General features: G+C 45.0%; 6 protein-coding genes across 8 annotated transcripts; 4 read left to right on the top strand and 2 right to left on the bottom strand.

Annotated features, from left to right (window-relative positions):
* Nucleotides 1-6,030: 6,030 nt before the first annotated feature.
* Nucleotides 6,031-13,939, bottom strand: LOC146623655 (transmembrane protein 79-like). Its single transcript, XM_085366063.1, has 5 exons — nt 13,850-13,939; nt 8,649-9,179; nt 6,731-6,925; nt 6,424-6,655; nt 6,031-6,345 (listed from the first exon to the last, which is right to left on the bottom strand). The coding sequence occupies exons 2-5, from the start codon at nt 9,148-9,150 to the stop codon at nt 6,147-6,149; spliced, it is 1,128 nt and encodes a 375-aa protein (XP_085222189.1). The 5' UTR covers nt 9,151-9,179; nt 13,850-13,939; the 3' UTR covers nt 6,031-6,146.
* An 11,421-nt stretch (nt 13,940-25,360) lies between these two features.
* Nucleotides 25,361-63,601, top strand: arhgef2b (rho/rac guanine nucleotide exchange factor (GEF) 2b). Its single transcript, XM_085366769.1, has 21 exons — nt 25,361-25,537; nt 46,637-46,799; nt 49,974-50,041; nt 51,601-51,664; nt 51,754-51,886; nt 52,822-52,925; nt 53,019-53,156; nt 53,491-53,741; nt 54,521-54,646; nt 54,796-54,913; nt 54,993-55,241; nt 55,320-55,399; nt 55,497-55,669; nt 56,194-56,474; nt 58,623-58,700; nt 58,798-58,853; nt 59,481-59,522; nt 61,086-61,136; nt 61,245-61,538; nt 61,843-61,999; nt 62,086-63,601. Exons 1-21 carry the CDS (start codon nt 25,481-25,483, stop codon nt 62,118-62,120), a joined length of 2,718 nt encoding a protein of 905 aa, XP_085222895.1. The 5' UTR covers nt 25,361-25,480; the 3' UTR covers nt 62,121-63,601.
* A 5,364-nt stretch (nt 63,602-68,965) lies between these two features.
* On the top strand, nt 68,966-85,406 carry LOC146623653 (uncharacterized). Of its 3 annotated transcripts, none has more exons than XM_085366768.1 (9): nt 68,966-69,246; nt 73,695-73,843; nt 80,827-80,960; nt 81,149-81,266; nt 82,255-82,325; nt 82,625-82,700; nt 83,615-83,677; nt 84,214-84,283; nt 84,595-85,406. In XM_085366768.1, exons 2-9 carry the CDS (start codon nt 73,709-73,711, stop codon nt 84,675-84,677), a joined length of 750 nt encoding a protein of 249 aa, XP_085222894.1. In that variant the 5' UTR covers nt 68,966-69,246; nt 73,695-73,708; the 3' UTR covers nt 84,678-85,406. The 3 variants fall into 3 exon arrangements, with proteins under 3 accessions (XP_085222894.1, XP_085222893.1, XP_085222892.1); XM_085366767.1 differs by lacking the exon at nt 82,625-82,700 and adding an exon at nt 83,387-83,462 and having other exon boundaries at nt 73,698-73,843; nt 84,595-85,403; XM_085366766.1 differs by lacking the exon at nt 82,625-82,700 and adding an exon at nt 83,387-83,462 and having other exon boundaries at nt 84,595-85,403.
* Nucleotides 85,407-88,549: 3,143 nt separating this feature from the next.
* pmvk (phosphomevalonate kinase) lies at nt 88,550-90,529 on the bottom strand. Its single transcript, XM_085366062.1, has 5 exons — nt 90,404-90,529; nt 90,002-90,065; nt 89,457-89,609; nt 89,255-89,384; nt 88,550-89,174 (listed from the first exon to the last, which is right to left on the bottom strand). Exons 1-5 carry the CDS (start codon nt 90,496-90,498, stop codon nt 89,014-89,016), a joined length of 603 nt encoding a protein of 200 aa, XP_085222188.1. The 5' UTR covers nt 90,499-90,529; the 3' UTR covers nt 88,550-89,013.
* Nucleotides 90,530-91,154: 625 nt separating this feature from the next.
* Nucleotides 91,155-104,985, top strand: decr1 (2,4-dienoyl CoA reductase 1, mitochondrial). Its single transcript, XM_085366765.1, has 10 exons — nt 91,155-91,232; nt 102,620-102,819; nt 103,242-103,299; nt 103,378-103,464; nt 103,562-103,709; nt 103,882-103,981; nt 104,094-104,166; nt 104,260-104,406; nt 104,541-104,603; nt 104,704-104,985. Exons 1-10 carry the CDS (start codon nt 91,167-91,169, stop codon nt 104,761-104,763), a joined length of 1,002 nt encoding a protein of 333 aa, XP_085222891.1. The 5' UTR covers nt 91,155-91,166; the 3' UTR covers nt 104,764-104,985.
* A 28,074-nt stretch (nt 104,986-133,059) lies between these two features.
* Nucleotides 133,060-134,658, top strand: ankrd34a (ankyrin repeat domain 34A). The gene has a single exon (XM_085366061.1). It carries the CDS (start codon nt 133,060-133,062, stop codon nt 134,656-134,658), a length of 1,599 nt encoding a protein of 532 aa, XP_085222187.1.
* The last annotated feature ends 4,947 nt before the right edge of the window (nt 134,659-139,605 follow it).

Genomic DNA, 139,605 nt, shown 5'->3' with positions numbered 1-139,605 from the left:
TCAATAATTAATGATACCAACTTATCCACAAACAGAACAATCTGAAATATGGACACAGGCTGGGAATGCTGCGTGGAGGATACGAAACTCCGGTGCATATCACTTTTACACTCAAACATCTGGACCAGTTACACTAATGTTAATATTAGTCTGGTTACTTTGCTGCCTAATCTGGCTTTGTTGGTGATGTCGAGCAAAAAGGAGCTTAACCCTAACCCTTGATTTATCTCCTTAGGCTGTTTGCCCGACCAACGACCTGCGACCTGGAAAAGTGGAAGAAAATGGATGGATGGGATACAACACAAAATACCCGGTATTGAATAGCTTTATTGTTCACACAAAAGCAGAGGAAAAACGCCAAACATTCAGTTTTATAGAGCCATCACATTGTCATCAATAGTTCAGTAATCAATAAGATGACCGTACATTAGAATCAGACCTAAGGACAAAAGTTTAAACGAGTTGGGATTCATCAAGCAGAATCAGCATACTAAAAAAGTAAGATTTCCTTAGGGATCAGCATACTAAAAAAGTATGCTGATCCCTAAGGAAATTATTAAATCTGCACCACAGAAATCACCTTTTTATTTTATCACCTCACAAAATGTTAAAATCAGATAAATCGATCATTTTATTGACCAGAAATCAGCCACCGGGAACTTCATGTTTTCAAACTGGAAGTTAAATAATCTTAGAAAAATCAAAAGCTCGGTCACATTCTGAGGAAAGATGTTATGGGATGAGAAAGTCAGAACTTTGTGGGAAAAAATTTATTGTCAGCAGGTCAAAGGTCACATCGTCCTCTGACATGTTGCAAGTTTCTTGCCTGGACTGCATTCATGTGCTTCTTACACAAAAGCTTTCCTTTTGAATGCCATGCCCTGGTGCCAATACTCTGTCACAGGGACAGCAGAACCTTTTATACTGATGTCTGAGTGCGGCTTTACCTGCAGCAGATGAGTGACACTTCTTGTACACAAAACAAAACCTGATTCAGGTTTCAGGTTCTTTGTAAAACAGACAAACAATTAATGGAGGTGTTTCTGTTGCAGTAAAAAGATTAAAGCCTTTAACATTTTCCTCTCTTTCTGTAGTACGACCTAAACCTTCCTAAACCTAAACAAGCCCTAAAAGCATTTAAAGAGAATCCAGTCAGACCTGCTACTTTATTTACTGATGATACTAATCATAACTGATTCAATCAGGCCCCATCTTATCTTTTTTTTTTGTATACTTTCCCCAGTATGTCTGTGAAGGTTCTCAGTCATCCAGGTTATCGTAGTCTAAGGAGCTTGGAAAGAAAAGCGTCTGGACTTCTTTAAGTTGCTTTAAGACATTTCACCTCTCATCCAACAAGCTTTTTCAGTTCTAAGGGTCAAGTAGTGGAGAGTCCCAGATTTAAGCCCTGTGGGAGTAATCTGCCAAGAGGGACAATGGACCCCCTAATAAACCTCTACCTAATCACACAACCCAAGGTGTGAAAACGGGTGTGGGTCACAATCAGCCAGGGTTTCGGGTGACCTCATTGTGAAACCTAGATGTGAGTGGGCGTTAAGGTGTCTGGGAAGGATCTCAAAACTGGATTTTCCCTGTAGGGAAATTACTCTCTGCATTTAACCGATTCACTCAGTGAAGCAGTGTGCAGCCAATCCAGCACCCAGGAAGCAATGTGTAGGAATGGTACCTTGCTCAGGGATACCGCAGGTAGCCTTCGGTGGATTTGAACCCTCAACCTTCTGATCATGGGGTGAACGCTCCCTAATGACCGTAAAGTACCATATCACCCCATTAGAGCACTTCGCTCTCGCTCTGCAGGCCTACTTGTTGTTCCTAGAGTATTTAAAAGTAGAATGGGAGGCAGAGCCTTCAGTTTTCAGGCCCCTCTTCTGTGGAACCAGCTTCCAGTTTGGATTCAGGAGACAGACACTATCTCTACTTTCAAGATTAGGCTTCAAACTTTCCTTTTTGCTAAAGCATATAGTTAGGGCTGGACCAGGTGACCCTGAATCCTCCCTTAGTTATGCTGCAATAGACGTAGGCTGCCGGGGATTCCCATGATGCATTGAGTTTTTCCTTTCCAGTCACCTTTCTCACTCACTATGTGTTAACAGACCTCTCTACATTGAATCATATCTGTTATTAATCTCTGTCTCTCTTCCACAGCATGTCTTTATCCTGTCTTCCTTCTCGCACCCCAACCAATCAATGGCCCCGCCCCTCCCTGATCCTGCCGGAGGTTTCTTCCTGTTAAAAGGGAGTTTTTCTTTCCCACTGTCGTCAAAGTGTTTGCTCATAGGGGGTCATATGCTTGTTGGGGTTATCAATGTTAAATTATTGTATGGTCTAACTTACAATACAAAGCATCTTGAGGCGACTGGTCCAGTATCATATCAAGTATTTGAACCTTTGCTTCCAGGTTCTGCTGTGGCCAATAGCCTCAAGGACTCTGAGCTTCACATCTCCTCACGTGAACGTTTCTTCAATGTTCTCCTTGTGAGCTGAGGGTTGTTGTCTCTGCTGCACGATTCAATCCACAGGCAGATGTCCTGCTTCTCAGTCAAAATCCATCATTCCATCAGTGATGGTGAGCTGTTCTGGTCTGTATGCACTGAAGCAGTCCCAAACCATGACGCCACCATAGATGCTTTTGGACTGTGGGAACATTTTCGTAGCTGTGGTCACTCCATGCTGCAGGAAGTACAAACTGCCAAAGTTCTTGGAACCTGTTTTTGGTTCTTAGCTGCTAATTCAGGACTTTTACTCTCTGAGTGACAAAGTGCATGCTGATTGATGCAACAAATGAAAAATATAAAAGTAGGGAAGCTTCTGGGAACCCTTACAGCCCAATGACCACCAACAAGTCTCTTTCTGAAATCCTCACTTCTCATCTGGTCATGAGTCACAACATGTTGTGGAAATCAGACTCAGATAGATAGTTCTTTAAATACTGTACAATATAAAGCACCTTAAAGCGCCTTGAGGCTATTGCTGTTGTGATTTGGCGCTATATAAATAAAACTGAATTGAATTGAATATAAACAGCTCAACTGAAAACACCTGACTCTGATTTTACCTTTATTAATCATCATAAGAGGTTCACATATTTCTTCATAGAAATGTTACTTTACCTGTTATTGTCATCTAATATATCTGTTACTGGTCTAAATCCATTTTTAAACTAGATTCTCTTTAAACATTTTTAGAATTCTGACAGTGTTTTAGGTCATGATCGTGCAACAGGCTTCTTTCTTCCCCCAGGTGTAGGTGATGTGGGCGGTGCAGCAGTTCCTGACAGAAAGGGGGTGGGGTCAACCCTGTGCTCTCTCTCCGGTTTCTGGGTCTACGTCATCATCGAGCTCTGAAACAGGAAGAAGCAACAAAACAAAAATCAGAGAGATTTCAACTAGTGGCAAGCCTTTGAGCTCCTGGGTGAAGCAGTTACCTCTGTGGTCACGGCTTCCCACTCAGTCAGTGTACGTTATGGTCCATTTGTGATGTTAACATCAGTGAGGTCTGGGTAAAATTCATGCGTCACTGGAAAAAAATTAATCCACTAAATGAGCTAACTGGGCTCCTTTAGCTTAGCATGTGTCTCCAAGGAAATCATAAATATAAATAATAAAGAGAAAAAGACAGAAACTAACCGATTCCTTTCAAAGGTCTAAAAATCTGGTTTTGAACTCCTCAGTTCAGCTTCTGCAGGCTCAAACTAAAAGCACAGGCAGTCCTCACCCATATGGTTGTCTGCTTTGCCCTCTGCGTCCTGCTGCTGGTTCTGGTGACTCTGGTGGTTCTGATGGTTCTCTGCGGCACACAAATCTTCCTCCATGTGAGTGTCTGCGTCTGATTGGTCAGGAGGAGAGAAACTCTGACACCTGGCCAAATGTGGGAACATCTGAAGCATTGGCTGCTTGGTGGAGGAAAATCTGACATCATTCCAAGGTAGATCAATAGGAGACGAATCTGCTGCTGATATGTCTGTTCCACAGGAAACAGGAGGCGATAAAGAGTCAGCAACCTCTGGGACAGACTGATTTCTTTCTCTGTTCTGACCAAAATCACGACTGGAAATAGAAATGGAATCAGTTCAATTCAGCCAAATCGCAACAAGAGTCACCTCGAGGTGCTTTATGCCCTTTGTAACAACTCTTTTTAGACTGCTCAAAGAAGTCCTGTCATTAATTAATGCTTCAATCTTAAATATGATCAACCTGTCTCTAATAATCGGCTATGTACCACAGGCCTTCAAGCTGGCTGTAGTTAAACCTTTACTTAAAAAGCATCTCTAGACCCAGCAGTCTTAGCTAATTATAGGCCAATCTCCAACCTTCCTTTATATCAAACTTTCTTGAAAGAGTAAAAAGGTAAATGGCCTGCATTTGTATAGCACTTTACTCAGTCCCTAAGGACCCCAAAGCGCTTTACACTACATTCAGTCATTCACCCATTCACACACTGGCAATGGCAAGCTACATTGCCATTGCCAGTAGTTGTCAAACAGCTAACAGATCATCTGCAGAGGAATGGCTTATTTGAAGAGTTTCAGTCAGGTTTCAGAGCTCATCACAGCACAGAAACTGCTTTAGTGAAGGTTACAAATGATGGCCTCTGACAGTGGACTGTAACCGAACCACAACTGTGGCTGGACCTAAGAAAATAGACCAGAAGAAGAACTGGAGTTAAAACCAGAACTGAAAGCTAAGACAGTGGTTGTCACGCAGGTGTACACAGTTATTTTGATCAAGTTCGAATCTGTTTTGAAGGTCAGCAGCTTTAATTTAGACCTGTTATGGCGTTTCTACTCAGGTGAAGTATATCACACTTCTCACCTGTCCAGGTGAGCCCTGCCTCTCCCCCAGAGTAGCCCTGCAGCCTCTGATGACCTCATCAGGGTTAAACACGTTAATGACGTTAAAACACACCTATTGTTAAAGTTTATTGAAAGCTGATTACAAAAGCAGTTTCACTGAGCTTTATTTAAACAGAGATTACTGACCGTACGTGCGTCTGCAGAGCTTCCTGAACGGACAGCGCTCTCTGAAGCGCAGCAGGCAGGACCGCCTCCTCACAGGTACGGACTCCATGAAGAAAACTTCTCTGTTTGGCGTTTTCAGTGGCAGGATGTGGTGTAAATGAGCCGATCTTGCAGGAACAAATGGCAGTGCTGCTCTCGGAAGTTCCTTCAGTCCGTGACAATAAAAAAAAAATGCAGTCTACCTGCAAAAGCCTCACACACCTGAGCCTTCAAAATAAAAGCTTCCCTGTAGACAGAATGGCGAAGACAGAAAATTGCTTCCTGTCAACCGTAAATGATCTCGTGATTATTGATCAATGCGATTGATCTCATTAGTTTGTGTCACCGGAAACTGTGTTTATATATAATGACGCATACTGTTTCCGATGCCTCAGAGCAACAAACATTTCAACCCTTTATCCTCCTGTGTCATTTCTGCTTATCAAATTATAAATACTGATAAAGAGGGACAAAAATTATCAACTCTTGATACTTCACGATATTTTTAAGATTCTTATTTATCCAAAATGAAAAACATTATCCTTTTATTGTGAAGTCAGGGTGTGAGTACTTCCTGTGCTCAGATTTCATATGACAGTTTGACCAGTTTAACTAGAAAAATCAGCTTCACAGCAGCAGATGATTAATCATCAACACTGACAGGCTGCAGTGTGCAAAAAAAAAACAACCTTTGTAAATAAATATAAATTAAAATCTAAATATCTAATTGTAACATAAATAATAATCAGTTTCTTATTTTATTCCCTAAATCACATATTTTGTCATGTCCTTTGAAAAAAAAAAAAAAGGTTTGTTGTACCAACATTATTCTGAAACACTGCAGACAGGAAACGATGTGATAGTTTCCAACTTTTATTGTGAAAATTTGTAAATTACAGTCTCTTTTCTTTAATTTATTGATCATAAAAACAATTGTAGAAAATAAAACAGAAAAAAAAGATCAACAGGAAGCTGCAGAGAACAGGAAGCAGTTTAATAAAGGAAAAAACAAGAGCCGCGCACACCAGCTGGGCAGGGCTACGCCTGGTCATTTTAAAGCATTTAAACCTCAAAATAAAGACAGATTTTACTTTTCAATCGATAATGACAATCATCAATCACTGCTTGTGTCTTATCCCCAAAACCGTTGTCGGCCTGCTGGTTGAGGCGGTGCCTCGTCATGGGGAACACTGAAAATGGAACTCGCCGCATCCATCGTGAAGATGAAGTAGAAGTTTGCTCCCATCATGATGATACTTGGCAGGAAGGAGATGCCAAAACCAAATCCACGAATGCTGCTGCCAAATGCCGCAGCGACCCAGTAAGCCAACCTGTGTAGACACGGAAGCGCCATTAGATTCATCAATCGATGTCGTTATCGACTGATCACATCGTGGATGGATCCTCACCTTCCAAAAGCAAAGAGGATGGTCAGGAGCGGCACAAGCTTCAGCTGCTCCTGGCTAAGGTACATCGCCATAACGACCAGCTGCAGGAAGTAAATCAGGAACAGCGAGGCAGAGTCAGAGATGAAGCGCTGGTGGACAGTGACTTCCTGTAGCTCCGCCTCCTTTATCTCATCATCAAACAGAGGACGAAGCACACCTGACCTTAGCCGTGAGATGCCCAGAACAAGCCAACCTAAAGAACAGGTGAGACGCACACAGGTGAGACAGGTGAGATTCTGCATCTCTTTTTCGGTGGTATGTGACTCACCAAGGACGATGGGGGTGGCAGCGAACACAGAGCAGCGCAGCGTGTAGACGAGCCGGAGGGGGGCACCATCCAGCAGCGGGGCGTCAAATGGCAGAAACACAAAACCACCCCAGACGAGTAAAGGGAAGAAGAACGCCGAGGCCATCAGAGACACGCCCATCTTCAGGACATCCGTACTGAGACAGCACTGCCCTCCTGACACAGATGAGAAAAATGAGTTAATGGAGGCAGAGTCAGCAGTCAGAGGTGCACAGGTGTATAAACAGGGGAGGTAATTAAACCCCCTGGAGTCCAGGGTAGAACCTGCTGTTTTCGACTCCCTCACCATGTTTGGCATCAGTCTTTTACGCACAACTTCACGTGTCTGAATTTACAGTCATGTTTTCATTTTGACATACTTTAGTGACACAACTAACCTTAAAAGAAAATCAGAGCAGGAAACATGTTCAACAAATCATTTTCAGAACTTGTGATGAAAAAATAAAAGTTCTGTGCAACTGTTAACAGTCTCTGCCGTTTTTTTGCACAAAGCAATCAGATGTCACACAAATTATTTGTGTTGTTCCAAAAACTAGTTCTGTCCAGCAAAAGGCAGAGGAGCTCATCACAGGCCTAAAACCTCAGGTGTATCACTTCTGTTTTCCACATGGAGATTTCAGTCAGTGACATTCAGCCGTCACCTCGCTGCTGTGACACGCAAAAAAAGAACAAAAGCCAAACACCGTAGACACACTTCAAACATGCTAAACATCAAAATCATTCCCACTTTCCCCCTCTTTGTAAGCAAACAAATGGCACGTGTTGCCATATCATTTCTTGATTGGTTGATGTGGTGCATTTTTCCACCAATAGGAAAGGGTGTGTTTGTTCGTTTTTGCTTGAAAGTGCATTCCTTAGAACATCCAGTTTTACCACTGCTCTGTACGCTACACCTGACGACAGTATTCAGGAAAAAGCACAATGAGAATGATTTATCATAACTCTAGCTTTACTTGGTCTGTCAACACAAACGGAGACTCAGTGAGACTGCATCTTGCTGGTACGTCATCTTAAATGGTCATATGATTTGGACGCACTAGCATGGCTGTCCTGTCCAAAGGTCCCAAAACCTGACGTGATTGGTTAAATGAGTGATGGCATAAGCAATTCTCCACAGCTTCCATGGTGGCAGATAATGCCAGAGCACGCATTAGCCAACTTCCTGTTTAATGGGGAGTTCTTCCTCAGCCTCTGATTTTTAAAAACTTTTTTTTCTGATCCTCCTGTGGGGCTCTTTGTAGCTCTTTTTCTGATATTTCATATCATTGTTATGCTAATGATGTTCAGCTATATATCTCTTTTAGGCCACCTGATGTTTCTAAGCTCCAAATCTTGCAGTCCTGCTTAGATTCCATTAGAGATCGGCTGGCTGATAATTATCAACTAATTATCAACTAACTAAATGCTGGTAAAACTGAAGTCATTGTTTTTGCTCCTGAGAAATTTGTTCCCCCAGTGGTTAAAAATCTAGGCCCTCTTGCTTCTTATATTAAACCCTCCATTAGTAACCTTGGTGTTAAATTTGACTGTTTAAACTTGTTTTTGGTTGATTTTGTTTGTTTGAGGTTTCATGTCCATTTCTGCTTCTGTGAAGCACTTTGTGATTTTATCTTGGTGCTATATAAATAAAAATTTACTTTACTTTTAAAAAAACCCAAAAAAACCTCAACATTTGCATTTTTGTGATTGTCAGGGACTGGTTTCACTAATATGTATAAGTATCCGAGTCATTCCAGTCGTTTTAGTTGAGCGTCGTCTAGAATCTACAGATTTTAAGGTGGTTCAGGTGGTTCTGTTCAGGTGTGCCCGACCCCCTGACCATTTCCTCCTGATGCAAGGTGATGTGATTTTCTGACATAGTCTCTGAGTTAGTACTTACGTTTATTGGAGCGCAGTTCCTCGTGCAGGTAATAATGTTGATTGTAGTTCTCGGGAACTCCTCGGGGACCCAGAAAGGGACTCTTCTCGGACTCCATTTCCCGGAGCGGCCCAGACTCTCTGAGTGAGGAGGGGGAGTGGAGGGCAGTCACTGCAGGCCTGAACACCTGAGCAGCTTTCTCTGGCAGGAGGTTCTCTCGGGGCTCCTCCTCCAACAGGTGTACCCTAGTTTTATCCTCACGTAGCTCCGCTCCTTCGTCTAAACCCGCTCTGCCGCCCCTCCTCTCCACCTCTGCCTTCAGTTCTCTTTCGCTCTCTGTGCAGCTCGACGCCTCGGGAAGAAACACACCTGACCTCACGCTCATCCTGTCAGCTTTACCTGTCCGTCCACCCGTCTGTCTGTCTGCAGACCACGGCAGCGTGCTCGTCTCGGTCACGACTGAGCTCACCGTCTCCTCGTCCTCGCCCTCTCTGGTCTTCCTCCCTCCGCTGTCCTCCATCATGGCGCGTCCTGTTTTGTGAGCAAATGCACCTGCCAGAGAACAGAGAGTGGGTCAGGTAAATCCAAGTGAACAGTAAACAGGTGATACAAGGAACTGTGCCACACACAGCTCACGACCTGTGTGTGCTGAAACACTGGAGTAAACACTGGAGTACTTCAAGTGTGATGTGGTTGATCACTAAGGCATAATGCAGGCCTCCTTCTCCACCTCCTGGCTTCCTGCATTTATATAGACTGTGTGAAAGATCATTTTGAAATCTGATGCAATGTTTGAACCCAACAGACGACACTTTCACTGCCATCACAATAAAGCATGTAGAATTCTTCTCAACATGAAATTCTGAATCACAAAGATTAAAAAAATGCTACCTTCACCTAAGTTTCATGATTGATTTAGCAAATGCACGCCACCCACCCATCTGAGCCATGGCCTGTGTGACCCCCATCACTCAGGACACTCACACATTCAGTCCAAGTCTTTTCTTTGCTCTCCGCTGTGTGCCTTTCCTATTTTTGTGTGTCATTTATTCCCAACGTGTATTTACTATTTACATTTGAACTCCGGCAGGTTGGCGGGGAGCGCCCATAATAAGTAAAGTTTAGTTATTAAGTGCTTTTCGTAGACAGGCAGTCACAAAGCACTGTACACAAAGGTCAAAATAAAGAAAATATTAAGTAATAAAATAGACAATATAAACAATGCAAATTCAAAACAATTCAAAATTGTTGATTAGCAGAAGGCCTGTTTAAACAAAAAAGTTTTTAACTGCTTTTTAACCCTGGAGAACCCATGGGGTCGGCTCTGACCCCATGGGTTCTCCAGGGTTAAAGGATTCCACAGAGTCAACCAAACGTAAGCTGTGTCCCAAAACGTTGGCTGCATCCTCCGGAGGCCGCATTTGAAGGCCGACTACGTCACAGCCAGGCGACGAAGGCTGTCCCAATGCGGCCGACAAATGTGTCCTTCATTTCCCCAAATTTGAAGGATGGGTCGGGTGTGTCCTTCGTATCCCACCATATCCCAGAATTCATAGCCAAATTTCAGCTGCCAACAATGGCGGCCGCTACTAAGTTTTAAAATTAGTCTTATTAATCTTTCTGGGTCGCAAAATAAACTTAACATATTTTCAGGCAAGAAAGTAGCTGTGTAAATTACAAATATCTTCTTGGTTTGTCAAGACATCGTACATTTGCAAAAGTGTGCCGACGTTTTCAGAGACGTCTATTACCCACCCGCTCGATAGCAAGCCGGGGGGTTCAATGGTCACTCCAGCCGGCGAGAGCAGCGGACAACCAGACCAGTGGACTTCCAGAGACGCTCTGCTTTTTGACAGGAGCATCGAAGACCACGAGTTTGATTATTTAACCAGGGTGTGCGGGAACTAACAGAGCAATGCCTATCTTTGAAAGGAGCAACCTGATTGACAATAGCAAGACAGTGTTCATTAAAAGAGTTAATAAGGAGCTCAACATCGTCAAAAGAAGTTTTAAAATCAAAAAGGGAAGAAAATTTAGAAATAACAGAGTCATCAATAAAGGGCCTGCAGCTAACAAAATCTTGGGGAAGAGACTCTGAGTTGACAAACACATTAAAAGAGACTGACTTATGGTGGCTAAAGACAACGTCATTTAAATTCAAGTGGTCAAGGGAAACGCCATAAGTGAAGACCAAGTCCAGAGTGTGCCCAGCAGTGTGAGTAGGGCCTGATACATGCTGAACAAAATTAAAAGAGTCCATGATGCTCAGGAACTCCTTAGTGGTACTATTTGATGAGTCCTCTGCATGAATGTTGAAGTCTCCAACAATGATGACCTTGCCCAGTTTAATAGTGGAAGTTAAAAGTTCTTTCAAGTCTGCCAGAAAAGACGCAGCAGACCCAGGTGGACGATAAATTAAGATACCGTACATGGGCTGATCTCTTCCAATTTTTATCATAACCATCTCGAAAGAGTTGTAACAGCTCGAAGAAATCAACTGGTATGAAAATGTCTTTTTAAAAATTACAGCTTGTTCCACCTCCTCGTCGAGATATCCGAGGCGCACAGAGAAATGAACAGTCTGTGGGACATAGCTCTAAAAGATGTGAGACTTCATTCTCACGCTGCCAGGTCTCATAGACAAACATTAAATCAAGCGTCTCTGCACAGAACAAGTCATTTAAAATATAAGACTTGTTGGCAATTGAGCGGGCATTAATTAACATCATTTTAATGTTGAGACCCACCGGGACAGTTGTAGAATAGCCTGGAACAGAGCCCGCACAGTGCAGTAAGCCACACAGTAAATCAGGGTTCCTATTGTGATGAGCCGTGGCTTTCCATGCTTTCAGGTGACAACCCGGATGGTAAACACAGGGGGTTGTGGGGATTAAACCAGCTCCAACAAGTCTCAAGCGTATTTTACTGGCAGCAGCCCAAGAGTAAAGCCCCTGAAGATCCAGTTCTCTGCGAAGCCGGCAAAGCAGCACAAAAAAGCCTGCTTGCTTCCTCCGATGAGGCCTCGGAAGCAAAAAAGAGCTGACCGGCAAGAATGGAGGTAAACCCGGGTGCTCCGCGGTGGGAAAACAACCTCGTTTCGTTGAGTCTGAAAAATAAAGGCCCATTCTATTCTTTTCTAGTTTCTTGTTCCCTCTCTGATTTCTGAAGTTTGCACAGTGGATGACTGTGGTCCAGATGAAAGCACAGAGGGGATCGGGTCTTCTTCACATCAGGCCCTGACATCAAACTCATCTTTATTCTCTGGCTTTGATATCAGGATGAACTCTGAGTGCTTTTGTGTTGTTCTTACTCAGATTTAGTCTCCTGTTGTTCTGCTTTATGCTTGTTATTTTAGAAGTGCAGGACTTCGGTCCAGACAAACTCATCCTCTCTGATGACCCTCAAACCCTCCGATCTTTAGGGGGGCCCACATCGCCACTAAAACCCAGGTAACTTCACGTAACTATGAAGCTGATTCACTGCTTGTTGAGGTAAATCACCATGGTAACTGATGCTGTTAATCTAACCTGCTCTGGAACAGATCAGGCGAAAAAATGTCATTTCCATTCCTTTTTTTTTTTTTGTTTGTTTTTTTTGCCTGTCCCGTTTGGCTCTTTTGCCATCAGAATTATTGTCTAAAGGCAAAGAAAGATGCCCAACGGATTTACTTTACCAAATTGACCATCCCAGCCTTGCCGTAATGGTCCATTTGATTCACCTTTTATTGTTTATTTTATTTTCACTTACTGAACACGGGACAGACTTGACTGGGGGAAAGAAGGGGAGAAAGAAAGAGGGAAAGAGAAACAGCTGAGAAGAGGGACGGGGGAGAAGGGCAAAAGACAAAAACCAACAGAACGGGCAGAGAAAAAAAAATGCATATATCAATCACCTGGATCACCTGCTGAGAAAGAAAAAAGAAAACAAGCAGAAGAGAACAAGAGTAATAGAATAAACAACATCACAATGATATATGGGAATATGACAGTAAATACTAAATGTTAAACATTATTGTGCAGCACATAAGATCAACAGAACACAGTGTGCTTTGAGGTAGGAGCCAAAAAGGGTGTAGTTTGTGGGTGTGATCACCCGTGTGTACACCTGTGAGCATGGACGCGCTTGTTTTTTGTTTTTTAAAAGGTTCCTTCATGTAATAATCTGCTAGAGGGTGTGGGGGGGCCACAGCCCCGTCCTCCAGGGCGTGAAGCAGGTATGGAGGAGATCAAAACTCCAGACATCCAGAGGCCCCCAGAACACAAGAGACCAAGGAAGACCAACAGAGGGGCAGCTGCGCCACTGTCCCAGAAAGAGCTGAGGAGAGTCCCAGATGAGGGCTCACTCAGCAGCTGCGGAGCAGAAGCCAGGGGGGGTTGCAGTGACGCGCCCGTGAGCTCCGCCGGCAGCCAGCCGCGCCTGAGTGACCGAGCCCCAGGCCGAGAGGCCGGGGGCACCCCACCTCCGAAGTGGCCCGAGCGAGCCCCAGGCTCCAGGCCCCGATAAGCGGCCGCCAAGGAGTGAGCCGGTGTGTACCTGGACGCCCATCCCCGGACACAAAGAACCACCAACGCACCGATGTCTGAGGGAGTCCGCCACTGGCAGGGGAAGTGGTGGTGGGTGGAGATAGGCCTCCAAACCTTGGAGGGCCTGAGATGTCCCCAGAGAGGTGGCGCCTGACACCCAACCTGACATATAGACACAGACATACAGGCACACACAGATACAAACATCCATTCCCACCCTCATGCTCTCATATGCACTTACTCCACACTCAACCAACGTGGAGACAGACATAAAGAGACGCTGTACACACGATCACACTCCCCAAGCGTACTCTATTCCATTCCTGAGGCTCCCTCAGAGCTCAGAGTGGACGAACGAAGGTGTGAAAGTTTCGTGTTGATCTGATGATCAATAATCAATACAGACTCTTACACGCAGCTTTGTATATGACGCAACTGTCTGTTTATATGCGTGCGTGTGCGCGCGCGGGAGTGTTAAAAAATTTCTGTTTTTATGCTCTGAAGTTTTTTGAACTTGAAATTGTGACAAATAAAACACAAGCTGCAGGTAGCGGTAGTCCCGCCCATTGCATGACGGCAGTCTCAAGTTGACATGGCGACGTGACGTTTGTGATCAAATATGATAAAAACTGTGACTGAGCTCCGAGCTAACAGGCTACATGCTAACGGAGCGGAAATTCACACTAAGAAAAAACCCACCTGTTCGCTGAAGACCTGGGCCGGGTTTTAATCCTGGTTTTAATCCTGGTCCCGGCTCTCTTCCGCCGACTTGTTGTTGTTTCTTCTCTTTGTGAAAGACCCGGAAGTCCAGCTCAGGTGTGGTCAGGTGTGTTAAAGGAAAAGCTCTCTTAAAGGAGAAGTGTCAATTAAACATCCGCGCACGCGTTAAAACGTTGAAATAACAGCGTTAAATGTTCTTTGATTTGTTTTCGTCCAATACTGCGACGAAAAATGTGCCAAAAATGTGATGTTACTCATGAAGCAAGAACAGGGAGCATGTTCACTCCTCCTCCGAACATCTGCGAGCAGGAGCAGCAGCACTGAGAGTGCAGATGTTTGTGCAGATGTTTGTTTATTTGTGCAGATGTTTGTTTGTGCAGGTGTTCGTCGGAGCGGTGAGTGAGTAAAACGGTCTGGTTGCTGTGCCTCTGCGGAGGCACTCGGTAGGATTAACACACTGATGATGTGAAGCCTACATCTTCATCACCATCAGCTGTCTGGATGTTTGGGTCAGAGCCTCAGATCTAACCAGGTCCAGGTGTCTGACCTTTGATGACGTTTCTCGGCCTGCTTCAGTTTCAGGAGTGGAAATGATCTGTGATTGGAGGACGGTGAGAAAGCCCACCTGCTGCAGACTCAAACATGAGGAGCTCCCGCGAGTTTAGCCCCCTCAGAGTACCAAGGCTAAAAACAGCCATAAGAATTTAAATCTCATTCTGCAGATGCGGCAGGTGAAAACAGGTGTAATTTCCGGTGTTCATGATGTCACACAGAGGTGTGGCTGCTTCAGCTGCAGGTCAGTCATTAGTGCTTTTGTAACAGGGTCATAAATAACATTGTTATAATTACACAAAATGTGTTCTAAACCCCCAAACTGCTCCTTTTATACCTGACTTTTAGGACCTCCAAGCCTGTAGTTGTGTTCATTATCAGTTAGAGCCCCTCCTCATTCTTTTCTTCTTCTTCTTTGGTGCAATACTATGTACCCCTTTTGCCTCTCCCCTTTTTCTACAATTCCCCTGTGGGAGAGGTGGGTGTCATTTCTTTCCAACACCTTAAAACACACATAATTCATATTTAGCCACCCTGATGTTTATGATTGCGATTTTAGTTCAGTTATTGTCATTATTAAGCCTGTTTTTGTAAGATGTTATAAGTGTGTAGTATGTGTGTATCATAAATGTGTTTTAGGCGCCATAAATGCTAGCATGAATATATACTCCTTGCTAGCTTGGGAGCTGTGGTGGGTTGAGCTAACCCTCTTCCCCACTGTTTGTATTTGGTCTAGGAGCTGGAGTGGGCAAATTATTTACTTGGAGGTCTTTCTTTCTTTTACCTTTTTTTTATCAGGTATGTCGGATTTCATGTTGTTGTTTTTGTTTTATCTTATGTCAAATATGTTACATGTATATGCATACTTTATGTTTAATGTAAAAATAAATGCCAGCCCTTTTTCTACAATTCCCCTGTGGGAGAGGAGCTGGAGTGGGCAAATTATTTACTTGGAGGTCTTTCTTTCTTTTACCTTTTTTATCAGACACAACGCAGAATCACACCGGTTACACTTTACCATACTGCAATTTTGGAATTGAACCAGTACCAAGTAAACACAGGGACAGTATAAAGGCAGCCCAGTGTGTCGAGATTTATGACATCATCAGTGTTTCTCTGTGATCTTTCCACAATAATTAGTTACCACAGCTAAACACACGTTTCATGCATTATGGTGATATTCTATATATGAATGCTTCTGCTCAATGTCTTCGAATGGTTGATTCTGTGTATCATGCTTGTCTGAGGTTCATCACTAACTGTAAATTTCAGACTCACCACTGTGAGTTATACTCTCAGGTAGGATGGCCTGCTTTGGTAAGTCGGAGGAAATCTCATTTATACAGTTTTATATATAAGGCGATACTTGGGTTGCTGCCTTCTTATATATGTTCCCTGCTTGTAATGAAACATGCTGGTCGGTATTCTCTTCGTCCGCATGGTTACTTGTTGCTTTCTGTTCCATTTGCCCGAACTGAACTTGGTAAAAGAGCTTTTGTCCATTTAGCACCCTCGGCCTGGAACAAACTGCAGAAGGAATGGAAAATGACTGAATTCATTTCATTAAGTGATTTTAAATCTAAACTACGAATCCTTGAGGCCAAGTCCATAACATGCAACTGTTTCAATTAGATTGATTGTCATTTTAACTGACTTTTTATTTTATTTGAATTTTATTGAATTTTATTTTTATTTTATTTGTATTCTTTCACTTATTGTTGCATGTGTGTTGTTGCTGCCTGTGTTTGAGTAATTTCTGTAACTGTGAGACATCTGCTGCTGCCTATCTTGGCCAGGTCTCCCTTGAAAAAGAGGTTTTTAATCTCAATGGGATCTTCCTGGTTAAATAAAGGTTAATAAATAAATAAATAAATTTTGAAACTGTTTTGGTTTTGTTTGGGGGGTTTTTTGGGGGGGGGGGGAGCATGTAGACCACAAAGGCCGGGTCCTCAGGAGGATGCAGCCTACGAATTTGGAAAAGCGGCGCTGCAGAGGAGCTAAACCACTTCTTTGAGGTGAAGGGACCAGAGGTATGGCACACACAAAACACCAGCCCCTCTCGCTCAGTTTTTGCATTTGCGCTCACTCGCAATGTGTCGCTCGCGCTCTCAACATTTCTGCCCGTGCGTGCTCAACTCTTTCTCTACACCGTTATATTTGTGCCACAAAACCAGCCAATCACAGACTTGGAGGAAAAAAAATCTGATTGGCTGTTTTGGTCTCCAATCAGCTCGAAATGACGAAATGCAATATCCCAGAATGCATTTGGTCCAAAATTCAAAGGAGGCAGTGGTGGAGGAGCACAGAGTGGAGTTTGAAATATTACTCTTTCTGGGTCACAAAATAAACTTTTAAGATATTTTCATGCGAGAATGTTTCTGTGTGAACTTCAAATATCTGCTCGATTTATCAAGACATCACATAAGTGCTCTGACGTTTTCGGAGATGCCTGTTACCCACCAGCTGACCGCATAGCTGGACTGGCCATTGGGCATACCAGACATTTGCCCGGTGGGCCGATGATGATTTTTCATTTTTATGTTTGTTTGTTTTTGTAACGGTATAAACAATGAAAGGTGGTGGATTAGCCAATTGGTCATGATCAACTCTGGGCTGGACCAATTACAACACATCCATATTGAAGGGAAAAGGAACGCGATAAGTCCCGTACTTTAGCTAGAATGAAAAAAGACACAAAGCTGGAGTTATTCTGTCTTTGATGCACAGCTGCCTCTTCTCTCATCCTCTCACCCTCTCTCTCCTGTTGCTACTTCAATCATGAAACTGATCAATGATCAGCTGATCGTCTCTCTTGTTTGTTTATCTCCCACTTTGCGCCAGAAACAGGAAACCAGCAGATGTTGCGCTAAACAACAACAGCAGCACGTTCAAGCTTGATCAGCTGTTGTTATAATTTATTTAATATTACTTTCTAGTATCAGCTGATGTTTGCTGGAGCCACAGCTGTAAAAGCTGCTGGTCATGATATCGGTTTGGAAACACGAAGGTGATACAAATCATACATATATACCAACAAGACACAGTGTGCATCACTGTCACAGCAGCGTTTGTTTTAGTTCAAAGGCTTTATGGTTTTTCCTGTAATACCTGGTGGTGTAGTCGGTGATTTTTTTTGTCACTTCAGCCTTATATATTATGTTTAACCCGAGTGACCACCCGGTCAGCTGGTGGGTAACAGGCATCTCCGAAAACGTCAGAGCAGTTATGCAAATATGTGATGTCTTGATGAATCAAGCAGATATTTGAAGTTTACACAGCACCATTCTCGCATGAAAATATCTTAAAAGTTTATTTTGTGACCCAGAAAGAGTAATATTTCAAACTCTGCCACTCTGTGTTCCTCCGCCACTGCCTCGTTTGAGTTTTGGACGAAATGGATTCTGGGATATTGCATTTTGTCATTTCGAGCTGATTGGAGACCAGAGCAGCCAATCAGAATTTTTTTCCTCCAAGTCTGTGATTGGCTGGTTTTGTGGCACGAATATAACGGTGTAGAGCATAGGTGTCAAACTCTGGCCCACGGGGCAAATTTGGCCCGCAGCCTAATTACATTTGGCCCGCGAAGACATACCAAATTACTTTTAGAGCTGGCCTACTGGTATTATACAGCTAATATATATATTGTTTAGTATCAAGCTTTGCTTGTTCCATATTCAGTTTTTCAGCAAAACTTGTTTGAGTCCATAAGAAAAGATTCATTCTTATATCTGGAGGAAGTTTTTTTTTCAATAAATATTAATGTTAGCCCGCGACCTTGTTCCAGTTTTGAATTTTGGCCCACCGTGTATTTGAGTTTGACACCCCTGGTGTAGAGAAAGAGTTGAGCACGCACGGGCAGAAATGTTGAGAGCGCAAGCAACACATTGCGAGCGAGCGCAAATGCAAAAACTGAGCGAGAGGGACTGCTGTTGTGTGTGTGGATAATAGCAAACACTGAAATACATTTTTTGCAAGCAGGAATGAATTTTGTTCACTCAAATTCAGCTTTTCTTCGCTCAAAATAAATTTCTCCTCAAAATGCAACACTTGCACCTGCAAACTTTTTTTACGTGCGCTCAATTTTTTTTTACATGCACTCAGAATAGTGGCACAAAAATAACGCCATACAGAGGCAGCAGCAGCTAAAACATTGGACAGCAGCAGCAACCCAAGCCTCATGGTGCAGGAGTATGAGGTGATGAGGTGAGATGCACACTGAGGACAGTGAACCCCAGAAAGGCCACCAGTCCAGATTGGGTGACCAGAAGGGCCCTAAAAGAATGTGCAGACCAGTTGGCTGGGGTCTTCACTAAGATCTTCAATTCTTCACTGTCCCAGTCCTGCATCCCGCCGTGCCTAAAGTTGGCCACAATTGTCCCACTGCCAAAGCGCACCAACATTAGCGGCCTCAACAACTACCCACCAGTTGCTCTAACACCTGTTATAATGAACAGTGTGGGCAAGTAAGTAATTATAGTTACTAGTTACTTCTTCAAAAAAGTAACTGAGTTAGTAACTGAGTTACAAGATTCTAAAAGTAATTAATTACTTGAAAAGTAACTATTGCATTACTTTAAAAAAAATGTTTAACCCTCTGGGGTCCATGGTATAACGGGCCATTTTTAACTACTTTTGATTTTCAGGGCTCAATCCTTGGCCCTCTTCTTTTTTCATTATACCTGCTCCCTTTGGGGTCTATTTTTAGAAAACACAAAATATCCTTTCACTGCTACGCAGACGACTGCCAAATTTATTTGCTTTTAGCACCAAATGGCCCAGGCTCCATCCAAATCCTTTTGAACTGCCTTGATATCAAAGCTTGGATGGCTCTGAACTTTTTGAGTTTCAATGAGAGTAAAACGGAGGTGATTGTATTTAGACCTAATAATATTTCATGTAGCCTGCTCGTAAATTGTGGTTGGCTAGGGTCTTATATCAAGCAGCATGTGACAAACTTGGGAGTCATTATGGACTCAGATTTTACTTGGACAAACATATTAGTTCGGTGTTGCAAAAAAGCTTTTTCCAGCTGGGGCAAATAGCTAAGCTGAAGACAGTTTTGTCAAGAGGTGACATGGAGAAGGTAATAATAATAATAATAATAATGGATTGGATTTATATAGCGCTATGCCTTTATTTCAACACGGCTTGACTATTGTAATGCACTGTTTTTTGGAGTCAGACAACGATCTCTTGCTCGTCTTCAGCTCATTCAAAATGCTGCTGCCCGCCTCTTAACTGGTACCCACAGCTATGAACATGTAACACCTATCCTGTCTTCTCTTCATTGGCTTCCTGTTCATCACAGAATCAATTTCAAAGTCCTAACACTGGTTTATAAATGCCTTAATGGTCTTGCTCCCCCATAACTTTCCGAGTTACTTCAGCCTTATATTCCTTCATGGACCCTCAGATCAGCTGACCAGCTGCTGTTGGTTGTCCCAAAATCAAGGCTTAAACGTAGAGGAGAACGAGCCTTTTCAGTTATGGCCCCAAAACTTTGGAATACGCTGCCTTTAGATATTAGACAGGCATCTTCGTTTCCTGTTTTTAAAATGCTCTTGAAAACACACCTTTTTTCGATAGTGTTCAGACTGGCTTGAGTTTATGTGGTTTTTATGTGTTTTATTATGTTTTATGTGAGCGTCAGTGGTTGTATCTTGTGTTTTATCCTGTGATTCTGTTCAGCACTTTGGGCAAACGTTTTGTTTTTAAATGTGCTATATAAATAAACTGGATTTGGATTTTCCCTCCACATTTCACCTTTAAAAACTATTTACTTTTCCTTGTTTAGTATCATCCTTTTCAGCACAACCTCACACGTCTGAATTTACAGTTATGTTTTCATTTTTTACATACTGTATTAGCACAATTGATCTAAAATCAGACAAAAACATAAAATCCGAGTAGAAAATTTTATATTTTTTACTGTAACAACCACAAACATGTTTAATGAATCATATTTCATAACTTTAAATGCAAATATAAATTGTCAATTTTAAAATCCTATGCACAAGTTTTGCAAACATAGTTATTTGCAGCCATTTACCTTTTACCCTTTTTATAACCTTTTCAGACTATTTACAGAACAATCAGCTGTTCTTCATTCAGTAAGATGCCACACAAATTATTTGTGCCACTCCAATAATTTCTGTCCACTATAAAGGAGAACATCACAGCCTGATACCTGCAGGTCTGACAGCAGCAGGTGTATCACTCCTGTTTCTACCTGGAGACAGCAGTCGCTTCATTGTTCTGACACACAACACAAAACTATCCACAACACTACACACTAACTACACAAGACAACACATTAACTACACACTGCAAACATGCTAAAAGTCACAAATCTCTCACATCTCAAAACTCGCTCTCGCTCTCTCTTTTTCTGCTCTCTCTCTCGCTGTCACTCCTAAATCTTCCGCCTCTTCCTAAACAACCAAATGTCATGTCGCCATATCATTTTTTGATTGGTCGACATGGTGCATTTTTCCACCAACACCAACATGTTTTTTGTTTGGTCATAAGCAGAGTGCTTGCTAGCGCTGTCCTTAGACAGTAAACGTGATGAAACTATTCAGGAACAAACGCCGTGTATATATTGTTTATCATGACTCTGGTTTTACGTGGCCTGTCAACACAATTTAAAAACTGTTATATATCACCTTGTTGCTTTGTCATCTTGAAGTGGTCATGTAATTGGCTTACCCCGACCACTTTATTCTTCTTCAATCAAACAGCAGCACTCATGCGATTGTTTTGCTCACTAGCTCCAGGTGTTGTGCCAGAAAGTGGTCGTCGGGCAGAAAGTGATTGCTGTCCGCGGGAGTGCCCGCAAATGCTTAAAGCTGTAGCGCCTCGATTACTTACAGCTACTTCTGTGTAACTAATATAATGTGCAGTAAGCTGAACACAGCTTCAACCGTCTGTTGAAAAATAGTAACGGACCGTATTTTGTTGTTAGTAATGGTAATGGCGTTGTAACGATAGGAACAGTAATTACTCATATTACTCGTTACCAGTGTTGGTCAAGTTACTTGAAAAAAGTAATCAGTAACTAATTACTGATTACTTCCCCAAAAAAGTAATCCCGTTACTTTACTGATTACTTATTTTCAAAAGTAATTAATTACTTAGTTACTTTTTAAAAACACGATTTACAACCTGAATAGTTGATAAAGCGATAGATCTTTCAGCCCAATTCTACTTTTTCTGCATAATCCATCATACAAAATGTAATCAAATGGAAAAGTCTCTTTTTAAAACTTGTTTTATTAGTTTTAATCTTTTAACTTTATGCATCAAGCAAAAATGTAATTATATGCAACATTCTCTGACTGGAAGAAATTTGTTTAATATTTAAACCTATTTTCTGCACATTCCAGCACATAAAATATTTTTTTTGTGTGTTTACACTCACTCTTTCAAATAGATGCAAGTAAAACACTGCAGAAAATAAATAAAGTCAAAGACTAGCGGAGGTAGGGTAGGCAGAGGTTTGTCCTGGTGCAGGTGTGCCGCAGCGGTCAGTGGAAGAATCCACGAGTTTCTCTGTGAATTTCCCATTACGTCATAGCTACTCGGTGCTTGCTTGGAGGTTTAGGGGTTTTTTCGCTGTAAAAAGAAGTTTTCTTCCCACGCACAGCGGACACTAATGTTTTTGTCACTTTTTATGGAATTAAACTCAAAGTAAGGTCAGTACTTCCACGCTTTAAACGCTGCACGCTCATACTCTCTTCCGCACTCGATAATGATCCATTGTTGATCTGCACACAGCTGTTGTCACAAACGTCGCACTCGCTTACGTCACTGTCATGAGACATTCTCGCAAAAAAATCATGGTTTTAGTAACACAGTAACGCAGTGTTCCTACCGGAAAGTAACGGTAATCTAATTACCGTTTTTGCAATAGTAATCCCTTACTTTACTCGTTACTTGAAAAAAGTAATCGGATTACAGTAACGCGTTACAAGTATCTCTGCTTGTTACTGAAAAAAGTAGCACCGTTAGTAACGTCGTTACTTGTAACGCCGTTATTCCCACCACAGATAATGAAGTGCTTCGAGAAACTGGTCCGACGTCACATCATGTCCTGCCTGCCACCCACACTCGACCCGCTCCAGTTCGCATACAGAGCTAACAGATCAACTGAAGACGCCATTGTTGCAATGCACCACATCACCATCTCTCACCTGGAACATCAGAGGCGATTCACCAGGCTGCTCTTTGTTGACTTTCGCTCTGCTTTTAATACGATACTCCCCAACAGACTAATAGTTAAACTGCTGGATATCGGACTTCCTTCTACTACCTGCTGCTGGATCAGAGACTTCCTGTCAGACCGTGTATAGAGGGTTAGAGTGGGGCCTCATCTTTCCTCAGCCCTCAGCCTTAACACCAGCTCTCCACAAGGCTGTGTACTAACACCCCTACTGTACACTCTGTACACACATGACTGTGTTAGTTCCCACCCAGTCAATGCAGACATGATATAGAGCTGAGGTCCAGAGCATGTCGGATTTGTGTGCAGACAACAACCTGGACTTCAATACCACCAAGACAAAAGAGCTCGTAGTCAACTTCAGAAGGAGGAAATCTGAGCTGCAGCATCAACAGGGAGTGCATGGAAAGGGTGTCCAGTTTCAAGTTCCTGGGTGTGCACATAGAAACAGACCTCCAATGGAGCTCAAACACCTCGGCGGTTTTAAAGAAGCCCCAACAGCATCTTCATTTTCTGAGAATCCTCAGAAAAATGGAGCTGAAGAAGGTGCTGCTGATCGTCTTTTACCGCTGCTCCATTGAAAGTGTGCTGACAAACTGCATCTGTGTGCTGTTCTCCAGCTGCACCACAGCATTTCAGAGGGTTATTAATATGGTCCAAAAAATCATTGGACATCCTCTTCCCTCCGTTAAGGACCTGTACAGCACTCACTGTCTCCAGAGGGCACGCAGCAATAGTAATGTGCAATAAACATACTCATTCTTTTATTTATTACGTCATTCATTTGCTCATACCATTCATGCACTTAAAAAAATCCACTTTAATTTAAGTTACTGTGCTGTTTTGTTGTGCTATTGTACTAGGTATGACTGTGCAATGACAATAAATGTCATGGTCTACGGTGGGTGGCTGGAGTTTCCATTAGGCTCCTGAACTGACCTGGGATCCGCCCCTGGGCAGGGCCAACTCCAGCTCCTGCACACCTGGAGCCTATTGCAGGCTATCAAGCCAGAGGGATTTAAACCACACATCGATGTTCACTCACTGCCAGTTCGTCATCAACCCATGTTGGTAACAGGTCTTATGTTTCAAATTCTCGCTGTGATTCATCTTACTAACAAAGACTCTTTGTGCTACAGTTGCTGTACCCACCCTGGCTCACTCCACCTCCGGACTCGGAGTACCTAGTGATCATTTTGGAAATCCCTCTGTGCCTCACCTGCCTGCCCTCCTGCCATCACACTCCATCTGGAGCCCCGGATCTCAGGTCAGCCTTTCCACGCCACTCAGCCTCCCCTGGATCTTCATCACCCCCCTCTCAAACACTCCAGGTCCCTAACTGCAAGTAAGAATTGCTGCGCTTATACTGGCCACTTCTGAGCTGCCTTCACTACCTACCTAACTTCTATATCCTCTCCCCTCAGTGTGACTGTTCCCCACTCAGCTCCGTTCCACTTCTCAGGCCTCGTTCCCTCGCCCTAGCCACGTTCCCCTGGGCACGCCACACCAAGGCTCCACGTCTCGTCATTTTCTGTCTTTGCCACGTTTCCCCTTTTTGTTCCCCTTGCACTTAACCGTAATAAACTATTAAATCATCTACCGTCTCCGCTCTGGGTTTCTGCACCTGAGTCCTATTCAGTACCGGCCATCCGTCGCCGTGACAATAAAGAGTTGTCTTTATTTGCTGTTTTATCGGTTTGCTAGTTGTTGAATAGTTTTGTGAGCTTTGACCTGAGATTCTGGCGTTTCTGGCAAAATACATTGATATTTAAAAATCAATTCAGAATTTATTGAATCAAAATCACTTTATTCAAGCTAAAATCGTTTTGAGTCAGAAAAATCGATTATTGAAACCCACCGCTATTTATAATTTAGTCTGGTAACCACCGGTTTCACTAACTAACCAGACCCCACTAACTGTGGACTGTGGGAGGAAGCCGGAGAGAACCCACGCACAAAAAGGCCCCGCCCTCATTGTGGAGTTGAACCACTACTGGCCGTGATGTCAAAATATCCATTTTTCCCTTTGAAAGACTAAAGGTTAAATATCAGCTGTATTTCCTCCGGCCAGTCAAGAGGGGGCGGTAGGCTTTCATGACGTCACTATCCTCAGGTTAATGTGTTTGTTAATTGCTGGCTGTCATGGTAACAGTGTGGCGGCCTGTGCCGGGAGGCAGTTGCAGACAAACGTTTGGCTCTGTGTGAAGTGATCTATCCGCTTCTGATCGATCACATGACTGTTGTGGAGCTGCTTCCGATCGGTCTGATCTGTCATCGATCGCTTTTTCTTTGTGTCCGATGGAGGTTCGTTTCTTGTCTACGCCAATGTACTCCGGTCTCCGCGCGCAGTGGGCGGGGATTGACCTCCGGGGTTCCACGTCACACCGCGATGGTTGTCCACCCTGCGCCCGCGCGGGCGGGTCTATTTTATCCGCGCAAGTCATCAGTCACGTGACGCCCTCGGCTGTCCTAGTGGCTGATGAGGGTCACGTGAGCTGTGGACACGTTGTCATAGAGACTGACTCCCCCCTCACTATCGTCAACCCGCCCCGGTAGAGAAAAGAAGCGCTCCCTGACAACTGGCGGGGGGCTGGGCTCACAGACCTGAGTGGATTGTGATTGGTCGAGCGTCCCAGCAGCGGGCTGAGCTGTGATTAGTTAGAAGTACAGAGCTTCGCTGTCAGTCAGAGAGAAGCCCCGCCCCCTCCGCTCAGACCGCGGACGCTCCGGGACGAGAACCGCACTTCTTTGATCAGAGACCGGAGCAATCAGCTGGATCAATCGGAGATCGGCAGGTGATCGACCATCGGCTGATCAGGGATCGGTTGATCAGGGGAATGTCCCGGCTGCTGGAGAGTAGGAGGCAGGACAGGATGAAGGAAATTAACCTGAAGGTGAGTTCACCGGAAAAAAGAAAGAAATGCTCTCCGGGCGCGTGCACACCGCTCCTCGCGGATGGATCGGGGCAGACGGCTGCGCGCGTCCGATCAGGAGTTATTGATGAGTGATCGTTGAGGGAGCGGCGGGAGGCGGCTGTTCCGCTTTGTTTCCGCTTAGACTGTTCCGTTACTATAGAGTATCGATCACAGCATCGATACCTGCTGATCAGACACTGATCGGCTACTGATCGGTCGTACACGCTGATCACCGATCGATCGATGATCAGCGTGTACAGGAGGCTGTGTTTGAACACGTGAGGAAAGTTTGAGGAGAAACGGAAACGGGACTTTTTTTTTCCGTTCAGACTGAAAACTGCTCAGAGCGCGCGCGCGTGTGTGTTCAGCGTCCGTGTGCGTTCGTGGCGCGTGTGCGTTCGGCCTGTGTGCGTGTGTTCACACTGAGTTTTGGTGTGTATTAGTTTGTGTGTCCGTTAGCTGCAGCGTGGCCGCTTTGTCCTGCAGGAGGAAACGAGAAGGGGGAGGGGAGGCTGTGTGTGTGTGTGTGTGTGTGTGTGTGTGTGTGTGTGTCAGACAGGAAGCAGGGAGGAGGAGTGAATATTTGACTGTGAATATTTGACCTCTGACCTCTGAGCCGTAAATAAAGACGGAAACTGAGACAGGTGACACACTAATAAAGTTTAGTAGAAGATAAACCCTTTAAATGCTTAAAAAAACACACACACACACACCGTCTCTCTCTCTCACACACACTCCGTAAAACTTTATTTGAAGTCCTTCATTGATCTGCCATCAGTGAAACTGATCAGTTTTAGTTCATTGATCAACGCTGATCGATACCCTCTGTCTGCACCAAGTATTGCTACAGACCGACCAATCAGCTGCTTCAGATGATGATGAGAACATGATGGGAGGTGTGAGGCCCAGAGCAAATGTCACGTTGATCAGTGAGCTGACATTACCTGAGCTCAGGTGAGGAGGCTTCACTCAGTCAGAATAACCTCACATGAACACCAGATCATGTGATTACCGCCCCGTCACATGATCTCTCTCTAACGCTACACAATGAGGGCAGAGCTGCACTTTGACCTATGCTCAGGCAGATGCTTCACTCTGATGTCAGAGAAGGAAGCGAATGTTTCCCTCGTGCCAGCAGGCGAGCACGTTTCCATGATGACCTGACGGTGCGCTGCTATGAATTATGGGATCGCATAATCTCCCAAAGGGCGCCGCAGTGTCCCCTGGCATGGAGGAAGCTGTAAAACTCCTTTCAGCTCTGACTGAGGAACACTGATCTTACCATTAGCTGTGCGGTCATGTGACTGCGCTGCAGTGCATTGTGGGATGGAAGTAGAGCCGGTGTGTACTTTGCTGAAGAAGGAGTCCTGTTTCTATGGTTACCCACATGTTAAAAATTGACATTTTCAAACTGTGAGTGTATTTCAGCAGCCAACCACAGGAGGAAGAAGCCACAATCAATAACCTTTGACCCTGATCAGGTGACTGTGCGTGTGCAGAAACAGGTTATTAAAAACGAGTTTAATCAGAAACGCAGTTTGAACAGTTAATGAGAAATAAAGTCAACACTGCAGCTGTCACACACACACAGACACACACATACACACTGTCTCTCTCACACACACACTCTCACACACACACACACACACACTCTCTCTCTCGCACTGCATGCTGGGAGTTTGATGGTGGTGAGTTTGGTGTGTCTGAGTGAGAGTGTGAGGTGTGACCCTTATTAGCTGAGGTGATCAAGCAGAAGACACTAGATATAGCCTTTCTCCAAGAAACACATACTGACAGTACAAATGAAATAGACTGGGGTCTGTGGTGGGGAGGGCAGCAGCTTCGTAGCCATGGGACAAATTTTAGTGCAGGAGTTGCTATTTTATTTTCTCCTTCTCTTAATGCAAATATTACTTTCAGCATGGAGATGGTAAAGGGGAGAGTCCTTATGGTGAAAGCTGAAATAGGTTTTATTTTTACTTTTGTTGTTGTCTATGCACCAACCTTAGGGTCAAGGGGACTGTGTTGTGTTGGGTGGGGACTGTAATTGTTGTCTTGACTTTACTTTGGATAGGACAGGGGCGGAGCCGCATCTTTATCAGATGTCCTACGGAAAATTAACTTGGTTGAGGCATGGAGGATGAAGCATCCTTCCCCAGGCAGTATACCTGGGTGAAAGTCAATGATGGCAGAGTTAGTGCAGCCAGATTACACGAGTTTTATTTGTCTGTTTCACTTACTGCTCGAATTGTTAACTGTCAGTGTTTTCATGTTGTTTTTTCAGATCATCACTAATTTCTTTTTTTTTTTTGTTGCCTGTCCCATTTGGATCTTTAGCCATCAGAATTGTTGTCTGAAGGCCAAGAAAGATGCCAAGCGGCTTTACTTTACCAATTGGATCATCATGGCCTTGCCATATTGGTCCATTTGATTGACCTTTATTATAATTATGTATTTATTTGATTTGATTTTCGGTTGTTACAGATGGGACAGACATGACTGGGGGATAGGACAGGGAGAAAGAATGAAAGAAAGAGAGGGAGAGAAAGAAAAACAGAGGGGAGAAGAGACGGTGAGAAGGGGGGGAAGAAAAAAAAGAAAAACAAACAAAACACCTGGATCACCTGTATGGAGAAAAAAAACAGAAGAGAAAGCAAACAACAAAGAGCAACATAATAAAAAAACAGCACCATCACAATAAACTAGCTAGCAGTAGATAACAGTAGATGCTAAATATTACATGTTATTGTGCTGTACGTAAGATCAGCAGCGCACAATGTGCTTTGAGGTAGTTTGTGTAGTGTGAACACCCGTGTGCATACCTGTGTGGATCAGTACGTTTGTATTCCAAAGGTTTCTCCATGTAACGATCTGCTAGGGAGTGTGGGGAGCCATAGCCCTGTCCACCAGGACATGAAGCAGGTATGGAAGAGATCCAGGCCCCAGACATCCAGAGGCCCCAGAATACGAGGACCCGAGGAGGACCACCAGGGGGGCAACCGTGTCACCCTCCTGGGAAGAGCTGAGGAGAGCCCCAAAGGAGAGGTCACCCAGCAGCCACGGAGCAGAGACCAGAGGGGGTAGCCGATAAGTGCCCACGGGCTCTGCCGGCAGCCAGCTGTGCCAGAGAGGACCAGGCCTCAGGCTGTACCCCACCCCCCGGAAGGGGCCCAGCCGGGCCACAGGCGCCAGGCCCCGCCAATCAGCCACCAGGAGTGAGCCGGTACTTGCATGAGCGCCCAGCCCCAGACACCAAGAACCACCAACACACCAACATCTGAAGGCATCAGCGACTGGCAGGGAGTGTGGTGAGCGGAGATAGGCCTCCATACCTCGGAGAGCTTGAGATGTTCCCAGAGAGGTGAAGTCTAAGACCCAAGCTGACATATAGACACAGATGAACAGGCACACGCAGACATAAAACGTGCATTCCCACCCCCATATACAGAAAAAACAAATACTCGGCACTGCCCAAACATACTCTATATCCCAGGTCCGGGTACCCCTGTCCCCAGAGGGGCAAACCGTAGAGAGTTAGAGAGCCCTGCAGTTGGGCCAATGCACCTGAGGTCCCCATGCACCCACCCGCCCACCGACCCGGCAACACAACAACCAGGACAAAGGCCTGGCCAGAGCCCCTGCCCGGGGGCGGAGCACCCCCAGACCCCTAAGCCTCCTCGCCCATCCCGGATCCACTCAGGGGCAGCCAGGCTACCAGGCCAGTAACCAACTTCCGCCAGCATAGACCCTCCCCCATCTCCGCTGTACGTAGCCACAAGGAAAACACCATCTAAGAGCCACCAGAGCCCCTAACCAGGTCATGGCCACAACCCCTGCGTTAGGCCTTCCAGGGAAAACGTCCCTAGGGAATCCCTAAACGCCCTAAGACCGTCCCTACCCCCATATCAACCACAATAGCAAAGGTAGGACTAAACCATAACCCCCCCCCCCCCCCCCCACCCCCACTAGGTGATGAAGCCTATCAGAGGGATTGATCAAATGTGATGGCAGAGGCTGTATCAAGACTAATGTGCTCTATTAGATGGTTTTTATATTGGTTAGAATTAAGATTATTTTTATTTTCCAGTTAGTGAGGACCATAGGGCCGTAAAAACAATGTGGGCTGTGTTTATTTCTGTAACGACCTCATCCAAGTTGCCTAGCAAGCACACTAAAGGGGAGGCTGGAATGTTACATTTCAGACACTTTGATAAGTCTTCACATATCTCGCGCCAAAACTTCTGAACTGGTGGACAGAACCAAAGAGTGTGGACATAATTGTCCGGTGTATTTGCTTGACAGTGTGAGCAGTTATTGGAAGACGTATAGCTCATCTTGAACATCCTATGACCAGTATAGTGCACTCTGTGTAATATTTTGTATTGTATTAATTGCCAACTGGGATTTCTGATCCATTGAAAGGTTTTTAAGCAAATCTGAGACCAAAGGTTTTGGTCTAAGCTGATTGATAAATCCACTTCCCATTTTGCAATAGGAAGGGATATTGATTCATCTATTTTAGAAAGTGTTCTGTATATTTTACAGAATAATTTGGGGGATTTTAGATTAAAAAATTGTACCACACTTGGTGGTGTTTGTAATTCAGCTTCACTGGGATTAAATTTCTTTTTTACTATGGACTTAATTTGTTGATATTCCAAAAATCTTTTCTTGTTAATGCCATATTGTATAACTAGTCTGTCAAACGAAATAAAGTCTGTTCCTTCCAATGTATGTTCCAAGTATTTAATTCCTTTACCACTCCAATCTGGCAAGTTGATCATATCATTGTTTTGTAATACCGGTATGTCCGGATTGTTCCAGATAGGTGTACGTTTACATGGGATTAATGAAGACTCTGTCATTTTTAGAAACTCCCACCATGCTGTTAGAGAAGAGCTAATATTGATGCTTTTAAAGCATTCATGTCGTTTGTTGTTTGAGCTGATAAATGGTAGGTCTGAAATTTCTAGGTTATTACATAGTGCCTGTTCTACATCTATCCAAGGTTCATCTAAGAAGGTGTGTTTCAACCATCTAGAGATGAACTTGAAGCCTGTTGGCTAAAAAGTAGTGATTGAAGTTAGGCAGATCTAGTCCTCCTTTATCCTTGGTCCTTTGTAATGTTTTTAAGGTGATACGTGGGGGTTTATCTTTCCAAAGGAATTTAGAAATATACAAGTCCCTAGGGAATCCCTAAACGCCCTAAGACCGTCCCTACCCCCATATCAACCACAATAGCAAAGGTAGGACTAAACCATAACCCCCCCCCCCCCCCCCCCCCCCCCCCCACTAGGTGATGAAGCCTATCAGAGGGATTGATCAAATGTGATGGCAGAGGCTGTATCAAGACTTGTGATGGTTTGTTCGGGTAGACATTTCCATCTAGTCAGATCGCCTTCTACTGTCTTTAAAAGTGGGATGTGGTTTCATGTAGTTAGATCTGCAAGCTTGGGAGAAACATTAATACCTAAATATTTAATATTTCCAGATTGCAGTCGGGTAGATGAAGAATTATGGAAGGAGCAATTAATCGGAAGAACTGTAGATTTTTACCAGTTAATTGAATAATCTTGGACTTTTGAGAAAGAGTTTATCAATGCAATCACCCCAGAGATATTGGTTTGTGAGTTTTGGCGAAAAAGTAACACATCATCTGCATAAAGGCTGATTTTATGTTCTACATCCATACATTTTAGGCCCTTAATTGTTGTAGCCTATCTAATTGCTGCTGCTAGTGATTCAATAAAAATTGCAAACAGTGAAGGGGAGAGTGGGCATCCCTGCCTGGTGCCCCTCAGGAGACAGAAGCTGGAGGATGTTTGGTCATTTGTTTATGAAAGAATTTCCGAAACCAAATTTGTGTAAAGTTGCAAATAAAAATTTCCAGTTAACTCTGTCAAACGCCTTTTCTGCATCAAGAGAGAATATTATGGTTTCAATATTTTTACTACATGAGTAGTCTATTAAATTAAGTAGTCTACGTGTATTTGTTGATGAGTGCCTACCTTTTATGAAACCAGTTTCGTCAGGATGAATTAAAAGGGGGGTTATTTTCTCTAATCTCTTTGAGAGAGCTTTGCAGATTATTTTAAGGTCCACATTTATAAGGGATATTGGACGATAGCTTGAAGGAAATACAGGGTTTTCACCTGGTTTTAGTAAGAGACTAATATTTGCAGAGTGCATATTTGGTGGAAGTCTGCCATTTTCTTTGATTTCCTGCAACATCCTGTGAAAAATTGGTGCCAGAATTGTCCAGAATTCTTTGTAGAATTCTGCTGGAAAGCCGTCTGGACCTGGAGTCTTATTAGTGGGCATACTTACCAGCGCTTACTGGAGTTCACCTGGCGTCAGTGGCGAATCCAGTGCCACTGCTTGGGTATCTAATAATTTTGGGAGAGTTACATTATCGAGAAATTGATCAATTTCGTTTTTAAATGGGTTCATTTGTGGTGTATATAAAGTTTCATATGTCTATCGATTGACTCCAGGATGTCCACAATGTCTTTGCCGGCAGGTGATGTTGTGCCGGGGGAGTCTGCCGGGCGACATCTTTTAGATGGCGGCGTCTCAACTTTGGCCAGGGAAGACGCACTCTGGGCCTTCTTCATTACTAGGTCATGGAAGCACCGGTTGATGAAATCTTGGAGAGCGTCTAAACTCTCCTCGTTGTCCTCCAGGGTGTTGGAGATAGTTGGACAAATGTGGTTAGTTAAATGACAAGTGATTAGTGTATTTGGAATACTTGAAGTTTAAAAGCATTTTTTAATTTCTATGCTACCCTTTGCTTTTTCCCGCCAAATCTCCAGCGTCTGACGTCCCCTACAGCATAATTCGCTTACCCGTCTCCCTTCCGTCCCTTACCGTCTCCCTTCTGTCACTTAGTTTTAATGGAGCTGTTTCTATCTACCACCAGTAAATCCAAACCTTTTTGGCGGTTCAATGTAAAATTATTGCATGGTCAGATTTTCTGTGAAAATTTTAGGTGTTTTGGGATTACTGGAGATCAAGGAAGGATGATTTTAATTCCTTCGTTCAATGGTGGGAGGTAGGAAATTTGTGTGTTTTGTCAGCAAAATGGTTTTAATTTGATAGTCAATATCATGACAACTGTGCAGGAGCTAGAAAAAGAGATAACACATATGGAGAATGTCTCATCAGGCTCCAGGACATGGACGCTCCAACTACATTTTCCTTTAATTTGGGGAAATCTGTGGTTCACAGAAAGCAAATGGTGTGTCTTCATCTTTCGGATGGAAAGGTGACCACAGATCTGGCTGAGATGAGAAGGCATGCAGTGGCCTTTTACACGGACTTGTTTAGTGCGGATAGCTGTGATGTGGACTCTGCTTCGGACCTTCTGCAGGGGCTTCCTCAGCTGAGTCCAGGGGATCAGGATGTTTTAAACAGGGATATAACCTTGGATGAGCTGTTTGTGGCGGTGTCTCAGATGGCTTCAGGCAAAGCTCCAGGAATAGATGGTTTACCATCGGAGTTTCTTGAGCACTTCTGGAGTCTTCTGGGTCGGGACAGCTCTATAGCATTGCTATTGAGCCTTTTCTCTGTAGACTGAGGAGCAAGTTGAGGGGCTTCTCTTTGCCAGATCTCGCTCAGAGCCCTCCTGTTGTTGTGTCAGCATGTGCTGATGATGTTAATGTTTTTATTAAGGATCAAAGGGATGTGGAGGAATTAAAGGAATGTCTGGTTTTGTATGAAAACGCTTCTTCAGCCAGGGTTAATTGGGGTAAGAGTGAGGCCTGTTTGGTGGGGCATTTGGCGAGTATTCCCAAACTTCCTGGGAACCTTCGCTGGGGTCAAAGGGGCATTGAAACTCTTGGGGTTTACTTGGGGAGTGATGACTTTGTGAAGCAGAACTGGGAGGGAGTGCGGGAACAGGTGGAGGCTGAGTTGTCTAAATGGAACCGGTTACTCCCCTACCTGTCCTACAGGGGTAGAGTTGTAATAGCTAATAATCTAGTTGCCTTGTCTTTATGGCACAGGTTACTTGTTTTAGTGTCACCACCCGGTCTTCTGGAAGAGGTGCAGCGGCTTCTGGTGAAGTTTGTCTGGTCGGGTCAGCATTGGCTTCGTGCGGTGGGCCTGTATCTTCCTGTGGCGGAGGGGGGACAAGGCCTAATAGATGTTTTGTCCAGAACTCCAACCTTTAGACAACAGACGGCACAGAGGCTGCTGTATGGCTGTGGTCACAGCTGGATGACTTCTGCTCAATTGTTGCTTAGGAGAGCGGGCCGGCTTGGATTGGACCAACAACTCTTTCTTCTGAAATTGGATTAAGTGGACCTGTCTGGGCTTGTACCATTTTACAGCTCGGTGGTTAATGCCTGGCGGGCGCTGAAGGTTGCACGTACTCCTAACCCCAGACCTGGGATGTGGCTTTTTAAGGAGCCACTGTTTTTTAATGACTTCCTGGCACTATGTTCTTGTTTGTGGAGGCTGGCATTATCAAACTCTGTCATCTTACAAGGATGTCAATGGGTGCACTTGGTGGTGCCACAGGCATTAAGTCCTCCAGAATCCTGGGGAGAATTATGGAGGAAATTTGGCAATCTCTGTCGCCATCACTGAGAGACTTTGCTGGAGACTGGGTCCTCGCTGATCAATGGGCTGATGACAGCGAATATGTTTTTCCTTCACTGATGGTCAGTCCTTCCTTTGAGGAGCAGCCTGAGGGGAGTGGCATGCTTCTCTCCCTGGGAACACCAGTGCGGATAGTTTCAGCTCTTGTGTGAAGAAGCAGCTTTATTTATGCTGTGTTAAGGTGCTGAATTTCCGCTCTCTGGTTGGAATCAGGGAGTCAAAATGAACTGAGTTTTTTAGCATTTTTGTGTTACTTTTTGGTGTTGTTTGTTTTTTCTTTTTAATGTGGTGTAAATAAAGTTGTGTGAAAAGTCTCTCACACTCTCTCTCGCTCTCTCACACACACACACTGTCTCTCTCTCTCTCTCACACACACACACACACTGTCTCTCTCCCTCTCTCACACACACACACACACTGTCTCTCTCCCTCTCTCACACACACACACACACACACACACACACACACACACACACACACACTGTCTCTCTCTCTCTACCTCTCTCTCTCTCTCACACTCACACTGTCTCTCTCTCTCACACACACACACACTCACACTGTCTCTCTCTCTACCTCTCTCACACTCACACACACACACACACTGTCTCTCTCCCTCTCTCACACACACACACACACACACTGTCTCTCTCCCTCTCTCACACACACACACACACACACACACACACACACACACACACACACACACACACACACACACACACACACACACACACACTGTCTCTCTCTCTCTACCTCTCTCTCTCTCTCACACTCACACTGTCTCTCTCACACTCACACACACACACACACACACACTGTCTCTCTCTCACACACACACACACACACACTGTCTCTCTCTCTACCTCTCTCACACTCACACACACACACACACACACACTGTCTCTCTCTCACACACACACACACACACACACTGTCTCTCTCTCTACCTCTCTCACACTCACACACACACACACACACACACACACACACAGTCTCTCTCTCACACACACACACACACACACACACACACACACACACACACACAGTCTCTCTCACACACACACACACACACACACACACACACACACACACACACAGTCTCTCTCACACACACACACACACACACACACACACACAGTCTCTCTCTCACACACACACACACAGTCTCTCTCTCACACACACACACACACGTACACACACAGTCTCTCTCTCTCACACACACTCACACACACACACTGTCTCTCTCTCTACCTCTCTCACACTCACACACACACACACACACACACACAGTCTCTCTCTCACACACACACACACACACACACACACACACACACACACACAGTCTCTCTCACACACACACACACACACACACACACACACACAGTCTCTCTCTCACACACACACACACAGTCTCTCTCTCACACACACACACACACGTACACACACAGTCTCTCTCTCTCACACACACACACAGTCTCTGTAATTCTCTAATTTTTCACTGAGCGTGCTCAGAGCGGTGCTTTTTACTTCTAAGGTAGTTAGAGTAGTGAAACTGGATCCATTTAAACACGAAAGCTTCTCACAGCCTGATGATGAAAATCGTTTCAACTTGTTGCAGATCAAAGTGGAAAGAACAGCTGATCTTGGTGTTTGTTCTGTGTTGCCAGCAGATTAGAATCAAGTAGAACCAAATGTAGACATTTTCTAAATCACCAGATTAATTCATGCAAATTCACATGACTAGAGCAGTTTGTGCTTCACACAGTGGTTTTAAAACGTATTCCCCCTGCAAAGAATCTACTGTAATAAAATAATCAGTGAAAACCCTTCTAGCTAATTTTAAACCAAAACTTTGGTAACCTGCTGCTTTCGTTTTTATTCTGTCAGCTGCAGACTCGTTGAAGGGTTTCAGAGCAAAGACGTTAGTGTAGTGTAGGAGTTCTCTTGTAGGATCAATTAATGTGCTTAGAACAACACTGCTGTAAAAGTGTTTGTCAAGAAATAAAGTTGCATAAAAAAAATCTTTATTTGGTATTTATTACTGATACTCATCAGGGAAACACAAACACAGACCTAAGGAGCTTGGAAAGAAAAGCATCTGGACTTCTTTGAGTTGCTTGAAGATGTTTCACCTCTCATCCGAGAAGCTTCTTCAGTTCTAAGGTCAAATGGTGGAGAGTCCCAGATTTAAACCCAGTGGGAGTTTACTCCCAAAGAGGGACAAAAGGACCCCCTGATGATCCTCTACCTAATCACGTGAGCCAAGGTGTGAAAGCGGGTGTGGGTCACAATCAGCCAAGGTTTCGGGTGAGCTCATTGTGAAACCTGGCCCCACCCTATCATGTGATTTCCTGAGGTCAGATGGCCCAGGATGTGAATGTGTAAATCTCCCCACCATTTGACCTTAGAACTGAAGAAGCTTCTCGGATGAGAGGTGAAACATCTTCAAGCAACTCAAAGAAGTCCAGACGCTTTTCTTTCCAAGCTCCATAGAGCTTGGAAAGAAAGCTCTAAGGAGCTTTCTGGATGACTGAGAACCTTCACAAACACAGACCGTTCACACGTCGAAGTCTGAGGGATCTTCTAGCAATTGTGATCCTATTTTCTGGAGATGTGATTGGTCAGTAGGTGGTTATTTCATATCTGACGATGTCTAGTTACCATGTCGATTTACCCCAGAAAGAAGTGATTGACCTTGGTGTCCAAAACCCAATTTTCAAGCTACATTCACAAAACCTCTGACTCTTCTTGCAAAAACGTTCACCCCAAAACAATTCAAACTGTGCTCAAACCTGAACTATGCCATCAAATCATGCCTCAAGTCAATCTAAATTAAATACTACTGAGTAGTCACTAAACACTACATAGGAAAAAGGAAAACACAATGCTCAGGACATGAAGCATTAAGTCAGGCCAGCACAGACTGCGTTTCACCAGCGTGTTATCAGCTCTGCGGCTGGTATGCGGTGAGGTCACATGGGTCAGACTCCAGTGAAGCATTACCTGTTTTTCTCTTCTGTCCTCACTGAGTCTGCTGTCTCTCCCGTCTCTCCTCTAACCTCAGCTTACTTGCCCGCCGTCACATGACACCCCCCCCCCCCCCACTCCACAGCACAGAGCTCGCTTTCTTCGTCTTCATCACTGAGCTCTTTATTTATTGATCAGCTGATCAGTGACTGTCACCAGTTTCTCTGTAACTATGATGCTTTTCTTGTCAATGCTGAGACGGTTTTCACATCACAGCTGCTGCAGTTTGTTTACCTTAAAACTTTAACTTTACAGACAGTTTAAAACAGGAGCTCTGTCATTGGCTGGCTGCTAGTCACATGATTTCTTTCCTTTAATTTATATCTGACCAGAAGAAGTTCAGAGTCAGAAACAGGAAGTAGTTATTATTTTCAGGCATGAGCTCAAATAGAAACACTGATCACATGCAGAGAAAACTCAAGCAGGAAGAACTAACCGTGTTTCTATAATCATCACCATCATTAGTTAAATCTGTGATTATTTCCACTGACAGTGTTGCTGTTTGTGACGGACACGAAGTGGGGCAGTGGAAGGATGGATATCTTGATGCTGTGCAAACGTCTCGTTCTTTATGCTTTGCTCATAAGCAGCCAGACTCGAGCAGGAGTTCTCCAGTAAAGTTATTTTGGACACTGGCTGCTTTTTCAGTCTGGTCCATGTACCTGACCACTGTGTTTGTTTAGCCTCGTAGCTCTGACCTTTGAATCATTCAAACATAAAAAGGATAATAAATCAACGATGAACCAATGTTGTATCCACACATAAGACACCCCAGTGTCTTTAGGCTCTTTCTTACCAGTGTCCTGTTCACATTTCTTTACTGAACCTATGAAAAATGTTAAAGATAACACGGTTGGAAATAAAAAATTTTTTTAGTATTTTTGCACCAAAACAGTGAATTCCAAAGAGCTGGTATCTGAAAACTCAGCATATTTCAGCAGTGTGACCCTAGTAGCTGAACAGTATCACGTCCGTAACAGGAGTAAAAAAACCCAATAAAGACACGAGAGAGGACCTGGGAGATGATCCAGACCTCCAACTGATCGTCTGCTGCTCACGCATTACCACCCATGTGTGGCCCAGATCTGGTTTGCCAGGGGTGGCCCACACATGGGCCAGCACAAGGCCAGTTGCAAACACACAGTTTCAGCCGTGGCCCCAGATGTCAGCCTAATGTGTACCTTAATCAAGCCATGTAATAACAACATGTGCATAATAGTGCAAAAGTAACATGACAAAACTCTGTTCAGACAGTGAATCGACTGATCTTATATAACACTTTTCACTATTCCGGATTACTGAAAGTGCTCTATACAGCATGCCACATTCACCCACTTTCTCTAAACTGAGTGCTTCCTAACTACATTCATACACATTCACACTCTTGACATGCAGACTGGAGAAGCCAGGGATCGAACCACTAACCTTCCAATCAGCAGGCTGCTCTACCTCCTGAGCTACAGCCACTCAGTGGTAAACATGAGTAAACCCTCACTATGTTTTGGATAAAGAGCACGGTTTGACACAAACCTGTGAAACCTGTATTTGAAACGTTGGCTACCATAATAGTATAGTATTGCAACATGGCATTTGGGTCTTCTAACTAAAATAGGAAAATAGGAACATAAACAGTGCCATCATTGCCAGACCTGGCCCACATCTGGTTTACATACACTCTGCCATGACACCGGTCAGTCAGAAGTGCCAGCTTGATGCTGGATCCAAGGAAGACCTGCTTTCTATGAGCCTGGGCCACATAAACCAAACCACAATCGAGCCAGATATGGCATGACATAACATAGACAGTGCCATCTACGCCAGCCCTGGCCCACATCTGGATGACTTCATTCCAGAAGTCAGTCAGCAGTGCCGGCTTGATCCCAGATCCAGGCCAGACCTGGGGCCTGTTCGTCGTACCTCGCTAAGTAAGTTAGCTGGATTAGATTGTTGACGATTTCGCGTGATCCTGGATCGTTCGGTTCCCCGAAGCTCATCCGGGACTTGCTGTCATAGCAACAGAGCCGTAAGCGTAAACCTGCTGGGGAGCAGGTTTACTTTATGTAAACAGGATTAGATCGCGGCCACGCAGGTATGTCCGCGTCATTCATACGAAAGCAACAGCGATATTCCACCACTGTTTCACCATAAATAAATAACATCAATGTAACTAAAGATAATGCAGCACTTGATCCTTTTATTGATGTCACACAGATACATACACGTCATTTCCTAAAAAAGGGAAATGAACTATTAACATTCTATTACATGTATGTGATTATTACAGATGTAAGTCATATTTCAGAGTAGTAATTGTAAATTACTTCGTGTAATCAAGATGAGAGACCACGGCTATAAAAGCGAAGGTGGATTTGGGAAGTCTGTCGCAGCCATGTCCTGTCCGTATACGCGACCAACCCATTGCGGAAGGTGCAAGATTGATAAGGAGAGTCCTCAGAATTCAGCGTATATTGCGGGATAGACAGGATCCTTTAGCTCAGCGCGACTTTACTTAACCAACTTGTTGACGAGGGGGTGCAGGACCACCACCTGTCTTTTTTTTGCTCTGCCCTTTTCTTGGTTGCTGTTATGAACAAACTAACAGAGTATTACAGGCCAGTATTACCTTGCCAAGAGACGAAAAGCAATCTAAGAGATAAATATTACCATTCTGTAGAATACTCCTGTATTCCACTTTTACTTGTTCCCATGTTCTTGTGGGTCCTGTTGTGGCTCTAATGTGAAAGGGGATATAATATAACATATTATAATATAATATAATGCCATATGATATTGGACAATGTAGTGTCATATGATAGATCTACCCTACCGCCTACTGGTGTTGGCCAGAGGGGCCGATGGCGCGATATGGCAGCCTGGCTACAACCGTAGCTGCCTCCACCAGTGTGTGAATGTGGGAGTGAATGAATAGTGGTATCGTAAAGCGCTTTGGGTGCCTTGGAAAGTGCTATATAAACCCAATCCATTATTATTATTATTATTAAATTACCTACGAGTTTGATTTGTCAGCAACTTTCTGCCAGCCCTCTCTCCTTGCTTTTGCAGCCTTTGCAGTGTTCTCTTGCGTTTTAATTAAACTCTGAAACTCCTGAAATCCCTCAATCATGAGTTCTTGCTCTGCTGCCGGAAAATACCGAGCACGCCCCTTCGACATTTTCGCCGACCAATCAGAGGGTTGCCGATCAATGTTTCTACTATCGATGCGTAGCCCCTTTTACGACACCCAGTGATGTCACATTACTGCGTCCAGCTGTACTAATCGTCAACAGCAGGTGTGTTCGGGGAACCGGATTAGCGAGATCACGGTTAGCGCGATGGTTTGGTCTTGGATGTGTCATTTGATCTTGGATGTAGTAAGCGACGTACGAAGAACAGGCCCCTGCTTGCTATGTGGGATATAAACAGTTAGAAATACACTGGACACGTGCGTTTGCATGTTTCATCCCAAAATCAAATCAAATCACTTTTATTGTCACATCACATGTGCAGGTACACTGGTACAGTACATGCGAGTGAAATTCTTGTGTGCGAGCTTCACAAGCAACAGAGGTGTGTAAAAATACAATAACATAAAACAAACAAAATATAAGAATGGCTAAATCTGAGACTAATAAATATATGTACAATATAAGAGTGTATGCATTACTGGATGTGTATACTAAATATGTTTTTCTACGTGTGTGTGTGTGTGTGTGTGTGTGTGTGTGTGTATAGACATTTTACAAATTAAATAGAGTAAACAATAAATAAAATATACAGAGTTGAATATGTGCAAAAAAGTGGCATTACTGTACAGTATGGAGTGCATAATGTTGAAGTTCCAGTAGTGAAGCTGAGGTGTCTATGACGTGTTCAGCAGTCTGATGGCCTGATGGAAGAAGCTGTCTCTCAGTCTGCTGGTACGGGACCGGATGCTGCAGAACCTCCTTCCTGATGGAAGTAGTCTGAACAGTTTATGGCTGGGGTGACTGGAGTCCTTGATGATCCTCCCCGCTTTCCTCAGGCAGCGCTTCCTGTAGATGTCTTGGAGGGAGGGAAGCTCACCTCCAATTATCCGTTCAGAGCACCGCACTACTCGCTGGAGAGCTTTGCAGTTGTAGGCGGTGCTGTTGCCATACCAGGTGGTGATGCATCCAGTGAGGATGCTCTCAATGGCACAGTGATAGAAGGTCCTGAGGATGCGGGGGCTCGTGCCGAATCTTTTCAGTCTCCTGAGAAAGAAGAGGCGCTGCTGCGCCTTCTTCACTGTTTTGTTTGTGTGTACTGACCACGTAAGATCCTCAGCCAGGTGTACGCCAAGGAACCGGAAGCTTCTCACTCTCTCCACAGCAGCGCCGTTGATGGTGATGGGGGTGTGTGCTTCTCTGCACCTCCGGAAGTCCACTATCAACTCCTTTGTCTTTGCGACGTTGAGGGTGAGATGGTTGTCTTGACACCAGTGGGTCAGGGCGCTGACCTCCTCCCTGTAAGCCGTCTCATCACCGTTGGTGATAAGACCCACCACTGTAGTGTCGTCCGCAAACTTCACAATGATGTTGGAGTTGCTAGTGGCCGTGCAGTCATGGGTGTAGAGTGAGTACAGGAGAGGGCTCAGTACACACCCCTGTGGAGCACCAGTGTTCAGTGTGATGGGGGATGAGGTGATGCTGCCCAGTCTGACCACTTGGCGTCTGTCAGACAGGAAGCTAAGGATCCAGCTGCAGAGGGAGCTGCTCAGTCCTAGATCCTGCAGTTTCCTGTCCAGCTTCGAGGGAACGATGGTATTGAATGCTGAGCTGTAATCTACAAACAGCATCCTCACATACGTGTCTCTCTTCTCCAGGTGTGACAGGGCAGTGTGTAGTGTCAGGGCTATGGCATCATCAGTGGACCTGTTGTGGCGGTATGCGAACTGTAGAGGGTCCAGTGAGTCGGGTAGTGCAGAGCAGATGAAGTCCCTGACCAGCTTCTCGAAGCATTTTCTCACGATGGGGGTCAGGGCTACAGGTCGCCAGTCGTTCAATGAGGAGATGCTGGAGGATTTGGGTGCAGGGATGATGGTGGCCATTTTGAAGCAGGCTGGGACTACAGACGGAGAGAGGGAAAGGTTGAAGATGTGTGTGAACACTCCAGCCAGCTGATCCGCGCATGACTTGAGGACGCGGCCGGGAATCCCGTCCGGACCAGTAGCTTTGCGTGCGTTCACCTTCCTGGTGAACTTCCGCACATCCTCCTCAGACACAGTGTGCGCGCTGACCAGGGGCGGATCTAGAAGGGTGGCATGGGGTGGCAAGTGCCACCCTAAAATGATCCCTTGCCACCCCAAGTGCCACCCTAGTTTTGCATTTGACAGTGCTGTTTATTAAAATAAGATAGCATTAACAGTTTGAGCGTAGTTACAGTCAGCAGTGAATATAAATGCTAAAACTGAATATGTTGCATAGTGTTCCCCCCCTCCACCAACAAATGGTTCAGCCCAAAGCAGGACCGGCTTTTTTCTTGTTTTCAGTAGCAAGCGATGCTCATGATTGTGCCAGAGCACATTTTGAACAACACCATGGGAATTTCGCTTTTCACACAGGTGGGTGGATGTTACACTGTGGAAATGGAAGGAAGGTGAGTGTTATTAACCCTCTGAGGTCCACGGACACGCTGCACCTCCAGATCACATGACTGATGTGAGCACACATCTGTGAGTGACACAGCAACAAGCTGCAGCCACGCTGAGTCTCTGTTTCAGCCACATTGAAAGTTCGGACTTTAAAGTTTTTAAATTTTAATTACAGGCCAGTAAATCCAGAGTTATGATAAAAATATATATAAGCCACGCTTTTTTCTAAATACTGTGGTCACATTTTTGTGTGTGTGTGTTTTAAGCGTTTTCTAAAGACAGCACGAAAACAGTAAGGAAAGAAATAAAGCCACATGTTTCCTATCGGTGGAAAAATACACCATGGCGACCAATTTTTAAAAAAGTCAACACGTGGGATTTGGTTGTTTAGGAAAAGGGAAAAGTTTGGGGAGTGACGGTAACGGCAGCGAGACAGAGTGAGTTTTTAGATGTGGGAGATTTGTGACGTTTAGTGTGGAGTGCATACTTAGTGTGTTGTGTTGTGTTGTGTAGTTGTTCTGTTGTGTAGTCGTTTTGTTTTGTGTGTCAGTGAGGGCGCTAATGACTGTCACAGAGCCACATTTGCAACGTAAACACTGTCACTAAGTAGAAAACCAGCGGAGTGATACATCTGCTGTTGTCAGGCCTGCAGGTTTGTCCCTGTGCTTTCTGTCTTTTGGTGGACAAACTTGTTTTTTACTGACACACATCATTTGTGGGGCATCTTATTGCAACACCTGATTGTTCTCTCATTTTAGTTTTAGTAATATTTTTAAATGGTTGTACAAAATGAAAAAAAATGGCAGGTGTATGGGGTGCATTTTTAGATAAATGGTTGTTTATGTTTACAAAATGTACATTTTATATTTGCATTTCAAGTTATAAAAATGTACTCAACATGTCTGTGTTTTTTTACAGTAAAAAAATTCTACTAGGATTTTAAGTTCTTTGTGTGATTTCAGATCAGTAACACTAATTCAGCATGTCGGTGAAAAAACAACTAAATTCAGTTGAGCTGAAAAGAAATCAAACAAGGCAATGGGGAAAAAACCAAAATGAAACAATTTCAGGGTGAAATACAAACATAAACTCAAAAGGAGTCAAAAATGGCCGGTTGTATTGTAGACCTCAGAGGGTTAATCCAACAAAACATGAAAAATTCGGTTTACATTTTTGTTCATGACAGTGCAGATTTCTGACATTTTGTGTAATTTAAGCTGTAACAATGTGACTGTTTTTAACAAAAACAGTGAAACTTAAGTTAGACTTGTGTTTGTAAATGAAGCGCCCCATGTTGTGTAGCTTTCTGGATTTTATATTTATTGGGCTACATATTTATTTATTCTACAGGCTATACAGTACATAAGATCAAAACTCATATGTAACTAGTGTGTAATTATGTGGGCTACAGACAATAATTAAGTTATAGACTATATTTATATGAAAAACTTGCATACTTACTGCATTTGAATCATTTAACCATATGTAACCACCTGCATGAGTGTTTGAAAAAAAAAAAGGCTTTGATTTTGCCACCCCATTTGATTTCTTTGCCACCTTAAGAAAATTTCTCTAGATCCGCCCCTGGCGCTGACGTCATCCGCGGTGCGCACACTGTCCGGTCTCATGGTGTTCGCTGTGTCAAATCTAGCGTAGAATACGTTTAGATCCTCACACAGAGAGGCCGTGGTCTGCGGTGTGCTGGTTTCCCTCTAAAGTCTGTGATCGTGTTTAGTCCCTGCCACATACTCCGAGGGTTGTCAAACTGTTGCTCCACCCTGTCCCTGTACTCACGTTTGGCTGCTTTGATCGTCTTCCGGAGTTGGTAATGTGCGTGTTTGTAGTCCGATGTGTTCGCGGAGGCATAGGCGGTGCTCCGTGCCGCGCGAACATCTCCGTTAATCCAGGGTTTTTGATTTGGGAAGGATTTAACTGTTCTGGATGGGACGACATCTTCCACGCATTTCCTGATGAATCCGCAGACTGAGTCTGTGTTCTCGTCGATGTCTTTAGCAGCCACGTGAAACATTTCCCAGTCCGCGTGATCAAAACAGTCCCGCAGCGCAGACTCCGATTGGTCCGACTAACTGTGCACCGCCCTTATGGTTGGAGCTTCCTGTTTCAGCTTCTGCCTGTAGACGGGCAGGAGCAGGATGGAGCGGTGATCTGATTGGCCGAATGGGGCGTGGGGGAGGGCTTTGTACGCATCCCGGGAAAGAGGTGCAGCAGTGGTGAAGTAGCCGGTCTCCACGAGTGTTGAAGTGGATGTGTTGGTGGCGTTTTGGTGAAACTTTCTTCAGGTCTCCCTTATTAAAGTCTCCGGCTGTGATAAACGCTGCCTCTGGGTGTGCGGTTTCCTCGCTGCTGATCGCGCTGTACAGTTCCCTGAGTGCACGGTCAGTGTCGGCTTGTGGGGGAATGTAAACAGCCGTAATAATCACTGCTGTAAATTCCCTCGGTAGCCAGAATGGCCGGCACTTAATCATCAGGTACTCCAGGTCCGGTGAGCAGAAGGATTTGACCGGGTGCACGTTCGCATAATCACACCAGCTGTTGTTGATCATGAAACATACACCACCGCCTCTGCTTTTCCCAGTAAGATCCTGTGACCTGTCCGCGCGGTGCACGGAGAACCCCGGTAGTTGTATTGCAGAGTCCGGTACCTTGTCCGATAGCCAGGTTTCTGTGAGGCAGATCACGCAGCAGTCCCGCATCTCTCACTGGAATGAGATCCGTGCCCGAAGCTCGCACAGCTTGTTCTCCAGAGACTGCACATTAGCCAGTAATAAACTGGGTAACGGTGGTCTGTTAGTGCGCCGTCTCAGTCGAACCAGAACGCCAGGTCTTCTCCCTCTGCGTCGGCGTTTGCGGCCTCCAGGGACAGAGAACAAAGGCGTCTCAGGTGAGATGAATGGGGGGTCTGCAAACGGAGCGTCCGTGTTGCAAAACTTGAACTCCGGAAAGTTATAAGAAAGACCGTCTTTTATGTCCAGTAAGGTTTGTCGGTCGTACACAAGGAGACACGTGCTAGTCGTGAAAAAATAAAGGAAAAGTAAAATTAAACACAAAAAACAGCTGTTGCTTGGGGGAGCTCGCGACGAGGCTGCAGCAAAACACCCTGCAGCTGTTTCACATTTTCTTGCAAAAGCTCGAGAGGTGGTTGTGTTTTGTGACGTGTCGGGTTTCAACCTGCAGCATCCAATAATCTAGAATCAATAATGATGTTCAGCTGCAGCTGTGTGAAGAGGAAAAGCAGAAGTGTTTCGTTGTTGGTGGATTTCACACCCATGTGTACTTCTGTGTTTGTGATGACATCATCCCCCCACCCCCCACGGTCCTCACACACTTCCCCTTCCTGCCCCTCCCAGGGCAGAAAGCAGAAAGCAGAAGTTCAGCTTTTGGGAACATGAAACATGTTTCTGATGAATCGTCACTTTTAGTGTTTTCAGTTTAAACTCTGCTCCCTCTGCTGTTACCGATGGATCGACTGATCAGGTCTGAGTCTGTGACTTTGGAGCAGTTTAGTGAAGATGTCTCTGAAACTTGACGGTGGTTTCGGTTACAGATGTGACTCATTTAAGCCTCACGCTGCCTTCACGTCTGTATTGATAGCTGATTAATCACTCTGGCTGACAACCGCGTGTGATTCCCACGCGTGGTGGGCCTCCAAGTATTTGATTGACTCATTTCAGAGTGGAGCCACTGATACTCAGCCCTGCACTCTGATTGGCTGGTGAAACAGTCTGTCTGCAGCCAATCAGAAGTCGTGGGTTTGAATCCGCTGGCTGTTCTCAGCAGGTGCTCCGGTCCCCTCATACAGCTCTGTCTCATCTGTTTCTCAGAATAAGGAGAAGGAGCGCCTGAAAGAGAGGGAGAAGGAAGCGAGAGAGAGGGAGGTGCGCTCCAGTAATGGCCACCTGTTTACCTCACTGACAGTGTCCTCCACCACCCTCTGCTCCTCCTGCAACAGGAGCATCACGGCCAAAGAGGCGCTCAGCTGCCCAGGTAAGCACACCTAGGGATGGGTATTGATAAGATTTTCACGATTCCGATTCCATTTTCGATTCTCTTATCGATTCTTTTTAAAAAGGAGAACACTAAGGTCGATTAGCTCAGAACTTTGTTTTATATCTTCTCTTTGAACAAGATAGAAATTTAGGAGTAACATGGCCTTACAAACCCAGCAGTGAGATCTTAAGAGATCCAGCCTGCGGCTCTTCAATGGGGTGTCACAGGGTCCCAGGAAAAAAAACTGTAAATGTAAAATAATAAAATAAATATTCTTCTGTAGCAATAACAAAGTATAACATAAATTATTCTGCAGCAATTACACAAGAATATCCAGTAATGTCCCTGCCTACAATTAAACACATTCACTTACTGAAAATCATCTGCTGTGGCAAACGGGTGCAAGCCTTTGACCACAAACTGAGTCACTGCTCGGTGACGTTCGTCTATCCTGCCTGAAAGGAGACGCTACCGGCAGACTGCAGCGAGAACTGGCAGCATCTGAGCCAGACTCTGTCTGTCTCATCATGGTCACTAAATGCACAGTAATGGCAGGTTTGTAATAAGGCAGATCGCGCTAACATAATATGTTAGTTGATTATTTACCTGCCGCATTAACGGGAGAGGACGTGCAAACGTTACCGCTGCTGCTGGGTTGAGATTCATGAGTCCGGAGCGGAATTAAAAACACGACGTTCATTTAAGGTCATCGCGTGTTTTGTGAGCAAATGCTTTTGCATATTCGTAGTGTTTCCTCCCTTAAATGAAATATCTACTTTGCAAGTATTGCAAGTTGCCCTGTTGTCATCCGTTCTCGTAAAGTGTAACCAAACTTTTGAGCGTTTGAGCCGCCGTGTTTCCTGCCAGGTAAATGACGCTCTGCAACGTGGTGACGTCATTCGGGGCGACTGGAATCGATAAGGGAATCGTTTGCAAAAATGGCAAACAATTCCAAGGAACTGAAACAGTGGGAACCGGTTCTCAACAAGAACCGGGTTTTGATACCCATCCCTAAGCACAACTGTACAGAGGGAGGGTTTACAGTTCATTTACACACAGGAAACTTTATTTATACAGTCGATTTACAGATTGATCAAACTTGTGTGTGTGTGTGTGGGGGGGGGGGCTTGTCTGCTGTGTGTATGACAGACGGTGTGTTAATCCTCCTCACAATGAACAGATGTACCTCCGGATTAACACACACAGAGTCAGCTGAGATCAGTGTAACACAGTAAAATCTCCTTGTTGAACACAACAGATTGGTCATGTGACCACATGTAGACCTCAGGAGCGGGTGAAAGAAGACTCACCCCTCTTCCCGCCCCATCCCCCCAAGCCCCTCGCCCAGTGTGTATGTGTGTGTGTGTCAGCCTACACACCTTGTTGTCCTGCACTCTGATTGGCTGCTGCAGATGCACCCTGAGAAGTGGGTCAAGGGGACTATGTCTACGTGTGTGTGTGTGTGTGTGTGTGTGTGTGTGTGTGTGTGTGTGTGTGTGTGTGTGTGTGTGTACACAGACTTCAAGTCAAGTGGCTTTATTGTCATTCCAACCATGTACAGTGGTACAGTACACAGTGAAAGGAGAAAGCGTTCCTCCAAGACCACAGTGCTACAAATGACAGCCAATCAACACAAGACAACATAAAGTGAAATATGTCAAAACTGCAAAAAAACAAAACAACGACAGCGCAACACCAGACAGAACAGAACGATACAGACAGACAAATCTTTGGGTAGAGCAGGGGTGTCCAACTCCAGGCCTCGAGGGCCGATGTCCTGCAGATTTGGCTAAATTACCTCCTCAACACGTTTTAAAGTTCTCCAGAGGACTGGTAATGAACTGATCGTTTGATTCAGGTGTGTTGACCCAGGGGGAGATCTAAAACCTGCAGGACACTGGCCCTCGAGGCCTGGAGTTGGACACCCCTGGTGTAGAGCAACTCGAAGACTGAAGAAAGTTTATAAAAAGAAACTTACACACCCAGAACACAGAGTATTTTTAACTGTGTGTGTGTTGTGGTTTACTGGCGACATCTTCTGTGGAAAAAGTGAGGTCAGCACAGTGAACAAATGTGTGTCTTTAGCATGTAAGTGGTCTCTTTCTTGCCTGGTTTCTGCAGGTTCCAGTACCACTGTGGTAGTTGGGTTTCTCTCTCTCGCTTCTCTTTTTTATTTATACAGCATCAAATCACAACAACAGTTGCCTGAGGTGCTTTATATTGTAAGGTAAACCCTACTATAATACAGAGAAAACCCAACAATCATATGACCCCCTGTAAGCAAGCGCTTGGGTGACAGTGGGAAGGAAAAAATTCCTTTTAACAGGAAAAAACCTCCAGCAGAACCAGGCTCAGGGAGGGGCGGGGCATCTGAATCTTAAAAAAGTTGTAGAGTTTCTGTTGGACTTCACAGAGTCCGGCAGCACAACAGATTCTGTTCTGTAAACTTCAGACTGTAAGAAGCTCGTTTACAGACTGTTTCCTGCTGGATTAATTGAAGGCTTTGCAGGGAGTTCCTGATAATAGTGCTGATAATAATAATCCAGCCTAGAAGTAATAAATGCATGAACTAGTTTTTCAGCGTCTGTTCATTGTTTCAAATTTCAGAGATATACATTTTCATTGTATACCAAAGAAAATGTATGCTATGTCTTCTAATGATGCTGCCTAAGGGAAGCATGTATAATGTAAACAGAATTGGTCCTAGCACTGAACCCTGTGGAACTCCATAATTAACCTCAGTGTGTGAAGAGGACTCTCCATTTACATGCACAAACTGGAGTCTATTAGATAGATATGATACAAACCACTGCAGTGCAGTACCTGTAATACCTACAGCATGTTCTAATCGCTCTAATAGGATATTATGGTCGACAGTATCGAACGCTGCACTGAGGTCTAGCAGGACAAGCACAGAGATGAGTCCACTGTCAGAGGCCATAAGAAGATCATTTGTAACCTTCACTAAAGCTGTTTCTGTGCTGTGATGAGCTCTGAAACCTGACTGAAACTCTTCAAATAAACCTCTGCAGATGATCTGTTAGTTGTTTGACAACTACTCTTTCAAGGATGTTTGATATAAAGGAAGGTTGGAGATTGGCCTATAATTAGCTAAGACAGCTGGGTCACCCCATTTACACCCGTGTCTCTCTTTACCTGTGTGTCTCATAGCATGTAATGTCACCATCCACAATCGCTGCAGAGACAGTCTGGCGAGCTGTGCTAAGATGAAGCAGAAGGTAAGAGCAGTCTCTCTCTCTTCTTACCTGTCTGTCTGCACACACCTGTCCCAGTCCTGGTAGGCTACAGTCACACTGGGGAAAACAATGGTTCGCTCTTGGTTTACATCTTACATCAGAAAGCTTTGCTATCAGGGTCTCTCTAAAAAAAAGGTTACATTAACTTCAATTCAATTCAATGTTATTTACACAGCGCCAAACCACAATAGTCACCTCAAGGTGCTTTATATTGTAACGTAGACCCCACAATAATACATACAGAGAAAAGCCCAACAATCATATGACCCCCTATGAGCAGCACCTTGGCTGCAAGTGGGAAGGAAAAACTCCCTTTTAACAGGAAGAAATCTCTGGCAGAACCAGGCTCAGGGAGGGGCGGAGCCATCTGCTGCGACCGGTTTGGGTGAGAGAAGGAAGACAGGAAGACGCTGTGGGAGAGAGACAGAGATCAACACATACATGTTAATCTCTGCGGCTTTGCAGCGGATGGTGCAGCCGCTGTGATAGGTGTCACACCACTGAGTGAAAAAAATCAGCCCTAACCTGACCGTCATTCAGTGCACCGTTCACAGTTAGAACAATGATGTGGTAAAACATATTACTTTCACATATTTATTAACTCTGAAAATCTGAAAGTCTACTGTTGAATTCAGTGAATGGAGCAAGATGCCTCCGTTCTTGCACAGAGGAAAGATGTGTGGGGAAAAAAGGGAATTGATGCACTGCAGTAAAAATAAATGGCATCAAAGCATACTTTTTTCTTTGGGACATCCTGTAGTGGAATATTTACTAATTCTTTCTTTAAGCTGACAGCATTTTGTGCTGTTGCATATAATGAAGTTGTGTGACAGCTGGTGAAAAATAGCACAGATGAGGCATTCACCTGCACTGAGGATAGTAAAAGAAAGAAAATGAATGATGCTCTGTGTGCACACTACTGAGAAATGTTGTGTAATTTTTATTGTGCACTGATCTTTGTGTAGAAGTTTGACTAAAACACTGAACTGATCGCTGGAAAAAGGAAAACAGGATATTTCCATGTGTGCGTCCTGTCTCAGGATTCTCCTTGCTCAGTTCAAGTCGTCTCTTTGAGTAAGCTTGCAATATTATTGTGGAGCAGGAATATGTGGGGCTCGACTCTGAGCGCGCCAGGAGTGAGTAAAGATCAACAGAGCCAAAGGCTCAGGGCTCCGCCCCCTCATTCTAACTGTTAAGCAGCTAATCAAGTTAGCTTGGAGAAGCTGAGGGAGCTCAAAGTAGTTTCTCACAGGAAGAAAGCAAGAATGAGTCAGCAGGGGTTGGTCGGCCGTGTTAGAACGAGGGGGTGGAGCCCTGAGCACGGCTCGCCAGGTCTGTCATGGACAGACATGGTGTCATTGGAGAGTCCGTAGTTGGTCACACCAAGGCGATTCCCATAGTGAAACACAGAGCGAAGTTATAAAAAGAACTGCCACAAACGTCGGTGACTCGGGTTTTTGGAGCAGCTGTGTTGCTCATGAACGCAGGCTTTCTCTCTCTTTTTGGTCGCTCCAAGGTTGACCTGTGTTTCTCTCTGACAGCAACAGAAGCTGGCGTTAGCGAGAAATAGTTCAGCTCTGCAGAACGTCGCCATGAGAAGCAAAAGTGAGTCCTGTCACCTAAAAACATCTCCTTTTCCTCTTCTTTTGCTGTTGTTTGTCACAATGATGACTTTTTCTTCTTCTCTGCTTCAGCGCCTATGATGAAGGAGCGACCGAGCTCAGCCATCTATCCTTCTGACAGCCTTCGTCAGTCGCTGCTCGGCTCCAGACGCGTTCGATCTGGCCTCTCGCTCGCCAAAAGTGTCTCCACAAATAACATCGCAGGGTGAGGCTGAGCACGGAGCTAATTGGCTGCTGGCTGTTGTGGTTGAGCAGGAGCATCAGAAACAGGAAAAGCAAATGTACAGACTAAATTGATTATGGGTGTTCCTAATAAACTGACCACTTTGTGTGGAAAGACTGGAAATCGGAAACATTCAGCTGAGCTAAAATATAAACCTCCAGGTCACAGACGAGGCTCCGGTTTGCTCGGCTCCGACATCGCCATCTTGTGGTTCTTGTGGTTGCAGGAAGCAGCTGCTGGGAGGGTTAGAGATATGGCCGCAGAGCGAAAGAAGTAAAATTCATTATATGCAAGAATAAATTCACGCAGAGTTCATTAAGAATAAAACATAAAAAAATTAATCCAGATGCTGACATCATCAAACCGCCACCCATCACAAAGTGAGGTCTTGATGCGTGCTCAGTCATCCAGGTGAGTAAATCCCATAAAGTCGATTCTGTTCATCTGGATGTTTTCAGTGGGAGAAACGTTTCGTCACTCATCCAGGTGACTTCTTCAGTCTCAGCTGACTGCAGGTTTCCAGCCTCATAAACAGGACATTTGCTCAGTGACTGAAACCAGCCCACAGAAACGTTTCTCCCGCTGAAAACGTCCAGATGAACAGAATCAATTTGTGGGGAAGGTGAAGCAAGCTTTTAAATCGCATCCAGTGAAACTAGTTCAGTGTTCTGTGGGGCAAAAGTAAAACACTGAAGCTCTCTATCTTTAAACTAATGTACTCTACTGTACTCGATTACTGTAATCGAGTATTGCAGCTTCAGTGACTTGAAAAAGTTTTCGATATGACGAGCTTCAACACACTCAGACATTCAGACATTTATTAATTGCCACGGCAGTCAACAGCTGACATGCTCACCTGCTTCTCTGCATCTTCACACCATCAGAGCATCATAAGTCACCTTTCTGTCTGTCCTCAGTGTGACCGAGGACTCTGCAGGTCTCAAGAGGATCCTGTCTCAGTCCACAGAGTCTCTGAACTTCAGGAGCAGGACTCTGTCCATGGAGTCTCTTACTGATGACGGTCTGTTAGTCACTTTTATTGATTACTATCAGATCTTAATTCTGTGAGCAGGTGGCGCTGTAACCTGATGGGATTCATTCTTTCTGTGTGCAGCTGAGTGGAGCCCTCTGCTGGACGAGCTGCAGAAGGAGGGCAGCTGCGTGCAGGTCGACAGCTGGAGCCTCGCTGTGGAGCCCAACTTCCTGCAAACACTTCACAAAGACCTGATCAAGCAGCAGGACGTCATCTACGGTACAGCAACAGTCACCAAACACACACACACAACATGTGGACTCGTTACACCTGCGGGAGATTTAAACTTGGAGCTCATACAGATTCCAGATGTGTGGGAATTTTTGCCCATTTGTTCAGGAGAGCTTTTGTCAGGTCTGGCACTTGGCATCTCTGTTTTAGTTCCTCCCAAAGGTGTTTGACGTGTCAGTGCTCTGTGTGGGCGGGGTCGGGTTTTCCTACAGTCCCAACGAAGTAGCCAATTCTAAAACCTTAACTAAAGCGTGGTCTACAGCTGTGCGTGTGCTCGCCACAGCTGGAGAAGAAACGTGACCGAGCTCTCTCTTTGCCTCAGAGCTGATCCAGACCGAGTTTCACCACGTCCGCACGCTGAGGATCATGGAGGGCGTGTACCGGCGGGGGATGCTGGAGGAGGTGATGCTGGAGGCGGGGGTGGTCCACACCATCTTCCCGTGTCTGGACCAACTGCTGGAGCTTCACTCCCACTTCCTGTCAGAGCTGTTGAACAGGAGGAAGGCGGGTCTGGTGGAGGGCAGCTCCACCAACTTCACGGTGCGCAAGCTGGGAGACCTGCTGGTCCGACAGGTACGACGACTCCACCTCTTGCACCCGCACCTTGCTGCTAACAGGGCTTCTAAGGCTACGTTCCCACTGCAGGCGAAAGCGCATCAAATCCACCATATCCGATCATGGTATGGCAGTTTGAACAGCACAAATCCGACATTTTCAAATGCGACCTTTTGTATGTGGTACTGAATCCGATACATATCTGATGTTTTAGAAAGTGACTGCTGTTTGATGGTCATGTCGCATTAAATTAGTCTTTTACGTCACTGACAAAAGACAGATCCCAATTATCAGCGCTGGAGAAGACAAACGACTCCGTGTCCATATATACATCTGCACGGAGGTAGCAGCCACTGCTCCAAACAAGGCCATTGTTAAAGCACGGGCTCTCTGTTTTCTCAGTGTCCTTCTTTCTCTAATTAATTTGTCAAAATTCTGTCGGTTACAACTGTGCAGAAATTGGTAGACTGCTGCAACAACACCTACTGTGAACAGAGCGCATTGTGTGTGACGTCTTCTTTTGCACATGCAGGCCGCTTTGAGACGTTCACACTAGAGCACGTTTGCTGTCACATTTTATTTGTAGTGTGAACAAAAAACAGACAAAAAAATGGATGGATTTATTTAATAAAACCCGAGGCTTGTTTGCCCGGAACTGAACGTCACGTTTGTCAACATAAACCAACCACTTGGCACTGATTTTAAAATGGCATTCACCAGACGGTCACTACAAAGACACGCCAAAGACCTGAGTTTATCCACCGAACCTACACGTGTGTGTGTGTGTGTGTGTGCAGTTCTCAGGGCAGACTGCTGATGACTGGAAGAAAGTTTATTCAGAGTTCTGCAGTCGACATCCGAAAGCTGTGAAACTCTACAAGGAAGTTTTGGCTCGCGACCGGAGACTGCAGCAGTTCATCAGGGTGAGGCGCTCACCTGTGGCTTCAGGCTCGTCCTGGAACCGTCATGGTCATTGTGTTTTGATTTACGCTGCTGCAAGCTGGTTCGGCCCGGGGCCGGCTGGTGTTTCTGATGCTGACTTCCTGTCTCCATCCTTTCCCACAATGCTCAGCGTGTGACTCGCGGTCCTCTGCTGCGGCGTCACGGCGTCCAGGAGTGCATCCTGTTGGTGACGCAGCGGATCACAAAGTACCCCGTCCTCATCCAGCGAATCCTGGACAACACTAAAGGTAATCTGTGACTTTTGACCTTTAGGATTCTCTGATGACCTTTGACTTATGACTGTGATGAATCCATAACCTCCTGCAGGCTGCGAAGAGGAGGCACAGGCTCTGAGCCGCGCACTGGGCCTCCTGAAGGAGCTGATCAGCTCTGTGGACAAAGAGGTCCTGGAGCTTGACCGGAGCAGGAGGCTGCAGGAGATCCATGCCCGCCTGGACCCGCGTGCCCAGGCAGAGGTCCGGGGAGGAGGCGTGTTCAGAGGTGGAGAGCTGCTGAGGAGGAGGCTCCTGCACGAGGGGACACTCCTCTGCAAGGTCCAGGGTACCAGGATGAAAGGTAGTGGGCTTTATCACCTGCTGTGGTGCAACATGCGTGTGGGCAGAGCTTGCAAGTCACGACTGTGTTTGTCTCCAGATGTGCAGGTGCTGCTGATGTCAGACATCTTGGTTTTCCTCCAGGAGAAAGACCAGAAGTTCACCTTTGTTGTGTCACTGGTGAGTCATGCCTGATAACATTCGAAAGCCCCCTGACCTTCTTCAGCTCTGTTCAAGGTTTCCTGTTTGCTCACCTGTCTGCTCACCTGCGTTTCAGGACAAGTCTCCAGTGGTCTCATTGACTAATCTGATTGTCAGAGACATAGCCAATCAGGAGAGAGGGATGTACCTGATCAGTGACTCCACCCCCCCGGAGATGTATGAGCTGCACGCCTCATCGAAAGAAGACAGGAAGACTTGGATGAGCCGCATCCAGCAGGCCGCCACCAGGTGAGCAAGACACACGTGTGTGTCCTGAGGAAACGAAGTGCTCTGGCTGTGCGTCATTTCCTACCCCGATGACGACAGTTATCACAATACAGAGCGCCTGTAAATTCAGTGAATATAATACAGTCATATTCCTGCAGTCGAGTGTCTCGACCAGTGCACGGCATCGTGTATTTGTGGGAGTTTTGATGTCCGGTTTTCTCTTTAGTATATGACGTGCTGCAGGAATCAGAATCACAACTATCAAATGAAATGATGTATTTAAGAGCAACAGGCTGAACCAGTTAAATAATACAAACATAAGAAATCGCTCTAATACTCACAAACGGCTCAATTATAAATATCCATAATATTACAGAGGCCAAATATATATAATTGATATTTAACCTGTGAAACTGGTATTTGTATTTGTTACCTTCTGCGCCTCTACTTAGTTTTGGTGACCTTAGTTACTGTGGTAACTACTGCAAACTGTAGTTACTGTAGTTACTGTGTACTTTAGTTACTGATGTATTTTTTTTCTGCAGCTGTCCGTGCAGAGACGACTTTCCTCTCATTGAGACAGAAGACAAAGCGTTGCTGCGCAGACTCAGAGCTGACATCCAGCAGAAGGACAGGGAGGTGCTGGAGCTCTTACAGGAGCGCGTCACTCTGTTTTCTGATCTGGTAGAGGCGTCTGGAAGAGGAAAGGCAGAAGAAGAAGGAGACATGGAGGTCAGGATCTCCTCCTCCTGCAGGAACCTTTTTAGAGCTGACACTCCTCAGGCACCTCAGGCCGAGCCACTCCTCCTCGCTGCCATCGGTGAAGGTGAGGAGGTGCTAATGCTTCTTAGGTCCAGAACGATGGACTAAGACTTTAACAGATCATGTGACCTTTGGTGGAGATTAGGGTGTAACGCGGTAAAGGACCAGGGCGCCTAACTGCAGCTTCATAGATAATGAGCTAATCAGGCTACGGAGCCTGAGTGTGTGAATAAAACACAGGAAACAGAAATAGAGCTCAAAAGTATACAGAAAATAAATATATGCATATATATCACGAACAGAAATAATGGTAATAACACAAAACAGCTTATTAGGTCCCAAAAGGAGGTGGGACGAGGTTTAGTCCAGTGTGAGATCAGTTTTGTTCCATTGACCTGTGATAGGACAGCACGGTGGCACGGTGGTCAGCACTGTTGCCGCACAGCAAGAAGGTCCTGAGTTCAATTCCCCCATCAGGCCGGTTCCTTCTGTGTTGAGTTTGCATGTTCTCCCCGTGTTTGCGTGGGTTCCCTCCGGGTACTCCGGCTTCCGTCCAAAGACGTGCAGTTAGTGGGGATAGGTCAATTGGTTAATCTAAATTGCCCATAGGCATCAATGATGTTGAGTTGCATTTTTCCTCATCCTGAAAAATGCCACAACCATGACCCCTACTAAATCTATTTCTAAACTATACAAAGCTCTCTCTAGTGCCAGCAAGGATAACACTTTATACACTAAGGATAAATGGGAAAGGGAATCAGGAATTGGTATTTCTGTGGGGGAGTGGGAAAATGTTTGGTACTGCCAGTGGTCCACGTCCAGTTCTATGAGCTGGAAGGAGCATGGCTGGAAGAATATTATTAGGTGCTTCAAGACTCCATATCAGGAGAGATACAAAGGGGCTCGACTGTTGCTAACCATTTTCATGTTTTTTGGGACTGTCCCAAGTTAAAAAACTGTTGGATAGGTGTTCAGGTCTCCTTAAGTGCAGTCTTTAACGTTCAAATACCTTTAGATTTCAAGGTTTTATACATGGGTTTGGTCCCCTTTCTGGAACGTAGGAGTGAGATTAAGTTGGTGCAATTACTCTTGGTGGCGAGTAAAAAAACAATTACTAGAAGATGGTTCAGCCCAGCCCAGCCTACCCTGGATGACTGGTTTGGGATCATTTTAGAGATATTTAGGATGGAAAAACTTACATATCTGTTAAGAAAGCAAAAAGCCAAATTCTACCACATTTGGAGCAATTGGATCCAATTCATCACCCCCACGAGGGCTGACTTCACTTGATCTCACTATTACTTGGTTGGTTTTTGTTTTATTTATTTATTTATTTATTACATTTACTTCTATTACTATTGCTTGTTTATTTACTTATTTGTTCACCATGATTGCAGCATGGGCACCCCCCCAGTTTGTGTTTATAGTTCCATGTAACGTGTTCTATATATCTCCTTCGGGAGAGCATGCGAGCAACTGTCCTAGTAATAGCTAGTTAACCTCCACCGGTTAATATGCACCCGCTGATCACTTCATCATTTGCTCTCCTGGACTTAATCTAAAACCTGGAAGGACTTTGTTCCCATGTTATTCATATACTGCTGTGCAGATGGTTTTTCTTCTCCAATCCAAATCCAAATATAATTAAAAAATAAATTGCCCATAGGTCTGAATGTGGGAGTGAATGTGAGAGCAAATGGTTGTCTGTCCCTGTGTGTCGGCCCTGCGACAGACTGGCGACCTGTCCAGGGTCTACCCCGCCTCTCGCCCTAAAACAGCTGGGATAGGCTCCAGTGCCCCCCTCGACCCTGTAAAGGATAAACGGAAGCGAATGGATGGATGGATGACCTGTGTGTATCAACAGTTCAATTTAGTCCATAGGAGCAGGGGACATGCAGCTGATTGACCCGGAACTTATACAGGGTTCATTCCCGCCACAATAAAGGGATTTGCGGAAGTGGGGTCAGATGTTGCCGTGGTTACATGGATGTAGCTCACCTGGTTCGATGTTTAAAATTGATATTTATGGGATGAAGCCATCACACCTCAGGTCTTTGTGCCACACATAAACATCTGGGAACAAAGAAGAACTGAGCATTAAAGGAAACGTTCTCCGAGACAGCCTCCACCCCGAGCAGCTTCCAGCGCTAACAGAGACTCGGTCCAGGCTGCCGGTTGCTCACCATCAGGCTCACCATATTTTCTGTTTCAGTCGACAGACTGACGGAGCTGCTGTCAGATGCCAGCATCCAGAAATCTTCCATAACCAACGGCAACCAGGAGATCAGCGGTGAGTCACCTGTCGCCTGTTTGTGCTCCGCCCCTTCGTGTCGTGATGCAGAAATCATCTTTCTGTTGCTGTTTGATAACCTGTCTCTTTCTCTCAGATGGTGACTCTGGTTCTCTGAACGGCTCTTTTGACTTGAACGACAAGTCCTCAAAGGTAACGCTCACCTTTCACCTTCTGCTCAGGTGTGTGTCTTAAAGAAGTGAAACTTTCAACCCTTCATATTTCTTCTGACAGCTAAAATGTTTGAATGCTCAGAGGTTCCATGGAAGTTATTTACAGTCTTTAACCAATCAGTGAGCAATTGGTCATATGATCCCAATGTCACAGCAGGGTTTTGGTGGATTTTGTTTCCATGGAAACTGGAGCAGAAATGAAGATACAGGTGACAGTAAAAAACAAGTAAATGTTGAAGAATGTTTTTCTGAGGGGCTCGTTTACGTCTCACTGCACAGACGAGCGGGTGGAGCTACTTCTTCACTTACATGGTCGACGTTCCGCAACATTTCCCTTATTTATAACATCATCGTATGCAGCTGGTACAACAGAGGCTCCACCTGATTGGTCCGCAAGTTTCAGGTGGTTCGTGAAGCTGAACCTGCATCTGCACGATGCAAACCTTCAGTTGTGTTTAAATGTTTGTCTGCTGAACCACAGTTCTTCAAATAAATCCTCTTTATATAAACTGTATGTTTTCATATGTCTGAGTGAACCTTCAGAATAAGAGAAGGTCTGTGGCAGCTTGTCTCCATGTCTCTCAGTTTCAGCTCTTTTCTCTTTCAGGATGGAAATGGTAACCAGCTGCAGGAGCGAACCCTGAACGAGGTAACACCTACTTCCTCTTTTCTGAGTAACCTCTTGATACCAAGAAGTCAAAGACCTAAGCCCCTTCTCCATCAGTACCTACTCGGATCGCCTTGCCACAGTTCGCCGGTTTTCGGGGTTGGCACCACATACTGCAATAGTACCTGCTCGGCCCGGGTTCCAAGGGACCCGGGCAGGTACTAAAATGTGATGTCAGTTTGCGTGACACCGATTGGCTGGTCAGTGGCGTCATTCAAAGAGTCACGAAAGCAACTCGTTCACGAAAATCAAAACAGACATTTTTTTTTTTTTTTTTTAATAAATAGGACAGGGGGAATGAATGAGAGAAAGAGGGGGAGAGAAAGAAAGAAAACCAAAGGGGAGAAGAGACGGTGAGAAGGGGGGGGAAGAGAGAGAAAAAAAAAAAAGAACTCCTGGGTCACCTGTATGGAGAAAAAAAAAAACAAACAAAAAAAAACAAACAGAGGAGACAGCAAACAACAAAGAGCAACATAATAATAGAGAAAACAAAGCACCATCACAATAAACTAGCTAGCCATAGATATCAATATTTACTAAATAATAAACGATATTGTGCAGCACGCAAGATAGACAGCGCACAGTGTGCTTTGAGGCAGCAGCCAAGAAAGCTTTAGTCCGCGTCTGTGAATACCCATGTGTGCATACCTGTGTGGATCAGCATGCTTGCATTCCAAAGGTTTCTCCATGTAATGATCTGCTAGGGAGTGTGGGGGGGCCACAGCCCCGTCCTCCAGGGTGTGAAGCGGGTATGGAGGAGATCAAAACTCCAGACATCCAGAGGCCCCCAGAACACAAGAGACCATGGAAGACCAACAGAGGGGCAGCCGCGCCACTGTTCCAGTAAGAGCTGAGGAGAGTCCCAGATGAGGGCTCGCCCAGCAGCCGCGGAGCAGAAGTCAGGGGGAGTTGCAGTGACGCGCCCGTGAGCTCCGCCGGCCCCCAGCTGTGCCTGAGTGACCGAGCCCCAGGCCGAGAGGCCGGGGGCACCCCACCTCCAAAGGGGCCCGAGCGAGCCCCAGGCCCCAGGCCCCGACAAGCGGCCGCCAAGGAGTGAGCCGGTGTGTACCCGGACGCCCACCCCCAGACACAAAGAACCACCAACACACCGACACCTGAGGGAGTCCGCCACCGGCAGGGGAAGTGGTGGTGGGTGGAGATAGGCCTCCAAAACAGACATTTTTGAAACCCGACAACGAGGAAAAAGGCTGCAAAAACCGACACAAGGTGCACGAGTCTGACGAAAAGCCACAGACCCAGCAGCAGCTATACTGCTGGCTCCACGTCCACCTTTGTTGTAGTCGTCGCATATTAATCACGGGACACTCGGACATGTCGGTATGATGACGAACACGCACATTAGGTGTAACTGGACTGTAATAAAAGCAAGTCGATCTGAGTAGGTGCCAAAAGGGCTTAGATTCGCTTTGAAGATCGACATGTTTCTGTCTGTGTTGGGATGCAGCTCATGCACCGTTTCATACATTTTGATGTACAAAGTTTCTGCCTGTGCAGTTCTAACATCTTCAGCTGTCCTCTCTGCAGGACGTCCATCAGCGCTTGATCGGTCTGAGCACACAGCTTCACGCCCTGCAGGTCTGAAACTTATTTCTAGTATTGTTTGTTTATACATCCTGCAATTAACCCAAATAAATGTATAAATAGTGATTCATTTATTCAGTATTTATGTTATCAATGTTGCAGGCTGCTGTGATTCGTCAGGACTCAATGCTAGCGCTGTTGGTCAGTGCAGGCTCCACCCCCTCCACCACCCCTGGCTCTGCCCCTGGCCCCCGCCTCAGCCGGTCACTGTCACGTGACACAGGGTTGGAAGCCAGCGGGGAGGCGGTGCTGCTGCGGCGGCAGGTGGAGCTGCTACAGGAGGAAGTGACACGCCTCCGTCTGCGAGAGGAGGACCAAAACTGGGAGGGAGTGGAGCCAGGCACCAGAAGGAGGAGCAAAAATGGAGAGAAGAGTGATGTTATGAAAGGAGAACAGGTGAGTTGGGTTCACTTGTTCACCTACTGGGCAGGGATAGCTCAGTAGGTAGAGTGGTGGCCCCATGATCGGAAGGTCGGGGGTTCAACTCCGCTGAACGGCTACCCTGAGGTACCCCTGAGCAAGGTACCGTCCCTACACACTGCTCCCCGGGCGCTGCATTGGTGGCTGCCCACTGCTTCACTGGGTGAATGGGTTAAATGCAGAGGAACTATTTCCCTATGGGGACTAACACGCACACATTACATTACTAAAGCGCGATGAGTCGACAAAACTGAAATAAATCCGAGTTGTCTGTTGGCAGGTTAACAAGAGACGTAGCAGTCGGGAACTGGAGCTTCGCCCCCTCGCCCCACTAGCCACCGAGGATCCAGTCGACCAATTAGATGGCGTCCAAGAAGGAAATGAAGAGGAAGAGGAGGAAGTGATGAAGATCTCTCCTCGCTCTGACAGCCCCAGAGGTTAGTACCACTGATCAACAATCAATATGGAAAGCCCATGGCATTATGATGGTCTCCATGGTAACCTATTACCTCTGACCCCTCAGACCTGCAGGACATCCCAGAGGAGAGCGAGAGTTAACGCCCCACCTACAGCCGATGACCTCAGGGACCTCTGCTGTTGTCACTGCGATGCCACAGACACACATCGGACTCTTATTGTTAAAGGCCCTGGATATAATGCCATTGCCTGTTTTACAGTTTTTAGACCAAATCAGACTTTTGTTCTTGGAACATTTTCTAAAACTTGGAGCCAAAAGGGTAAGGGCGAGGTTAAATTGGCAACTTATTTTCCGCTTCAAACAAACTGGGTCATGTGATTAGATCACTGGTTTGATCTGTGCCCTTGATGTTTTTTGTTTCTTTGTTTCTTTGTTGTTTGTAAATGGGACCAGAGCATGCGTATCTGGAGCTGGACCTGGATCTGGATCTGGTCTGATCCAGATATTTTTCACAGTTTGTTTTAAGCAGACAGATTTTTATTTATTCTTTGAATCTGAGACACACCACACTACATTACCCAGAATGCCTTTGGACCAGCAGCCATCTCATATTTAAAGTTTTGATTTTAATGGTGTCTGATTTACAGAAACCATTACCAGTATGTAAGCATTGAAAGGACTGGGATTATGGGGAGGGATTGGAGGTTGGTGTGGTCAGATGTGGGTTTTGGGGGTCGGGACTCACGTAGTGCTGGATTGTAGGTCAGGTGTGTTTTTAAGGAGCACAGAGCTCCTTCTATTAGCATGTTAGCATGGCTGTGTCTCTTATACTTGTGTAGGACATTGGTTGAATTGACCAATCAGCTTGTTTCTTTTGATGCATGGAGGTGATGATGTCAGCTCCTCGTGTCGTCCGGTGATGATGATGATGGAACAGTGTTTGACATAGAAAATTGTTCATTTACAAAAAAGAACAACAGACGCCGGTGATGATGTAATCATGCGATCATATTGGGGTGGACTACAGCAAGTTTAACAAGTCTGCGATCAGTCAAAGAGGCCATGCCCCTAATAATGCAAACTCTAATCAGTTCAGACAGGAGAGTGTTATCTATAGAGACCAGTTTGTGAATCAGGCTGTAAGCATGTTTATTTTAACATGTAAGGGTTTTGGGACTGACTCGCTGCTGCCTCTGCTGGACAGTAGAGGAACTGTAGTTTGGCGCTGATAAAGCAGAAAGCGTTACCGAAGAATGCGGATATCCTCTGTCCTGATCATGTGTGATTGATCATCTCTGATCAGGTGTTTTATGGACAGTAGTCCCACCCCCTGTGAGTTCACATGATGTTCTATAGGTTTTGGAAACACAAAAAAATGAATTTGTAACATCAGGACCTGAATGTGATTTTGAAGTTTTTGAATAACTGATTGTGTTCAGGTTTAACGCTGGGAAGTTTCTACAGTGTGATTCATCACTGTTTTGTTATGTTTTTTTTATCTGAAGCTTTGGGATCCAAAACATTTCTGTTTATGCAAAAAAGCTCGCCAGGATGCACGCCTCACATCCAGATGTGCCGCTGTAACATTTCTTTTGAGTGTATTTTAACTGTAGTAACAATGGACTGAAGTAATTGTATTGATCTCTGATGAGTGTAGGTGATTCCTGCTGTACTCTTTATAAATCTAATCAGCTGCTCTTCGAGTATTTGTCTTTACTTTTAGCTTCAGATGAAACATGACTTTCAGATTTTGATTACTGATGCAGAAATGAATGAATTGATAAACTAAGCACACAGTGACACAAACTTCATTTGGAAAATTTATTTCCTGAAACTAAAAATAAACAAAGATGGCTGACATTCAATTCAATTCAGTTTTATTTATATAGTGTCAAATTACAACAACAGTCGCCTCAAGTGTCACGGGTGCAGGAGAAAGAGGACCCCAAAATGCGGCGCTCTGGCCAAAAAGTGTGCGTTTCCAAAGGTAGTGCCAAAAAACAGTGAAAGGTGCTAATCCAAAGGTGCTCCTCCTTAATCCCCAAGTGCAGCTTCGTCCGTGCGATTCCGTGTCTGAATGGTGCTTCCTGATTCTCCTCTCCGTGCCAATCTCCTGGGAGAGGTTGAAACCAAACACACAATCAGCGGGCTTCAAAACCAACAATCCACTTTCACCTAAAGTAACTAACGCTACCGGCTTGGAGTAAGCATTTGACGTTGACTGTCATCGTGCATCTTCCTTAAAGATGGAGGCTTAGTCCATCGTGGGCGATCGTGGCTCAAAGAGTTGGCAGTTCGTCTTGTAACCGGAAGGTTGCCGGTTCGAGCCCCGACTCGGACAGTCTCGGTCGTTGTGTCCTTGGGCAAGACACTTCACCTACCGCCTACTGGTGATGGCCAGAGGGGCCGATGGCGCGATATGGCAGCCTCGCTTCTGTCAGTCTGCCCCAGGGCAGCTGTGGCTACAACTGTAGCTTGCCTAAGAAAGCTCTCCGCAAAGCCAGAACATCTTACTATTCATCACTGATTGAAGAAAATAAGAACAACCCCAGGTTTCTCTTCAGCTCTGTAGCCAGGCTGACAAACAGTCAGAGCTCTGTTGAGCCAACCATCCCTTTAACGTTAACTAGTAATGACTTCATGAACTTCTTCACAAATAAAATTTTTATCATTAGAGAAAAAATTACCAATAATCATCCCACAGATGTAATATTATCTACAGCTACTCTTAGTACCATTGATGTTAAGTTAGACTCTTTTCCTCCAATTGATCTTTCTGAGTTAACTTCAATAATTACTTCCTCCAAACCATCAACGTGTCTTTTAGACCCCATTCCTACAAAACTGCTCAAAGAAGTCCTGCCATTAATTAATGCTTCAATCTTAAATATGATCAACCTATCTCTAATAATCGGCTATGTACCACAGGCCTTCAAGCTGGCTGTAGTTAAACCTTTACTCAAAAAGCATCTCTAGACCCAGCAGTCTCAGCTAATTATAGGCCAATGGTAAATGGCCTGTATTTATATAGCGCTTTTCTAGTCCCTAAGGACCCCAAAGCGCTTTACATATCCAGTCATCCACCCATTCACACACACACTGGTGATGGCAGCTACATTGTAGCCACAGCCACCCTGGGGCGCACTGACAGAGGCGAGGCTGCCAGACACTGGCGCCACTGGGCCCTCTGACCACCACCAGTAGGCGGTAGGTGAAGTGTCTTGCCCAAGGACACAACGACCGAGACTGTCCAAGCCGGGGCTCGAACTGGCAACCTTCCGATTACAAGACGAACTGCCAACTCTTGAGCCACGATCTCCAACCTTCCTTTCATATCAAACATCCTTGAAAGAGTAGTTGTCAAACAGCTAACTGATCATCTGCAGAGGAATGGCTTATTTGAAGCAATTAGAACATGCTGTAGGTATTACAGGTACTGTGCTGCAGTGGTTTGTATCATATCTATCTAATAGACTCCAGTTTGTGCATGTAAATGGAGAGTCCTCTTCACACACTGAGGTTAATTATGGAGTTCCACAGGGTTCAGTGCTAGGACCAATTCTGTTTACATTATACATGCTTCCCTTAGGCAGCATCATTAGAAGACATAGCATACATTTACACTGCTATGCAGATGACACCCAGCTCTATCTGTCCATGAAGCCAGATAACACACACCAATGAGTTAAACTGCAGGAATGTCTTAAAGACATAAAGACCTGGATGGCCGCTAACTTTCTACTTCTTAATTCAGATCAAACTGAGGTTATTGTACTCGGCCCTGAAAAGCCTAGAAATATGGTATCTAACCAGATTCTTACTCTGGATGGCATTACCTTGGCCTCCAGTAACACTGTGAGGAACCTTGGAGTCATGTTTGACCAGGACATGTCCTTCAATGCACATATTAAACAAATATGTAAGACTGCTTTCTTCCATTTGTGCAACATCTCTAAAGTTAGAAATATCCTGTCTCAGAGTGACGCTGAAAAACTAGTTCATGCATTTATTACTTCCAGGCTGGACGACTGTAATTCATTATTATCAGGAAGTCCTAAAAACTCCCTGAAAAGCCTTCAGCTAATCCAAAATGCTGCAGCAAGAGTCCTGACAGGGACTAGAAAGAGAGAGCAGATTTCTCCTGTTTTGGCTTCCTGTTAAATCCAGAATTCAAAATCCTGCTCCTCACATACAAGGTCTTAAATAATCAGGCCCCATCTGATCTTAATGGCCTTGTAGTACCATATCACCCTATTAGAGCACTTCGCTCTCGCTCTGCAGGCCTACTTGTTGTTCCTAGAGTATTTAAAAGTAGAATGGGAGGCAGAGCCTTCAGTTTTCAGGCCCCTCTTCTGTGGAACCAGCTTCCAGTTTGGATTCAGGAGACAGACACTATCTCTACTTTAAGATTAGGCTTCAAACTTTCCTTTTTGCTAAAGCATATAGTTAGGGCTGGACCAGGTGACCCTGAATCCTCCCTTAGTTATGCTGCAATAGACGTAGGCTGCCGGGGATTCCCATGATGCACTGAGTTTTTCCTTTCCAGTCACCTTTCTCACTCACTATGTGTTAACAGACCTCTCTACATTGAATCATATCTGTTATTAACCTCTGTCTCTCTTCCACAGCATGTCTTTATCCTGTCTTCCTTTTCTCACCCCAACCAATCACAGCAGATGGCCCCGCCCCTCCCTGAGCCTGGTTTTGCTGGAGGTTTCTTCCTGTTAAAAGGGAGTTGTTTTTTTCGCCGCCATGTGCGTATGTAAACAAAGGCACTGCGCATGCGCGTTTTACTCATATTCTATCGCCATATTTCATTTTCTTATCGTTGCCCAACATTACACCGGTATCACCGTGAACGGTATGATATGACCCAGCACTGTCACCAAGTAGAAAACCAGCGGAGTGATACACCTCCTGTTGTCAGGCCTGCAGGTTTATCCCTGTGCTGTTCTCCTGTCTTGTGGTGGACAAACAATTTCTTTTTACTGTCACACATAATTTGTGGGGCATCTTATTGCGACACCTGATTTTAGTTTTAGTAATATTTTTAAATGGTTGTACAAAATAAAAATAAAAAAACGGCAGGTGTATTGGCTGCATTTTTTAGATAAATAGTGGCATATGTTTACAAAATGTACAATTTATATTTACATTTCAAGTTATAAGAATAATTTACTCAACATGTCTGTTTTTTTGTTTACAGTAAAAAAGATACTACTAGGATTTGAAGTTTGTGTGATTTCAGATCAGTTGTGTTAACACAGTATGTCAATGAAAAAACAACTAAATTCAGACACGTGAGGTCAAGCTGAAAAGAATGATACCAAACAAAGAGGGGAAAAAATAAAATGGCACAATTTGAAGGTGAAATACAAACGTAAAATCAAAAGAAGTCAAAAATGACCGGTTATATTTTGGGCCTCAGAGGGTTAATCCAACAAATCATGAAAAATTAGGTTTAGATTTTTGTGCATGACAGTGCAGATTTCTGACATTTTGTGTAATTTAAGCTGTAACGATTTTACCTTTTTTTCTAACAATAAACAGTGAAACTTAAGTTAGACTTGTGTTGGTAAATGAACCGCCCCATGTGGTGTAGCTTTCTGGATCGTATACTTACAGCGTTACATCTTTATTTATTATCCAGGCTATACAGTACATAACATCACATGTTTTATGTCACTAAAGTGTTTAATTATGGGGGCTACAGAAAATAATTAAGTTATGGACTATATTTCTATGAAAAACGTGTATACTTACTGCATTTGAATCATTTTAACCATATGTAACCACCTGCATGTGTGTTTGAAAAAAAGGGCTTTGATTTTGCCACCCTCATGCCACCCTAAGAAAATTTCTCTAGATCCGCCCTTGGTCCAGTGGGTCAAATCGAATCCTTTGCGGACCAATTCTGGCCCCCAGCATTGTCTGTTTGGCACACTGCCCTATGATAATACAGAGAAAACCCAATAATCAAATGGCAACCTTTGATCAAGCCCTTGGCAACAGTGGGAAGGAAAAACTCCCTTTTAACAGGAAGAAAATTGTATAATCCGAACAGGGAGCTGGTTCCATAGAAGAGCGGCTTGATCAATGTCCCAGGACCACAGATCGCTGCTGTTACAGCACGAAAGTGGGGGTCTTCCTGCTGGCCAGCACACAGTCTGCTTTAACATCACGCTGGAGCTACCTGTGCACACCTGTCAGAGTCACTCCTCTCTGATCTTCTACACTTTCTTCCCACCTCGAGGTGGCTGCTGCTGTTAATTTAATTGATTTAGTTAGAGCCAAATTGCAATAACACATCAGAAGAACAAGCTGGAGAAGATTTCTGGTTTGGTTTGTTAAAAAAAAAATTGTCATTATGCTTTCTAAGGTTTAATATTCAATCACAATGAGAGGGGATTAACAGCTAAGGAGTTTCAAAAACAACTTATTCAGGGAAAAAAAAAACCAAAAACAAAACAGAACACAGCCAGAGATTGAAGAGTCCATTCAGTTTCAGGAAAGTCACTAAAACCGGTAAAACTGAAGCAAATCTGTCCAGAGGGGCCGATGGCGCGATATGGCAGCCTCGCTTCTGTCAGTCTGCTCCAGGGCAGCTGTGGCTACAAGTGTAGCTGCCTCCACCAGTGTATGAATGGGAGAGTGAATGAATAGTGGCATTGTAAAGCGCTTTGGGTGCCTTGAAAAGCGCTATATAAATCCAATCCATTATTAAATCTGCAGTTTGTCTGAGAGGAATTAAAAGTAAAAAGTACGTTTTAATTCATTTAAAACAGTCATATTTGCACAAAGAATTAATACACTTTCTTTAGTTTTGATAGAGAGCGTTAATGTCAGCTGTCCGGGAGGTATTCACAGAGCTCAGGAGTCTGATTTTAAACTTTGATACTCGGCAGCTTCTTCTTTCGGACTTTTACTTTGAAGAGGACATAGTGCAACATCACTTCCCGTGGAGCGAATTTAACCCGGAAGAGGGCGGAGTCTCCTGAGTTGGGAGTTGGCTGGAACCGGAATCCAGACTCAGCGCGACCAGAACCCTAGACCAGAAATCGAGACCACCACCCAAACAGGGAGCACGAGGACCGACACGACACTCGAGTCCGCGGAGGCTGAGACGGAGCGCGATTCACAGTTCGTCAAACTTCACGGAGAGTGAGGCATTAGCCGCCAACAGCTAACAGTTAGCTGACCGGGAAGTGAGTGCAGCGGAAGAAGGGCGCGAGCTACAGGTGTGACTGTTTCCAAGGATTCGGACAGGTAAGTGGGGGACACACGGGTAAAGCCGAGCACACTTGAGCTGAGCTAACGAACTAGCCGCTAACAGGGCGGTGTCCGCAGCTAGCTTCCGGCGCTAACGTGCTAACACGGAACAAACAGTGGCGCACACAAGAGGAAGTCAGGTGTGAAAAACGTGCTTCCGATAAAGTCGGTAATAATCGATGAGGTATGGATAAACGACCTGAGCACGTGAGAGGTGCGCGGGCACAGGGAGGGACTAAAGTTTGAGTTTTATTCAGACCAACTTTATTTAAAAAAGCCAATCATAGGGGGAGAGAACTAGAACCGCCCCCTGAACGTGTCTCTTCAGGTCAAAGCTTCAACTCTGACCTACACTTCCGATTTGATCAGTTTAAGCAGTGGTCAAAAATACGGGTGATGACCCTGTACATTAATCACACTTGGAGGATGGGTCATTGCTCAGGCCTAGCAGTGTGTGGAAATCAGATTATTAAGAATAATCAGAGTACTCTAAGAATCTCTGAGCTGAGCTCAAGTGTAGCAGTCGTTCTTACAGCCTTCAGCTTGGCGGTGTTGGGAATCAAGAGGCTGATGCAGCACAAGAAAGAGCCACTGGTGCTCAGGTGGAACAGCGGCTACCCATCTCAGCGGATTTGTGTCAGCTGACTGCGAGGAAAATTCCCCGAGATCAACTCGTTGCTGATACCCAATCCAAATATCGGGTCCTCCCAGAGGACGCTGTTCTGTGGAGATGATCTAAAGCAGAGATTGCTCTGCCCTCTTCGTTCATCTCAGGAGCGCGAAACCCATGTTTCTCTATGGGCTGCAGGATGCCACTGGGATCTGACAGCAGAAATAACCACGCCGCCTTCTGTCTGAGCTAAGCTGTTATACTAGGGCTGTTCGATATAACGATATATATCGGATGACAATATAAAAACGTCTATCGTTTCATTTTACGCAATCGTTTGTTTTGTGGTGTTGCGAGCCCCAGCTCGGACAGTCTCGGTCGTTGTGTCCTTGGGCAAGACACTTCACCTACCGCCTACTGGTGGTGGTCAGAGGGCCCGGTGGCGCGATATGGCAGCCTCGCCTCTGTCAGTCTGTCCCAGGGCAGCTGTGGCTGCAACTGTAGCTGCCTCCACCAGTGTATGAATGTGAGAGTGAATGAATAGTGGTATTGTAAAGTGCTTTGAATCCCGAAAAAGCGCTATATAAATGCAATCCATTATTATTAGTATTATTATTATTATTGTTGTTGTTGTTGTTATTGGGACGATAGATGTCTTATATCGGGATATGAGATTTTGGTCATATCACACAGCCCTATGTTATGCTATGTCCCATCCATGTTACCATTGGCTGTCAGAACTTGACAGTCATGTCGCTTCAGAGTTGACGCGTTCCAGGAAAAGCAGGTTTTTGTTTTGGTTCTTCATGAGTTCGAGCCATTCACGTATCACCAGCAACACAGCATATCACTAATCTTTCTTACACATTCGAGAACCGCCTGATCACTGCTTTCCGTACGGCTTGGTCACTCAAAAATACACACGTTGGTTTAATGCAACTCAGTTTTATTTATATAGCGCCAAATCACAAGAACAGTTGCCCCAAGGTGCCATATATGGTAAAGGCCCTTCAATAATGCGAGGAAAACAGAGAAAGCCCAAACAATTATATGAGCAAGGGCTTTGGTGATGGTGGGAAGGAAAAACTCCCTTTTAACAGGAAGAAACCTCTGGCAGAATCAGGCTCAAGTATGCTCTCTCTTTCTAGTCCCTGTCAGGACTCTTGCTGCAGCATTTTGGATTAGCTGAAGGCTTTTCAGGGAGTTTTTAGGACTTCCTGATAATAATGAATTACAGTCGTCCAGCCTGGAAGTAATAAATGCATGAACTAGTTTTTCAGCGTCACTCTGAGACAGGATATTTCTAATTTTAGAGATGTTGCACAAATGGAAGAAAGCAGTCTTACATATTTGTTTAATATGTGCGTTGAAGGACATGTCCTGGTCAAAAATGACTCCAAGGTTCCTCACAGTGTTACTGGAGGCCAAGGTAATGCCATCCAGAGTAAGAATCTGCTTAGATACCATATTTCTAAGCTTTTCAGGGCCGAGTACAATAACCTCAGTTTGATCTGAATTAAGAAGCAGAAAGTTAGCAGCCATCCAGGTCTTTATGTCTTTAAGTCATTCCTGCAGTGTAACTCATTGGTGTGTGTTATCTGGCTTCATGCACAGATAGAGCTGGGTGTCATCTGCATAGCAGTGTAAATGTATGCTATGTCTTCTAATGATGCTGCCTAAGGGAAGCATGTATAATGTAAACAGAATTGGTCCTAGCACTGAACCCTGTGGAACTCCATAATTAACCTCAGTGTGTGAAGAGGACTCTCCATTTACATGCACAAACTGGAGTCTATTAGATAGATATGATACAAACCACTGTAATACCTACAGCATGTTCTAATCGCTCTAATAGGATATTATGGTCGACAGTATCGAACGCTGCACTGAGGTCTAGCAGGACCTCTGTGAGATGAGTCAATATGAAAGATAATTTGTAACTAGGGGTGGGCGGTAGAAACGATATAAATTTGGCCAACAGTAGAGATTTTGACTATACCGCTCTACTGCGATAGCGCATGTTGATGGTGTCATCATCAAGCTTGGTGGGTTCTTTTACATTTGAGAGAAGCTAATTGAGTCTAATAACAGATTAAATGCCATGTTGAGGCTGTCATTTTTAGCATCTACATGGATGTTAAAATCCCCCACAATAATTATTTTATCTGAGCTCAGAACTAAATCAGATAAAAAGTCTGAGAAATCAGACAGAAACTCTGTGTAAGGCCCAGGTGGACGATAGATGATAACAAGTAAGACTGGTCTCTAGGGCTGCCATGATTAGTCGACTAGTCACGATTACGTCGACTATCGAAATCGTCGACGACTGATTTAATAGTCGACGCGTCGTTTGAAGCTTTGTAAGATCACAAAAGACGCAGGAATAAGTAGCAGGATTTAAGAGTGTAATAACGCACTGAAACAGGAGATGGCAGCACTGCATGTACAAGGATGCCAGCTGCCGTTAAACCCCGAAGAAGAAGAAGCTGTGTCCCAGAATTCATAGCGCAGCCCAGCTCAGTTTCCAACAATGGTGGCAGCTAGTTAGTTTTAATGTTACTCTTATTATTCTTTCTGGGTCACAAAATAAACGTTTAACATATTTTCAGGCGAGAATGTAGCTGTGTAAACCTCAAATATCTGCTCAGTTTATCAAGACACCACATATTTTCAAAAGCGCTCCGACCTTTTCGGAGACGTCTGTTACCCATTAGCTCGATAGCGAGCCGGGGGCTAGGCTCACTAGAGCCGTGAGAACACCGGACTCCCGGCTAATCGTTTTCAAACCCACCGCCGTCTTTCGCTACTCAGGTTAAACATGATATATGAGTCACTTAGATAACTTAAAAATGTTATTGTTTGGCTTTTTTCAGTATTTTATTTGTTCCTGAGTAAATCGGTTTGGCTGAGATTAAAGTTATAGTTTTTACACAGCTGAATAAACGTCAAGCAGACAGCTGATTATCAGAAGTGTGAGATGCTCGAGAATATGTTATTTTATATTTTAGATAGCAAGGAGTTTATTAAACTCCACTGAAACAATCTGCAAACTTCATTAAAATTTAATAAACTATCATCTTGTCTTTATTTTTAGTTAGCACAGACCTTAAACACTTAAAGCTGTAAGCTAATGATAGTTCTATAAGAGCAGATGCTGCTGGTGCAATAAGCTGTACGTTTTACGCCCAATGGATGATGATCTGAGTCCACTCTGAACCCCCCTGATGACATGCAGCTCTATTTGTCACTGAGCCTCAGCAGCTGGATACTCTAACCCGGGTTAGTGACTGGCGCTGCGACATTTGTTTTAAAGGCCACTAACACAGAGCTCTTCCTGAAATGGCTCAGGTTTGGCTTCTTTCTTTCCAGCTGTTGAGCTCAGTGTTTGAATTCTTGCCTCAATGTTTGATTTTTCTCTGAGCTTCGACTGACGTGTAAATTCTGCCTTATTCTTGTTTTTCTTTTCAGGATCATTTCTAAACGGAGACATTTGGTCTGCGTTTGTGTTTACGTTATTGTAAAGTCGTGTTTACTGGCGTGGACAAGTCCGGACCGCTAACAGGTTGTAGAAGTGAGCTCCCCTTGCCCCTTTTTTTTGGATTCATGTATTTACACACAGAGCTCTGAAAAGCTCCACGTTGTGTATCACACCGCGGCTCGCTGTGTTCGCTCCCCGGCTCAGTGATAGAGGGCCTCCCTCTGACCACAGCTGTAATTATTTCACTCTTACAAAACGTCGTTTGAACGGACTTCCTGCTGATAGTTTATTTCAGAATAGGTATGTGCGGCGCTCTGTTTTACTGTGAAAAGTGTGTAATAAACTTTTTCTGTGCAGTAGAAGAAGAAAAGATGAGTGGCGGCATGAACAGCATCGAGGCAGTGAAGAAAAAGATCAAAGTCCTGCAGGAGCAGGCCGAGGAGGCTGAGGAGCGGGCAGAGCGACTGCAGAGGGAGGTGGAGAAGGAGAAGAGGACCCGGGAGGAGGTACGGCACACGCACCCGAACGATGTCCTTAAGTCACAGGCGATGACATCACGTATTTCACAGCTGTTTCCTGTCAGATGGCACGAGGCTGCGCTCCCACAGTCCTGTACTGCTGTGCATTTGTCATTGTGGGTTTAACCCTTTAAAACTGGTCGGAGTGGGCACGCTCCGTTTTGCGTAACTATTTTTAAATCTCTGTAGAACTGGAACCACGTAAGCTAGCGCAAAAAATTTTTGCGTATGAAACCAGAGGAGTTGTACTTGCATCTTATGCCATCAGCTTGCCCTAGGTCACGGTTTCCTTCCACATAACGCTTTGAAAAAACTGCATAAAAAGCGCTTGCAGCAACAAAAACATAATGTTCCAGAAACACGCTTTCAGCTGTTCAAAACACTTCCTACGTTGGAATAGACGTCAGCGCGAACAATCGCATGTCCGCCATTACCTGGCCGAGACTGGAAGTGATGTCATTTTCGTGGAAAATGTCGGTTTTTTTTAGCTTCAGGGCCTTATAAGCCTATACTGGTGTTTTTAAAAGTCATATTTAGTGTTATGCTTTTCTGAATAGTTTCTGGGATGCTTACAACTCAAACTGCACTGCTGGAAATAGTTTGTTTTGATGCACATGCTGAATCTTTTGCAAATTTGCATTATAATATTTATTTTTGTTTTTCCTGCAGTATATAAAAATTATAAAAATTTCTCTAACTAGAAATATATGTAAAAAAATCAAAAACAATTTTCAATTTTCTTGTTCATTGCACTTTTTTGCAATTTATGTAGTTACTATGGACTTAATGCATACATGTTATTAAAATCTGGGCTATAACTGTTGTATTGATGTATAGCAACTTGAAATGTTCCCAAAAATGGCTCCACAGCCTGTAAAAATATAAAGATAAGCTCTGGCGGACTTGGTTCTGTGGTAAGGCTTAAAGGCTTATGTGGCACTGCATTTACCTGCCGTCAGACAGGAAGTGATGCCATTACTCGCAATCAGACTTCAGTCACAAAACAGGAAGTGTGCCTGATGCGGCTGGCTCTGATTGGTGTACAGCCTGAAGTTTAGAGCGAACTCGGCGTGTTTGAAGCAGGGCGAGATCAGGCGAGCTGTGTAGTTCCAGCAGGGCTGCAGCAGAGGGCGCTCACCTTTTCTAAGTTTATGGGCTCGCTGACACAGTCGCCTGAGTTTTTGTGAATATTTGGTCCAGCCACTTGGTTGGCTCAGCATGGTGCTGTTTTTACTCTGATTGGCTGTTTAAGCTGTCCGTGACAACATGCTGATCGTGTTTGATGATGCTGGAGGAGAATGCGTTAACCCGGCGGCCAGCGTGAACAGGAAGTGATGAAGCTCGATGAACACGTTCCTGTTGCTTCTTTAAACACAGATATATTTCACCTCTGTAATATTCTGGATGTTTATAACTGAGCTCTTATGTTTAAACATTTACAAATATCCTGTTTTTGTTTTTTTGTGATTAATATTTTATTGTGCTTTGAGAACACTACAGTCCACTGCAGAGACAGATTACATCACATAAAAAAAAAGCATCAGCATAGCAGCAGAACAGTAGAGAATACAAAACCAAAATGAGGGGGACAAACAAAGCAAGAGATAAACAAACAAAAACAGCCAGCCTTTGACTATGTGGGTCTTACTGCATGCCACACCCTGACATCCCTGAGGGTGCTTCGTCAGAATGTCAATGTCGGTCCCACTCCAAGTTCTAGTCTGTTCGTTTTATTCTGGACAGATATGGATCCCACTTCAGATGGAAACTCTCCACTTTATTCAGAAGCCTGTATGACAGTTGTCCAAGTGCAGCAAGTCTCCCTAGTTGAATATGCCATACAGAGACAGGTGGGGTGGAAGGGGCCTTCCACTGGGAAATAATGAGTTTACGCCCCAGCATCAATGCAGTCTGTACCCACAGCAGCCTTAGGCGGAGCATATTTAAGGAGTGATGGGTCCCCCAAAACAAATAGTCTTGGTGAAAAAGGAATATCCCATCGTATGGTTGATTTGATAAAGTCATGTATCTCAGTCCAAAAGATTTGGGTTTTAGGACAGCTCCAAAATCATATGGGTCAATGTGCCTACCCCAGTCTGACATCTGCATGAGGTTCGCCCTATACAGTCTGTGTGGCGACCAGTAAATTCGGTGTAGTAATTTAAATTGGATTAGTGTCCTTCTAAGTTCCCTGGACACCTTTTTACTATTCTGCAAAATTGCAGTCCATTCCTGATCTGTAAAAGCCACACCAAGGTCAGATTCCCAAGCTAACTGGAGGGCGGGTAGCCCTTTACTCGTGCCCTTAACAAGCATTGAGTAATATTTAGAGACTTCACGACCTCCCCCAAAGATTTTTTTGATGTAGCTGAGATATTCAATAGTTGGAGGTGGTGTTTAGGGGGAACCAAAAGTTTTGAGCAATAAGTGCCGGAGCTGCAAGTACCTCCAAAACTGACTCTGTGGCAACCAAAACTGCTTTAAGGTCGTTGAAGGACTTGAGAATACTCCCCTGATACAGGTCTCCGAGAACAAGTATCCTTCTCTGGACCCACAGTCTCCAGAAAAACGGAAACTTATTAATGCAGAGTTTGGGATTGAGCCATATGGAAGCCTCAGTGTGAAGGTGGGAGTTAAAATTTAATAGCAAGGCCACCTTCTTCCAGACCGTCTGCAGAACCGGAAGAATGGGGTGGGTTTGTATATCTGGTGGGAGCTTGGTGGTTAAAATGTGCATCGGAGGGAGTGGTGAGCACAAAGTACTCTCCAGACTAAACCATGGGGGGGCTCGTTCTGGAGGGAGGGCCAGTGAACCATGTGTCTCAGACCGAAAGCATAATGGTAAAACAGTAAATCTGGGACTCCCAGGCCTCCCGACTCCACTGGCTGCTGTAGCTTTTTAAGCTTTATTCTAGGGCGTCTGTTGTTCCGTATGAATTGGTTGCACAATCTGTCAAATTGATGAAAATATTTTGATGGGATTTTTAGCGGGAGTGTTTGTAGTAGGTAATTAAATTTTGGAGCACAATTCATTTTGATGATGTTAACTTTACCCCAAAGGGTGAGGAACAAAGGGGACCATCTACTTATGTCGGTTCTGAACTTGTCCAATAGAGTTTCAAAACTAGCCTGAACTATGTTGTATAACAAACGGGGGAATGTAATGCCCAAGTATTTGTTACCGGTCTGAGGCCAGCTGAAATCCCCCAGCTGGAACAGGGTTTTGGGGCAGAAGGCTGTCAGAGGGAGCGCTTCAGACTTTGACCAATTTAGTCTATATCCTGATATATTAGAGAACCGGTTAATAATTCTTAAGAGAGCAGGTAGAGAGCGTTCTGGCTGCGATATTAGGACCAGGCCGTTATCAGCATAGAGCGTCAACTTGTGATTATTATTGTGGACCTGGATACCTGGAGAATCAGGGTCTCTACGTATTGTTGCTGCCAGAGGCTCTAAAGCTAGACAAAGGACTCAGTGGGCAGTCCTGTCTTGTACCTCCGTGGAGGTCGAAGGACTGTGATACAATACGGTTCGTTAGTATTGATGCTCTTGGATTGTTGTAGAGAAGTTTGACCCACCTTATGAATTTTGGGCCAAAGCCAAATGCTTCCATTACACAAAATAGTATTTTAGTATTTTAGTATTTATTTATTTATTGTCATTGTCAAGAACAATGAAATTGCGTTTGGGGCTTCCATACAACCCAAAAAAAAGAAGAAAATAATAAATACCCCTTAAAACCCAAGTGTACATATTTAACCCAGTGTGACTCCAATGCAATAAGACAATCCTTAGCAATAATGTTCGTAGAAATTCAGACAAAGACCTGAGAAACATGACAAAATACAACAATGCAACCCATTCAATATTATTGTACTGTGAGATATGATATCAGATATGATAGTTATCTATTTAAGAAAGAGGGGGGGGGGGGGCAGGAGGGGGAAGAGAATAAAGATATGATGCACCAATGCAGACCAGTTCATTGCTATTAAGAAGTTGGATATGGTTATTGTCCGTGAGAGGGGGGCAGAGGAAAACGCCACTCCACCCTGTCGAATGCTTTCTCTGCATCCAGGGAGAGGGCTATAGCTGGAGAAAAGTCCCCCGTAGAGGATTTATCCTGGGTTGCCCACATAATATCAATTAGGCGTCTAATATTATCGGCAGAGCTGTGGTCCGAATAAAACCAACTTGGTCGGGGTGTATTAAGTAAGTCATGACCTCATCTAATCTGGTTGCTAGTACCTTAGCTAAAATTTTGCAATTGCAATTGATCAAGCTTATTGGTCTGTAACTCTTACAGTCAAGCGGGTCTTTGTTTTTCTTTAGGACAAGCGAAATAAGTGCCTCTGACAGTGTTGGTGGCAGGCTGCCCTTATCCAGGGCCTCCTCAAACATTTGCAGAAGTAAAGGGAAGAGCTCATCTGCAAAGTTCCTGTAAAACTCGGCTGTAAACCCATCCAACCCAGGGTCCTTGTCAATTGGAAGGTTTTTGATTACCCTTAAGATCTCTTCCTTTGAAATTGGGGCGTCCAGGGAGTCCACCTGTGTCCTAGAGAGAGTTGGGAGGTTGAGGGGGGAGAGAAAACTGTTAATTTCCTGAGAGTTTGCTTGTATTTCTGAGTAAGGCAAGGCAAGGCAAATTTATTTGTATAGCACAATTCAACAACAAGGTGATTCAAAGTGCTTTACAGAGACATTAGAAACAAAAACAAATAAAAAGCATGATTTAAAATTGATTAAAACAAGCAAACAAACAAACTAAACACACACATTTCACACCTGTTCGCGCGATCTGAACCCTTATCGTAAGGGGAGCCCCAGAAAGCAAAACATAAACTTTATGGTCCGTGACTCTAACCAGTCGAACAGTCATAAACAGGACCTGTCGCCAGCAGCATATTAAATCAATGTAATATGAGGAAAACAGTCATTCCGGGACTTAGCTAGCTGAACAAACTGAAAAGGGCTTCATAACAACTGAAAAACTTACAGGAATTTAATAGTCTTAGTGAGCTTCGTATCCTCAGAAGCAGCACAACTGAATAACTCAAATAAAACTGCGAAGCCCTATAATATTGAAACTAAACAGTTAGGAGGTGCAAAGTATATCGTGTATAGCATGTTAATTAAAGCTAGGGCAAGAAAAAAAAAGGAAAAGAAAAAGGGTAGTGTTTAAATCCAAGCCCTGACTGTAAATATCTCCCTTAAAGTAAAGACAGAATGTAGTCCTGGGCTTTTTTTTTTTTTTTTTTGTGTCGGTAAACTCACGTCTGCCCTTTTTCAGCACCAGCACCGCTGGGAACAGTAGGGAGAACTTTATCTTCCTTTGGTGCAGCAGCCGTATACAGGGATTAAATGCCGCTCGTTTGTCCGTGACAAGTGCACTCACTCCAAGAACCGTATAATTATAAATATGAGCATGGTGAAAGTTGGGCAGCACGCTAACGTCTTTTGTCCACTCTGTGTGCTCGTAAGGGTCTGACCCTTTCACTCCTTTGATTTTTTTTTCTTTTTCCTCATATCTTTTCTTTGCCTTTTTGTCGAGTCTGTCTTTGTACGGACCGGCATTGTTCTCCTTCGTTTTGTACATACCTTTTTTGGGCGGCAAAGAAAAACCAAGAAGGTATTGGAACCGGAGAATGAACGTTTTGCGGTGCTGCAAATGCTTGCATGTGATGCGGTACTTGGATTGTTTTGCCACGAGTTCCCAGCATGCAATGTGCGAAAGTCGCGTGGTCTGTCAATCTCTATTCAAGCTGCCATCTTGACCGCCTACGTCACCGGACTCCACAAATATCCTGTTATTTATCTTACTGTTGTTGTGCTGCAGCGACATCATTTCCTCCGATTATCAAAGTGTTGTGAAAATGCCTATGATTGATAGGTGCGTTGACTCACGCACATCTGGAGGTGGCTCACATGTGGTTCCTCCCTCACAGTGTGCACAGCCTCATTTCTACCTGTTACAGTAAATATCCAGTACCCTTCCTGTCAGCGGAGTGTGTACTCTGAGTACTGCAGTACACTGTGTGTGTGTGTGTGTGTGTGTGTGTGTGTATCAGGGCGTGACGCGCTGATAAACGGCAGCATGAAGCTGCTGATAACACACACTTGGCTGTGTGACCTGATGCGTACAGGAAACCTGACCCGTTTCACTTCCTGTTACCTCCAGATTAAAGGTGCTGGATTAAAAAGGCCGCAGTCTGCTTGTGCGTTCTGCTGCTGAAACTCGACTTTAAATGGTAAATGGTAAATGGCCTGCATTTGTATAGCGCTTTACTCAGTCCCTAAGGACCCCAAAGCGCTTTACACTACATTCAGTCATTCACCCATTCACACACACATTCACACACTGGTGATGGCAGCTACATTGTAGCCACAGCTGCCCTGGGGCGCACTGACAGAGGCGAGGCTGCCGGACACTGGCGCCACCGGGCCCTCTGACCACCACCAGTAGGCAAACACGGGGTTAGTATCTTGCCCAAGGATATTTGGCATGCAGCCAGGAGGCAGCCTGGGATCGAACCACCGACCTTCTGGTTAGTGACTGACCTGCTCTGCCACCTGAGCTACAGCCACCCCACACCCCATAAGCAGAATTAAAGTCGAGTTTCATAATTTAAGAGTAAATAGACAAACTACAGTTAAGCTTTGTTTTTGTTTGTGAATCATGAAATCAGAAACATTATTTATAAAACAGATGATTCCTGTGTCATTTCCTGTTTGTGCTCCTGAACCAGAGCAAGCTTGTTATTACTACAATAACAATGTTTCATAACTAGTAAAAACACATTTTTAGCTTTAAGTATTTCATGTGCAGCTGTCACTGTGTGTGCGCGCACCTGTGTGTGTGAAAAGGAATTTTATTGTGAAAGGAAGGAACAGGATGGGGAATGACCGGATGTTTGCGCCCCTGGGGGGTTAGAGGTCGATGTGTCAGCTGACCTGTGTCTGTCTCCCCGCAGGCGGAGGCCGAGGTCACGTCTCTCGGTCGACGTCTGCAGCTCAGCGAGGAGAACCTGGACCGCACTCAGGAGAGACTCGCCGCCGCGCTGCACAAGCTGGACGAGGTTGAGAAGGTAGCCGACGAGAGCGAGAGGTCAGAGGGCGCTTGTATTCCACAAATACTGCAAAGTACTACAGCTTGTAATAATACACAGTAATACTGTGGCAGTACTATGAGAAGCACTGCAGGATTTGTAGGATTTGTTTGTAGCTGTTTTACACAGCAGCAGTGCTGAGAAGGTCAAAGGTTAAATGTGATCACATAACTTTGTCCACAATCAGGGGGATGAAGGTGATTGAGAACAGAGCTCTGAAGGACGAGGAGAAGATGGAGCTGCTGGAGGTGCAGCTGAGGGAGGCCAAAACCATCGCTGAGGAGGCAGACCGCAAGTATGAGGAGGTACTGCACACGCTGCTACTGGCATTACCACATAGTTAGAGCAGGGTGATATGACCCAAAATATTTATCACGATATACATCTGAAAATCTGCGATAACGATATAATTGACGATATAATTGACACGAGACAAAATACTTTACAACTCCACAACTTTATTAGTGCAAAAAAAACATCAAAGTATTTTCACTTAAACAAGCAGCTGTTTTATCTGCATTAAAGTTATATAAACATGTAACAGTGCAAATGCAAACTCCTCGCTGACAGTTTAACCAAAAGGCATTTCCAGTGGAAACTGGCCGACACATCCTCAGCATAACCATGTATAACATCCACAACACTTAAAAAGAGGTCATACACACACAGCACGGTAACATTATGTTGAAGCACAGTACGTATCACGCCGCGAGGCTCCGCCTACGACAGCCGTAACGCTCCGACAATCCATCAAGCGGTGCGGCTTCGTAGCTCAGCAAAGTCGTACTGAAACATCTGACAGATTTTCGAGCGCCGTGCACATAAAATCGTTTCGAGGTCAGTAAACACAACCAGAGTTCATACATAAGGCACACGGGATTATAAGGGGCTCTGTCGACTTTCAGACAAATCAAAGGATTGATTTTAAGTGCGCCGTATTTTCCAAACAACGCGGTAATAACGACGGCCCGCTAGCATGCTCTACCAAAAATAGTGCTTTGTTGTGTATCTGACGGACGAAAGCTAAACCAGTTCCACACCAGTGAAGCTGCAGCGTTTTTACAAACCAGTTCAGGTTCATTGTTTCATTCAACGATCCGCTTTCACTCTTCTCGTTCTGCGTCGCCGCCATGTGCGTATGTAAACAAAGGCACAGCGCATGCACGTTTTACCCATATTCTATCGCCATATTATACATCTATCGGTATTACCGTGAACGGTATGATATGACCCAGCCCTAGTAGTACATAGTGGTGTCGTACACAGGAATGCAGTGTGCTGTTTGATTGACAGGTGGCTCGTAAACTGGTGATGGTGGAAGGAGAGCTGGAGCGAGCTGAAGAACGAGCGGAGCAGGCCGAGAGGTTCTGCACACACACACACACACACACACACACACACACACACACACACACTTTCAGAGCCACTTTATTAGGAACACCTCGGGGACCACACAGGTGAGTTTCGAGCGGGTAGGTGTTCCTAATGAAGTGGACATACCTGCCTCTGTAACAGCATGAAGCTGCTTTGACACACCTGGTAACTTTGACATCACATTGATGTGATGCCACACTGCTTCTGTAACAGCTCCGCCTCTTTCTCCCTGTCTGTTTCTACGGCAACTGTCTGCATGCCCTGCTACCTGCCTCCACCTGTCTCACAGTAAGGTTCGGAGGTTGGAGGAGCAGCTGAGGAGCTTCGATCATTCGCTGAAGAGTCTGCAGGCGTCCGAGGATAAGGTACTGAGGGTCACGTGACCTGGACCTGCTGACCGAGTGAAGCTCCTCCTCCTGACCTCCCACTGCCTCCATGATCTCTGACCTTTATCTGCTGCTTCAGCTCCTCCTCCTCACCCTCCTCCTCTTGTTGCTCTGCATGAATCTACCTGCAGGCTCAATGACACCTGACAGTGCGCGCGCACACACCTGATGACACACACACAAACTCATAGGGTGCTCAGGTGGTGTCGGGTTGATTAAAATCCTTCTAGAAGCAGTTCTCGTCACTCGGCAGCCATCTTGATAACAGGATGTCAAGCAGCAGGTGAGGTAGAAATGTAAATCAATGGCTTTGTTGGCATCCTCATGACTTGAAAACAAAGGGGCGGAGCCTACAGATCACATTTATGGTGTTCCACCTTGCACCTGTCTGCCTGGCGACAGAATACATCATCAGTTCCGTACCTGGCAATCTCTCAGAGCAGCACCTGTGCAGGTGTGCTGCTCCGTCTAAGTCTTGAGGCGGGAACATTAAAGATGGGGACCGTATGAACAGTTGGGTCAGGCTCATAACATTTCCAGGTTCTGCTGAGTGCATCCTGCTTTAGTCGGAAGGTACCGTAGTTGATACCTGACACCACCTGAGCCTACCTGCCCACATGCCTGTCTGACACACTGTGTCCTCTGATGTGACCTTTGACCTGCAGCAAGACCCGGGTGTTGGAGGAGGAGCTGAAAACTGTGTTCACAAGTGCAAAGTCTCTGGAGGCCCAAGCCGACAAGGTAGGAGGAGGGGGTGGGGCTTCATGGCACAGGTAATTCTGCCGGGGAACGGAGCCTGTGCAGTCTCTGGAACCAGAAACGGTTCAGCCTCACACCTGTGTGCTCACCTGTGTGTACCTGCTCTCTGATTGGCTGCTGTCTCTGTGTGTCAGTACTCTCAGAAGGAGGACAGGTATGAGGAGGAGATCAAGAGTCTGCGCAACAGACTGAAGGAGGTGAGTGTCATGTTCACCTGTGACGTCACGACCTGTTGGAGAAACTCGATTTGTTTCTTCTTTTCACAATAAAAGCTGTCAGCTGCATGGAGGGAAGCATCTGAATAAAGTCAGCCAATCGTCGGTTTAAGGCTAAGTGTGTAATGTATTTTCAATTTTATAATTAAGGTCTGAGACTTTGTCTGAGGTCACGAATATTAACTCATGCACTGCCATTGACGTCTATAGCCGTCAATTGCAGTGAATGAGTCAATGGGTCTAACCCATTCACTGCCAATGGCTGGCAGTGAATGAGTTAAACAAGATTAATGTGACCATAAAGTGTGATGTTTTATTTTGAAAAAAACTAAACAAAAAATATCTTGAAAGGGTTTAAGAAAGTATAAAACCAGGACGTACGAGCGTTTTCAGTTTGACTATTTATCCTGCACAAAACAACAAACCAGAGCGACCAATCAGGGTTCTGCAACAGACCAGCTTTTCACATTCTCCCCCGTGTGTATTTCCCTTTTGTCATCCGACTTCCTGTGTTTCAGGCTGAGACCAGAGCTGAGTTTGCCGAGCGCTCGGTGGCCAAACTGGAGAAAACCATCGACGGTCTGGAAGGTGAGGCCCACGATCAATATTCATCACAGACAACAAGTGTTATTTGTCACATACACAGTACAACATGTGTCCGAGCTGCGGACAGCCTGCAGACTTAGCTGCGCCATTCCAGGTTTTAGCATGGTTTTCTAGCAGGACCCTTACTGAATACAGGGCGAACTTGCAACTCCCGCTCCAAAGGCATATAGTCTTACCACTACACTATCAGCTGCCAGCTGAGGTCACAAAGTAAAACTGTAAGACCTCAGAGACCAGCCTGTGATTGATGTGATTGGTCATTGACTGGTTGGCCCCTCCTCTCTGTGTTGCAGATGCTTTGACTTCTGCCAAGAACGCAAACCTGGAGCTCCAGGCGACCCTGAACCAGACCATGGAGGAGCTCAACTCCTGCTGAACCTCTGGCTCCGCCTTACCTGACGTGGATGTCAGGAAACTCTGTGGCCAAAATATTCCTCTTCCCTTTCTTCCTCTGGCTCAACCCCTTTTGTCACTGGCCCCTCCCCTTTTCTCTGCTTGCTGGAGGTCAAAAACTAGATCCTCTGATCCTGCTATGAGAGGAGTGTGGGAGATATTTCCTCTCCAATCTGGCTCCTCCCCTCACCTTTGGCCCCTCCCCCTCTTTTCTCACATTCCTACTTTGAACTTTTTCTGCACAGTTTGCTTTGCCTCCACCCCAGTCATGTTTTTGTAATAATGAGTGACTAACAGCCCCGCCCCTCGTTAACTAATGACTAATGGCGTGTTTGTCTTAACGGTTTGTTGTTCCTGCTTTAGTTCACTTTGCCACAATAAATATTGATGACTGATTGATGAAAGCCAATCTTCTGTTAGCCAATTAATTATTGTTTTTGTCTTCTGGGGTGTGGCTTACTGGAGTGACCAATAACGGAGGCATTCAACTGCCAAATATGGTGAACAAAGGGGCCAATCACAAGCCAGACACGCCTCCTGTTTTCTTTGACCTTAGGACAGAATCAAAGTTAAGAAAAGTGATTACCTGGAGGCAGGTGCTGTCATCACTGATGATGTCACAGTTCATTGTAATAAATCGTGAAAGTGAAACAGGATTTTATAAAATAAAAGTACCGTATGTAGAACCAAACAGAGTCTGGGGGTTATTGATCGATCGACTCATTTTCCTCTGAAACGGTGAGGCAGCTGTGAAGTTGTACTGCAGTACAAATACACGTCCGCAGGAGAGTTTAAAAACTGACACCAGGTCAGTTTTAGGCTCAGTCTTAAAACCTGGTCACGTTCTAGTGACTGAAAGTGCAAACTTGGGTAAACTTTCAGGCTTGTGGAACAGGCGTGTGCTGAGAGCCGGTGAAATGGCTCCTTTTACTACACCAGCGTTGTCTTCCAGCTGCAGAGCCACGTTCATTCAACATCTGCTGGACTAAAGTAGGAACTGCAGAGTTTGGAACGAAGCCTCGGCTGTCATCTTTCTCATTGAAATCATTGATTTAACCTGCTCAGACCAGCAGAGGGTGCTCGTACACCAGCAACAGCTGAGGGGGACTACAAACTTCTAAACACAACAACACAGGGCCTGAACAGGGCCCTGTTTCAGGAAGCCGGTTTGGAAAACTCAGAGTGAAAAACGACACTCACGGTTGAGTAACCCCGAACTGTCCAACTCGGAATATTCCGTTTCAGAAAGGCTGATAACAATTAGTTCAGTCAACGCGGAGTTGCTTTAACCCCAAGTGAAGCGCGCGGACGAGGATACATAAAGCCCTGATAAGCGGAGCACAGATTAAGCGAGTCACCATGGAGACGGAGGGAAAGAAGGCGCGGTCAATGTATTTCACAGCGCTTGAGGCCGAAATTCTGATGGCAGCATATGCCGATAACATGCAAATTCCGCGGAAAAAAGTAACACAGCCACAGCTGCAAAAGCATGCATGGCAAAACATAGCCGACAGAGTCAATGCGTGAGTGTTAATATAAACATTGATCTAGGGATTTCCACCCATTTAACACGTTATTTTATCATATGTTATTTTATTTGTTATTTTATACATTTTATTTTGTGATGTGATGTGAGCGCAGGTGCAACCCAACAGGCCCCAAACGTTCCTGGCAGCAAGTAAAAATGAAATATAAAAATATAGTCCAAACAGGTAAGGTGTAATTGTATTATGAGCCATAGTGCTTGGTCTGTTTGTCCCATGTAAATCAATTGCAGTTAGAGGCTACATTAATTTTCTTTCTGTAAGCACTTATTGAAATTATCTGAGCACATTACAAGTACATATTTGCTTACCCTGTATGCTCAAATGTGGCCCGTTATAGCCAACAGAAAAAAGCGGAGGCCCGAAAAACAGGTGGGGGTCCTCCACCACCACCACTCACAGAGGCTGAGCAGTTGGCCCTCAGCCAAAACAGTGGGCGCCCTGTGGCTGAAGGCATCTCTGCGGGGACATCCTCTGAGTCAATAACCCCGCAAGACACAAGTGCCTACATAGGGGGTAAATCCAAAATAATACATGATGTGCATACATCCTTTCTTCACAGTCACCTTTGCAGTGCTACTCATTCATTTGATAAACTCTTTACCATAATGGATTATTTTGTAGTGAAGTTATTTTCCGACTGATTTTGCCTTCCCTCAGCCTTGGTTGTCTTTGAGAGCATAATGACAATGAAGTGTAAGGTGCTTGGTATGTTTGTTAATTGCCATTTGGTCCCTTGTAAGTTATAAGTGACCTGTATGAACCTCATATTCTATCAGTTGATGGTGGTGGTGTACTGCATCTGGTGCAGCCTCCTGTTGAGCCAGACCAACATGCAGTTGTGAGTAATACTCCACAGATTATATGAGGTTACAGTAGAACAGCAATGTTGTTTATTTCTTTACTACAGGAAAATAATGAAGAAACATTGACAGCTGTTACAGAGGAGGAAGCAACAGAGACACTTTATGAGGTTTACATCTTTTAATACTTTGTGTACAGGAAATACAGGCGACCAATAAAGCCAGTTGAACAAAAAATCTGTTTATTCTTCTTTCAACATGTTGAGGTGATGGGTCAAAAGAAATGATTGTGACATATGGTGTCTCTGACTGCGCTTCCATCTTGTATGTCCGTGGGAGGGTCAGGATGTTCATGGTTTGGATCACTGCTGATGTTTGGTTCAGAAGGACAGTGTTCTCCTCTAATTGTGGCAATGTTGTGAAGAATCACACATGCCACAATAATGTCACATGCCCTTTCTGGGGTGACCCTGAGTCTTTGCAGGCACTGGAACCGGGCCTTAAGCATTCCGATAGTCATTTCAATTCTGGCTCTTGTCCTGCAATTAGCCAGATTATATCGCTGCTGTGGGCCCGGTTCAGGGTCAGGGTAAGGGGTAAGCAAATAGGGTAAACATGGATACCCCCTATCACCAAGCAAGTAGCCAGTGAACTCTCCTAAGACAGAAGGATACACTTCAGTTCAAATGTCCCTGAAGCAATTGGTCTTTATATATTTTAAAGTATTCTCAACTCACCATGTCCAAATTTTGTGCTCAGTGTACATTCACGGAATATTTGTGAGTCATGGACAGAGCCTGGCCACTTGGCTTCCACATTTGTGATAATGTTGGCAGCATCACATATGATCTTCACAGTGCAGAGAACACAAATTAGCATCCATTACTATAATGAAATAATCTGTTAGTTTGAAATGCTACAGGGAACTATGTACCTGTACATTAATGCTGTGGAAAGACTTCCTGTTCACATAGTCTCCTTCATTTACTGAAGGAGCAATGATTGGAATGTGAGTGCCATCTGTACAGCCAATCACGCCTGGGAACCCTGAAAATAAATGTGCAATTTAAGTAGTAGTCCAAGTATCACCACATCATACATTAAGTTTTGGTCATCCTGATACCTGCAATTTTGTGGCATCCCTCTTTGATAAATCTTGTGGGTCTGTGACCGGGGAACACCACAGACGAGTACAGGAGACGTTTCAGTGCAACTGTAACATTCCTGACTGCCCGACAGACGGTAGCCTTGGAAACGTGCTCAGCGTCACCAATATTATACAGAAAGCTCCCGTTTGCAAGAAACCGAAGTGCAATACAAATAATATGCAATGAACTGAGAGCATGTCCGCGATGTGTCACATGCGTAATATATGGCCTGAGGATGTTATCCAAATAAATTATAGATTGTGCTGAGAAACGGTAACGTTCGCACAGAAAATCATCAGGAAATGATAAAATGTCCAAACGCGCTCTGATCACTCTCTCCCGGCGGAGAGCTCTGCGGAGAATTTGGGCTTCACGATCTACTGGCTCTTCAAGGAAGTGGCACGCCATGTCCGACACTTTCTACTGTCAGGTTTCCGACAAAGGGGCGGAGACAGTCAGGGTTAGTTGTAGTAAACCTGCTAGGGGGCAGGTTAGCTTCACGGAGTGTGTCGTCATAGTGACTCACTCAGGCTGCAGCTGAACTCGCTTTGTGAAACCGAAAACCCAGAGTTTTCGTTAACTCAGGGTATACTTACTCAGTTTTTCCACTAAACCGGCTTCCTGAAACAGGGCCCAGGTGTTAAATAAAACTTTATTGATCAGCTGAACAATAGTTTTGTAGTTCATTCTGCTGAAAGCATGCCGTCCTCCCTTCTTTAAAAACATGCCAGACCACCTGCAGGAGCTGCTCTGAAACACCTGAGCTGCAGGTTAGGTCAACGTGTTAGTTCTGTGGGCGGGACCACCTGATCAGTCACTGATGATCAGCTTTGATTTACTGATGATGTTGAAGCTGCTTCCTCAGTGAGCTGCAAGATTGGACGCAGCTGCTCGTCCAACGAGGGGGCGTCGGCTTCATTAATTACAATCCAATCAAATTCAACTCCGTTGTCCAGACCGCACTCCGACTCTGCATCGTCGACACCTGAGAGACCGAGATGGGCAGACAGGTGAGACGGAAAAAGGTGAGAGAAACAAACGGTTAGTAGGAGGATTCAATCTCACCTGCAGTGAAGCTCCACCCCCTCTGTGACCTGGTCTTCTCGGAACTTTGAACTCTGACACTTTGAGTCTGTTGAGGAAACTCTGCCTGGAACCACTGCAGGTCTGAGAGCCGCCGCGCGTCGCTCACCAACTGACCAATCACAGAGCACAGCTCAGCTGTCTGAAGGATGACATCACAGCAACATGATCCACGCTCACCTACCCACACTGGTTGGCAGGCTCCTCTGCTCGCCAGGCGACAGAAGAAGCCGGGGTCCTGGCGGCGGCGAGATTCTCCCCAGTGAATCATGTCAGCTCGATACTGCTCCTTATAAGGTCCAGGACCCATCAACTGGTCCAGGTCCAGACCGTGTTCCTGCAGAACCAGAAGCAGCCTTCTTGGTATAGTGTCTGGCTGTGGTTTATCAGCTTCAGGTACAGTAGCAAACTGGCAGGTATGATGAGGTGTGACCCCCGAATGGGCTGGTTCACCTGGACACCTCACACATGTCTGAGTATGAATATAAACTGCTGCTGGAGGATGTGGTCCATGAGGTGGTTCCCAGGAACCTTCTGGAGATCAAACCTGCTGCCCTACTCGCACATCCTCCATCGTCATCAGCCTGAGCAAACCTGAAGGAGCTCCGAGACCTGGACGGTCACCCACCTTAATCCAGGAGAACCAGCTGGCCAGGGATCTAAACTCATGACCTCCAGGTAAAGTGCAGAGATTTGTGTGAAGGTGCATCTGGAGCAGGTGAGACTCACCTGAGCATACTGCTCCTTTAGAGGTCCAGACAGGCGCAGGATGCAGCAGACGTCAGGGCCCAACCTGCACGGTCAGCGCAGTGAGGTAAACATGGACAGGTGTTCAAGTGTTCCAGGTGTTTGTGTTTTAAACAACAAACACTCGGAAACACAAATAACAAATATTTACAAATACAAGGTTAACATTAAGAAAGGCGGATTTAAAAACTGGATCGTGATATAATGATGATGATGATGGTGGTGGCGGTGGGTTATCTTATACAAAAAGTGCAGTTTGTTCTTCTCTGGTTTCTGTTTTAGCTGTAGTGGAGCTGAAACTGGGTCCGAAATCTGCTGTGAAAATTCAAATGTCTCTTGTTGCTGAATTTTCCATAAATTACGAAATATTCCAGGTGTGTTTACCTCTGCTGGATCAGCTCCGTCACGTAATCTTTTCCGGACTTCCTCTTCCCGCTGAAGACCAGAACCAGGCTGGGCTCGGAGACCCGGTCCTCCATTGCTGATCAATCCTCTCATTCAGCTCCGCGCGCATCGATCAGCTTCTGTTTATCAGTTCAGATTTCCGGTCGGACCATGACGGACCGGAGCCGTAACTGGCCCAGTAGACGGGAAGGAACAAAACCAAAGTCCTCCGCGAGCGCAGGTCATCACTCACCGAAGCTTCATCAGATCAATTATCAATACCAAACCGACTGGCCATCGATCTGCGACGCGTCAAGCTGTTTGTGGACAAAACGGAGCTCGGTTTGTGTAACGCAATAGCGATATTACGGTAACACCTGATCGTCGTCAGATGTGGACTGAACCACTGTGCAGGGAGGAGGGGGCGTCGTCACTGCTAACGTAAAGAAAGAAAGAGCGAGGCTAAAAAAACAAACTTTGAAAATTGAAATTTAAAAAACAGATTAGAGGTGATTTTAGCTTAAAACTAGAAACTTTATTATTTTAAAACAAAACAAAACCAGGCGATCAATAATAGTCGTCGTCGTCATCAAGAACCAAATCTAATACAACCTTTAACTCAGAAATGGACAAATTCTTATCCAGGTCAGTCCCGAGTGATTCCCGAGCATTAACCGGACTGGGAGCTTTTCCGTTTTGACGTTCCCGCCGCTCCTGCTTTACTTAGTACGACCCGTTATGACGCCTTCGTGAGCCGACGAAGATGGCGGCGCGTGTCGTGGGGAGAACAGGGAGGCTCGCGGCAGTCGTAAGGAGCTCCGCTGTGCGCGTGAGGGAAACTTTAATTATGCAGCATTTTGTTGATGCCCTCACTCGGGCGTCTGTGACGTCAGAAAGCGGACTGTTTGAGCGATGATAGAGTAAATACGTTTTTTAGGGTGTTGACCTCTCACCCAGCTATCGCATGTCCACCTGAGGCGCGTGCCTCAGCGCACAGGCAGCTGAGTGGTTGATTAGAAGTTCCCATGAATTCAGCCAGATGTGAGCAGATGTTTCCTGAGCTGTCCTGGCTGATTTCATCCTCTGCACTGACAGTACACTGTATATGTCAGGATATTAGATTATAAGGCAATGCGTATTTTATAGGGCTGAACGATTATGGAAAATAATCTAATTGCGATTTTTTTTGCCCCAATATTGCGATTGCGATGCGATATGCGATTATTTTTTAAGGTCTTTGTCTTCTGTATTATTAAACAAAGACAAGCAATACATCATATAGCATGGCCAATACTATATTACATTAATTTTAAACTGTTCTTTCCTGGAAGACAGACCTCTGTTATGATGACATGAGGTGATGCATGAATTGATGACTGACATTTTTATTTAACTTCTTCAATCACAACAGTATATTTGAACATACACAATAGTTTATTTTTAGCTTACAAACATCTGAGCATAAAGTGCTGACAAGGAACCCTGGTGTAAACATTAAAATGAAAGTCAGTGCAATGTGCAGATTGCAGAAATATACATTAAAAAAAATCAGTGGCTTTACCACACTCAGTTTTTCGACATCTGTGAACTACCGTATTTTCACGACCATAAGACGCACTGTGCTAAAAGGCGCAGTCTCAGTTATGTGTGCCATTACTGTATTTAACACACACATAAGGCGCACTGGATCATAGGGCGCATACAAGTACCGTATGCGTATTTAAAAATAAAGCGGGAGCAAACCTGAGTTCGGTACTCACATTTTTATTACCAATAATCGTCATCATCAACAACACACAAGCATACAAGTGTGCGTATTTAAAAATAAAGCAGGAGCAAAACTGAGTTTGGTACTCACATTTTTATCATCAATCAAACCCATCGAAGTCCTCATCCTCTGTGTCTGAATTGAACAGCTGCGCTAAATCTCCATCAAACATGCCAGGTTCACTTTCTTCACTGTCAGAGTCACTTTCCGTGCCGTGCGGCTCCTCGGAAATGATGCCGGCTTTTGCGAAAGCTCGAACAACAGTGCCAGCAGACATGTTAGCCCAAGCATCTACAATCCATTCGCAAATTGTGGCGTAACTCGCCCGGCGCTGCCTTCCACTCTTTGTGCCAAGCACAACAGTAAAAGAAGACTTTTCATACCCCGTTGTGCGTATCGCTACCGTGCTGGTCCCCTTCTTCTCCACAGTGTGACTCACTGGGATGTCAAAAGTGAGCGGGACCTCGTCCATGTTAGTGATGTGGCTGGGCTGGATGTGTTTGCTGCAGTAGGGGCGGAAGATGGCCAGCTTTTCCTTATAATCCGCTGGAAGTTGCTGCGCTACCGTAGTCCTGGTCCGGATGGAAAAATGGCACCGTTTCATAAAAAGTGAAAGTGAAACTGCTTTTAGCCGAATGGTGACCGTCGAAACGCTTCTCCCGCTCGTTCTTTGCTCGATGATCCACCGCTCGAGTCTTTCCTCCAACTCTGCCACACTTCACCCTTTAGCGTTCTCATGGTGTTCTCTACTACGTCCTCATTACAACACACAGGGCGCACTGCGCTATAGGGCGCGCCGTACTTTTTGAAGAAAATCTAAGACTTTTAAGTGCGCCTTATGGTCGTGAAAATACGGTACTAGACAGTCATTAAATTAAAAAATAATATTAAATAAATAAAACTAATAAATAAAAAATGCACACATCTTACTGATCTCTGCAGTCAGTAACATTACACATAAAGTGCAAACATAATAGCAATTGTATAAACACACACACAAACACGCCTTTAAATTAAAACTGGCTGAACATCTTGATTATCTGCAGTAAGTAACAGCAACACAGCACAAACTAAAGTGCACAATGAGTATGGCTCAGCTAGCCATAATCATCCTAGCTCACAGGTTTTTTGCTAGGAAGACCAGCATATCTACTTTTGCTGGCTTTAAGGATGAGCGAGTGCAGGTCACTATATTCCCTCCAGTGCTGAACAGACGCTCTGAGGGGGCACTTGTGGCTGGCACACACAGATATTTGCGGGCCATCTTGCACAGTCGTGGAAAGTGAATGTTGTGCACCTTCCACCAGGCTAAGGGATCATCCTCTCCGTCAATGACAGGGGTCAACAGGTAACTATTCAACTCTGCCTCCACGACATCTTCAAGTGGCAGAGGCAAAGCTGAAGAGGCCGCACTGGTCCTCAGACGGTCGGGTAGGCCAGATGTAAACGGCCGTGAAATTGGACGGTCTAGCCTTCTGATTAGCGTCACCGCTGTCTCGGTGGAGTTTAATAAACTCGGCCGTCTGCTTCATGCTATCTAAAATATAACCAGACACTGGTGTAAATTCTCGACTGTCTCATACTTATGTTTAATCAGTTTTCTGTTTGACGTTTAGTCAGCTGTGTGAAAACCAAGGAGGAACCCACCGGGGGATTAATAAAGTTTTATTTTATCTAATCTAATAACTTTAATCTCAGCCAAACCGATTTACTCACGAACAAACAAAACACTGAAAAAAGCCCAACAATAACATTTTTAGGTTGTCTAAGTGACTTATATATATTACGTTTAACCCGAGCAGCGAAAGTCCGCGGTGATCTGAAAATGATGTGCCGTTCTCGGCCGCATCAGTAACCCTCGAGCTCCCGGCTAGCTGTCGAGCTGGTGGGTAACAGACGCCTCCGAAAACGTCGAAGCACTTTTGCAAATATGCGATATCTTGATAAACCGAGCAGATATTTGATGTTTACACAACTAGTTTCTCGCCTGAAAATATGTTAAAAGTTTATTTTGTGACCCAGAAAGATTAATAAGAGTAATTTTAAAACTTAGTAGCGGCCGCCATTGTTGGAAACTGGAGTTTGGCTGGGCCGCGCTATGAATTCTGGGATATGGTGGGCCACGAAGGACACACCCGACCCATCCTTCAAATTCGGGGAAAAGGAGGACGCATTTGTCGGCTACATTCGGAGGAGTCTACGAATTTGGACAGCCTTCGGCGCGTCGCTGTGACGTAATTGGTCTACAAATGCGGCCTCAGGAGGATGCAGCCCATGAATTTGAACATGTCCAGAGTATAATCGCAGCCTTTGCGGTTAGAAAATTGCACTTGATCATGTCGCGATATTATCGCAAATGCGATATATCGTTCAGCCCTAGTATTTTATATTTCTCACTAATTTCCCCCTATCTCAGTTACTGTGCTGAAGTGCGGGGGAATACATATGCGAGTAATATAAAACCTGTATACTTGTTACAGAAGAAAGTGGTACGAATGGTTCATAATGTTAAATATAGAGAACATACAAATAATCTGTTTATAAAATCGAATTTGTTGACATTATAAGATTTAGTGAAATTACAAACATTATTAATCATGTTCAAGGCAAAAAATAATACATTACCTCTGAAGTTACAAAGTTTATTTGTATTGTGTTCAGGAAGTGGGGATTGTAGAAGGAAATTTTATTTGAGGCATCAGTTTGCTAGGACCTCACAAAGGCAAATGTGTCTGACGGTTAGCGGTATAAGAACATGGAATTCTCTTCATGATAATCTTAAGAGTTGTACAAATATACACCGTTTTAAAATGTGTTACACACTTAAAACGATAACTGGGCTAAATGTGGAAGGAACAGTTCTTCTGTGCCATCAAGTAGAATCAGAATCAGAGAGACTTTATTTATCCCCAAGGGGGCAATTAACATACAACAGAGCAGCATGACGTTGAAGATAAGGACAGGGCATAAACAGGTAATAAGAGTGAGATAATAAATACACAGAATATACAGTATATACACAGTTTTAAAATTTTACAGTTTTAAAATTAAAGTGACTGAAAGGTCAGTAAATAACTGTAAGTGACTATAAGTGAATGAATTGTCGGTAGTATAAGAAGAGTTTATGTTTCTGGTGTGGGGAATGGTCTTATCAGCTGGAGTTAGTCCTGCAGGAAATGCAGCGGAGGCGCCGCCCGGAGGGGAGCCACTGAAATGCGGGGTGAAGAATGTGAGAGGGGTCATTGATGATTTTGGCTGCCTGTCTAAGGACCTGTTGGCTGAAAACCGGTGCAAGAGTAGTATTTTTGTAGTATTTTATATTAGTAGAATTGTATATTGTTGATTATATTCATTTGTTGTTTTGTTTTGCATTGTTAAATATAGATAAATGTTAGAGTGCGCCCACTTGTAAGATTGATTGGAGTTCAGATAGGGGGCAGGTGCTTATAACAATTTATTCCTCTTCCTGCTCCTTTTCACCTATGGGTGCGGTGCTATATTAATATGAATGAGGACTTGTGTGAAGAAAATCAAATACTGCTGAACCATGTGTGAAACAAATAAAATAAAAAAAAAAATAAAAAAAATGAAATGAAAATGCATTAGTTGTGCCGCTTCTTAATGATGGTATCTTAGCTAACAACCCCAACTACCAGGTTCAACTTGTAATTGGCTAAAAATAACTTAACCTACCGGTGAGAGGGACGTTGCTAGCTGGCAGTTGTTGTTTTTTTTTTGTTTGTTTTTTTTGTGTGTCCCGTTTGGATCTTTAGCCATCAGAATTGTTGTCTTAAGGCCAAGAAAGATGCCAAGCGGATTTATTTTACCAAGTGGATCATCATGGCCTTGCCATATTGGTCCATTTGATTGACCTTTATTATAATTATGAATTTATTTTATTTTTGGTTGCTACAAATGGGACAGACATGACTGGGGGATAGGACAGGGAGAAAGAATGAAAGAAAGAGAGGGAGAGAAAGAAAACCAAAGGGGAGAAGAGACGGTGAGAAAGGGGGGAAGAAAGGGAAAAAAAAATGCCTGGATCACCTGTATGGAGGAAAAAAAACAGAAGAGAAAGCAAACAACAAAGAGCAACATAATAAAAAAACAGCACCATCACAATAAACTAGCTAGCAGTAGATATCAGTAGATACTAAACATTAAACGATATTGTGCAGCACGCAAGATAAACAGCGCACAATGTGCTTTGAGGCAGCAGCCAAGAAAGCTGTAGTCCGCGTCTGTGAACACCCGGGTGTACACCTGTGTGGATCAGCATGCTTGTATTCCAAAGGTTTCTCCATGTAACGATCTGCTAGGAAGTGTGGGGAGCCATAGCCCCGTCCCCCAGGGCATGAAGCAGGTATGGAGGAGCTCCAGGCCCCAGACATCCAGAGGCCCCAGAGTACGAGGACCTGAGGAGGACCACCAAAGGGGGGGAACCGTGCCACCCTCCTGGGAAGAGCTGAGTATAGCCCCAAAGGAGAGGTCACCCAGCAGCTACGGAGCAGAGGCCAGAGGGGGTTGCAGTGGCGTGCCCGCGGGCTCTGCCGGCAGCCAGCTGTGCCAGAGAGGACCAGGCCTCAGGCTGTACCCCACCCCCCGGAAGGGGCCCAGCCGGGCCACAGGCGCCAGGCCCCGCCAATCGGCCACCAGGAGTGAGCCGGTACATACATGAGCCCCCAGCCCCAGACACCAAGAACCACCAACACACCAACGTCTAAGGGCATCAGCAACTGGCAGGGAGTGTGGTGAGCGGAGATAGGCCTCCGTACCTCGGAGAGCTTGAGATGTTCCCAGAGAGGTGAAGTCTAAGACCCAAGCTGACATATAGACACAGACGAACAGGCGCACGCAGACATAAAACGTGCATTCCCACCCCCATATACACAACCAAATACTCGGCACTCACCCAACGTGTAGACAGACACAAATAGACACTGCACAAACAGTCGCACTCCCCAAACATACTCTATATCCCAGGTCCAGGTACCCCCGCCCCCAGAGGGGCAAGCCGCACCTAGACCCAGGAGATGTAACCCTTCTCTCTGGGGTGGAGGCAAGCGGACCACCTCCTTATCTGCAGTAGCAGGGAGGCCCCGCATCCCAGACCCCAATCTGACGGCCAGCACCTCCCCCCTGCTCCCCAGCCCTGACGGCTGATAGAACCGGGGTGAGTGAAGAAGCTTCTGATAGGTTAGTAGAGTCCATGTGAGTAAATTGGTGGCACACCTGTGGATGCATATAAGGCAAAACACAGAGCCTGCAGGGCTCGCAAAATCGCTAGCCCGATGACTGAATGTAGTGTAAAGCGCTTTGGGGTCCTTAGGGACTGAGGAAAGCGCTATACAAATGCAGGCCATTTAGTCAAATGGTTGTTTGCCAAAACTCATCAGAACATGTATCCAGTACTTAGTGTTTCCTTTTTAGATGCCATTTGTTTCTTTTCGAATTCATATTTATTAAGTTTTGCAGGCTTGTTTGCTCAACAAGGCTAAATAATTATATAAACGTTTCTGAATCTAAATAGTGGACTTTGGTATAATTAAACAATAAGTGTAGTGCAGGTCTATGATGATTTTTAGTGCTACTATTGTCTAGTTTTGATTCTGGTTCTGTTTTGGTTAAGTCCTAAGTAGTCCTGATTTTGAACTGTTGTAGTCCTGTTTTAATTCCAGATCAGTTCTGGGTCTGGTTGAATTGGGGTTTAGTCCTCGTGTCTTGATACAGCCCTGACTGTGTTCTCAATCAATCAGTATCAAAATACTTTATTGATCCCTGGGGGAAATTATTTTTCGTTACAGTGCTCCATTATAAACAAACATTAACAAAGACAGACAACACACTAACTAAGAATAGCACAATATATACAGGCATATATATATACATAAAAGTCACTTATTAATAAATAGCTGAAAAAGAACATGTGCAAGAAGGGTGTAGCTGTTGCAGTAACCAGTGTGTTAGGTGGATGCGTTGTACAGGGAGCCACAGGCAGGAAAGATTTCCTGTGTCGTTCAGTGGTGCGTTTCAGTAATCTCAGTCTCTCACTGAACGAGCTCCTGTGACTGACCAACATGTCATGGAGTGGGTGGGAGGTGTTATCCAACATTGTCTTTATCTTGGACAGCATCCGCCTCTCTGACACCACCTTGAGGGAGTCCAGCTCCATCCCCACAACATTGCTGGCCTTACGGATCAGTTTATCCAGTCTGTTGGCATCTGCTGCCCTCAGCCTGCTCCCCCAGCATGCAACAGCATAGAGGATCGCACTGGCCACAACAGACTCGTAGAAAATCCTCAGCATTTTCTGGCAGATGTTGAAGGACCTCAGTCGCCTCAAAAAATAGAGACGACTCTGGCCCTTCCTGTAAAGTGCTGTGGTGTTTTTAGCCCAGTCCAGTTTATTGTCAATGTGTACTCCAAGGTATTTATAGTCCTCCACAATGTCAACACTGACCCCCTGGATTGAAACAGGGGTCAAGTGTTTCCTGGTCTTCCTGAAGTCCACGATCAGTTCCTTGGTCTTTGCCACGTTGAGCTGCAGATGATTCTGCTCACACCACGTGACAAAGGAGTCGACCACAGCCCGGTACTCTGTCTCATCATCCCTGCTGATGCATCCAACCTGTAATTGTCCTTAGCCTCTCTGATCTTGTCCTTTAGTAACACCTGGACCTTCCTCACCTCCTCTTTGTTGCCCCCTCTGAAAGCCCTCTTCTTGTTGTTGAGGAGGGCTTTGATGTCCTTAGTCACCCACGGCTTGTTATTTGGGTAACAATGAACAGTCTGAGCTGGAACAATGGAGTCGGTGCAGAAAGTTATGTAGTCTGTGATACACTCAGTAAGCCCATTGATGTCCTCGGCGTGAGGCTCACAGAGTGTTTCCCAGTCGGTCACCTCGAAACAGCCCTGTAGTTCTGCTAAGGCCTCCTCTGACCACCTCCTAACAGTCCTGGTGGTCACAGGTTCCCGCCTCAAAATTGGCACATAGCGGGGGGTGAGGTGAATCAGGTTATGATCTGACCTACCAAGTGGGGGGAGGGAGGAGGAGCTGTATGCATCCTTGACGTTAGCATACAGTAGGTCTAAAGTTTTCTCTCCCCTGGTGGGACAGTCCACATATTGTTGGAATGTTGTTAGTGTATTGTCCAGTGATACATGGTTGAAGTCACCCGAGATCACAATAAAGGCACTCGGGTGCTGAGTCTGTAACCGAGCTATGGCAGAGTGGATAGTGTCACATGCAGCTGTGGGGTTAGCAGAGGGGGGAACATAAACAGCCACCAAGATGACGTGAGAGAATTCCCTGGGTAAATAATACGGCCTGAGTCCAACAGCACACAGTTCAGTGTCCGGGCAACAAATCCTTTCTTTTATTGTTATGTTGGCAGGGTTACACCACCGGTTGTTAACTACAGCAAGCCCACCTCCTTTCCGCTTACCGCTAGCGATGCTGTCGCTGTCCGCCCGAACAGTGTGGAAGCCTTCCACGGAAGCATTCTCATCGGGAATGTCCTGGTGCAGCCATGATTCGGTGAAACACATCAGGCTACACTCTCGGTATTCCCTCTGACTCCGTACCAGTGCTGAGAGCTCGTCGATTTTATTCGATAACGATCGCACATTTCCCATCACGATAGACGGCAGACACGGTTTATACCTCCTCCTCGCTTCGAGCCTCTGCTGTCTCACCGTCTCTTTCTTCTCTTCTGTCCTTGACCTCTGCATCCCCGATGTGTTTTCCTCCAAATTTCAGCTGGTACTTCTGCGGGCACTTCTGCGGGCCTGGCCAGCGAGCCGGCCGGCATCAGGGCGATCAGCTGATCTCTGGAGTAAACAGTCCGTGAGTGTAGGAGATGTGCCGCGGTCCCGTTCCATGATAAAAGTAACAGTTCCACGGCCACCAGAAGAACAAAAACTCTCTCAATCCACATGATTGAGTAAAAGATAATAAACGGATGAAAATACAAGTCAGAAAAAAAGAATACGTAAGAAAACAGAGCTAAACTAAGAGAAAAAGCAGGAGCGACTGTAACAGGCTGCACGCTGGTTGGCGCATGCGCACTAAAAGACTGTCTTGCTGCTTAATTAAAAAACTAGTTTAAGGTGCCCTTCATATGTGATATATATTTTTTTCCTATATGAAGTCATTCTTTTTTTTTGAACAAAACACAGCCTAATAAATCTTTCAGTCATTTCTAACCCCCCCCCCCCCCCCCCACTCTCAAAAATCGAGAGTGTACCTTATGTATGAATTCTGGTTGTGCTTACTGACCTCGAACCGATTTTGGCTGCAGAAATCTGTTAAAAATGTTTTAGTGTAACTTTGGTAAGCAGCACTGCTTGATGGATCGTCAGAGCATTACGGCTGCCGTAGTGAGGAGCTTCGCGGAGTAATCTGCGTCCAAAACTCCGTCGCCTTCAGGTCCCAAAGTCAAAGACACTGAGAGTTAAAAACGGTCTAAATTCTTTCATCTTTAATGAAATCATCAGCGTTGCTGCTTTACCAGGTGTAACAATTAAGTTTTACATCCAGGCATCCATGAAAACAGAATTCATTAAATTTCACAGAGTTAGAAGTTAACAGGAAGTTAGCTCGCTAGCTTCCACCTAAACATTTCATACCATGTTCTGACTGAGATTTTTGAAACTAATTCAAACGTACAGCTCTGCTGCCACTTCTAACATAAAGACAGAAAACTAAACAGCAGTGGCGTTTGCAGGGTTACTGAAGTTGGACTACCTGGTATATAATGTTGTGCTACGTGATTGCTAGCGACACAGCTATGTTAGCATAACATTAGCACAGTGAAGCTGGAGGATGAAGCCAACTTTTTTTCCACTCGATAAAAGTTAACGTGAGGGATTCTGGTGGTCAGGGACAAATGCAGTCGCATAGCAGGATGCTGTACACGGGCCAAACTTCAGTCAGGAGAACAACTGAGATTATTCATCCACAATACGAGGTTAGTTATTAATATACTGCAACAACATGGGAACAGAGCAGCTGCGAGAGAATTCAACATTAATGAATCGATGTTACGGAAGTGGAGGAAGCGCAGTTTTTGGCTTTCCCCATATTTCAAAAGTGCTTCATCTCTTTGCTATGACTGTCGCCCGCCATAATTTCCAGATGATAATGGTTGCAGCCGTTGCGATGCTTTCGACCAAAACAGGCGCAGCTTGATGACATCATCAACATGCGCTATCGCGATAGAGCGATATAGTCAAAATCTCTATCGTTGGCCAAATTTATATCGTTTCTATCGTATATTGTTTATATCGCCCACCCCTTGCTCCAATCCCTCCATATTGTGGCCAGTCACATGCGAGGATCTAAGATAATATACAGAGAGGGTGAGAGATGCGACAGTCAAGTGGAGCGTGCGTCTGTCCTCTCAGTAAATGAGTGAGACAGTAGACAGCGGTGAGGAGGGCTATGCGAGTGCAAAAACACATAAATATGCCCGACACCCGTAAACGAAGCAGCATCTGGCTGCAGTTTAAAGACTTTTTTTTTTGTCTTGGTCTTGTCTTTGTCTCAGTTTAGGTGGTCTTGACTACAAGTCTACTCTGTATTAACAAACATGCCATATTGGCCCAGTTTATTTTTCTTATCATTGTTGTGAGGAGACCATAAATAGCATTTGGATTTTCTGTTGTACAGTTCATTTGATGTTATGGATAAAAACCTTTGATCCTTTTTTTGTTTCAAAATAGCTGATAACTATTCGCTGATAGCTGCCAACATCTGCGAACAAATATAATTCTCTAAAGTGGTTCTATATAGTGTGTAACTGTTCATATAAAGCGTTATTACATTTATTGCTAATGCAGTCATATGGCACATTGACTTCTGAGGAAATTTTAGATGGCACTCATCATCAGAAAGGTTGCCGACCCCTGCACTATACAACCATCATCAGCTAAAATTCATATGAATCTCTGCTACACTTGATGTAACTGTGTTCTTTACTTTAAACCATCGCAGTGCAGCAAACTAACCTGTTTATCCTGCTCTAACCTGCAGAGGATTTTAAATAACAGTTAGTCCGCCTCAGATTGATTTACAGCAGGTTTCACAATATGAAACAGCCGCACAACTACTGTAACCTGCACATTTTCACTTTATTCTCCAAACGATTATTAACAGGTTTTTCTTAACGTGGCCCTGATACTCCGTAGAGCAATGAGACTGATCAGTTTCATCAGAGTAAATAAGCATGCGATTGGTGGTGGTTAGATGAACTTCCTGTCAGGAGATTAATGAGATCAATAAGCCCCGACTCAGTTACACACTTATTTACTAGAAGGACTCACCTGTCAGGTACATTTTGAGAGTTCAAATTGGAAGAGTCTATCAATAAAGAGGCTAACTGATGCTCAATGTAATCAATCACTACTTTTACCGGATTGATGAAGTGATTAATCGTATGTGTTTGCAGCTCCAGTCGAGGCTCCACGGGTCAACAGGTCTCCGCTCCGGGTCGCAGGCCAACTTTTTTCCGCCCCTTGAAGACGCCATGCTGCCCTCGGGAAGCTTCAATAACCGTATGGCCTTAATCACAGGAGGAGGGACAGGGCTGGGGCGCGCCATGACTGCCACCCTGTCGCAGCTGGGAGCGCAGTGCATCATTGCCAGCAGGTTAGAGGTCACATGACCATAATCTGTTTTAAATCTGATCGTCAGCGCAGGAACTGTCGATTTCATCACGATGTTTGCAGAGATCCTACAGAACCAGCTGGTGAAGGTGAAGAGAGGCCCATTAAAACCGCACCGTTAACTTTAACCTCTCCTCTCTCATTATTAAGAATCGTCACACTGAGGTTTACCTCAGTTATTTTTGATAGCAGGGAAAACCTGTTTTCATACATTAGACCAGAACTCTAGAGAGCCTCTGAGTTCTCCTCTTCAGTAACCTGACTTTATAGATGAGTCGGTGCCTTTTTCATCAGAGCAACATTCGGATCTTCCTCCATCTCCTCTTTAAACCAAGCAGCCACCAGAACTCAAAACCAGCCGCGAGCACTGTCTGAACCCTGATTCCATCTTGGTTTGTGCTTCAGGAAGCTGGACGTCCTGCAGCGGACAGCTGAGGAGATCAGCAGCCAAACTGGAAACAAGGTCAGAACCAGAATCTGGATCCAGTACAGACTCTGTGTAATCTGTCCTGGTCCAAACGAGTTGTCTCTTTGTCCTCAGGTGCATGCGGTGCAGTGTGATGTCAGAGATCCTCAGGCCGTCTCTCAATGTGTTGATCAGATTGAGGCTCTGACTGGACTTCCTGATGTAAGCACACACACACCAAACAGTCACCTCTTTCTGGATCTCTGAGGCCCCTCATTGGCTGACCCGTACCCCAAACCTTCCATCCTGATTGGTGCAGGTAATAATCAACAATGCTGCAGGAAACTTTGTCTGTCCGTCAGAACGTCTGTCGCCAAACGCCTGGAAGACCATCACCGACATCGTCCTGAACGGGACAGCGTTTGTCACCTTGGAGCTCGGAAAGAGGCTGATCCAGAACCAGAAAGGTAGAGAAACCTTTTCCTGTCCAGCTGTTGATTGGCTCTTTAGGCATAGAGTGCCACCTTTTTTGGCATTCGAGACTTCTCTCCGAGAATCTGTTCAGATGTCTTTCACTGTCTCGCTCTGATCATGTGTATCAGGTATGTTGCGGTCTGGTTTTTATTGTTGTTTGTTTAGGAGCATCCTTCCTTGCCATCACCACCATATATGCTGAGTCTGGTTCTGGTTTTGTGGTCCCGAGTGCTTCAGCAAAGGCCGGAGTTGAGGCGCTCTACAAGTAGGTTAAATTCCATTTTGATTTCGGAGGTCACTCTGTAAGGTTAGATGACCTTGAACGTCTCACAGCATCACCTGTGGTTAGCATTATTAGTGTTGTGGCTGTGTCTCAGGTCTCTGGCAGCAGAATGGGGGCGCTATGGCCACAGATTCAACATCATCCAGCCTGGACCAATCAGAACAAAGGTGCCACCCACGTGACTGTAGCGGCTGGTGTTTGTTATCTTCAGTTTGTTGTTGTTGTTGTTTAGGTTTTTTGGCTTGTTTGGGGGGTTTCAGGGGGCCTTCAGCCGTTTGGACCCAACTGGAGCCTTCGAGAAGGCCATGATCGACCGCATCCCAACGGGCCGACTCGGCACACCAGCTGAGATCGCAAACCTGGCGGCTTATGTGAGCAGCAACTATGCCTCCTGGATGTCTGGAGCTGTGAGTTTAAAATGACCTGGGGTCAAAGGTCAAACAGTTGTAGGGTTGGATGGTTCATGAGGTGTATTTGCGAGGCGCCACTAATTGGTCAGATTGAACTTCCTGCTGAATGTAACAGGAACGTTTGTTTTCAGGTGATTCGGTTTGATGGAGGAGAGTATGTGTCACTCGCAGGAGAGTTTAATGAACTGCGCAGTGTGAGTGTCGCATTGTGTCCCTCTGCCAATTTCACACCTGAATATTCAGTGGCTCCACCTATTTACTGTATTAACATTTGTTCAACTCTTTGTGTCTCAGGTGACTCCCGATCAGTGGAAGCTACTGGAGGCGATGATCAGAAAGACCAAAGGATCCTGAAAGCACAGTGACACTCATCATAAGACCACCACAGTCATTCAAATCACTCTCTGCAGTGACGATGTAATTATAAACCTGACAGGAGTTCAGATAAGTGAATGAATGATCAATCAGCTGATCTTCAATAGCCAACCTGTTAGCTTACAGCTGGGGTGAGGCTGTCATATGACTGTTTGCACATACTCAGTGTAAATGCTTTGGACAGTTTGATAATAAAAAAGGTCATCTTCTGAGGTCTGAGTTTCTTTTTTGTTTTTGCGTTTTTACTTTTAACAGTTTTTATTCATGATCAGGAAAAGCAAAAACACATAACAAAGCAGACAAGAGAAAAAACCCCAAAGGAAATCACATGCATTAAAGTCATATACCTGTGCAAATACGCATATCGGGGGAAAACAGAAAAGAAAAGAAAACAGAAAGAAGAGAGAAACAAACAAGAAAGAAACAAAAAAAGACTTCCTATTTACCTGAGGACATCTTAAAAGCAGCCACCCCCCCTCAACAGTTGGGACAGATCATTTGGCAAATAAATAAGCAAAGGGGACCAAACATTGAGAAACAGATCCTCATGTCCTCCTAAAACAGCAGCGGTTCTTTCATGAGGAACAACTTTAAATAATTCCCTGTGCCACAAAGAGGGAGGTTTATCCTTAACCCAGTTAATGAGAATACATTTCCTAGCTTTAGCACCAATAGTTTATCACATAGTTTGCGCTGCAAGTGATTTAATGTTAATTCTTTTGAGGGTAGGCTGAGGAGAAAATATCCGGGGTCCCTTTGGAGCCGATTCTTAAAGATATTACTTAGTTCTTGAGATATGGAGCTCCAAAATCTTTTGATTAATTTGCATTCCCAAAAGTAATAAAAAAAGTGCCAGTTTCTTTTTGACATGTACTACAGAAGGGGGAAATATGAGGTGTGATCTTATGCAAGACATTAGCTATAGCTATGAGCTATGTATAGGCAGTGTAGGATTTTGTATTGGGTTTCTCGCAAACAGTTGCAAGTAAAAGTGGATCTACCTATGTTAATACCGATGTTAAAGACTGTGGAATTTTGGAATTTTTAACAAAATTACAAACCTTGAGAAACCCCAAAAAATGGTCTCTAGGAATATTAAAATTTGACTACAGTTGCTCAAAGTTCATCAGTGTGTTGTTTTGAAACAAGTCGCCAATTACCCTTAATTAATTCATTTTTGTGCTGCTCATCGAACATATACTGCGAGACATTCCTGGAACAAATTCTTTGTTTCTCAGTAAAGGAGTCAAGAATGAAGTGCAGTCTTCTCTACCCAATCTTTTACGCATTTCCCTCCAAACCCTTATTGTATTATAAATAATTGGGTTATTATTAATCTCCGTTTGTAATTTTTTTTTGTCACAGACAACTAAGAGGTTCAAGTGCTAATGCAAAGAGGAGTGGGGACGGGGGACAACCTTGCCTCGTGCCGCTCTGCAGTGGAAATGCTGATTGTACACCATTAGTTATGACACAAGCTTTTGGAAGTTTGTAAATAGTTTTAATCCATCCAATAAAACCCTCGCCTAAGCCAAATCTTTTTAATACATTAAATAAGTATGTCCACTCGATTCTGTCAAATGCCTTTTCGGCATCTAAGGATATAACATATTATAATTTGTCTGATTCGAGTATTGTATAATATTTAATTGTCGTCTAATTGTAGATGAGAAACGATTTTGGATAAAGCCTGTTTGATCAGGGTTTATAAGAAGTGGGAGAATGCCCTCAAGCCTCCTTACTAATAGCTTGGATAGTAATTTAGCATCGACATTGATGAGGCTGATCAGCCTGTATGATGAGGTTTAATTTACACTGATGTCACATGTTAGGGGTTTTCTCCTCACACTAGAGTTTTCCTGATGGAGTGTTCATAGAGTTTAGAAGAACACGCTTCAATTTCACAGCACGTCCTGATGCTTCACACAAACCAACAGAAGCACTGAAAGAGACCAAGAGTCATGGGTCTCTTCATTATCCCCAAGAGGCAATCAGCAGGGACCACAAAGACCAGGACAGACCAGAACACCACTGTAAACCAGGAAAGTTGGGGAATGGCTACAATCACAGCATTGTAAGATGGTGATAGACATACCCTTAGGCCCCTCCTCGATTCAGAGATGGTCTTTCCCTTTTCACGCAAATGGCCTCCTTGACTCTGCCCTCAAACCAGCGTTCCTCCCTGTCCAGGATGTTACATCCTCATCCTTGAAAGAGTGACCACTGGCCTGTAGGTGTAAACAGACTGCAGAGTCCTGGCCTGACGAGGTGGCTCTTCTGTGCTGTAGCCAGAGGTTGTTTGGTTCCCCCGATGTATAAATCCTGCCAATCCTCCTGCACTTAACAGCGTACACTATGTTACTTTGTTTGTGTCGGGGGACCCAATCCTTGGGGTGGACCAATTTTTAGCGCAGCGTTTTAGGGTTTAAAAGCCACAGAGACCTGGTGTTTAGAAAAAATGCGTCTCAGCTGCTCCGATACTCCTGACACGTACGGGATCCCTACAGGTTTTCACTTAGTCAGCGGTTGTGTCATGGTCTGGGTGGGTACCAGTGTTTCGCCCTCCGAGCTGGCATCTCCACCCCTGGGAGGAGCCGCTGTGTTCTGCTTATTGCTCGCACCTGTGGGTAATTAAGCCGGGGACTCATAAGGCCAGTGCACACGACCTCTCTTCGCCAGATTCTCAGCTAACCCTAGTTAGCGCAGGCCACCGCTGTGATTTTGTACACAACTTGCAAACTACCTTATCTCATTCTGTATCTATCTTTCACAGCCACGCACCAAGTTGCCAGACACGAATCTCCACTCAAGAACACCCATCCTGACATCATCTATAATTGACTGAGACAGGACTCTTCCAGACACTAAACCAAGGCACAATGTACATTTCAATTCCTTTAACTTTAAATATGTTTATATTGTCTATCCTGTAAAATAGTCAGATGTCTATTCATATTAATGTACAGAATTCACCTGCTTGCTGCTACTACTGCACATTAACCCAGTGTATATATATATATATATATATATATATATATATATATATATATATATATATATATATATATATATATATATAATGTTCTTCCTCTACACCCCTCCCCCCCCCAATTTTTGCACATGTCAAGGAGCGTGTCAGGCTACATTTCACTGTGTGTTATACTTGTATAACTATGCATGTGACAAATGAAGAACCTTGAACCATCCAGACGCTGGACGTCCTGACAGTCTCATGGGTTTCTCGCCCTATGCACCTGCCTACCTCCATGCCTCAACGCCAGGGATTTTGGATTTCAGACCACTCACCCGGACCACTCACCCCTCCACGCCACTACTGACCATCCGCGGCAAGTAAGCAGTGCGACACAAAGGATAGATTGCTTACTTAGCTCAGGCTGCATAAACCCCTTAGGTTTAGGTGTTGCATCTAGTACTTGTTAAACTCACATTTCAGTTTCCTGATTGTGTACACTTGTTGAGAAAACAAACGTTGTCACTGAAACTTTCTACGTGCTGTTCTGCGCCCAGCATTTGCATCCTTTCTCTTTCGAGGCGGCCTTGGCCATGACAGTTTGTCCTTCTCTCCTGGATCGGCTGGAGCTTTCTTTAGGAGCCTTCCCAGCTTTGACAAAAGTCCAGCTGGGATAACCACATTTACTCAGGGCCTTCTTGATGTTCTTCTGCCTCCCTGGCCGCTGTGTCTGTGGGGATGGTGTTCGCTCTGTGTTGTAGCGTCCTGATGACGCCCAGTTTATGCTACAGTGGATGATGAGAGTCAAACCTTAAATACTGATCTGTATATGTAGGTTTACGGTACACGTCAGCTTTTAGATGTCCCCCATTACTGATGGAAATCTCAGTCTAAGAAGGCTAACCTGCCACTTTTCATATCCTCCCTGGTGAATTTGATGTGTCGGTCCACCAAGTTAATATGATCCGTGAATTGTGGTATGTCCTGAGTCAGTAATCAATAGTCCTTCATCAATTGGTCTGGGAAGGTTCTCAGTCATCCAGGTCCTCGTAGTCTAAGGAGCTTGGAAAGAAAAGCGTCTGGACTTCTTTGAGTTGCTTGAAGACGTTTCACCTCTCATCCGAGAAGCTTCTTCAGTTCTAGGATCAAATGGTGGAGAGTCCCAGATTTAAACCCGGTGGGAGTTTCCCCCCAAAGAGGGACGAAGGACCCCCTGATGATCCTCTAATCACATGACCCAAGGTGTGAAACTGGGTGTGGGTCCCAATCAGCCAGAGTTTCGGATGAGTTCATTGTGAAACCTGGCCCCACCCTATCATGTGATTTCCTGAGGACAGATGGCCCAGGATGTGAGTGGGCGTTAAGGCGTCTGGGGAGGATCTCAAAACTGGATTATAGATGGCAGAGAGTTGGTGTCGTAAACCCCGCCTCTGTTCAAAGATGGTCGCTCACAGTGGACATAAATGGCTTCTGTGATGGCCAGTGGGTTGGCCTTGTGTTTTGCTTTTTCTGTTACCTGTTTCTTGCAGGTAGGTGAAGCTGACCAATTATAGATGCAGCAGACCTGAGAAGGCCAGTCCCAGTGTATATAAAGACACCTAGACTGAACCAGCGGAGTCTCTCGCTTGCTCTGGCTCTGGCTCGCTCTGTCTGGCATCCATCTTGTTCATTTGGAAGTTTCAGTTATGGCTGTTATGTCCTTTAAATTGTGTTTAAGTTGCTTTACCTTATTTTCATTAAATATGTCTTACAGTCTTTAAAAACCTGTGTGTGGTCTCCCTCTTGATTGTCACTTCCTATGAGCCGGGTTGTGACACTTCTTTCACTCCTCTTTCAAACCATCTGTCCTCTCTGTCCAAAATGTGAACATTGGCATCCTCGAGAGAGTGACCTTTGACCTTTAGATGCAGATGGACTGCTGAGTCTTGTCCTGTGGAGGTGGCTCTTCTGTGTTGTGCCATGCGCTTGTGAAGTGGCTGTTTGGTCTCTCTGATGTAGAGGTCTGGGCATTCCTCGCTGCACTGTACAGCATACACCACATTGTTAAGTTTGTGTTTTGGCGTTTTGTCTTTCGGGTGAACCAGTTTCTGTCTGAGTGTGTTGCTGGGTCTGAAATACACTGGGATGTTGTGCTTGGAGAAAACTCTCCTGAGTTTCTCTGATACACCGGCTACATAGGGGATGACAATGTTGTTGCATCTAGGGATGGGTATTGATAAGATTTTCACGATTCGATTCCATTTTAGATTCTGTTTATCGATTCTTTTTAAAAAGGAGAACACTAAGGTCGATTAGCTCAGAACTTTGTTTTATATCTTCTCTTTGAACAAGATAGAAATTTAGGAGTAACATGGCCTTACAAACCCAGCAGTGAGATCTTAAGAGATCCAGCCTACGGCTCTTCAATGGGGTGTCACAGGGTCCCCAGGAAAAAACATTGTAAATGTAAAATAATAAAATAAATATTCTTCTGTAGCAATAATAAAGTATAACATAAATTATTCTGTAGCAATTACACAACAGTAATGTCCCTGCCTACAATTAAACACATTCACTTACTGAAAATCATCTGCTGTGGCAAATGGGTGCAAGCCTTTGACCACAAACTGAGTCACTGCTCGGTGACGTTCGTCTATCCTGCCTGAAAGGAGACGCTACCGGCAGACTGCAGCGAGAACTGCCAGCATCTGAGCCAGACTCTGTCTGTCTCATCATGGTCACTAAATGCACAGTAATGGCAGGTTTGTAATAAGGCAGATCGCGCTAACATAATATGTTAGTTGATTATTTACCTGCCGCATTAACGGGAGAGGACGTGCAAACGTTACCGCTGCTGCTGGGCTGAGATTCACGAGTCTGGAGCGGAATTAAAAACACGACATTCATGTAAGGTCATCGCGTGTTTTTTGCATATTTGTAGTGTTTCCTCCCTTCAATGAAATATCTACTTTGCAAGTATTGCAAGTTGCCCTGTTGTCATCCGTTCTCGTAAAGTGTAACCGAGCGTTTGAGCCGCCGTGTTTCCTGCCAGGTAAATGACGCTCTGCAACGTGGTGACGTCATTCGGGGCGACTGGAATCGATAAGGGAATCGTTTGCAAAAATGGCAAACAATTCCAAGGAACTGAAACAGTGGGAACCGGTTCTCAACAAGAACCGGTTTTCCATACCCATCCCTAGTTGCGTCTGTCCTTCTTATCCTCCCTCGCTGGTGTCTGGTCTTCTTTTCTGTGCCTCTTTGCTGACTTTAAGAACGCCCATTTAGGATAGCCGCACGTTTTGAGTGTTTCCTTTACATGTGTGTGTTCCTTCTTTTCCCCTTCAGGCTTAGAGGGAACATGTTCTGCCCGGTGGTGTAGGGTCCTGATTACTCCAAGTTTGTGTTCCAGAGGGTGATGGGAGTCAAAGAGGAGGTACTGGTCCGTGTGTGTGGGCTTCCGGTAAACTTCGATGTTGAGTTTGCCGTTCTCTTCAATGTGCACAGCGCAGTCCAGGAAAGGCAGACAGTTGTCCTTTGTGTCTTCCCTGGTGAACTTGATGTTTTTATCCACAGCGTTAATGTGCGCAGTGAAGGAATCCACTTCTTGTGTCTTGATTTTGACCCAGGTGTCGTCCACATATCTGTACCAGTGGCTGGGTACTCTTCCTTTGAAAGAGCCAAGAGCCTTCCTTTCCACTTCCTCCATGTAAAGGTTGGCTACAATAGGTGACACGGGGGAGCCCATGGCACAGCCATGTTTTTGTCTGTAGAAGCTTTCGTTGTATTTGAAGTATGTAGTGGTGAGGCAGAGGTCTAACAGTGTGCAGGTCTGATCGGGTGTGACATTGGTCCTGTCCTCCAAGGAGCTGTCTTCTTGTCGTTTTCTGACAGTCTCCACAGCCTCCGTGGTGGGTTTGCAAGTGAAGAGAGAGACTACATCAAAGGACACCATGGTTTCATCTGGATCCAGGGTAAGTTTCTGGATCTTGTCGGTGAAGTCGGTGGAGTTCTTGATGTGATGTGGGGTGTTCCTGGACTGCGCTGTGCACATTGAACAGAACGGCAAACTCAACATCGAAGTTTACCGGAAGCCCACACACAGGGACCAGTACCTCCTCTTTGACTCCCATCACCCTCTGGAACACAAACTTGGAGTAATCAGGACCCTACACCACTGGGCAGAACATGTTCCCTCTAAGCCTGAAGGGAAAAAGAAGGAACACACACATGTGTTTTTTTTTTTTTTTGTTTTGTTTTTTTGCCTGTCCCATTTGGTTCTTTTGCATCAGAATTGTTGTCTAAAGGCAAAGAAAGATGCCCAACGGATTTACTTTACCAAACTGACCATCCCAGCCTTGCCGTAATGGTCCATTTGATTCACCTTTTATTGTTTATTTTATTTTCACTTAATGAATACGGGACAGACTTGACTGGGGGAAAGAAGGGGAGAAAGAAAGAGGGAAAGAGAAACAGCTGAGAAGAGGGACGGGGGAGAAGGGCAAAAGACAAAAACCAACAGAACGGGCAGAGAAAAAAAAATGCATATATCAATCACCTGGATCACCTGCTGAGAAAGAAAAAAGAAAACAAGCAGAAGAGAACAAGAGTAATAGAATAAACAACATCACAATGATATATGGGAATATGACAGTAAATACTAAATATTAAACATTATTGTGCAGCACATAAGATCAACAGAACACAGTGTGCTTTGAGGTAGGAGCCAAAAAGGGTGTAGTTTGTGGGTGTGATCACCCGTGTGTACACCTGTGAGCATGGACGCGCTTGTTTTTTGTTTTTTTAAAAGGTTCCTTCATGTAATAATCTGCTAGAGGGTGTGGGGGGGCCACAGCCCCGTCCTCCAGGGCGTGAAGCAGGTATGGAGGAGATCAAAACTCCAGACATCCAGAGGCCCCCAGAACACAAGAGACCAAGGAAGACCAACAGAGGGGCAGCTGCGCCACTGTCCCAGAAAGAGCTGAGGAGAGTCCCAGATGAGGGCTCGCTCAGCAGCCGCGGAGCAGAAGCCAGGGGGAGTTGCAGTGACGCGCCCGTGAGCTCCGCCGGCAGCCAGCTGCGCCTGAGTGACCGAGCCCCAGGCCGAGAGGCCGGGGGCACCCCACCTCCGAAGTGGCCCGAGCGAGCCCCAGGCTCCAGGCCCCGATAAGCGGCCGCCAATGAGTGAGCCGGTGTGTACCTGGACGCCCATCCCCGGACACAAAGAACCACCAACCCACCGATGTCTGAGGGAGTCCGCCACTGGCAGGGGAAGTGGTGGTAGGGGGAGATAGGCCTCCAAACCTTGGAGGGCCTGAGATGTCCCCAGAGAGGTGGCGCCTGACACCCAACCTGACATATAGACACAGACATACAGGCACACACAGATACAAACATCCATTCCCACCCTCATGCTCTCATATGCACTTACTCCACACTCAACCAACGTGGAGACAGACATAAAGAGACGTTGTACACACGATCACACTCCCCAAGCGTACTCTACAAACCGGGTCTAGGTGCCCCCGCCCCTGGAGGGGGGAACTGCACCCAGACCCAGGTGGTGTTTCCCTTTTCCCTGCGGTGGGGGGAGGCAGACCGCCCCGACTCCGCAGCAGCAGGAAGGCTCCACACTCCAGACCGCAGTCGGACGGCCAACTCCTCCTCCTAGCCCCCCTGCTCCAGCAGGTCGCAGAGAACGGGGGTGAGAGAAGACTCCAAACCTCCCTCCACCCGCTCATTGTAATGTTGATGCATGTGTGTTCTAAGGTGCATTTAAAACCCAGGAGGGCATGGAGCTACCTGCCAGAGAGCAGCAGGTAAGCGCATAGTCCCTCCTGCTAGCCCTCAATGTCTACGTGTATTTAAAATTGAGAGGTGGGCAACGATGCCAGGGGTGGGGTGTACACCCTGATGGTACTTTGGACTCCGTGTATCGTGCCCACCCCCAAGATCCTATATGTATGTGTAATGAGAGTGTGAGTAATGTGAATGTCTAAGTTGTGGGATAAAATTGAGGCAGAGGCAGCCAGAAGGGGACAGAGGGGGGGGGGGGGGGTAGCCTCCTCTGCACCCTGGTGACATACCCCTACTCCAAGGTCCTGCATGTGTGGGTGGTTGTGGTGGAGCGGGAAGAGGGAGGCAGCTGGAGATGGGGAGGGAAGGAAGGGAGGGGCAAGTGACCATTGGCAGTGAATGAGTTAAACCCATTGACTCATTCACTGCCATTGACGGCTATAGACGTCAATGGCAGTGAATGAGTTAACAATGTGGTGTATGCTGTACAGTGCAGCGAGGAATGCTCAGACCTCTACATTGGAAAGACCAAACAGCCACTTCACAAGCGCATGGCACAACACAGAAGAGCCACCTCCACAGGACAAGACTCAGCAGTCCATCTGCATCTAAAGGTCAAAGGTCACTCTTTCGAGGATGCCAATGTTCACATTTTGGACAGAGAGGACAGATGGTTTGAAAGAGGAGTGAAAGAAGCCATCTATGTCCACTGTGAGCGACCATCTTTGAACAGAGGCGGGGTTTACGACACCAACTCTCTGCCATCTATAATCCAGTTTTGAGATCCTCCCCAGACGCCTTAACGCCCACTCACATCCTGGACCATCTGACCTCAGGAATTCACATGATAAGGTGGGGCCAGGTTTCACAATGAACACACCCGAAACCCTGGCTGATTGGGACCCACACCCAGTTTTACACCTTGGCTCAGATGATTAGAGGATCATCAGGGGGTCCTTTTGTCCCTCTGTGGGGGGAAACTCCCACTAGGTTTATATCTGGGACTCTCCACCATTTGACCTTAGAACTGAAGAAGCTTCTCGGATGAGAGGTGAAACGTCTTCAAGCAATGTAAAGAAGTCCAGACGCTTTTCTTTCCAAGCTCCTTAGGCCTTCATCAATTGGCTTTGTTCAATGGTCATAACAATTCGCATATTAATGATCAAGGAACTGAGCTCCCACGCCATTGTTCATTCAGTGGTGCTGGTTTCAGTCATTGTGCAAATGTCCTGTTTATATGGTTGGGGAAACCTGCAGTCAGCTGAGACTGAGGAAGTCACCTGGATGAGTGACAAAACATTTCTCCCACTGAAAACGTCCAGATGAACAGAATCAACCTTTTGGGATTTCCTTACCTGGATGATTGAGCATGCATCAAGACACTGCACAGATTCATTTTCTAACATGCCTTTATTTGATTATTCATTCCCCAAATGCCATATATTTACTCGAGGACTTAAACTGAGCAGCACCTGTCATTATAAACAGGTGAAGCTTGGCTGATGCCGTGATGTCAGTGGAGATGGGAAAATTCTCACAGTGATCATGGACTTGGATACCTCTGTCGTAACCAAGATGCTGTGATGGACCTGGAGGAAACATTTGACACCCTGCAACAGAACTGGTCTGTGACAAACCTGCAATGTTCAGCTGCTCACACCGGAGCAGACACCTGTCCCACAGGCTGATGCGAGTTTGAACATTTGCCCAAAATGCACTTTGTAAAGTTTCCTTCAGCAAATGATCAGAAACAGATCAAACATCAGGTACCCGTCTCTGCTCCTCTGTGTCACTGAGATTCTATGCTAAGACACTTCAGGGTCGTGGAGGGGTGGAGCCTATTCCAGCTGTCATAGGCTGAAAGGTGGAGTACAACTGGACAGGTGGCCAATCTGACACAACGAGATAAACCAACATTCATGGCAATGGCAGGTTTATTATCACCAGTTAACCGGATGAGGAACCTGGAGAACCCTCAAAGAGACAGGAGAACACCCCTGTTTCAGCATCCCTGTGAGGATGAGGATGATGAAGGTTTCTGAATTTGGTGAGGTGAGGAGGTTCCAGCATGTTCAGCAAAAACACATCAGCTGATTCGTTAAAATGCTAGCATTAAACACACGCCGTGTGTGTGTGTGTGTGTGTGTGTCACCGTGGGAACACTTCTGCAGGAATTCAGGACATCAGTTACCATAGAAACTGTTTCCATAATAGCACCACTGTGTGCGTGTGCGTGTGTGTGCGCGCGCGAGCGCTGCAGTATTTTATTTTTATCTTCAGGTAATAAAAAAATAAAAAATGATGATGATAATAATGAAGATGATGATGAGATGAAGAGTCTCTGACCTGCTTTCTTACAGTTACAAACATCCCATAATAATCGCTGGTCTGCGCTGAAATGTTTTTTTAGCAGCAAAACTCTCCCTCGTGCGAACAGGAAGTGTACGGTTGCCATGGAAACGCCGTGGCCATCTAACAGGTGATTTCTATTAAAATGAAGCAGCGGAACTAAAAACAGAGCTTCAGTCTGATCAGGTTATTGATCAGGGAGAAATGTTTAAAATGTCCGGTTGTGCCGTTAACCATCGGTGGGGGTGGGGGGGTGAATCCGTTGTAAGCCGCTGAGACTGAGGAGGAAGAGGAGGAGGAAGACGCGCAGGAGGAGGAGGAGCGCTCCGTCAGTCCGTCGGTAAACAGCAGCGGTCGGTGACGGACTCAAACGGTCGGTGAGTCGATAAAGAGGCTTCTTTATGCCGGGGTAAGAACACCAAACACACCTTCATCAGTTCCATCATTGCAGCTCTGCTCCATCTTCATCATCGTTATCGCCACCAGCATCACCGCTCCCGGGACCGGTACCACGCGCGTGCATGTGTGGGTCCGTTTGATCGCTGTGATGCCTCGAGATGTTTGAGGATGATGATGATGAAGCTATAGAAACATCGTTTATCTTCATCTTGGTGCACGCGCGTGCACGTGTCTCATGCGTGTGTAAATATAGATCCGCGTGCGTCACAGCAGCGCAGTGACGTAGAAACCGAGAGATCCGCATTCCTCCACAGCTCACCTTCATCATCATCATCATCGTTGTCGTCATGAGTCGGAGGTTCCACCTGTGTGCCAGGTGACCGTGGGGACACGTGACGTAATCAGTAATCTATCTAATCTATCAGTGATCAGGGATCGATCTCTAATAGTGTCCTGTAGTACTACATGGTATGCTGCAGTAGAAACACTACCTCACACACAGAGACACACACACACACACACACATACTTGTTTTCATATGTTAGTGAGGACATAATTGACGTAATACTTTCCCTAGCTGCCTGTAACCCTGACACGAAAACCCCGTTTTGAACCTCAGAAATGTCTTCAAACGTTGTCTCCATAAGTGACTGATGGTTCCCACAAGTATAGTAGCATGCCAATTTTTGGTCCCCATAAGGATATGTAAACATTGTAAAAATGCACACACACAGACACACACAAATAACAGCCCGTTTTTGTGTTTTATTTCCTTCAGACTCAGCTTGTCATCTCAATATTTTTTGCCTTATTGCTTCATGAAACAGTTACATGTAACTGCTGCACACACGTTGGTCTATCCGACCTTCATCAGGTCGCAGGCATATATGCAGTACACATACTGTCACTTGGTGTTCGTTCTCTCTGCAGTAGAGTATCACTTCCTGTTCCTGTTCCAACACAGTGGTGTTTTTCCGTAGTATATCTGTGTAGCAATTTAATACAAAACTTATAGTAACTTCTTATTTCGTAGTGTAATCTTCATGTGCGTCCTCTGAAACACACTCTTGGTGTATTTACTCATTAATTTATATTCAGTGTTGGGAAGGTTACTTTTAAAATGTATTCCACTACAGAGTACAAAATGTATTTTGTAACTTATTCCGTTACGTTACTCAATGACAGTAGTGTATTCTGAATACTTTGGATTACTTAATATATTATCATGCTTTTTACAACTACATGAATGTCCTATTGCTGTGTGATTTATTACTATTACTGAAGGTTACCCTCCACACCAACCAGATGTTTAAATCTTAATATAAATGAGTAACAGTAGGTGGACATTAGGTAAGGCTGCACTTTTTGCAGCGATCTCGTGCAGAAAACTATTCGGCGCGTATATAAAACAGGTCCGCGGCTCCGAACCGTAGTAAAGGGACCTCTGACTAATACGTCGGGTTCATGTCGGGCTCGTAGCTGAAAACTAGCTTTACTTTTGTCTGGGTCAACTTTGCTAGCGAGATATACAGAGGGTGCATAGCTGAACATATGAAACAGGAAAAGACCGCTGTGTAATCCCTTTATTTCAACAAAGTAACTGTATTCTGAATACCACCTTTTTAAACGGTAACTGTAATGGAATACAATTACCGTATTTCCCGGACTACAAAGCGCACCTGAATATTAGCCGCACAAGCTAAAATCAGGGGAAAATCCTGTTTTGTACATACATTAGCCGCACCTGACCAAAAGCCGCAGGTATTTCAATGTTGACTTATCATATGTAAGAGAATATGCACAAAGCGAATTGTCAGGAAAGAGATGGCTGTTTGGAGACACACCCCTTTTATTAATATTTTGAAAAACAAGTTATGGGTACATATTTGCACATGTAGTACATAACAATAACCTACAGCACACCAGAAAAATAGATTCGGACTACCTTTTAGGCTCAGGTGCAGTGACACGGCTTTAACAAGAAGAAAAGTCAGTCATTCACCACCATCTTTCTCTTCTTCCTGCGCACTAAAAACACCAAAGTCCTCTCCTCCAGTGTCGGAAACGAACAGGCTCAGGATGGCTTCGTCATCCACTCTCAGCTTCTCTCCTTCGTTGTCACTTTCAAAACAAAAGAAATCCTCGTTGTCAGAGTCGAACACCCTCAGAAGGGCCGTGGCGGTGTCCTCCTCTCCATCATGCAGCAGTCCAGCCCTTCAAAATCCGTTGGTGATCGTGGATGTTTTCACACTTTTCCACGCTGTCAGAATCCACCGGTGGAGTTGAGCATAACTTGCTTTTCGCAAGTTTATCGCCGCTGGTCATCCATGACTCCCGCTGAACGCGTAGCGCTACTTTGAAGTTTGTTTTTCGCGCTACTTGTATGGCACTATGTTGCCTGGCGGATGGACATGTGACCAACATACCACTCTTGAACCCCGATCCTTCCGCCAGGCAACGTAGTGCCGTACAACAGCGGAACAAACAAAACAAATCGTCTTACGATATCACAAAAATCATGGACAATCCATAGAAAAGCCGCACCTGACTAAAAGCCGCAGGGTTCAAAGCTCGTGCAAAAAGTAGCGGCTTATAGCCCGACAATTACGGTACTCATATTTGTATTTTAAATGCGGAACAGTGTTACATGTATTCCATTACTCCCCAACACTGTTTATATTCACTTACGGTTGCTTTAGGGTTTCACTAGCTTAGCTTAGCTCGTAGCCAACTCGTTAGCAGCATGGCCTCTTCACCTGTCCCTCCTGCACTTTCCTGCTCATTGTGTCAGATGTTTAGTTACTCCTTGGCCTCCTTTAGCAGTAATGATACTTGTAATAAATGTAGCCTATTTACAGCTCTGGAGGCCAGGATTACTGAAATGGAGACTCGGCTTAGAACCCTTGAAAAATCTGTAGCTAGCAAGGCCCCTGTAGCCGGTGCAGCCGAAGATAGCGTAGGCCCCACTAGCTGTCCCCTGGGAGACTGCCCCGGGCAGCCGGGGAAACAGGACGGCTGAGTGACGGTGAGGAGTAAGCATAGTCTTAAATAAATAAATAATTTTTTATTTATATAGCACCTTTCGAGATAGAATCACAAAGTGCTGCACATAAGATTACAAGTCATAAAAAGATTTAAAAAGAGAAAATAAAACAGGCAAAAAATTAACCAAAAGTAGTTTTAAAAAGGTGAGTTTTGAGTTGTTTTTTAAAAACAGCTGCTGAGTCCACAGTTCTTAATGTTGGGGGAGAGAGTTCCACAGTCTCGGGGCCACAGCGGCAAAAGCTCTGTCACCCTTAGTCCTCCTCTTAGTGTTTTTAAAGCAAGTAAGCCCTGATCAGATGACCTCAAAGACCTGCTAGGGACATAGGGCTGTAGCAGATCAAAGATGTAGGCTGGTGCCAGTCCGTGCACAGCTCTGTAGGTCAAGACCAGGATCTTAAAATTGACTCTAAATTTAACAGGAAGCCAGTGTAACTGAGATAACAACGGTGTCACATGTGAGTACTTGGAGGATTTTGTCAAAAGCCTAGCTGCAGTGTTTTGCACAACCTGCAGACGATCCAGAGAACCTTTGCTTAGACACATAAACAGTGGATTACAATAATCCAAGCGTGACGAAATAAATGCATGTATAGCAATCTCCAGTTCAGAGCGAGATAAAACCGGGCTTAGCTTAGCCACATTTCTTAAACGATAAAAACAAGACCGAACCAGAGATTTCACATGCCCATCCAATGTGAGACTCGAGTCAAATTCCTGATAGAGGATTTAACACAGAGTGAGAGAGGACCGAGGGCTTTCACTATCTGCGATAGAAACCTATCAGGGGCGCATACGAGGACTTCGGTTTTCACCTCGTTGAGTTGGAGAAAATTTGCAGCCATCCAACGTTTGATCGAATCTAAGCAATCATTCAGATGCTAAAGCTTAGATAAATCCTCGGGCATAAAAGAAACGTACAACTGAATGTCATCAGCGTAACAGTGATAAGAAATGTCCTCAAAAGAGCCCATTATATTCTGGAGGGGGAGAAGATGTATTAAAAACAATAAAGCCCCCAAAACTGACCCCTGAGGGACACCATAAGTAAGGGAGGTAGAGGATGACCTAAAATCGGAGACTGCCACAGAAAAGGATCGGTGATGGAGATAAGAGGAGAACCACTCTAATGCAGTTCCAGATACACCAACCCAATTTTTCAGCCTTTCAATGAGGATGTGATGGTCAACTGTGTCGAAAGCCAATGTGAGGTCCAACACGAGTAGAACAGAGCATTTTCCTGCATCATTATTCATCAAGATATCGCTTGAGACCCTAAGAAGGGCTGTCTCCGTGGAGTGAAATCGACGAAAACCGGACTGAAACTTATCGTAAATGCCATGTTTATCTAGAGCTGCCATAAGTTGCTTAGCCACAACCTTTTCTAGAAGCTTAGCAATTAACGGTAACTTAGAGATAGGTCTGTAGCTGCTCCAAAGAGAGGGGTCTAGCTGAGGTTTTTTTTTAAAGTGGGAGAATTGCAGCGTTTTTTAAAATAAACCGGAACTATACCAGACGCCAGTGAAGAGTTGATTAAAGTGAGCACACATGGGCCAATAAACTGGAAGACATTTTGAAAAATGATGCAGGTACAATGTCAAGTGAACAGGAGGATGCTTTCACTGAATTCACTAATTTTACCAGCTCAGATAGTGAAACAGGAGAGAAAGTATCCAAGATAATGGGCCGAGATGGGGTAGAGATTGAGATAACAGGTGCTGAGCTCTTAAACAGAAGCCCCAGGTACACCACCAACCTGTTCATGTGTCTAACCGTTTTTCCCCACTCGGCGACACACCCGCCGGTGGTCAAACTCTGGTAATTGGTGATTCTGTTCTCAGACATGTGAAGCTAGAGACACCAGCAACCATAGTCAATTGTCTTCCAGGGGCCAGAGCAGGCGACATTGAAGGAAATTTAAAACTGCTGGCTAAGGGTAAACGTAGTAGTTAAACTGTTACTTGAAAAACCATCTCTAGGCCCAGCAGTTTTAGCTAATTATAGGCCAATCTCCAACTTTCCTTTCATATCAAACATTCTTGAAAGAGTAGTTGTCAAACAGCTAACAGATCATCTGCAGAGGAATGGTTTATTTGAAGAGTTTCAGTCAGGTTTCAGAGCTCATCACAGCACAGACACAGCTTTACTGCAGGTACTGTGCTGCAGTGGTTTGTATCATATCTATCTAATAGACTCCAGTTTGTGCATGTAAATGGAGAGTCCTCTTCACACACTGAGGTTAATTATGGAGTTCCACAGGGTTCAGTGCTAGGACCAATTCTGTTTACATTATACATGCTTCCCTTAGGCAGCATCATTAGAAGACATAGCATACATTTACACTGCTATGCAGATGACACCCAGCTCTATCTGTCCATGAAGCCAGATAACACACACCAATGAGTTAAACTGCAGGAATGTCTTAAAGACATAAAGACCTGGATGGCCGCTAACTTTCTGCTTCTTAATTCAGATCAAACTGAGGTTATTGTACTCGGCCCTGAAAAGCTTAGAAATATGGTATCTAATAATAATAATAATAATACATTTTATTTGAAAACGCCTTTCAAAACACTCAAGGTCACTGTACATAGTAGAATAAAAGCAAGCAGTTTACAGAATCATAAAAGCATAAGACATAAACTAATAAAAGAGCAGAGTGGAGAGGTTATGTGGGTAAACTATTTGTACAAGTGGGTTTTGAGTTTGGACTTAAAGAGAGAGAAGGAAGAGATGTTTCTTAAATCAGGAGGTCGGGAATTCCAGAGTCGTGGAGCAGAGCAGCTGAAAGCCCTGCTCCCCATGGTTGCAAGACGGGGGGAAGGGACGGAGAGTGAAAGGGAAGAAGAAGATCTGAGGCAATGAGATGGGGCGGCGATCTTAACCAGGTCAGAGAGATATGGAGGAGAGAGATGATGAATAGTCTTAAATGTGTACAAGAGTATTTTGAAATTGATGCGATATTTGACCGGGAGCCAATGAAGCTGCTGCAAGGCAGGAGTGATGTGGTGGACAGAAGGGGTCCTGGTGATGATACGGGCAGCAGAGTTCTGGACGCGTTGGAGCTTGTTGGTGGATTTTTGAGTAAGACCAAAGAGAAGTGAATCACAATAATCAATCCGGGAAGTAACAAGGCTGTGAACAAGAATGGCAGTGGCATGTGGGGTGAGAAAAGGACGGAGACGATTAATGTTGCGCAATTGGAAAATATGCAGACCGAGTAACATTATTAATGTGTGAATTGAAAGATAAAGCACTGTCGAGGATGACACCCAAACTTATGGTAAAGAAATATGGTATCTAAGCAGATTCTTACTCTAGATGGCATTACCTTGGCCTCCAGTAACGCTGTGAGGAACCTTGGAGTCATTTTTGACCAGGATATGTTCTTCAATGCCTTGATAAAATAGCACAGGATGAAACCTGTTTTTTTTTTTTTTTTAATTAGTTTGAGCCATCACAGCAAACACAAACAAAGAGTGTTAGAAGTGTTCCTCTGGTGTTCGACATATGTTGAACGTACTTACAGACTTCAGGTGGTTCTTAGCCTTAGCCTAGTGGTCCTGATCCATAAACATGCATTCAGTTTGCGGTCAATTTTTCAGACTTTGGGCATAAACATAACAAGAACAACTCATCATGAACAAAACACTCTCCTTAGGATTCACCATCATCTTCCTCACCTGTAAGTGTAAGTGCTGCTCTTAGCTGGCTCAAAGCTAAAGAAATACACACACACACACACACACACACACACACACACACACACACACCGACTCTGCATTCACCAATGAGCTGAATCGGTTCTACGCCCGTTTCGAGGTTAGCCAGGCGGCTAATGCTATCTACCGCCTGACTACCGAGGACCGTGACGTCATCAGCGAGAGACCGGTGACCAGCATCGCGGAGCATGACGTCCGAGCGGCACTGAGGAGAGTGAACACAAGGAAAGCGGCGGGGCCAGACGGCATCACCGGCCGTCTGCTGCGCTGCTGTGCTGACCAGCTAGCAGGTGTGTTCACTTACATCTTCAACGAGTCCCTGGCGAAGTCTGTGGTCCCCACATGCTTCAAAAGATCCACCATCATCCCTGTGCCCAAGAACAGCAAACCCTCATCCCTGAACGATTACCGGCCAGTTGCACTGACCTCGGTAGTAATGAAGGTGTTTGAGAGGCTGCTGAAGAACATCATCTCCTCCTCCATCCCAGACACCACAGATCCGCTGCAGTTCGCCTACAGATCCAACAGATCCACAGAGGATGCCATCGCCCACGTCCTACACACCACTCTCAGCCACGTGGACAAGAAACAGGGTAACTATGTGCGAATGCTGTTTGTTGATTACAGTTCAGCGTTTAACACAATAGTGCCCTGCAGACTGTTCACAAAGCTGAGGGATCTGGGACTTAACAGCCGTCTGTGTGCATGGGTGTTGGACTTCCTCACTGGCAGAACTCAGGTGGTGAGGGTGGGCAGGTGCTTCTCCAACAGCATCACCATCAACACAGGAGCACCTCAGGGATGTGTCCTCTCGCCACTGCTCTACTCCCTCTACACTTCAGACTGTGTGGCCACCCATGGCTCCAACACCATTGTGAAGTTTGCTGACAACACAGTGGTGTTGGGTGCCATCTCCAACAACGATGAGGCGGCCTACATGGATGAAGTGAAAAATCTGGCATCGTGGTGCCAGGACAACCACCTCCAGCTGAACGTCAGCAAGACCAAGGAGCTGGTGGTGGACTTCAGAAGGGGTCAGCACAGAGACTACAAGCCCATTATCATCAATGGAGCTCCAGTGGAGAGGGTGCAGTCCTTCAAGTATCTTGGTGTCCACATCTCCTCAGACCTGACATGGGCTGCCCACATTCAGGTCCAGACCAAAAAGGCTAGGCAGCGCCTGTATCACCTACGACAACTGAGGAAGTTCAGGGTCTCTCCAAAGATCCTCAGGATTTTCTATACAGGCGCTGTGGAGAGCATCCTCACACAGAACATGACATCGTGGTTTGGGAACAGCTGTGTGAAGGACCAAAAAGCCCTCCAGAGAGTGATCCGTACAGCAGAACGCTGCTGCAGGATTGCTCTCCCCCCGCTTCAGGACACCTACACCAGGAGATGCTGGACTAGAGCAGCGCAGATACTGAAGGACCCGTCCCATCCTGGCAACAAACTGTTCCAACTTCTGCAATCTGGTAGAAGGTTCCGCATCTTCCGGGCAAGGACAGAGAGACTCAAGAGGAGCTTCTATCCCCAAGCCATCCGTGCCCTAAACACACACACCCGCCCTCTCACATCATCTATAATTGACTGAGACAGGACTCTTCCAGACACTAAACCAAGGCACAATGTACATTTCAATTCCTTTAATTTTAAATATGTTTATATTGTCTATCCTGTAAAATAGTCAGATGTCTATTCATATTAATGTACAGAATTCACCTGCTTGCTGCTACTACTGCACATTCACCCAGTGTATATACTATATGTGTGTGTGTGTGTGTATATATATATATGTATGTATGTATGTATATATATATATATATATATATATATATATATACCCCAAATCCAGCCTCAGGGTGCTGGACTTGGGGTGAAACCCTCCATGCATGGTAAGGAGCTTTCTTGTCTTTATGTCAGTGGCTTCTATCTCCTCCTTTGGCCAGCCTATTACCCCAGCAGGGTACCTGATCACGGGCAGGGCGTACGTGTTGATGGCCCGGATCTTGTTCTTACCATTCAGCTGACTCCTCAGGACTTGCCTGACCCTCTGCAGGTACTTGGTGGTTGCAGCTTTTCTAGCGGCCTCTTCATGGTTCCCATTCGCCTGTGGGATCCCCAAGTACTTGTAACTGTCCTCTATGTCTGCAATGTTGCCTTCTGGTAGTTCAATCCCCTCAGTTCTGACTACCTTCCCTCTCTTTGTTACCATCCGACTACACTTCTCCAGTCCGAACGACATTCCAATGTCATTGCTGTATAGCCTGGTAGTGTGGATCAGTGAATCGATGTCTCGTTCACTCTTGGCATACAGCTTGATGTCATCCATGTACAGGAGGTGGCTGACAACTGCTCCGTTCTGTAGTCGGTATCCGTAGCCAGTCTTGTTAATGATCTCACTGAGGGGGTTCAGGCCTATGCAGAACAGCAGTGGGGACAGAGCATCTCCTTGGTAGATCCCGCACTTGATGGTGACTTGTGCTATGGGCTTGGAGTTGGCCTCTAGTGTTGTACGCCACATCCCCATTGAGTTCCTGATGAAGGCTCTTAGGGTCCCATTGATCTTGTACAATTCTAGGCATTCCAGTATCCAGCTGTGGGGCATTGAGTCATAGGCCTTCTTGTAATCAATCCAGGCAGTGCACAGGTTGGTCAGTCTGGTCTTGCAGTCTCGGCTGATTGTTCTGTCTACCAGTAGCTGGTGTTTTGCGCCTCTGGTATTCTTGCCAATTCCTTTCTGTGTCCCGCTCATGTATTGACCCATGTGCCTGTTCATCTTAGCCGATATGATGCCTGACAGGAGCTTCCATGTAGTACTGAGGCAGGTTATTGGTCGGTAGTTGGAGGGGACCGGTCCCTTGTTGGGGTCCTTGGGGATCAGGACCGTCCGGCCTTCAGTTAGCCATTCCGGGTGTCTCTCGTTAACTAGCAGCTGGTTCATTTGTGCTGCCAGACGCTCGTGGAGTGCAGTCAGCTTCTTCAGCCAGTAGGCGTGAACCATGTCGGGCCCTGGTGCTGTCCAACTCTTCATACTGGAGACCCTTTCTTGGATATCTGCCACTGTGATGGTTACTGGACCCTGTTCAGGGAGGTCGCTGTGGTCAGCCCTCAGATCCTCTAGCCACTGAGCATTGCCGTTATGGGTTGCATCCTTCTCCCATATGCTCTTCCAGTATTGCTCCGTCTCCAGCCTTGGTGGTGCTGTTCTCTTATTGTTCCCTTGCCACTGAGAGTACACCTTTGCTGGTTCTGTGGAGAACAGCTGGTTTATTCTCCTGCCTTCTATCTCTCTGGTGTACCTCCTCAAGCGGCTGGCCAAGGCTGTGAGTCTTTGCTTGGCAGTTTCCAAGGCCTCAGGTATGGACAGCTTGCTGTATTTCTTAGGCACCTTATTTGTCGCACCTTTCTGCAACTCCGTTAGTTGGCTAACCTCCCTCCGTGCTACTTTGATCTTGCCCTCTAGCCTCCTTCTCCATGGAGGGTACTGCCCCTTGTCGCTGTTCAACTTGTAGCCAAGCATCTCACTGATCACTGCTGCCGTATTGTAGATCAGCTTGTTAGTGTCGGTAATCGTGGTTGTAGGTATTGCCCGTAGTGCTGCGTTAACATCATCTAGCAGACCTTCTGAGGGAACTTCACGTAATCTTGGTAACCGGCTACGCGGGATCCAGGTTTCAAGCTTGGCCATGATCCTATTTTTCAGGTCAGTTCCTCTCGCACTCAACGATCCAACGATCCTTCTCCTATCGCACTTGGGGCTATGTACCCAATCTCGGGTGGGGGTGATGATATCTCCCCCCTGACCTGGCGTCCTGACTCCTCCTTGCCGTAGCATTTGTGTTGTATATATATGACCGAGTGCTCAGTGAATACCTCAGGCAGCAGAAACCCAAGAAAGAGGAGGGAGACGAGGAACCATCATGGAAGGACAGGCCCCTGCACGGTATGTACCACCGGCAGATAGAGGAGGTGGCTGATATCCAGAAATCCTACCAGTGGCTGGACAAAGCTGGACTGAAAGACAGCACAGAGGCACTAATCATGGCAGCACAAGAACAAGCTCTGAGCACAAGATCCATAGAGGCTGGGGTCTATCACACCAGGCAAGACCCCAGGTGCAGGCTGTGTAAAGATGCCCCAGAGACAATCCAGCACATAACAGCAGGGTGCAAGATGCTAGCAGGCAAGGCATACATGGAACGCCATAACCAAGTGGCCGGCATAGTGTACAGGAACATCTGTGCCGAGTATAACCTGGAAGTCCCGAGGTCAAAATGGGAGATGCCCCCAAGGGTGGTGGAGAATGACCGAGCTAAGATCCTGTGGGACTTCCAGATACAGACGGACAAAATGGTGGTGGCTAACCAACCGGACATAGTGGTGGTAGACAAACAGAAGAAGATGGCCGTAGTGATCGATGTAGCGGTTCCGAATGACAGCAATATCAGGAAGAAGGAACACGAGAAGCTGGAGAAATACCAAGGGCTCAGAGAAGAGCTCGAGAGGATGTGGAGGGTGAAGGTAACGGTGGTCCCCGTGGTAATCGGAGCACTAGGTGCGGTGACTCCCAAGCTAGGCGAGTGGCTCCAGCAGATCCCAGGAACAACATCGGAGATCTCTGTCCAGAAGAGCGCAGTCCTGGGAACAGCTAAGATACTGCGCAGGACCTTCAAGCTCCCAGGCCTCTGGTAGAGGACCCGAGCTTGAAGGATAAACCGCCCGCAGGGGCGTGCTGGGTGTTTTTTTTTTTTTTTTTTTTTTTTATATATATATTCTTCCTCTACACCCCCCCCCCCCCCCCCCCCCCCCCCACACACACACAATTTTTGCACATGTCGAGGAGCGTGTCAGGCTACATTTCACTGTGTGTTATACTTGTATAACTATGCATGTGACAAATAATAATAAAGAACCTTGAAGAACCACACACACACACACACACACACACACACACACACACACTTCTGGCTGTGAGAGCAGATAGACTCAGCGGAACTCTGGACCTGTTTGTTCAGACTGAAGCACATCATTAAACCTCCACACCTGGCAACAAGTGTCAGCTGACGCTCAATGAGCTAACAGAGATCTCCCGCCATCATTGACCAGCTGCATTACTCATTTCTTAAACGCCAGTTCAGCTCACTGAGCCACTGATCCAGCCCTAACTATCTGCTTTAGCAAAAAGGAAAGTTTGAAGCCTAATCTTGAAAGTAGAGATAGTGTCTGTCTCCTGAATCCAAACTGGAAGCTGGTTCCACAGAAGAGGGGCCTGAAAACTGAAGGCTCTGCCTCCCATTCTACTTTTAAATACTCTAGGAACAACAAGTAGGCCTGCAGAGCGAGAGCGAAGTGCTCTAATAGGGTGATATGGTACTACAAGGTCATTAAGATAAGATGGGGCCTGATTCAGATCTACCTCCCTCTGAGGTTAGACTGTAAGGACTCTCTGCAGCCGTTATTCTCCTGACTGTCTGACATTAAGACTTGGATGGCTCTTAACTTTCTACATCTAAAGAAAAGTAAAAATGAAGTCATTGTGTTTGGGCTTCCTAAAGACCCCAACCTTTCCTTTGATTTTATGGGACCCCTAACTTCCGAATGTACTTCCTCCATTAAGAGCCTTGGTGTTACTTTTGACAGTGCTTTTAAATTTGATAAACAAATCAGTTCCGTAGTCAAGGGATCTTTTTATCATCTACGGATTTTAGCTAAAGTGAAGTCCTACCTGTGCAGGAACGATCTAGAAAGGGTGGTCCATGCTTTTATCACTTCACGGCTGGACTACTGTAACTCCCTTTATGCTGGTTTAGATCGTTCCTGTCTGCATCGCCTCCAACTGGTGCAGAACGCTGCTGCTCGCATGCTGACCGGTTCCAAAAAGAGAGACCACATCACTCCGGTCCTCTGCTCTCTCCACTGGCTCCCAGTTGCTTTTAGGATTGATTTTAAAATTTTACTGTTTGTTTTTAAGGTTCTTAACGGTACTGCACCTCCTTACCTGGCAGAGCTTCTTAGCATTTACCGCCCCAGGAGATCTCTGAGGTCAGCAGACCTGATGCTTTTAGATGTTCCCAGGTACAGATTAAAGACTAGGGGAGAGAGGCCTTTTGCTGTGGCTGCACCCAGACTGTGGAACAGTTTACCTCCTCACATCAGATTCTCCACAAGCCTAGGAACTTTTAAAACTGCTCTTAAAACTCACCTCTTCTCATTGGCTTTTAGCAAGGTTTAACTTATTGTTTTAACTTATTGTTTTATCAGTGAGGTGTTTTTATGTACTTGTGTTTTATTGTATTTTATATTTGTATTTTATTGTACAGCACTTTGGTCAGCCTCGGTTGTTTTTAAATGTGCTTTATAAATAAACTTGACTTGACTTGACTGATTATTTAAGACCTTGTATGTGAGGAGCAGGATTTTGAATTCTGGATTTAACAGGAAGCCAATGAAGGGAAGCCAATACAGGAGAAATCTCTCTTTCTAGTCCCTGTCAGGACTCTTGCTGCAGCATTTTGGATTAACTGAAGGCTTTTCAGGGAGTTTTTTGGACTTCCTGATAATAATGAATTACAGTCGTCCAGCCTGGAAGTAATAAATGCATGAACTAGTTTTTTCAGCGTCACTCTGAGACAGGATGTGTCTAACTTTAGAGATGTTGCACAAATGGAAGAAAGCAGTCTTACATATTTGTTTAATATGAGCGTTGAAGGACATGTCCTGGTCAAACATGACTCCAAGGTTCCTCACAGTGTTACTGGAGGCCAAGGTAATGCCATCCAGAGTAAGAATCTGGTTAGATACCATATTTCTAAGCTTTTCAGGGCCGAGTACAATAACCTCAGTTTGATCTGAATTAAGAAGCAGAAAGTTAGCGGCCATCCAGGTCTTTATGTCTGTAAGACATTCCTGCAGTTTAACTCATTGGTGTGTGTTATCTGGCTTCATGGACCGATAGAGCTGGGTGTCATCAGCATAGCAGTGTAAATGTATGCTATGTCTTCTAATGATGCTGCCTAAGGGAAGCATGTATAATGTAAACAGAATTGGTCCTAGCACTGAACCCTGTGGAACTCCATAATTAACCTCAGTGTGTGAAGAGGACTCTCCATTTACATGCACAAACTGGAGTCTATTCAATTCAATTACATTTTATTTATATAGCACCAAATGACAACAAAAGTCGCCTCAAGGTGCTTCATAGATACAGAGAAAAACCCAACAGTCATATGACCCCCTATGAGCAAGCACTTTGGCGACAGTGGGAAGGAAAAACTCCCTTTTAACCGGCAGAAACAGGCTCAGGGAGGGGCGGGGCCATCTGCTGTGATTGGTTGGGGTGAGAGAAGGAAGACAGGATAAAGACATGCTGTGGAAGAGAGACAGAGGTTAATAACAGATATGATTCAATGCAGAGAGGTCTGTGAACACATAGTGAGTGAGAAAGGTGACTGGAAAGGAAAAACTCAGTGCATCATGGGAATCCCCGGCAGCCTACGTCTATTGCAGCATAACTAAGGGAGGATTCAGGGTCACCTGGTCCAGCCCTAACTATATGCTTTAGCAAAAAGGAAAGTTTGAAGCCTAATCTTGAAAGTAGAGATAGTGTCTGTCTCCTGAATCCAAACTGGAAGCTGGTTCCACAGAAGAGGGGCCTGAAAACTGAAGGCCCTGCCTCCCATTCTACTTTTAAATACTCTAGGAACAACAAGTAGGCCTGCAGAGCGAGAGCGAAGTGCTCTAATAGGGTGATATGGTACTACAAGGTCATTGAGATAAGATGGGGCCTGATTATTTAAGACCTTGTATGTCTATTAGATAGATATGATACAAACCACTGCAGCACAGTACCTGTAATACCTACAGCATGTTCTAATCGCTCTAATAGGATATTATGGTCGACAGTATCGAACGCTGCACTGAGGTCTAGCAGGACAAGCACAGAGATGAGTCCACTGTCAGAGGCCATAAGAAGATCATTTGTAACCTTCACTACAGGGAGTGCAGAATTATTAGGCAAGTTGTATTTTTGAGAAATAATCTTATTATTGAACAACAACCATGTTCTCAGTGAACCCAAAAAACTCATTAATATCAAAGCTGAATGTTTGTGGAAGTAGTTTTTAGTTTGTTTTTAGTTTGAGCTATTTTAGGGGGATATCTGTGTGTGCAGGTGACTATTACTGTGCATAATTATTAGGCAACTTAACAAAAAACAATTATATACCCATTTCAATGATTTATTTTTACCAGTGACACCAATATAACATCTCCACATTCACAAATATACATTTCTGACATTCAAAAACAAAACAAAAACAAATCAGCGACCAATATAGCCACCTTTCTTTGCAAGGACACTCAAAAGCCTGCCATCCATGGATTCTGTCAGTGTTTTGATCTGTTCACCATCAACATTGCGTGCAGCAGCAACCACAGCCTCCCAGACACTGTTCAGAGAGGTGTACTGTTTTCCCTCCTTGTAAATCTCACATTTGATGATGGACCACAGGTTCTCAATGGGGTTCAGATCAGGTGAACAAGGAGGCCATGTCATTAGTTTTTCTTCTTTTATACCCTTTCTTGCCAGCCACGCTGTGGAGTACTTGGACGCGTGTGATGGAGCATTGTCCTGCATGAAAATCATGTTTTTCTTGAAGGATGCAGACTTCTTCCTGTACCACTGCTTGAAGAAGGTGTCTTCCAGAAACTGGCAGTAGGACTGGGAGTTGAGCTTGACTCCATCCTCAACCCGAAAAGGCCCCACAAGCTCATCTTTGATGATACCAGCCCAAACCAGTACTCCACCTCCACCTTGTTGGCGTCTGAGTGGGACTGGAGCTCTCTGCCCTTTACCAATCCAGCCACGGGCCCATCCATCTGGCCCATCAAGACTCACTCTCATGTCATCAGTCCATAAAACCTTAGAAAAACCAGTCTTGAGATATTTCTTGGCCCAGTCTTGATGTTTCAGCTTGTGTGTCTTGTTCAGTGGTGGTCGTCTTTCAGCCTTTCTTACCTTGACCATGTCTCTGAGTATTGCACACCTTGTGCTTTTGGGCACTCCAGTGATGTTACAGCTCTGAAATATGGCCAAACTGGTGGCAAGTGGCATCCTGGCAGCTGCACGCTTGACTTTTCTCAGTTCATGGGCAGTTATTTTGCGCCTTGGTTTTTCCACACGCTTCTTGCGACCCTGTTGACTATTTTGAATGAAACGCTTGATTGTTCGATGATCACGCTTCAGAAGCTTTGCAATTTTGAGACTGCTGCATCCCTCTGCAAGATATCTCACTATTTTCGACTTTTCTGAGCCTGTCAAGTCCTTCTTTTGACCCATTTTGCCAAAGGAAAGGACGTTGCCTAATAATTATGCACACCTGATATAGGGTGTTGATGTCATTAGACCACACCCCTTCTCATTACAGAGATGCACATCACCTAATATGCTTAATTGGTAGTAGGCTTTCGAGCCTATACAGCTTGGAATAAGACAACATGCATGAAAAGGATGATGTGGACAAAATACTCATTTGCCTAATAATTCTGCACTCCCTGTAAAGCTGTTTCTGTGCTGTGATGAGCTCTGAAACCTACTACTGCCAGCTTCAAGGCAGAGATAGGTTGAACATATTTAAGATTGAAGTATTGATTAATGGTAGGAATTCTTTGAGCAGTCTTGTAGGAAAGAAGGGTCTATAAGTCACATTGATGATTTGGAGAATACAATAAGATAGTCTTTTATTGTCATTGTACATGTACAACAGAATTGATGAGAATAGGATGAGGAAGTTATTACTGACGTCAACTCAGAAAGAGTTTCAATAAATATCAGTGGTTAAAAACTCCATAGAATTTAAATAGTATCTTTGGTTCCATCATGTTAGCATGTTTTTTTTATTCAGGTGGACTCACCTCAATGTACTTTTTCTGCAGGTCATGTAACTTATCAAGGAGGATGGAGATTCAGCATTAAGCCAGCATCCTGTGGGCAGGAGGTCTGAGGAGAGGCAAGGGATCATGGGCGATGGAGGACCCCTGCAGACTGAGGGGAATGCCCTCCTCAAAGCTGTCTTCCAGGGGAAGTTGAGGCTGACCCGCCTGCTGCTCGAGGGTGGCGCTTACATCAATGAGGGCAATGAGCGTGGCGAGACGCCCATCTCTGCTGCCTGCTTAGCAAGCTACGATGACCCACAGACCCGGCAGAGGATGGTGAGGTATCTGTTGGAGAAAGGAGCTGACCCGAACATCCCCGATAAGAGTGGCCGGACAGCGCTGATGCATGCCTGTGCAGAGCAGGCAGGAAAGGAGGTGGTGTCACTGCTGCTGGAGAACGGAGCCGATCCCAGCCTCAAAGACTACTCTGGTTCCTCTGCTCTTGTCCACGCCATCAACAAAGGGGACCGTGACACCCTGCAGGTTCTGCTGGACTCCTGCAAGGCCAAGGGCAAGGAGGTGATCATCATCACCACCGACACATCTCCGTCAGGCACCAAGAAGACCAAACAGTACCTCAACTCCCCACCATCCCCAGGCATTGTGGACAAACTGTCTCCTGCCTGTATGTCACCCTCTGAGGTGGAGATTGGCACCTCCTCCCCTGCAGGAGACAAAGATGAGGAAGGGATCTTCAGCTTCAAACTCACCTCAGCATTACCTTTACCTTCAGCTCGACCTCCAGGTGAGAAGAGGCCACCTCCCCGTAAACTGCTTAAGCGTCTGAACTCAGAACCGTGGGGCCTGGTGGCACCTTCAGTTCTCAGTGGGGTTCCCCAGGACCGGGTGGATGGAGGTCTGGAGGAGGAGGAGGGCAACAGCAACCTGAACAAGACGATCACAGAGATGAACGGACTGACTGTCACAGAGCCGGTGAGGCCACTATTGTCACGGCGTCACAGCATTGAGACGCACGACCCCACATCCCCTAAACTCATTGACCGATCCTGCTCTGAGGACTGCGCAGGGCTGTCTGGTCCATCGTGGGCTGACAAAGTGCAGCAGCACCAGATCCTCTACCGCAGGAACACAGCTCCAGAATCCCAGGAGAACGCTGCTGGACCTGGGACAGTTGTGGCCCGAGCCCTAGCTCACCCCAAGCTCACACGGATGGAGCACTATGAGTCAGATACCCACCTTTGTCCAGAGTCCATTCCTGGATCACCGGACTCTGGGAGGATTTCGGTAGAACGGAGGAGGTACAACGCTTCCCCCTTGTCCCTGGTCACCAGTTCTTCCAGGGAGTCTCTGGAAAACATCCCCAACTCAGTTTCTCCCATCACTATGCGACGGCGTGGCCCAGGGCTCCTGGAGCGCCGGGGCTCTGGGACCCTGCTGCTGGACCACATCTCCCACACCAGGCCCGGCTTCTTGCCTCCGCTTAACATCAACCCGCAGAGACCCATCCCTGACATCCGGGCCAATGGGAAACCCACCTCCCCCATCAACTCCGGACACAAGATCCTGGTTCCAGTAGCCCCAGCCTCACCCAAACGGGGCCCAGACTTCAAGATGAAGAAGAAGCTGATGAGGAGACACTCAATGCAGACAGAGCAGATGAAGCAGCTTTCGACCTTCCAGGAGATTCTGGCGGAAAAAGTCATTGAGTCCAACGGGGATTGATGAATGAAGACAAGGGAGCAAAGCAAAGGGTAGCTGCAGAGACTTATCAGGGGTTGATTTACTGTGAAGCATCTCCATTAGATCATCACAGATGAACTCAAATTAATACCATGGTGTGGTCTTTAAGGAGAGCTGCACCAACAAGGACTCAATTCACCTGAGAAGAGTTTAGGTTTAATACAGGTTTTGTCTGTTCCTGGTGTGAAACTGTGAGGTCAGTATGAGTTTAATCCAACCAACATTAAAGATCATTGCAACATGCAGTTAGACTCTATCACCTTACTGATTACCTTTCATATATAACATCACATCTTCAGGAATCAGATTATTCTGAGAATATGATGACGTGTGCATGTCTGTGCAGGTTCATGCAGGTGATAGCAGTATTAAGTTGATTAGACTTCTTTTTTAGGTTATTGAAAAAGCGTTTCTGATGAGACTCAAGTATATAGAGAGTTCCTAGACGTGTACGTCCACACGCAGAGACGTGTTCATAGACGTGTACGTCCACACGCAGACGTGTACGTCCACACGCAGAGACGTGTACGTCCACACGCAGAGACGTGTACGTCCACACGCAGATCATGTGCAAGATCATGGGCTCTGAAAATAACAAGTAGAAAATATCAAATTGTACTGCTTTCAAAATTCGAATAAAATAAATATTAAATCCAAGAAACTAAATAACGATCAACATGTGAGACCTTATTTTCTTACGAAGCTGTTTACAAACCTGTATTAAATTAAGTAATGGTGCTTTATGTGGCTGTTCAGTGACATTGCGTGACGCTTGTCAGCAGTGTCTTCACAGGTAGTCCTAATTTGTTTTAACATATTAGTACGAAAGCTGCATTTTAAATCAAACTACGTATTCTTGATCACAAATACTGTTCTGGCATCTTTAAGAAACCAAAGTGCTTGAAAATCACTTTAAATACAGTGAGTTATGAGGATATACTTACCTTGTTTGTGCAGAGGCCCGGCTCCCCCTGATCAGCATGGTCACTGTGCTGACATACAAGGGGGAGTTCTTAAAACATCTAAAATTTAAATTAAACTCAGAAGGAAGATTATTTACACCATCTGCATGCCTTCAGTTCCTAATAAACCATATGACATATGTAACTGACACAGCGATCACCTGCTTTTCATACGGTGCATGTGCATTACAACTTGTAGGTTACAGTGGGTCCTCAAAAGCATAAAATGTTAATGTTGAGTATTTTTGAACTAGAAAACGTTGATATTTATTCTTTATGAGTCAAACATCATGCAGAAGTACTTGAAATTTTCCATGCAAAGTAAATGCTGGTATCACCGCAGTCAGCCACGCATTTGACTAAAGTCCTGGAGCAGTCGGTGGGTTGGTTCTGGCCTAGTGGGCCATAATTTGATATACAGTGTTTAATGTCTTCCAGTGACAGTCACGATTACTTCTTTATAGTGTGGCAAACAGATGAACAGCTTCCTGTTGCATCGTTTTGCCACAGACAAACTGCAGTACCTCTGGATGACCAGTAGGAGATCCACAATATTGGTGTAAAATTCTTACATCCAAGGAAAGCTCGATGAAGAACTCCAACCCAAGATCAGTTTAATGAATAAAAGAAAGGATAACTGAAATTACCCAATACTAGAGCTCTTTAACATATTTGCTCATACACGTGGTAATTCGTTTCACCGTTGTAGCTCCCTCAGAGATTTCCAGCAGGTTGAAGTTGAAACTTGTGGGTGAAGCTCTCCTTACCTTCATTTAATTGTCTGAATGTTTAGCCACAGAAAGCTCCTCAGATTCCTCCGAATTTCTCATCCTCTCCTCCACTCAGACCTGAACTGGCCTAAAGAGAAATAATCAGACTCCTTTGATGTTTACAGATGCACAATTTGCACTGAGGTCATTTCCATTTTCCTCCTGCTACCAGATGAAGACACAAACGTCCTGCTGCAAACTAACTTGTTTTCATTCATAAAGCTGACATATTTATTTATACGCTCCTGTTTGATTGATAACGTGTAAAACTACCTACTGCGCTGTATGTACTGTAATGATCTATAGTCAATATAATAGTTGGTATATCTGTGGAAACCCATCTTTATTTTACCCGTTTCCTGTGTCTGTACTTTCAGAGATGATATTTTGATTGAACTTGTGTTGAGAAACATTGGTTTATTGTTTATGATACTCCAAAGAAACCAGTTCACACTGTAAGTACTGAAAAACAAATCTGTAATGTTATACACTACACCTGTTTCAGCACGAGGGGACCCTGTTAAAGGAGCAGCTTGGGCAGAAAAAGTCAGTTCACTCATTTTATTCTGAGATGTTAGCAGGTTTTAAATCAGAAGCACCTTTATTAATAAACAGGTGGAAAAATCGTTGGAAACTGGGGCGTGTCCTCATCTCACAGCTGAACCTATGACCCCCTCAGTTCACTTTTATTTATATATAATCCTGTGAAAAAACCAAGCCCACTGTTACTAGTTCTATAGGCATCAACATGGTGTTACCCGAGGGAGGCACCCATTGCAGTAGGAATGAGCCGTAGGTATGCAGTCAGTCCACAAGGCTAATCCTAATACAAAAACAACTGTTCTAAACAGGTAACAGGAGCACACAAGACAATTGTAGGTGGGAGACAGACAAGCGCTGAGGGGAATATATTAAAAACGAACACATTAAACGGCAATCCACACTTGACGATGTGTCATAGAAACTCTTCAATGCCCGTCACCGCGGTAAGATAATATAACCTTTATTAGTCCCACGTGTGGACAGTGGAAAGTTACATAGAAAAATTAGAAAAAAATAAAGACTGGAATAAAATATCAATAAGATACTGTACACAACTGTACACAATAGAATAGAATAAAATACTATATACACAATTGAATAAAATAGCATTTGTATTCTATTTTATTCTATGTACATGTAAAAGCGGCGAGAAAAAGGATCAGCTTCCATGTGGCGCCTTCGCTGTCTGCGGTGCTAAAACACAATCCGTACATTAATGGGTGCTGATACGATGAGATAATTAACAAATAGACCAAATAAACAGCCACAACCATCAGAACAGTTCTCAGCTCTTCACTGTCAAATTAAATCAGCCTCAGAACACATGGCAGCAGACACAGACATCCAAGGACGTCGGCCCAGCAGCCATTGGCTATCTGTAAATTAAAACGGGACATTACTTACACTGAGCAGGTTACCTCAGAAGGAATATCCCTCCCACTTTGCCTCATGTCTGTTTTTCAGTTAACTGCCCCCGGCAAGTTTCCACACAGTTTCTTGCTACTGGGGTACAAATAACTTTAAACCTCTGCCAAAACTCAAGCAGAACGTTATCTGGGGACTACCTCACTAACAGAAGGCCACACCAAGCTGTTATAGAAAAGCTAAAAAGGCCAAATAGCGCTGCTTAGACCCAGTATTCACACAACTCCAGGTTCACACAAGAGATCAACAAATTACCTGCACCTGTGCTTATAAAAGGGAAAAACCCAGCTCTGCCTGCCAGGGCAGTTTCCAGACTCAGGTCTCGCCTGTCGCAAGGGTAAGAAGCAGCCACCTATATAAAAGTAGAAATGTTGTCAGCATTCAAGAATGTGTTATCAGTGCTCAGGATGAAAGACATCAGCAATATTCTTGGTGCTGTCCATCAATCTGGGAGGAGCGATGAGATCATTTCCACACAATGTGAAAGTCCGTCATTCTACAGTGAGAAGGATTGTTCATAGGCGGATGTTGGTGTGGCTGCAGTCAATTTGTGCAAATATCAAAGCGCTCCATCTCACACTCTACAGGCCTCAGTTAGCATCTTAAACACTGAAGTTAATGACAGCACAAATAGAAATAGACCAAAGAAGTATGGCTGCTTTAAAAGAGAAGAGGAGAAAACATGACTTAGGTTTGTAAAGCCGCAGCAGACTTCAGCAACAGACGAGAGTAAAGTGCACAGCAGCAAACGGCTCGCTGTGAGCGCCGTGCAGGAGTGATGACGATCCGAGTGGACCGTGAACTCCCCGTACATCCGAGTATTCCAAAGTCAGAGTGAGGCCGTGTGTCCCGCAGCTGAAGCTCGGACCAATCGGCAGGACGCTGAAGCGAGCGCAGACGGAGCTGCTGCAGCGGTCCAGAGTGCAGAGCTCAGAGAGCTGTGCATAAACGAATGGAGCAAACTTCAGCAACGCTGTGAAGAAGAGTGGAGCCAAACTCCTCAGTTAAGTATCTGAGGCTGTGACCACGGGACTGTAACAACATGATTGTTGGGCTTCATTTCTGTATCTAACGGTAGTTTTAAGATGAACTAGTAAATAACAATTAGCTAATGTCACGCATGAGACGAGTGTCATTACACTTTGGTAATGTAAATATAATATGGCTAATATATCTATTATTATATTAATTAAGATTTATTACAGCAGTGAGCTTGAACTCTGTGTCAAATACTGAGCTTCAGTAAAGATTCAAGTTGCAGTTATTTATATTTCCTATCACCATAAATCTTCAAAGACAAGCATCTGTTACATGGTATATACAGATGTATTATATATAAGAGACAAATATTGTTCATTTAATTTGTTGGCATTATTTAATTTGGCTCATTGCTTACATATATGTATAAAAAGCAAATGTAGGAGCTGTGATAACTGTTTCTGATAGAATGAAGAGTAGACTGATATATGAAATATTCCTTTATTGGGTGAGAAAATCAGACCATGTCATAACTGCTGTAAGTCATACAGAATAGATATCAGAGCCTTAAACAAGCTGACTTCTGCTAAATGGGTCAAACTGGGCAGAAAGTCTACAAACACATAACATCCTTATAGAATATGATGTAACACTATAGATCAACTTACCTCAGAATATATAAAGCATATAAACAGCTACAGCAATATGATGCAACACACACAGCAGCTACTGATCCAAAATACTCAAAGCTT

The sequence above is a fragment of the Diplotaxodon limnothrissa genome, linkage group LG11 (assembly GCF_057381915.1).
Source record: "Diplotaxodon limnothrissa isolate DT_005_m linkage group LG11, D_limnothrissa_male_GT1.1, whole genome shotgun sequence".
Classification (NCBI taxonomy): domain Eukaryota; kingdom Metazoa; phylum Chordata; class Actinopteri; order Cichliformes; family Cichlidae; genus Diplotaxodon; species Diplotaxodon limnothrissa.
The sequence above is the reverse complement of the archived record's forward strand: the minus strand, read 5'-3'. Positions and strand labels throughout refer to the sequence as shown.

Bases quoted from the DNA above. Each gene is read 5' to 3' on its own strand.
- ankrd34a (XM_085366061.1), top strand. From the start codon at position 133,060: ATGGGCGATGGAGGACCCCTGCAGACTGAGGGGAATGCCCTCCTCAAA.
- LOC146623655 (XM_085366063.1), bottom strand. From the start codon at position 9,150: ATGATGGAGGACAGCGGAGGGAGGAAGACCAGAGAGGGCGAGGACGAG. The intron at 6,656-6,730 runs GTGAGTCACATA...CCTGTTCTTTAG, and splicing joins TGCCACCCCCATCGTCCTTG to GTTGGCTTGTTCTGGGCATC. The intron at 6,346-6,423 runs GTGAGGATCCAT...GTGTCTACACAG, and splicing joins ATCCTCTTTGCTTTTGGAAG to GTTGGCTTACTGGGTCGCTG.
- LOC146623653 (XM_085366768.1), top strand. From the start codon at position 73,709: ATGAGTGGCGGCATGAACAGCATCGAGGCAGTGAAGAAAAAGATCAAA. The intron at 73,844-80,826 runs GTACGGCACACG...GTCTCCCCGCAG, and splicing joins AGAAGAGGACCCGGGAGGAG to GCGGAGGCCGAGGTCACGTC. The intron at 84,284-84,594 runs GTGAGGCCCACG...TCTGTGTTGCAG, and splicing joins AACCATCGACGGTCTGGAAG to ATGCTTTGACTTCTGCCAAG.
- arhgef2b (XM_085366769.1), top strand. From the start codon at position 25,481: ATGTCCCGGCTGCTGGAGAGTAGGAGGCAGGACAGGATGAAGGAAATT. The intron at 61,137-61,244 runs GTCTGAAACTTA...TCAATGTTGCAG, and splicing joins CACAGCTTCACGCCCTGCAG to GCTGCTGTGATTCGTCAGGA. The intron at 61,539-61,842 runs GTGAGTTGGGTT...GTCTGTTGGCAG, and splicing joins ATGTTATGAAAGGAGAACAG to GTTAACAAGAGACGTAGCAG.
- decr1 (XM_085366765.1), top strand. From the start codon at position 91,167: ATGGCGGCGCGTGTCGTGGGGAGAACAGGGAGGCTCGCGGCAGTCGTA. The intron at 103,300-103,377 runs GTCAGAACCAGA...CTTTGTCCTCAG, and splicing joins GCAGCCAAACTGGAAACAAG to GTGCATGCGGTGCAGTGTGA. The intron at 104,167-104,259 runs GTGCCACCCACG...GGGGGGTTTCAG, and splicing joins CTGGACCAATCAGAACAAAG to GGGGCCTTCAGCCGTTTGGA.
- pmvk (XM_085366062.1), bottom strand. From the start codon at position 90,498: ATGGAGGACCGGGTCTCCGAGCCCAGCCTGGTTCTGGTCTTCAGCGGG. The intron at 90,066-90,403 runs GTAAACACACCT...CTGACCGTGCAG, and splicing joins ACGGAGCTGATCCAGCAGAG to GTTGGGCCCTGACGTCTGCT. The intron at 89,175-89,254 runs GTGAGATTGAAT...TCGGTCTCTCAG, and splicing joins GGGGTGGAGCTTCACTGCAG to GTGTCGACGATGCAGAGTCG.